We start from the raw sequence: 144,179 nt of genomic DNA, 5'->3' as shown, positions 1-144,179 counted from the left end.
CTAAAAATCAGAGATTGCTTTTGGATAAGGGTGCCTATCTCATTTCATTCAGGAGGAGGCCAAAACGGTGCCTTATTCGAAGGGGAGACATCCTTCATCATTTATGCCAGAAGGTCATGGAGTGCCTGTCTTATGTCTAATTTTAAATTGATGTGGGACAGGCTTCTCTTCTTGTACAAAGTGATGAGAACTGTGAAGTGCAAAAATATAGGCTAAGAAAATGAAAATTAAATGGGAGCAGGATCAGAAGAACAAGTTACATTGAATATAAAATATATAATTATTTTATATAACTAAAAACTTGGTTTAGTTGCACAAGTTCCTGTGGGATTTATTAATAGTAATGTTTATTATTCTGTTGAACTTCAATGTCACATTTTGTTCAAAGATCTCAATGAAAGTTACAAACATTAATTAACTGAATCTCACAACACTCCTGACAGGTCAGTTAATATTATTATCTCCATTTTACAGATAGGTAAATTGAGATGCAAAGGAGCTAATGGCCTGATTTGCAGAGGTGTTGACCATTCATAGCACCTATTTATTTCAGCTGGCATTGTGGGAGCTCAGAACATCTGAAAACCAAAGTGACTTGCATAGTGTCACAGCAAATTAGTGGCAGCTGGGAACTGAATCCAAGGGTCCTGACTTCCAGTCTCCTCTTTTCTAACTAGACAACACTTTTTTTTAATCCCAACCCCCCCAAAAAATCTCTTGGATGAGCCTGTGAATGGTCAGAGCAGAGGCACAATTGTCACTTAAACGGTATATTCCCAAGCTAAAATCTTAGTGCTAGTACTCTAATGCATCTGTGTGTTCACTGGAGGCTGGTTGAACACCCTGTTATGTTCAGTTTGCATTGGAGTTTATATTCTTCTCGTATGTGGTCAGAAAAGGAGGAACAATCCTGCAACGGCCAAAGAGGGATTAACTAGACTAACTGTAACAGACACCATTTAAATATTGACATTTACTGAACCACAGTACTTACCTTTAGCACAGTATTTGCCGTGTCCCCTATACTTAGACTATGAACTAGACAGGCAGGATGGTGCAGGGGTTTGGCAACTTGCCTAGGACTTGAGAGACATGGATTCAGTTCCCTTTCCACTCAGATTTCCTCTCACCTTGGCCAAGTCACTTACCCTCTCTGTGCCTCAGTTCCCCATCTGTACAATGGGGATAATGGCACTGCTCTACTCACATAGGTGTTGTGAGGGAAAATACACTGAAGATTGTGAGGACCTCAGCTAGTACAGTGATGGAGGCCATGCGAGTACCTTACTTAGAGAGAAATAGAACTGTCACAAATAGAACTACTGATATATGTATAGGTAGCAAATACCTCATTTTAAAGACCTGCACTGAATGTGATTTTTCCATCTCTTGACTTCTAGAGAACAGTTCCTCAGCTGATGTACTTTTGGTGAAGTTCCATTGACTCCAATAGAACTATATCAATTTCCACCAACTGAGGATTTGGCCCTGTGAGTCTGTTTAGAGGAATCCCTGTGTCCACATTTAAAGTCCATAAGCAGCCAGCCCAACACCATCTAGATTCTGGTGTAGCAGCAAACGTAGCACTGAGCCACCAAAGCACTTATGCAAGTGCTTAACTTAAACCATATACTTAAGGTCCCCTCTGTTCAACAAAACACTTTAATTAAAGTTAAACATGTGCTTAAATCCAGGTCTGATTTTTTTAATTAAGATGTGCGTGTGTATATTACATACAATCTGAATGGAGCCCATCTCCTATGCAGCATTAAGTACAATGCAGATGAATCTTTGAGCACATCTGGAGCCTCTAGTAGTTTGGGTCATGAAGAAAGTTAGCTGATGTGAAATAACACCCACATAAAATGGCTTTATATAATCCTTCCAAAGTGCCTGACTCTCAATCTGTGGATTTTTTAGAATTAAATCCAGATTCTGCTTTGAACTACAGACAAATTACATTTTGCTTTTATTGAAACATGTATCTTTTTGTTAATTAACACCAGGAAGGCAGGACAGTGTGGAAGCCCTTGGAGGAAGTTCATTCAGGGATTATAAGGTCTTAAAGAGAGTCATAGCTGTCCTGCTATATAGGAAGGAAATCCAAGCCTAGCAAGGATAGAGTTCCTAGATTAAGGCTGGATGGTCAATGGCCTAGGATAAGCCTGCGAGAAATATCGCTTTGTATCTGCCACAAGAGAAACCGATTCAAGGCCAGAAGGGCCAACCGTGATCATCTAGTCCGACCTCATGTATAACACAGGCCACAGAACTTCCCTTCCACTCCCTCAAAATTCCTGTTGAAACTCGAATATATCTGGTTTTCGTTGCTGTGCGTTTATCCTTCTGGGTTCTAAAAGCAAAAGTAGTGTGTTAGGCTGCAACCTTCCAGCAAACAAATGTACATCTAACTCCTCTGCATGTATAGCAGGAACACAAAGTGTTTTTTTTTCTGTGGCCAAGAATAGAACTCGGAGAGATGCACACAACATATGCAAATAACTCCCGACAGCCATAGCAACACAATTATTTAAAAGGGTGAGAGTAAAGGAACCAGAGTGGTATTTATCCTGAAGCCCGGCTGGAATGATGACTGACTGCAGAAAAGCACTTTTACATGATGGCCATCAACACCCATTTCTAATTTCTTAGGAAAGTGCCTTGCACTGCTGACATTACAGCTTGGCTGCTATTTTTGATGCACATCTTAACGTTGCTCAGCAACAAATGAAGCGCATAAAGCTTTTGAGTGCAACTTGATACTACACCAAATCTTGGCCTGTTCTCCTCCCATTAATATTAATGATGCAGAATATTAATGGGTTTTCAGGAGTTGAGGATATTACAGGAATGTTGCATGGGACAGCGGCATTCCTGTAACTAGTTCTTTCTCTGTGCGGGTTTTCTTAAGTCAAGTGAACACTTAAGAGGCCATTTCAGAACTCATCACATTACTCAAATCTGTTGTGTGAGCAGCACTATATATGTCCCCCAAGGAGCAAGACAGAAGGAGGCACTTGTATACAGAACAAGGTTGTATAGTAAATGGAGGCAATTTGTAAAATCCATTCATTTGAGCCTCCAAATGACAAATGGCACATTTTTGTTCGCCAGGAATCAGTCATTCTTGGCTTCCCCATTTATAACACCCATTGAGAGGGTAGCTCTGGGGGTTGCAATATGCTCTCTGGTTGGCCAAAGGATGTCACAGTTCTTAGCTGCAATCCACAAGGGCAAGGAGCATTGCTTTGCAAACACACACAAACATTTTCACTTACCACATTATTTGACCTGATGAAAAAAAGAGACTCTTCAATCTCCATGGAATCCATTATAGACTCTTAGATTTTAAGACCAGAAGGTACCATTGGTGATCATCTAGGCTGGCATCCTGGACAACTCAAACCAGAGAACTTCCCCAAAATAATTCCTGATCTAACTAGAGCCTATTATGGTTTTGACGGATGATGTTCTGATACTTCCCTGAGCAAGGTGGCCTGATGGGCTTTTCCAGCTTACCTGTGAAGTGTTATCTTGTATATCCAGTTTCAGGAAGTTTACAAGGCTTTGGTTTGGCACGAGTATTAAACAGAAACCAGAACAAGTCTGTTGCTGCACAGACTTCTCATATCTGCACACTGTGACCAATGGATTTCACTAACATAAGCAGGGATTGAATACAAGACCGTCTTCTCCAAAGACACAGTTGCTACCGCTGAAGCTAAAGCAGAATCTGTTTGGCTTCAAAATGCCATTAGTTGTCATGTGATTATGATCAGCCAGTAGAGATGACAAAAATTTCTCCACATCTAACAGGTCATCCAATCAGGTGTAATGGAAATAGACATACAGCAACCAGCACACTCCAAGAGACAAACAATTGGTTATCCATGTTTAATTGCCACAAAACAAAATAGTTTAGCAGAATTGATGAGAGGTTTAAATGGATATCAGATCTCATTTACCTGAAGATCCAGATCTTCCCAGCTATCATTTTAGGAAGTGATCTTCATTTATGTTTTCTCCACAAGATACACACACAGTTCAAACTCCAGACCAATTCAGGCGGATATATCTGAGTCTCTCCCAACTCCAACTTTACAAGGCCAGACTTAGCCATCAGGATAACACCCTCAAGGTTAGGCTAAAAGAAGCCTCAAGAGAGGAGTCCATCCCTAGAGCACAGACAGCAGGATGAGGTTAAAAAACCCTATAACTCAGTAAAGGCTTGTTGAGCTTGTGAGCCTGGGTTAATTACCCTAATGTCCCTTGATCTCTGAGTTTTGCTCAGTTTCAATACAGGCCTCATATTCCTACCCAGGTTCACTTGAAAACAAAGTCAATACTAAGCTTTTGCCAAATCTGGACTTGGTTGCAAGTTTGGAACAAACCCCAAAACCAGGTGAGTTCTGTGGACGGTCAGCTTCTGTTGTGATCATTGTGCACAGATGTAATTTTAAGTGAAGTGATTCATTTCGTCTCAAGGAACTATATTCCCCATGGTTAACTACCAGGTTTGTGGCAGTAAAAATACTGTGCATACCCACTGAATAATCTTCACTGGAAAAACTATGAAGAACTGGGAGACGAACATCTCACTGACAAAGTATCCTGGAAAAACTGTCTGGGCTGAAGCTGTTGCCAGATCCACCCAAACAAAGAAATCTCTCTGAGGCTGATTTCATGTTGTCTGAGCTTTAAAGATGCAGCAAAATGGGAAGGGGGGAGGGGTGATATTGGGATTAAGGCACTGCACTAGGACTCAGTAGATGTGGGTTCAGTTCCTGGCTCTTCCACAGACTCACTGTGTAACCTCAGGCTACTCTCTTAAATTCTCTGTGCCCAGTCCCTCATCTGTAAAATCCATACAATAATAATAATAATTTCTAGCTCACACATAGCACTTTTCATCCATAGATCTCGAAGCACTTTACACAGGAGGGCAGTACCATTTTACAGGTAGGGAAACTGAGGCACAGAGGGGGGAAAAGACTTGTCCATGGTCACCCAGTGGGCTAATGGCAGAGGTGGCAATAGAATCCAGTGCTCTATCCACTAGGCTATGCTGCCTCCTTAATACTTGCCTACGGGGATGTTGTGAAGACAATGTGAAGGTCTTTGCTAATACAGAGCAATAAAGCACCTATAGTAAGAAAATTAAGAACAGAGCCATCCAAATATTCACAAACCTCTTGCTGGGACTTTTCTAATGGATCTACCATTCTGAACTGTATATTTAGGAGTACATGTGGAATGTTTTGGATGGAGTTTTAGCCATGCAAGTCCCTTTCTTTTGACTAGATGCACAGGGTTCTTCTAGGAGACAGCCCTGTCTCATGGAATTCAGGTTTAGAACCAATGCACACATTCCATTCAAAGCTTCCTCTTTGCCACCCCCACTCCCTGCTCACTGGCCACTCCATTTGTTTCAATGTGGGGAAGATCATTCATTGGAACAAGTATTATTTTGGGGACTGTGGGAGGAACTCAGAATTTTGAGGGCCACAACTTAGATAGCGACAGTTTCTGGTTTAGAGCTTAAAAACAATGAGCCTGTAAATATTGTTCCCTCAACGCTACCCACACATCCATTACACATGCCCCCGCCCCCCTTTGTGTGTGCTAATCACATAACTGGGTACCCAATCTGAATGCACAAAATGGGGGTGCATGTAAATTGCAGAGAGATTGCACAGTGGTTTTTTTTTTGCGGGTGCTGATTTAGAGGCTGCTTCCACGCCAGCTGGAAATTTGTCTCTAACAATTACCTCCAGAATCTAAAAATCCCCAGTTACTGTTGAAAGGAGCAATTTGTCTTCTACAAGGCAAACTGTCATGCAGTCCAACCTGGCAAGACCCATCATTGTTTTTTCTCTGGGCAGCTCAGCTAATCAACAACATCTTCTTCCTTTTGTCTCCTTTTTCTCTCTTCTTCTCCCCAAGCTGCTTTTCCCCGCCCTAATTCCAGTGGGGGAAGACACTCAGAGGGCTGGTGAGATAATGCTTTGCCCAAACATAGCCAGTCAGTCCCTTTTTTAGGCTGCCTTCTTGACCGAAAGAAATCTTGAGTTATCGTCTTTTTTCTTTTTTTCCTGGCACCTTAAAGCATTTAAGCCTTTTTGGATTTCACAACCAGCAACAACATAGCTTTTATCAAGCTTAAAACTGACATGGAAACATTGACAAGAAGGTCCTCGGGTAGCTCCAGTCTGCAGAATTCTGCTCCCCAAAGCATAATCTCCCAGAAGAGTGTTCTAGGGGACTTCAGCCCAACTGGTATGACTCGAGGGGGATTTCCAAAGGCACAAAGGGGAGTTTGCTGCTCAACTCTCATTGAAAGGCAACAGGAGTTGGGCACTTAACCCACTTCGTGCCTTTGAATACCTCCCCTTTTAATTGTATTTCAGTAGCATTTAAAGGCCCTGTGAGGCCTGCACAGGACAATAACAGAGATGTCCCTGCCCCAAATAGCTTACAATTAAATTGACAAAGGGGAAACTGAGGCACAGGGGCATGACTTGCACAAGGTCATCCAGCAGGTGAGTGACAGAGCCAGGACCCAGCTCTTCTGAGTTCTAGTCCTGTATCTTATCTCATAAGTGCATTTTTCCAGTTGGATGTGTGAGCTCCAGAGTTGGGAAGCTTAGAAGGGTGAAAGTCTTTACTTTCCTCTATTGGAAAAGGGGTTAAATTACATATTATTTCACCTCAGTGCATTTCTGTCAGTGTTTTATTGCTCTGTGTTTGGTTGTGGTCTCTTTCTGGAATTTCTATTGAATGGTGCAAGTAAGTGCATTTATGTAAAGCAGGAAGATTATGAGAGGAATAGCCTTGGGAAAAGTGGGTCACCCTGATCGAAAGGGAGCGCTGAAGGACTCAGTGTGGAAAATATATGACACTCTCCCTGGGGTCCTGGTGTGGCCTGGATTTCTCACGCAGGTATTCTGGAGTCCTGTGAGTAGTGGGTTCTCTGACTGGACCTTACAGCATTAGATTGGCAACAGAGTAGACATGACTCTGTGCAGCTGGTAGAGTGGACTCAACTCTGTGGACCTGGCCCAGTGGTGATGGAGTGGACCTGATGTTACGGAATTGGAGCTGTGGAGGCAGAGCGGAGTGGGGTGTTACACCATAAACCTCACTGGATGGAAGCAGATGGGTGGGGAGACCATCTGCTTCACCACCCTCTGGATCTGAGTGAGGGGGGGTTGGATGGAGTTCTTCCCCCTTGACCAGTGGAGGAGGGAGTGAAGTCTGTGAGGTGGTCTACACCCTGCATGTACTGTGTGGGGTTTGCCCACTTTATTTTAGGTAAACATCTGCTGCTTGTGCTTACCTGGATACAGGTGGTGGTGGTTCATACGTGTGTTGCAAGTGGAGAAAGGACACCTGGAAAGGGGAACCAGGAGGTTACATTTTAGTTTCCTGAAGTACGGCTCTGGGTGGGGGGATGAACTGAGGCTTATCGAACTCTGCCCTTCATGCTACCATCTATACCAGGCAAAAACTTGGGACGTCTGGTTCTAGAAGCATGCGCCTCTGCTGCGTGAATTAAAAGAGCCAGGTCTCTTAACCGAGGCTGTAGTGGGCTCATCAAGTGCTCTGTGTCACCCAGCCACTAGAGGGAGGCAGAGCACCATAGTGAATAAGCATGAGTTACAGATGTAGATTAATTCCACATGCCCTTTTTTAATGAGAAATATAAAAAGTCCAAGAGCCTATTTACTGATGTTAGTGGAAACTATGTGTTGCTTAGAAAGGGCATGTTAATTAAACCACTCCCTGCCATTTCATAGATCCCATCGATTTATCAGAGGGTGAGTCACTGGCAATAACAAGAGAGAGGCCAGTTTGGGCGGCCCTTGCCAAAACCCTTCCAGTCATCCTTACGCTGGGGAGTGGAGATTCGCCCAGCGTTTCTCTCCTACCCATAGAAGTGGTTGCTGTTTACCAGGGATAACAGTTCAAATAATAGTAAGCAGACTGCAGGCTCCAGTTCAAAAGCTTAAGAAGATCACTAGTGTAGCAAGATGTTGATTTGGGTCCTCTTTGCTAAGAAGGAGGTCTGCGCATGGGCTAAAAAAATGGATGTGTGTGAAAAAAAGCTATAATGAGACTTGAGGCTGAAAAGATATATTGCTTGAACGGGGGGAAACGAACACAGCTCACTCACCCCCACCCCACTCCATATAGCAAAGTAAAACCCAATATGTGGGCGTCGGTAAATATAGCCTCAGCTACAATGTTTACTTAATAATTTTGCACAATAGCATCCTTTATATAGATAGACTTTGTTTTTCCTCTCCTTGTTATGCATGAGACCACTAGACAGACAAGGAGGCACCATGTGTATAAAAACTTGCTGCATCTTGCCTAGAGGCAGCAAATTTAAAAGCAAAACTGGATTCTTAGGGCTTCATGGAAAATTACTAAACCCACCATTCAAGGTCTGCTGACAGTTACATTAAATCTCTGTGTATTACAGTTTTCTTAGAAACGTCCAGTATCCGTAGGTACTCAGATACCGGGCTTGTAAGCATGATATAAGAACCTAGATCACAAAACAAGACACAGACAGATGGTGAAGGCTTTCTTAAGGGACAATCAAGGGCCCTGCAAAAACTGGTGGCTTAATGAAGGGAAAGCAAAGGGGAGACAAAACTGAGGTATAGCCTGGTCTAGAGAAGCGGGCACTGGAGTGGGAGTCAGAAGATGTGGGTTCTTTTCCTTGCCCTGCACTAAAAAGAGTACCTCGTTTTTGCATAGTGCTATTCATCAGTAGATCTCAAATTGCTTTACATATGGGGAAACAGAGGCAGAGTTGAAGTCACTTGCAGGCCAGTGGCAGAGCCAGGAACAGAATCCAGGTCTCCTGTGTCTCAGTTCCATGCACTAAGCCCCAGTGCCTCCCCCACTAGCCAGCTGTCACTTTTCTTCTTGGCTGTTTTTCTTCCCACCCTTTGTCCATCTTGTGTAGTTATTCTGTAAATTCTCTGGAGCCGAGGTGCTCTCACTATGTGTTCATACAGCACCTAGCACAGCGGGCCCCAAATTCAACTGGAGCCTCTCGGCGCTACCAGAGTATAAATAATACTAACTACTCAGTACATTTAAGGCTACTTTACAGCAGTCTCTTCAAACAGGCAGCTGTTTACTAAAGGTAGTCTCTTCTCCAGATTTCACTGGATAGGTTTACAAGTTAAAAAGGAGACCTTTTTTGTATGAACTGTGGAATGTTTTCCACATAATTTGTGTTTGCTCAAGGTCTGGCAGGACTGGGGACTATGCTTTTTGTCACTGGCAAAGTAGATGACTTCAGGTAGTGAACTGCCTAGCTTGGCAATAACTTTTCCATCTGCTGGGGTGGTGTTGTTTTTTTTTTTATGAGTGGTTTCTAATCTTCTCTCATTTCTGCCTGCATAGTCACCATATTCTAGCTTTCTTCATCGAGAAATGGGCTCCCTGCTGCTCACTTCAAAGGAGGGCGAATCAGCTTTTAGTGGCAGTAAAATGGTGACTCATTCTATACCTCACCAGGGTCAGTGCAGTTCCTCCAAATAGGGTTTGCAAGTGAAAACTCTCCAAAGGCAGCTGCATTTGCAAATGTATTTTTTCTTATTATTCAGCTCCCCTCAATGCTGATCTTGAGAAATCACTCTTACCACACACCTAAAAGGCCTCAGACAAGATCAGGGACCCAATGTGCTAGGTGCTGTTCGTATACATAGTAGGAGACAGCCCCTGCCCTGAAAAGAGTCCTGTGTATCTTTAGCAGGAAAAAAAAATAGGGCTAGATTCAGATCTTAGTTACATCAGTGTAAATCCAAATAACTCCATTGCAATCAGCAGTTATCTGGTGTAACTGAGATTGGAGCTGCACCTTTAGTAATCACTGTAACATGGTGCCATCTTTCCAGTGTGCTTATTTCGTGGGCCAGTTTTCGAATAGGGGTGTATCTATAAACAAAGTCTTTGCATCCAGCAAGCACAGCTATCCACGGAATCCCCCAGGTGTAAAAATGCATATTTAAGCCTTGCCGTAACGAGAACTGGACTCTCCAAACACTTTGACCTTCCCACCTCCTCTCAAGCCCACAGTGCTCCCCTACTAAAAGATTCACACCTTTGCTTGCATACAGATTCTCTCCAAGAATGCGGTCTGCAGCTGATTACACTGAAATCTATAGCAAAAATAGGTTAGGTTCCTTTATTAAGCAATAATCTATTAGGAGTGCTTCTGTGGCTTTGGCCTACTATTTACTACAACGCTTAGGGCTAAAAGCACTGTCAGAGCCAAGCTCTACCCATTACTGAGGTAATTCCTATAATTTTCTATTAGATTATGGGTATAAAATGTTCAGAAGCTTTTGAAGTATTGAAGCTTTTTTTCCTTTGAGAATTAACGCTCATACACCATATTTTGAGGCTCCTGCTTTCTCAAGGTATGCTGACTCCCAGCTCTTTAAGTAATACATGCTGAGAGAGGCAGAACTGGCAGTAAAAATAAATTCAGTTGTGCCAGGTGAAATTATGGCAGTTATAACATTGCTCTGCCTAGGCAAAGTTTTGGGCAGAGGTAACCTAGCGGGGAAAAACATAAACAGTGCTCGCAGGGACTCAGCAAACAATTACCAGACAGGTTTACTCATGCATTCCCTGAGAGCCGTAATCTGGCCCAAATCTCTCTCTTTTGCAAACCAAATGAAAATCCACTCATGTGCTCCTCCTTTAGACCCACCGACCTTCTCAGTAGCGATATTACAGGCCTGGTTCTGATCTCACATGCACATGTACAAATCAGGAGGAACTTCTTTGCAGTCAGTGGAATTACATTGGTCTAAAGCAGTGCAAGATCACAATAAGCCCTCTGGCAGTAGCAAAACTTCTAGCATGTTGACTGGAGAGAATGGCTACGACAATCGTTCACCTGTATCAGGCTGGCTTTTTGCCAACTGAAGCAACATCAAACAGTTTATGCAGGTTATATGGAATGATAATCTAGACAACATGCACTGTGCTCAGGCACTGGTCTCACAAAGCCCTCACTGAGTTCTGCGGCCCAGGATCTGGCCCTACCTTTGTTTTTGAAAATAGATTGAAACATTTGCTCTGCTCTTGGTTTGAGTGACATGGGATGAGTCATCTTCCATGTCTTTTCAATGGGAGGTCATAAGTTTAAAAAAAAACCTTTCCTATAGTTTTGATAATTGTAAAATTTCATAAGACCTACCTGGTTTAGACATAATGCATCTTTTCCAAGTAGTAAACATGTATTTTTTTATGTTTTCTTGTAGCTCTCTTATGAGGCTGACATAGCCCCACAATATCCCACCCTTTACGGCATCCAGCATGTGTGTCTATCTGTGAGCAACTCTCTGAGCTCATGCGTATAAGCATATATCATAATCCACACATAAGCCGAGGCTTCTAGCTATATCTTAGCAATACAATTCAGTACTAATATTATTACTGATTTGTGTTACTGTTGCACTTCGGAGCCCCAGTTGTGGACCAGAACCCTATTGTGCTAGGACAAAAGGACACCATGTCAGCTATACATTTTGCTCAGTAGTTAGCAATGGGAGCTGCCATTAACACACAAGGTATAGAAAAAAAGAGGCATTAGGAACTGGTTCAGGCTGACTGCATTCATCACAGGCCAAATGTGGCTACTCTTTCCCCCACAGGTTGCAATGGGACTATTCCCACGAGTTAGGCAAGTGGGATCTGCCCCATGTACGGTATGGCAAAGTGCCTCAACCCACTGTACGCTGGGGATCCCTCCCTTTGGCATCTGTAAGAAGTAACAGCAGAACTTTGGCTGTCATGAAAATCCAGACATATTCACAGAGTGCTATGGAATATCTAACAAACCAACACTGGTTTTCTTCTTCACTGCTTCAGCAAAATATGCAACCGAACTAGGCTCCCTGCTTTGATGATGAGACTGCAGATGTATGCAGCGTCATTAGCAGAATTATAAAGAGCAGACAGTTCGACAGCCAACACCGTGGGAAATAAAGACAGTCTAGCAGAAGAATACTGGATCAAAGGGCAGAGCAGTGTTCTCCAATAACAGCTAGGCCCAGTCAGCCTCATTTGTCATGATTTCTTTATTCTTTCCATTTAAGCTAAAGAGAGAGCTCACAATTTAGATCTGCTTCCTTGTTTGTGTTTTCCTTCTACAGAATAGTTGCCCCTGAAATGTTGGAGTTAGTTGGTGTATTTGTAAGCTGAAAGAATATCAGCCACAATATTATTTATAAGTTTGCTTTTGACAAGCACCTTTGGTTTCTCTTCACAGCTATTTTTAGCATGCTAGCACCAGCCCTGCCAGCATGAGTTCATGGACCCAGGCTGGCTCCCAGCTGCAATGTAGAAATACCCATGCAGTCTGAGCCTTCTAAATGCCTCTTGTGAGGTTCTGAGCACTCTCAGTTTGTGCTGTATCAATAGGAGCTTAGGGATCTAAGCGTCTTTTTGAAAGTACTTAGCTCCTCACAGAATTTGGCCCTTAAGCACTCTGTGCTTCATTTCCCTGTCTGCAAAATGGGCATAATTATTAGATACTACAATCATCAACCCCTTTGAGGGTCTCTGGAGCGCTGTGTTGAGCTCGGCATGAAGCAGTTTTCCATCCTGCAAATATTTTCGAGAGTGAAATTTTCCCTCGTCTCAAATTGGGATGAAGAGTCCATATCTCAAAAATTTCTCAAACCCAAGCTGTTTTTCCATCTCAGGTCAATCAAAATGTCCCATTTCAGTGTCAACCTCTTTTTTATTAAAGCCTTTTGGTCAGTCTAATTAACTTTCCTTTCAAAACTCAAAGTCGCTTTGAACAGGAAAACCAGGATTTTTCGTTCCAGAGATGTAAAACAAAACATTTCAACATTTTCTTTCTTAATTTTTTTTTTAGTTAGAAAATTCATTGAACCTGACCTAGATTCACAAAGAGAATCGGTTTCAACAAAATCGGCATTTTTGGATGAAAATGATTTGTCGAAGAATTCCCAACCAGCTCTGCTGTTGTGTTACATGATTCCTCTTTGCATGTTTGCTAGTTTGCTCTGTGTATTATGAGTTCTGACAGAGTTCCTATGAGCACTTCAATTAGTAGACTTTAAGGCTCTAGCACGTGGTAGGTCCCAGCAAGCACCCTGCCACGACAGCCCCCAGACACCCTGCCTTCCAGTGACCCCAGTACCTTTCCCTCCATCTTCAGACCAGGAGGAAAAGAGCAACAGCTTTACCCTTAGCAGGTTCATCATACTCCCCTCTGCTGACCTTCCTGTGCCTCAGTTTCCCTGCCTGCACAATGGGGACAATTCTTAAATACATCACAGGGGTGATTTATCTAAATATAATGAGTTTCTTGTTGATTTTATCACATAGAATTTTAATTGCTTTTTCCTAATTTTCTTTAGAGAACTGGGGCATGTATAGACAACTATTGTTATGAGCTTGTTATGGGCTGAGTTAAAACTTCACTCGTGCTGATGCATGAACAAGTCTTCCATTTAACATAGTTGTAAGAGACAGTTGAGGGGCCAACCCAAAACAAAGCCTAAGAGAGTTTGCCCAGAAACTAGCACCATGGGAGCAGAGGGTTCGCCTGGGTATTGTGACCAGTGGGTGTGAGTGTTTGAGAGAACACACAGACAGATACTGAGGTCACAGACAAGAAGAGAGAGAGGCAGACAAAACAGAGGCACGAAAAGCCAAGCTGGAGCCTGTAAGTACAGTGTGACCCCGGAGAAAGCTAGAAAGTTTTTGTTAACTTAAGGTGCTTTGGGGAGCTGATAAGCAACTGTTCCTTGTTGTTGTTTGTTCCTTCTGCATTCAGAAACACGGGACTTTGTACATTCTTTATAAAGAAACAAGACTGCATCCAAGAAATACCTGCCTAGCACCAATTTCTACTCCCAGGTGGAACACCGAGAAAGGCCTAAACTTTGACTAGCCACTTGGGTGAAAATCAAGCAACGCCATTCTGTTCAATATAATCAGAGCCGGCTCTGGCTTTTCTGCTGCCCCAAGCCAAAAAAAAAAGGGGGCAGGGGCCGGTGGAAAAACCGGCGCGGCTGAAGCAGCAAAGCCAGGGTAGGGGGACACAGCGCGGCTGGAGCAGCAAAGCAGAGGGGAACAACACAAAAACGGCACGGCTGGAGCAGCTAAGTGGGAGAGCAGTGGGAGAAACAACGGCGCAGCCGGCAAAACAGGGGAAAAACAAAACAAAAAACCGTACAGGGTGACCGGAGCCAGGGGACTCTCTGTGCTGCAGAGTGCATGCCCGGTCTAACGGGGGGTAGGGGAGGGAGGGGGGACAGAGAGAGAAGGGGGGCGGCCAGCGCTTCAGTGGGGCACTCACCCCGCCACCCCGGGCCGCCTGCCAGGAGGGCTTCACTCCACTCCGGTCAGCGGGGAGGGAAGGACGCGGGCTGCCCTAACGAGTTTGCTGCAGGGTGCTCCCCTCCTCAACGCCACTGCCCCATACAGGGCAGCAGGAGCAGCGAACAGAAAAAAAAAAGCAGCCGTGCCGCCCTAGGTTTGGGCGGAATGTCACCCCGTGGAATCTCCTGCCCCAAGCAGAAGCTTGCTCAGCTGGTACCTGGAACCGGCCCTGAATATAATATACCAGCTTTTCTGGTGTGATTTCCACTACAATATAAAAGTTAATAAATAAAGAACACAAATACCATTTATTTAAGACTCTACAACCAAAAACAATCTCCCTTATTGTCTTTATCTGAACCTGGGCCACTGTTTCTCAACTCCAACAAAACTAGACAAGGGCAAAAAAAAGACATCCAGATAAATTAAAAGGGCTCCTAGCCAGTAAGCAATGTGCTAGAGTCTCTAGTCTACTGTTTAGCACCATTAGCTAGAGATGAGATGAACAGCAATTCATAGATGATCACAGAGGAAGCTGACTATGGCTCTAAACAAATGTTTTCTAAAATAGCCTCAAGATAGAAACACAAAAGAGAATCCTTGTTCTTTGAGAGTTCTATTTTGGAACATACTTTTTGAAAAGTAGCATACTGTACTAATCCCACAATTACTGCAATTTCTTCTAAAGTCTTCTCAGAAACAGATGATCCAAACAATATTTCCATAAATCTCCCTAGCATGAAAACTCCTCCATGTCTCTTCTGAGTTTCCCAGCAGATTTTGATTTGCTCTCTAGCCTTGATCTGAGTCACAAGTTTGCCTGACTGATCAGTGTCACCCCACTCAATCAGTTCCAACAATGTTCTGACTCAACCGGGTCGACTGACCATCTGTGGCAACAGGAACCAGACAAGACTATAGAACCACAGCCACAGGCTTCTGACACACAATGAATCTATCAGGAGAAGAAGTGAGGAAGAAAAGATGTGGGAGAAAAACCACTTTGGGATGCTTAACTCCTACTCTTAGGAATGGGTTACAGTAAGAGATCCATGGGGTTGTGCCATTATACATTTCATGTCCCATTGGGAGAATCAGAGATTGGCGTTTTATTTGACTCATTGTTAACTCTGTATAGTGAGGAAGTGGGGAACTACGTGAGCGTAATTAACATTCTGGTAAGAGGAAACTGTTTAGATCAGGGGAACACATATGATTTCTAAGATATAAGCTAAATTGGGTCAGCCATCCTTGTATTACATATCTTCATATTCATTTCAATGTGTCTTACACTGTCCGTGCATTTTCAGTTTGGAGTGCGTCCCGGATTTTTGTCCTGATAGTGGATCAAGACGAAGGTTTTCACAGCTGGCAAGGGGGCAGCAAGGGCTTTTGGAACCCAAGGAGATGTGAGAGGTGGCTTGGAATAGTCAGAGAAGCGTATTAGCAGGACGCTTTTGTTAAGCACTAAACTAGCTAACTAGGTTGATATCTAAATGTGAATCACGCATGCAGCCTGGCCACCAAAGGGATCTGTTCATGAACATGGCACCCTAACACCCTAAAGGACGAAACCTTTATGGAAGCAAATAAACCCAAAGAACTTAGAAAGACTAAATGCCTTGTTAGTTTGAACAGTATCCAAACTGATATGCCTTGAGGGCAGATTCTGAAAATGACTAGCATCTATACAAAATGCAGACTCCCTGTGTCGGTCTCAAGGGACCGCCCAGCTGGCAAAAGTTCAGGCTGCATTTCTCCTTATTCTCATAACTAAGAAGAGCATGTCTTCCTTGCCCATGTGTTACAGCTGTGTCTGTGCATGTAGAGGCCTGCCGACTTCTGGGTGGGCACAGTTGCAGGATCAGGGTCTTAGATCTCGGTTGAGTCACTGTCAAGTGGCTTCAGGCATCAAGTTAAGATTTTGTTCCCTGCCTATCAGCTGTGTTTAGTTAGTTAGTTTGCATGACAAATGTTAAGCAATTTTAGGAAAGCTGTCCTCTTGTAAAACAGGTCTACACTTGGCATTTGTGCTCGGGCAACTAGACAAGACAGATGCAGGGTGACAGAAAGGATGGATTATTTATTATCCTATTGTACCGTGGAGGAACTGAAGTACAAAGAAACTAAGTGTCTTGCCCAAGGTCAAAGAGGAAATTTGTGGCAGAGTCAGGAATTGTACCCAGATGTCCTGATCCGCAATTCAGCGCCTTAACCAAAAAACTGTCCTTCCTTAAAAAAATAAAAACCGGAATTCTTGTCATTGATAGTACCCTGTATCTAGTTTTTGCATACATATTTTGCCATGCTTGTGTTCTTATTCCACACAAAGAAAATAAAGTTAAAAACATGGGCCCTGGTCCTCAAGTGGGTCTTAGAATCACACAGTAAAGCATCGGAGGTGCAGTGCAAAAATGGCTTTTGATTCAGACCTACCAGTGCCTCACGCCAGTCCTCTAGTGGAATTTAGAGCAACCTGAAATTGTGCCATCTGCCAGTCCCTTCCTGCCTGCCCCCCGAGGGGCTGCTGACTAGTTGTTGAAAAGCCTCGGTCACTTCCCTTCACATTCCCCACAGGGAGGGGAGTAATGTAGGAGCTGCTGTGCTGGCTCTGTGCCTCCAAAGGATTTTCCCATGGCTGGCTATGCCTGACTTAGGTTCAGTTTGTACTGGAAGAGGAGAGCAAAGAGGCCAGAATGCAGGAGAAATAAAGATCATGGGCCAGACTTTCTCAGACAGGGAAAAGTGGGATCCCATCTGGCCTTTTGATTCCAGGTGCTGATGTCCTGTAACGGATGCGGATAGTGAGAAAAATACTGTTCCTTTGGATTCCTGGGTGACTGAGTTCCTTTAAAAGCAGACGAGAAAATAATACTTTGTGCTTCTCTTCTACCTTCTGCCCAAGGATCTCAGTGCAGTTTCCCAGCATTAACGAATGAAGTCTCACAGCCTGCGTACAAAGTTGATAAACATTACGCTCATTTTGTCTATGAGAATAGTGCGTCCCAGCAGAATTAGGGCTTGATCTTTCAGCGCCTGGTCCTATCACCTTTGCCTCTGTACATTTGTGCGCCTACTTTGCATGCATAATAGTAACTGTAAATGATTAAATCCCTGGTTGTGTGCACACATGGGTAGCTGTCTGCCTGGCAAACTGCATGCATGCATACATTGGGATGTTCATGAAAAGCAGGTATGCACGTCTGCACTCCAAGTGCGTGAACCTTCTGCTTAAGATCAGGCTGCAAGTGATTTTATCCATGGTCACACAGCAGAGAATGAGGCAAACACTTGATCTCATCAGCTTTCACTAGTTATAGATTTCCTTGCTGGAATATCTAATGTATTCCAAGAACAACTTCCCCCAGGACTCGTTAAGCACACATCCTACTGGTTTGGAAAAGCTGTTGGCTTTGGTCACAAGGACAGTTATCAGCTGTGGCAATGTGCATGCAGAGAAAGGAGTGAAGCTGCTGCATAGATAGTGGACTCAATTGATTGCTTCTCTGTGCTGGGGTCCAGCTGCAAAGCACAACAGGATCTAGGATCCTTGTTTTTAGGCTGTCCCTGTTTCAGAGACAGCCTGATTCTCCTGTCACTGCAAATGACATAGATCAGGAGTAAATCTGCCAAAGCCAACTGAGCTACCCTGGTGTGAAGCCAACATGAGAGTAGGAGCAGGCCTGTAGTTTCTCATCCATAATGACAGGCCCAGCTCCAGGTTTTTTGCCACCCCAAGCAAAAAAAACAACCAAAAAACAGGGGCCGGAGTTCCACCGCCAAAGAAAAATATAAATTAAAAAAAAGCTGAAGTGCCGCCGCCGAAGGAAAAAAAAAACCCACCTGGAATGCCATCCCTTGAAAAGTGCCACCCCCCACGGGCAGGAGTGCTGTCCCTTGAAAAATGCTGCCTCAGGCACATGCGTGGAACGCTGGTGCCTAGAGCTGGCCCTGCATAATGAAGCAGGAGTGGAGACAACAGCCCTAAAATACGAAGACTGACCCTAGACAATTGTTTGCAACAAAGAGGGTTGGGGAGGCAGCTAATAACATTTAAATAAAGAACAGAATATAGGGATATTACATCCAGAAAGTCTGTTCAGGGTAGAGGCAGGACAGAATGATATACGCGTTAGCCTTTCTGTCAAAATAAATGACCCTCTGGAGAGAAGTATTTCAGAGACTCTTTCTGCCCCCTTGGAGATCATTTAAAAATGCATTACCACTCAAAATTTAGCCAGTAGATGAGATGCAACAAACATATTTTTCCTTCTGTGCTATATGGACCCATGGATGTGTTGTTAGAGAACCATAATGCAAATAGCAGTTTCTGATTAGAAGGGAATATCACCAGCATTTCTCCAGTTAAGCATCGAATTCCCCTGCATACAAACAAATTGTTAGCAAACTTTTGTCTCTCTGCTGGTTACAGAAGCTGGAGAGATGCTCTGAGAATGTTACCAACATAGTTAGAGCCTCTACTCAGGGTATGTCTCCACTTCGAGCTGGTGGTGTGATTCCCAGCTCAGGCGGACATACTCACACTAGCTCTGATCCAGTTACCATGCTAAAAATGGAGCCTAGCTGTGGCGTACAAGCTGCGGGATGGGCTAACTGCTCCAAGTATGTGCTCAGGGTCTCTGATGAGGACTCGCTCAGGTAAGCCAGCCCATCGGACCACTCACACTGCCATGGCTACGTTCTATTCTGAGTGCACCGCCAGGATGAGAGCCAGTATGTGTGTGTGACTCACACCTCTAGCTCCAAGTGCAGACATACCTTACGTTTCTCTTTAAGGGCCAACTTTTCAGCTCCTTCCCATCGACATGCTCTAGCCTTGACGTGAAGGGAAAACTTCTGAGAATCAGAGGGTAGTTCATTTATCTTGCCTTCACTCAGACCTTGGCCTCAGTGGTGGCAATTTTTATAATTATATATTATATATTTATATTATTATTATAATTATATAATGTGGACACCTGTCCAGTCGGAAATGAACTCAAATCACCACATTCATTTTATGCCAATCACAAAGTAGCCATCTGAGATCAATTACTCTGAGTCGTTACTCATCTTGGTCAAATTTGAACCAGTGATCCACAAGTGAAAGCATCTATATTAATCTGACCACAGTGTCGAGACCCACTCATTGAGTTCTCTACTAGTTATTTTTATTTATTAGATATGATATTTTAATATCAATTTGAATAATTGTCTTTGGTTGTTTATTATTTTAAACAACCATTCATAATAAGCTAGTGAATGCAGTTATGGCTTAATTTATTGAAGGTACTAAATATGTAACACCGAGGCAGTATTTGTCGGACAGTGCATATTGGATGTTTATTCTTCAGGTTGAGTTATTTAATAGGTAAAAAAGATACAGGCATATTAATCAAAGGAAAACAATCTTAACTACAACATTTGCTGCCCACAGAGGCTATAATTACTGCACATTACTTAAATCTCTCTTTAAATCTATAGAATCTAACAATCTCTTCTCTCTGAAATTTATGTCTCCATGAATTACTATGTTGTTTTCCAGCAGCAGGTGTATAAGGAACAAGACGATATGCCATTAATCTAAGTTTGCAACTAGCTTAAGAAGATTAGAGTATCTCAGCAGGTTTTAGAACGGGTAGATGAGATGTTTAGAAAGTTGACAGTTGTACTTGTTAATGAATCCGGTAATATTTCATACATTCAATGTCTAGTCCAGTCTGTTCTCTACGTCATATGCACAGTTCGGGTGAGGCTTTCAGAAGTGCTTGGGAGATGATCCACAAAGGGATTAGATGCTTAACTGCCACTTTGGATGCCTAAATCGAAAATTTAGGTCCTCAACGCAACTGCCACTCAACCGCCATTTAGCCCCGGAGCACCTAAATTCTCTAGATGCTGAAGTTTCCACCAGTAAAATCCCCGAGGTACCTACATTTCTGCAGGTGGGTGCCACCTCATAAGAATGGCCGTACCGGGTCAGACCAAAGGTCCATCTACCCCAGTATCTGTCTACCAACAGTGGCCAATGCCAGGTGCCCCAGAGGGAGTGAACTTAACAGGCAATGATCAAGTGATCTCTCTCCTGCAATCCATCTCCATCCTCTGACAAACAGAGGCTAGGGACACCATTCCTTACCCATCCTGGCTAATAGCCATTAATGGACTTAACCTCCAGGAATTTATCCAGTTCTCTTTTAAACGCTGTTATAGTCCTAGCCTTCACAACCTCATAGACTAAGGTCAGAAGGGCCCAATATGATACTCTGGTCTGACCTCCTGCACAACGCAGGCCACAGAATCTCACCCACCCACTCCTGTAACAAACCCCTAACCTATGTCTGAGTTATTGAAGTCCTCAAATTGTGGTTTGAAGACCTCAAGCTGCAGAAAATCCTCCAGCAAGTAACCCGTGCCCCATGCTGCAGAAGAAGGCGAAAAACCTCCAGGGCCTCTGCCAATCTGCCCTGGAGGAAAATTCCTTCCCGATCCCAAATATGGTGATCAGTTAAACCCTGAGCATGTGAGCAAGACTCACCAGCCAGCACCCAGGAAAGAATTCTCTGTAGTAACTCAGGTCCCACTCCATCTAACATCTCATCACAGACCACTGGGCATATTTACCTGCTGATAATCAAAGAGTAATTGCCAAAATTAAGCTATCCCATCATACCATCCCCTCCATAAAATTATCAAGCTTAGTCTTGAAGCCAGATATGTATTTTGCCCCCACTACTCTCCTTGGAAGGCTGTTCCAGAAATTCACTCCTCTAATGGTTAGAAACCTTCGACTAATTTGGATGCTGCTAAGCTGCTCAGTGCCTGAGCCCTAGAGGGATCCTCAAACTAGGCATTTCCCCACCTTGCCTACTGGATCAGGCCCTGCATAAAACACAGCTACAGGAGGAGGAGGTAGTGCCCTCTTTACACCCAGTGGTTAGAGGGCTCACCCAGGATATGCTGTTTGAACCCTGGTCTCCTTCCTCCCAGGTGACTGTTCTAACCACTGGGCAACAGGTATTCTGGGGCTAGTCTTTGTGTCTCCTGTAGAAGTTGTTCCATTTTGTATAAAATACTTAAATGTTCATTGGGCCAAAGAGAGGGGGAATGTAAATGACTCTATATCCCAGGAGTTAAAGCACTCACCTGGGATACTCAGGTTCCAGTCCCTGCCCCAATGAAGATTTAAATATTTCATAAAAAGTCACAAAGGGATCATTTCCGACATTCATAATCAGGACAGCTCAGCCACAGATGATTACAGAAGAAGGAAGCCCAGGCTAGTTTGGTGGTATAGTGCTACATCTAATAACAGCACTGCAGAAGCCTAAAGAGTTCTGCATCTGATTTTAGAAACCACTCACTTCAACCCAAGCTGTGTTGACAGAGTGGAAAGACTTTTAAGTTGCCTCAGCTTGGAAAATGGTTGGTCTGCTTTGAAAAGTCTGGAGTTACTTTTTCTGATTAAAACGGTCTTTGTTTCAAAATTTACTTTCAAATGCTTTTCATTTCCAAATAAATCAGTGCCTCTGTGGAATTATTTAACTGGCACAAACGTATTCCAGCTAAAATAATGATAAGCCTAACAAAATGATAGGAAATTGTTAATCCATCATTGCAGAACTTCTACTAGTGTATATTTCCGTAATCAAAATTCAACACACTATCCAATCCAAGGAAAACATTTCAAAGAGTTCATCAAACACCACATGCTTCCAGGAATATTTTCTAAAGCCGATAGAGAGCTGGAAAACTTTACACATTATAATCCACCTTCCGACTCATATAAATATATTATGAAAAGATGCCAATTCAAAGACCAGTTTGTTCCCCAGTTATTACAAGACATCACCTCTATAAGATCTGTTAGCTGATGCACTCCTTCGCTGCATTAAGCAGCCTTCTAATATTTATACTCAGGGGCTTTTTGTTGTTTGTTTGTTTTTAAAATCAGTCTTACAGGCCCTGATTCGGGACAGTACTAAAGTGTGTGCTTAAACCCCACGGAAGTCAATAGGACTTAAATACATGCTTAAGGCCCCTTCCTGAATACAGAAGCTTTCCTGAACTGAGACCATATTTCTCCAGTGCAATACATACAACTCAGCAAAGAATCCTGTGGCATCTTATAGACTAACAGACGTTTTGGAGCATGAGCTTCCGTGGGTGATTACATGCATCTGACGAAGTGGGTATTCACCCACGAAAGCTCATGCTCCAAAACGTCTGTTAGTCTATAAGGTGTCACAGGATTCTTTGCTGCTTTTACAGATTCAGACTAACACGGCTACCCCTCTGATACTTGACATACAACTCAGGATACAGTGGGAGGTCCAGTAAGCCCCTTAGAATGTAATACTGACAATTTAAAAACAACTACTAGTTCTGAACTACTATTTCTGTCCTTACAAGTTGGAGTAACTTTAAAAGTTCTGCCTGCCAAGCCACTCCCTAGGGGCTGGGACAGAGGAGGTCTTGCAGGAAAAACTCCTAAGAATAACCATGTCTGGAGAGAAAATTTAGGCTGATGCTTATATTTTGTTGATGTTGAAGTTAGCAATAAAGCTATTCCCCCTGAAGAAGTTACATTTGACCTATATAGGTAGCGTGTGTGTATTCTGTTCAGAACAGGCTAGAAACATCATCTGGTTGCTGACATCTTTCAGTACAACAATCACTTGGATTTAAAATAGTCTCTACCCCTTATCAGATACTTTGCTTGTTTTATATTGTCATAACTATAAAGAGAAGGGAACAGCCCTCCTGTATACAATACTATGAAATCCCTCCTGGCCAGAGACACCAAAATCCTTTTACCTGTAAAGGGTTAAGAAGCTCAGGTAACCTGGCTGACACCTGACCCAAAGGACCAATAAGGGGACAAGATACTTTCAAATCTTGGTGGGGGGAAGGTTTTTGTTTGTGTGCTCTTTGTTTTGGGGGTTCTTGCTCTTGGGATTAAGAGGGACCAGACATCAATCCATGCTCTCCAAATCTTTCTGAACCAGTATCTCATATTTCAAACTTGTAAGTAACAGCCAGGCAAGGCGTGTTAGTTTTATCTTTGTTTTCTCAACTTGTAAATGTTCCTTTTGGCTAAGAGGATTTACCTCTGTTTGCTGTAACTTTGAACCTAAGGCTAGAGGGGGTTCCTCTGGGCTCTATGAATCTGATTATCCTGTAAAATTATTTTCCATCCTGATTTTACAGAGATGATTTTTACCTTTCTTTCTTTAATTAAAAGCCTTCTTTTTAAGAACCTGATTGATTTTTCCTTGTTTTAAGATCCAAGGGGGTTGGATCTGCACTCACCAGGAACTGGTGGGGGGGAAAGGAGGGGGAATGGTTAATTTCTCCTTGCTTTAAGATCCAGAGGTTTGGATCTGTGTCCACCAGGAACTTGGTGGAGAAGTCTCTCAAGGCTACTGGGAGGGAGATAGTCTGGGGGGAAGGTAGACAGAGTTTCCCAAATAACTCTTAAAGGATTTGGGTGGTGGCAGTAAAACCAGATCTAAGCTGGTAATTAAGCTTGGTCGTTCTCATGCAGGTTCCTACATCTGTACCCTAAAGTTCAGAGTGGGGAAGGAACCATGACATATATTGATGATCTTTTTTCCTCATACAGTTGCCCACACCAAACAATATGCCAGCAAGAACCTGATGGGAACAATTTGGGACCACACTCTGAGGTAAGGCTGGTGGGTCCCCATGAATGTAAATGAACTGAAGACAATAATGCTGGGGCGTAGCCACAGGTCTTTGTAACCAGTGAATCCAACACTTTACTTTCTCAGTAGTTCCATAGGTAGCTCTATAGCTTAGCTGTGTAAGTCAGCTAAAGAAAGAAACCCTGAGACGGGCTGTACTGTTACTGAGAGTCACGGTATAATTGCATTGAGAGCAGAAATGCGGCGGAACAGTATATGTTATAGCAAAAGCTCAATCTATTAAGAAACTGATGAGAGACTGATAAAGGGTTTAAAGGAAAAATACGGGAAGTTAAGAGGAGGAAGTTGTCTAGGACAGTTTGAGAGTTCCTGAAAGGATACTTGACTTGAGGGGAAAAGGAACTGAACAGGATAGAATAGGATTTAATGCTATCTCATAATTCCAGCCCACTGTCGTGACGCAGTAGGATAAAGGGTCCTATCTGTGGGCAAAGATAGGGAAGAGTGGTTTTGTTGTTATAACTGTTATAACTGTTGTTATAACTGGGTTTTGTTGTTATGACTGGGAGTCAAAAGTTCTGGGTTCTAGTTACTGCTGACTCATTTTACGACCTGGGCAATGCACAACCTTGCTGCACCTCAGTCTACACAACTTTAAAACTGAGAAGATTTTGATTTCACAAGACGTTGTGAGGTTTCATTAATGTCTGTAAAATGCTTTAAGATCCTTGAACAACAAGTGATATGAAAATGCAAAGACGTATACTCTTATTGGAGAAAATGAAGCTGGGCTACTTTTCTGGAAGAGCTAGTGAAGATGGAAGTGCTGAATTTTGATCTCCTTTAAACTAACTTTCTGAAGACTCATAGTTCCCTGAGTACATACGTTTTGTTACAGAGACAAGGCATAATCAGCTTTGTATCCTGTATAGATGGCAGCACTTCTCAAGTTCAAAGGCAGTTCAGAGGAATGGTATTTTGGAGACCCAGATATTTCCATCCAAAAGATACTGTACACCTCTTGATTTAACTATTTCTCAAATTCTGCATCACATGTTTATTAGTTCAGGGCTCACTCTGTGTTTTGTTACTTACCAAATATTAACAATACACTTTCCATGGAAAAAAAAGAAAATCCCAGATATAGTTAAATAATATGCCCCGAGGTGAATTACAGACAGTTTCAGACTTAAATATGTGGGTTTGCTTTTCAAAACACCATATAATGTTTCCAAGAAATTACATATGAAAATCCATGTACTGGCAAGAGCACAAGAAATTAGAGGCATATAACATTGTCAAATGGGGTCTAAATATTGCACATGGCTGCTTGTGTGACTGTATGGCTCAGAAATGGGTGCATAACGGGGTACATATGAATGTGTCATGATCCTTTTTTGTCCTTTATCCACTCAGTACCTGGATAGGTATCTACAAATAGCACAAATAAAACCAAGCTTTTGAGTGGCATTTTCATGGATGCAAGTGAGCTTCTCCTAACTCAGCTTGTGCCCCATTCTAATAGTAAATATAAGCAGCATAAATGCTTGGCTACACCTTTCATTCAAGAATCGTACGGCACTTTTCACCTACATATGCGGGAGGAATATATTATCTTAATTTTACAGAGGGGGAAACTGAGGCACACTGTACTGGCATGACTGCCCAAGGTCACACAGTGAGGCTGTTACACAGATAGGAATATAATCCAGATTTCCCGATTCCCGCTGTGTGAACTAGCCACAGGAGTTACTGCCTGTAACCTTTCCTTTATTTTATTTTATTTTATGTTTCTTTATGTCCGTCTCTCCCTTATCTCCTTTTCCCATCACCAGTGTCACTCCCTGATGACGATTCTTCCTAGCTTAGCTTCTATTTCCACTGGCCCTTTCCCCCACAATGAACTAGTCTCATCCACCCTTTCCTTCACTTGCCTCTCTTGTCCTGCTCACCTTCCACTCTCCTGCCTTCCTATCCCCATGCTCCCCAGTCCATCTCCTGGTTCTTCCTATAACATATCTCTCACTCCAGTGTAGTGGTTCCCACTCATGCATGCATGTTGCCTCCTCATCATACCTTCCCAGGTGTGGGATGCATTCCCAGTGCTCAGGGCCACAAGGAAGGTGCTTGAGAGAGTATGAAGTAGTTGGTTCTGACATTTTTCTCCACCTGCCTACATTCAATTCCACCGTGTTACATTGAGGGTACGTCTGCACAGCAACTGGGTGGCACATTAACAGCACATGTAGGCATTCCAAAACGAGGACCATGTGTACACTACAAAGTTAAGTCAACTTTATGTAAGTCGACATCGAGACTCCAAACTAATCAAGTCAATCTTGCGTGTCCACACCACGCTCATTGTGTCAGAGGAATGCACTCTCTTTAGCAGTGCTTGCATCGATGCACAGAGCAGTGCACTGTGGGTAGCTACATATATAAACACATGCAGCTCATTATAAAAGCAGCATGTCTGTGGGGCAGAACTAGAATAACTGTTCGCCACCCTGGTCTTCTGCCGAAGCTCTTTTATTTTCATGTGGGACTGATGCGTGTCCTGGTGTAGCTCTTCTCCCCCATGCCCTGTGTGATCTTGGCACAGATGTCACGCTTCTTCTTCTGGATCAGAGCTCTGCCTCCACAGACTCTTCTCCCCACACAGCAATAAGACCCACCGCCTCCTGTGTACTCCATGCTGGAGCGTGTCTGCAGCCTTGAGTCTCCATGATCAGCTGTCCTGGTGAACTCTCCACACCAATCAAACAGGAAATGAAAATTCAAAAGTTCCCAGGGCTTTTACAGGGGAGGGGCTATTTCCTGTGTGCCTGGCTGCCATTCAGTGAAGTTGAAAGTGCTCTCCAGAATAGTCACAGTGGAGCACTGTGGGTCACCTCCTGGAGGCCAATACATTTGAATTACACAACATAGTGTCTACATTACCCCTATGTCGACCCATGGATGTTGAATGAAGCGCTTCGCCTCTCACAGAAGTGGAATATGGAAGTTGACTTTACGGGGGACTTAGGTCAGCATAAGGGATTTGGTAGCGCAGACACATACATTATTAGATCGACTACCGTGGCTTCTATCGACCTACGTTTGTAGTGTAGACCAGGCCTAGCTTTGCTTGAGCTAGCGTGCTAAAAATAGCAGTGTAGCTGCAGTGACACAAGCCCTGGCATGGGCTACCCACCTGAATACAGTCCTGCTCAGGAGCCTTGGATGGTTACACTGCTATTTTTAGAAAGGTAGCTTGATCAGAGCCAGCTCAGGTATGCCTCCACATCCCATCCCAATTGCAGTGTAGACGTACCCTGAGAGGTCTATTGAGTGAAGATAGGGAGAGAAGGACCCTGTGGAATCCCAAGTTTTGCAAAGCAGCAGCAGCCTCTAGTAACCACGAGCAGAAGCTGTCGGAAGATCTTTTCTCATTTCCTGCAGCGCTGGCTGTGAGTGATATTTCAGCTGGGATCAGTGACATTTGGGAAGCCTGGAGAGTGAAAGTGGAGAGGGGAAGAAGTGCTATTATAAAGCCGGGTGAAATGTCAGCCAATGGCCAGGAAGTGAGGAAACAAAGAGAGAGAGGGGATAAAAGGAATCCAACAGAAGCATTAAAGGAAAGGAAAGGAAAACAGACAGAGACATTTACTTGAAAAGTTAAGTGAATCAGCTGGTGTGCATCTTGGTGGACATGTGAAAGGGATGAGTTGCTGGGTGGTGTACCCCAGGGAGCTACCCGCCTCTTAGTAGATATTCTGTAAGGATGTCGTTGTTACTAATACTGTACTTAGATGGATAAATGGGCTCACAGGATAGTATGATTAGCACTTACATTATTTGTGTAGCTTGGTGTGGGAATTTGAAGTTTCAGCACTGATCAAAAGAGGAGGCTGAGTCATCCTGTTTAAATTATATCTAAGCCCCTTCATTTTCAGTTTCAACTGATTTTTATTAAAAACAATCCCGGGTTTTACAAAAAAAGTATTATACAGGTTTTTTCCTATTTTCACCCTACTTTTGTATCATTCAAATATATACAAAATAACTTGTTTTATTAGGAAAATACAATGCATTGCATGAGATAAATGTATTACGATAACACATTTCTCTGGGTGTATATACAAAACTGCCTGGTGAAGTAAGGCTCTGTATTAGTCTAGAAGAGACACACAGTAAAAAAACAGGCACGCATGCAAAATCTTAAATGCATGCGCATCTGAACGTATTTGTGAATCTCATGCCCACCATATGCACATTTCAAACTGCTAGCAGATAACGGTTTAAAGATCTGACACACTAACATGGGAAGAAAACGAAAATAAGTATCAGAACATATTTCAGAACATATGGAAGTATTTGAAAGTTTAAAAAAAAAACAGGAGAAAAGGATGAAGTTGAATGTATGTGCTTGCAAATGGTGTGGTCCAATTATTAAATAGAACTATTAGCCTATAAACATTTGTAAGTCTACAACAGTAAACTGTTTATTCACATGAAAAGTTTTATTTGGGGACTAGAGATGTTATTTTCTTAAACTCAGAGGTGGCATTGTGTTTTGAGTTGTGTTTTAGTTCTGCAGCAGGCCACAGTGAATTCCGTTCATCAAAGCATTCATCTACTGAATACTTTTCCCCCCTGTCCTTCCGTCCACCAGAATAAACCGTGATATTTACCCAGAAAAATTATTAATATTTTGCACTGCTTTTCACCTGTTTTTGTTGTGGTAGTAACAAACACAGATAAATTCACAGGACAAATTAAATAAAATAAATACAAAAATGAAGGGCCCTACTTTTATCTTGATGTAGTCAACAGGGGTAGCCAGTAGTAGCTTTGTGCCTGATGGACTGCAAATAATTCATAGACTGAAATAAACAGGGATGTTTCTAGTGGGGAAGAAACAGATTTCTCCCATCTTCATACATTCATTGGGAATTGACTTCCCTGGGATACTAAACTTTTCAAGTACCTATGGCCTTTCCTATGGGAGAATAAACTGTACTGAGCAATACAGCTATCAGCAGGTTACAGAAGAAAACCTGCTGAAAGTTCTGCCACCTGGTGTTGGGACTACAATACTATACGTATGTATGTACCTTAACGATCTTTATGAGGGAAATGATAAAACTGTTCTTTTTTCTCCAATGCATGAATTTTTGATGCCAAGACACATCAAGTTACAACTCATGAGACAGAGTCAGGTGTGATTCTACTAGCATTGAGGTACAGTATTTGTTTATAGAAGACTATAATATCTATAAAATTCAGTATTTCTGTGTAGAGAAGTGATACCTTTTATTAGTGTATTAATAAGAGGGTCTCATTTTGCATTTGAGCTGCATTACTCTTTCCTCGCAGAACTTTCACATGGTTTTTCTCAGCAGTTGAGGTTCTTTGTTCAAGAGCTAGAATCTCTGATGAAACCAGATCCGACTTTGATTCACATGAATCAAATTTAGATTGTAGGGTTTGAATAGCCACTAGAATTCTTTCTTGTGAAACTTTTGAAGTGCCCCCCAGTTTATTTAAAGCATCAATTTCTAGCATAATTGGACTTTCCCAAAAGCTGAATGGCCAAAATAGACCAGCAAGGCAACGGAGAGGTGAAGGGCGGGGGGTAAATCCCTACTCCTGTCATCATTTATCCCTTGCTGTGGTAATGCCAATTGATGTGAATTTTTCTATTCTTCCTCCCTTCCTTTAGGAAACATAATCCTGAAGGGGGGAGCAACATACAAACATGCAGATTAGAGGTTATAATACTAAGGGAAGAAAAAATCTTATGATAAGGTGTACTGGGAAATCTGCCTTTGGACATAAGCAAGGAGTACACAGTTAGCCCTTGATCTTGCAATCCGATCTGCATGGATGGACTCTTGTGCTCTCCCAGAGCCACACTGAAGTTAATGGGAACTTTGTGCTGGTGCAAAGCTCTGCCCACTTGGATCCAGTTCCAGGCTTGGGACTGCAGTAATTTACATTCAATAAAGACAAACAACTGCAGCAGCAGAGACAAAAATCTGAGAATAAAGTTACTACCACTCCCCACGTCTTTGAAATCACTTCCAAATTCTCAAAGGATAAAATCAGTGAGAACAAAACTACAGCACTCTAATAAAATAAGGGGAGGGAGGGCAGAAAGGCAGATACATACCCAAGGAATGAGCTTGTCTTTACTTTCTCAGTACTGATGTAAGTCAGGTGCAACTAGATAAAGAATCTCCATTCCAGCTACAGCACTAATTTATGTACCATTTGTAGAATGTGCAGTAAAGATTGCTAAAGGTATATAGTCCCTCGGGTCAGAGTTCTGTGAGTTTGCTTGCAGTATAATGCGTTGATGAAGAATATCTTTTATAAATAGCTGTGGACTTGGATTCAAGATAGCTGAGTTCAGTTCCACAGACTTCCTGTATAAGCCCTGAATGTGTAATTAGATTATAAACTTTTTGGGGCAGGGGACTGTCTCTTCCTGTGTTAATTCAGCTTCCAGCACAATGGAGTGTTGATCTCACTTGGGGCCTCTTGAAACTACCATAATACAAATAATAAATAATAGTAAATCGATTGGTGTTATGAAGCAAGTTGACTGTGTGGACTATGGAAGTGTATGTAAACACTGCAGGATTTTATTTTTAATAACTATGCTATGGAACAGTTTTTTATTGCATGAGGTAATTATATGTTAGTGTTACGTGGACTCCAAGGTAAAAATTGGATTTTATAATCTACTAATTTTTATTTGAATTTTTTGCTGATTTTTGTGGGGCAACTTACAATATGATGGGGGGCTAATTTAGCTACAAGTCAGGAAAAAGATCTTGGAGTCACCTTGGATAGTCCTCTGAAGATGTCCATGCAGTGTGCAGAGGCGGCCAAAAAAGCAAACAGGATGTTCGGAATCATTAAAAAGGGGATAGAGAATAAGACAGAGAATATATTATTGCCCTTATATAAATTGATGGTACGCCCACATCTCGAATACTGTGTACAGATGTGGTCTCTTCTTAAAAAAGCTATACTGGCACTAGAAAAGGTTCAGAAAAGGGCAACTAAAATGATTAGGGGTTTGGAGAGGGTCCCATATGAGGAAAGACTAAAGAGGCTAGGACTTTTCAGCTTGGAAAAGAGGAGACTTAGGGGGGATATGATAGAGATATATAAAATCATGAGTGATGTGGAGAAAGTGGATAAGGAAAAACTATTTGCTTATTCCCATAATACAAGAACTAGGGGTCACCAATGGAATTAATAGGCAGCAGGTTTAAAACAAACAAAAGGAAGTTCTTCATGCAGCGCACATTCAACTTGTGGAACTCCTTACCTGAGCAGGTTGTGAAGACTAGGACTATAACAGCGTTTAAAAGGGAACTGGATAAAATCATGGTGGTTAAGTCCATTAATGGCTATTAGCCGGGATGGGTAAGGAATGGTGTCACTGGCCTCTGTTTGTCAGAGAATGGAGATGGATTGCAGAGAGAGATCACTTGATCATTGCCTGTTAGGTTCACTCCCTCTGGGGCACCTGGCAATGGCCACTGTTGGTAGACAGATACTGGGCTAGATGGACCTTTGGTCTGACCCGGTACGGCCATTCTTATGTTCTTATGAGGTGGCACCACCTGCAGAAATGTAGGTACCTCGGGGATTTTACTGGTGGAAACTTCAGCATCTAGAGAATTTAGGTGCTCCGGGACTAAATGGCGGTTGAGTGGCAGTTGTGTTGAGGATCTAAATTTTCGATTTAGGCATCCACAGTGGCAGTTAAACATCTAATCTCTTTGTGGATCATCTCCCAAGCACTTTTGAAAGCCTCGTACTCAGAGTAGCCATAATTCTGTACATTACCTGTTTTAAGAATGATGTCACTTGCAATGTTTCAGTTAACAGATGTATTGAATATAACATTAATAAAGAAATGCTATGCCACCAAAAATAATCTCCGTAATGTTTTCCTTTGTATATGTTGGAATACAAGCAATGTGTGACTGTAATGTATTATAGATTCTAGAAGCTCCAGATTGATACCTTGTTCAACCCCCAAATAATAAATCATGTGAAGATAAACACTTCTTGAAAATGAGAAAAGATGTGCTTTTAATGACTATATGAGCAAGGCTGCTGTTATTATTCATTCCAATAAGTTATCATTTAAGAGTTATTTGAAGGCACACAAGCTGAAAATGTTTACTAAATTTACCGTATAGCTAAAATGTCTTATTTTTGTACATGCAAGTTTGTAGTTTTTCCTCTTAAAAATTATTTGCCTTATGCTGTCACCTAGTACAATCATCACAGTACCAAACACAATAGAAAGGGGAGTGTTTGCACACGCTGTCACTGTGAAAACACCCTTGCTTCTTGTCTCAATTTGAGAACTAGAGTAGTGACTGCGCACAGGTCATAATCTGTGGGCCTGATTCTGATCTGACAGTGGTGTGAATTAAGAGTAATTTATTGGGTTAAATGGGGTAACAATGGCTAACATTGAAACCAGTGCTGTTTCATGAATTTAAACATGAGAGATCAGAATCAGGCCCTATTTGTCAGTTTCCGCTATAACTTTCACTCTCCCCAGCCATCTCGAGTTAGCATTCTGATAGTAGCTGGCATCTCCAAATTTTTGGCTCACACATCTTGGATATGAAAATGTTCTCTTCTGGTCATGCAGGAGCAGAGGTGAGCGATTTTAGGACCTGATACATGTGATTTATACACACAACCTCTTTCTCTCTCCCCCTCTCAGATGTTAGCCACAAGTTTAGTTTGGATCAACAAAGTCAAAGCATAGAATATTTTTAGAGTTATATTAATGATACACTGATATTAACAACCCAGAGGAAGAGACATAAGATAAACACAAATAAAAAATAACTAAATGGAAGTGTTGTTACATTTAAATCTAGCTAGAATAGGAATCTAAAGGCTGAGACTTGAAATTGCAGAAACTATATTTAGCTTCTCCCAAGCATATTTAGAGAGAGCTGACTTGCCTGCAGCAGGGCCTATGTAGCTGGCAGACTACCCAGCCCTGATGAAATGTGGACCTTCTGCTGTCCTGGAACCTGTCCAGTTGTCTAAATTTATGGCAGCCCACTGACCACTCTTTTCCTGGCAAGACAGGATCTATGGTTTCTCCCCCTCACTGATGACTTTTGAAATACCTCAAAACTGTCAATTCAAGTAGGGCTAAGATAGAATAGCTCCTGTTTCTAAGCTATGCTGTATTCAGGATGATATTTTCTCAAGCGGACGGCAATGATGGGCTATTTGATTACATGCATTGGATTTGAGTCTCTCGCTTGACACCACTGTAACTCAAGGGACTGACATGGAGTTAATCCTATTTTACACCCATTGTCATTTCAGGGAATGGAGTTAATGTCCTTAATCCTCAGGTCCAGCCAAACGGCTTGGTGCAGGGCCCACACCCTCATTCCAAGACTGGCCAGGAGTCATTATTTCCAGTCCCATTCCCAGTTCTAACTAGTTCTGGCTAGTAATAGACTCCAAGGGACTGTAACATCAGCTGGGGACTGCTGTCTGCTGGAGCACCACTCTGACCACACTCCAGGCAGTCCTTCTGGTTATGCCAGCTTTATGCTACCCACAGATTCCTCCATGCTGGGTGAGTGCCGGGTTAGGGCAGCTTTATAGCCTCTCTGCACTGTCAGGACACCATAAAGGGCTATATTGGGACTGAGGATCTGGCCTATTTTTCTCACTGCTTGACAGTCTTTATTTAAAAAAAAGTCCTGATGCAGTTTAGACTGTAAGTTCTGTGGGTCACAGTCTCCAATTTGTATGGCATTTTTATGCTTTGTACGTTAGATGTAATATGAATATTAATATGTTAAGCAGTTAATAGTTCTCTTTTCCTGAGTACATGAATACATTCTTAGTGATTATCTGTACCAGAGCATCCCCCTTCAAAGAAAATAACAATAAAAATAATGGTGGCAATGACAAGATTATTACAATTTTTCTAAATGCTGATTTTTTTGTGTGTGCAGGCATGCGTGAATTATGGCTTTTGCCCAGTTAAAATGATATTCTCGTGAGTTTTAGAAACAAGAGTCTGGATGTTCTTCCTTTTCTCAGTTTATGCCACAATCTTTAAAAGGAAAAGCTTTTTCAATAGGCAGCTCCCAGGGTCCCATTGTCTAACTGTACATAAATGGTGTAGAATCATGCAAATTGGTATCAGTTTACTCATCCATGTTTCTAATAATGAATAGGTATGAAAAAGTCAAGTAGCCCTCTGGGAAAATCTGTTTAATTCTTTAATTGTATAATTCAATCCACATTGCATCATCAGATGAATAATTGGTTCTGATGTTCTGAAGTCTGCATTCCATGCTGGTTTCTAGAAAAATGTCTGCATTCCCTTTACTAATTGAAAGAATCTGAACTGACTTTCAACTTATTATGATGGGTTCAAAGTACCAGAGGGGTAGCCGTGTTAGTCTGTATCCACAAAAACAACGAGGAGTCTGGTATCTGAAGAATACTCCATGCATCTGAAGAAGTGGGGTTTTTACCCACAAAAGCTTATGCCCAGATAAATCTGTTAGTCTTTAAGTGCCACCGGATTCCTCGTTTTTATGATGGGTTGTTTGCCTATGGTAGTGCCTAGTTCACTAATCAGGGTTCCTCTTTGTGGCATCACAAACTTAATGCTACTGGATATCAAAACGTAGCTTTTTATGCCTTTGCATGTCCTTATCTTTTTTTAACCATATAACTACTGGTAAAAGAATGTCAGAGACGTTTATTAAAATAATACCACCACCTCACTTTTACACAAAGGAGGTCAGTAACATTATAGCCAGTTTACAGAAAGAAAAACTGATGCACAGAGAGAGAAATAACTTGCCCACAGTCATACAGCAGGCCAATGGCAAAGTAGAACCCAGATCTCCTGCATCCCATTCCAATGCTCTGTCCACTAGGAAACACTACCTCCCATTTAGCTGTAACAGATTATGCAGGCTCTGATTTGGTGAGAGATACAGTGCACATATATTTTTAAATAAAAAAATCACTTTTTCTTTACAAAGCAGTTGCTTTGATTCATTAGATATGTATATTCTAGCACACTGAAATTCACCCTGGTACAGAAGACTAGACCAAGGCCCTTTGTACCACTTAAGACCCCCATCAGAATTATGTAGGGGGTCTTTGGACCACACGATGGATTTAGTTGATGCTGGACTGGCAAAGAAGATCACTTTGGAAGTGGGCTGGAATGGTTTGGGGGGAAGTCAAAGGAAGAGGCTTTGGATCCACAGTTTTTATGGAGTCACTGGATCTACAATTCCCAACCCAACTGGTGTGAAGGGGCTACAGATGGAGCACCAGTTGTACATGTATGGAAATCCAGCCTGGCTAGGGGTACAGGAGAGAACCTGAACACTAGGGCTTTATGTGAATGGATGGAATTTCACACTTAGTGCTCATAATTATACCTTTCAAATAGTCTGTTATATTAATTGAACTGTAATTGGCTTGTATATACATACCAGTAGTATTTGATTATGCTCCAAATGCCACACATCTTGCTGATTAATTTGCACAATACATGAAATCTAGATAAAAAGGGACACAGCACCTGTACCTTGCACTTCAAATAATGCTCATCAGTAACTGCAACCTAAGGAATGAAGGCGTTCTTTGTGGAAGAGAACTTAGTAACCACAGCATATACACAGCCTCTAATTTGAATAAAATTCCCTTGCTCAGAAATAACCTCTCTGTAAATATTAAAGTGCCATCCTACTTCAAGTTATTCATATGTCTTAAAAGTGTATAAAAGTTACTCTGAAAAGCAGTTCTGCTCTGAAAAGCGACCGTAAAAGCAACCTGTTTATTGATGCTCAATTATTTCTACTTTCTGAATGCACACTCCATTACAGAGCTAACAGGCAGGCTACATTCTTCTCTTGTGAAAGAATCTGCAGTCCAAATTAGACCCTTGGTGACACCTGTGCAACCTCAGGGTCTTCAGAAGATTTGCATAGGTATCACTGACAGGAACTTAGTAAGCAATTGTGTTGGTTATGCACAAGAAACTATATCCAGCTCATTCTTTGCTGTGATGGTTCTGCAGTGCCCAAAAGTTAGGGTGATCAGATAGCAACTGTGAAAAAATGGGATGGGGGTGGGAGGTAATAGGGGCCTATATAAGAAAAAGTCCCAAAGAACGGGACCGTCCCTTTAAAAACAGGACATCTGGTCACCCTACCAAAAGTAAAAAACAGAAAAACATGGTTTTATCACTGTTAAGAGTCTTATCTGCTTTTATAAATAGGAACCAGATCTGTTGAGTAAGAAGGTGTCATTTCTCAGAGTAGACGTGAATTTTAAAATATCAGTTCAGCTTAAAGACAAGAAAAAAAAATGCATGGAGTAATATATGTTATTTTGTGCCAGTGTTTCACAATCAGTAGTTAGCTGTCAGGGGACTTTCCTGCCCCGTTTCTCTGTTAAGAGTAATGGAGGCAACAAAGAGGAGGCAGTGTTTTGTTCTCTTGCGAGCAGTCCACTAATATTATTGCCTGGTTTTATTTAAACAAAAACATTGCAGAGAAGAGAAGATGAAAACTTAAAGAAGCCAAGTGACATGTAAAGGGTGGTGGGGAAGAAATCAGTCAAACTTAACTTTGCCTCCAAATAAAATGTGGAAAAAATATATGCCAAGGTGAAATTAACAAATTGTTAGGTGATTATAAAGTCCCATTTCTTATTTAAGGGTTTCACAGCCAATAATCAAATTTGTTTTGACCTGGCACATATTTTTGGAAACTTTATTTGGAGACAATGTTAAGTTTGGGAGAGGGATGTAAACTGGGGGAAGTAATAATAAGTGGTGAAGGATTACTGACAATCAGGAAGCAGCTGGATCGCTACTGTAAAAAACTGGCAGTTCTCTTGTGAGGCCACACTGTTAGCAGATGCTGCTGATCCTGCTGGGAGACATGTATATACCCTTTTTCTTTGGTTCTTTAAATATGTTTTGCCTGCTTTAGAAGTTCACTTACTTTAAGAAGTACACATTTGAGTATAACTATTTATTATCATTATTTTATTATGATGTCAATCAAAATATAGTTTCTCTTCACTTTGACCATAACTAGAAGAAATAATAAATATTTGTCAATTATTTTGTTGTTAGCACTGTTGTAGCTGTGTTGGTCCCAGGATATGAGAGAAAGTGGGTGAGGTAATATCTTTTATTGGACCAATAATCTTCTTCACGTCTGGAGGAGGTAACCAGAGGGTCCAAGATAAAAGGTATTTACAGGGCATACCTTGTATTTAGCTTGGACACGCTGATTACCTTCTCCAGACCTGAGGAAGAGCTCTGTGAAGCTCAAAAGCTTGTCCCTTCCACCAATAAAAGTTGGTCCAATTATTTTGTTGTCATATAACCTTTAAACAGGTTAGACAGAGAAAATTGTAATGGCAAAAGGTACATTAATACTAAAAATAAGAAATTAATAAAAAAGATTAATCATTAGTAAAGTTGAAAGTATGGAGAAGTGGAAAATGTATTAAACTTTCCATAGAATAATTCTTCTACCACAACTCCCCTCTCCCCCAAAAAACCCCAACAATAAAAAAATCCTAAAGTATGAAAGTCTAGAAATAAATAATTAAAGGATACAGCCGCTTTGTTCATATCATCTGTTCCTTCTTAATTTACAAGGACTGCATGCAAATCATGACTCCCATCCAGGCTTAACTTTGCTCTCTCAATTTGCATGAGCATATGTAAAGTTAAGAACATGTTACTAGGTGACTATAAAACCTCATTTCCTTACCAAGGGATCTATATATTTAATATGCTTTAACTAGGCTTGGAAGGATTAAACTTTTATTGGTAAATGTCAGCAAATGTTAATTTCACCATGCACACACAAAGTGACATATTTCCACTGATGATAATTGAAATTTACAAACAGGCAAGTAAGAAAAATGTCACATAGGAACTTACTAGAGTTTGATTAAGGATATTTACTTTATATATTTTGCCATCAAGTTCACAATTTGTGTTTTAATGGTTATAAAGCTTTAACTTTACAAATCTTGCTGTCCACTGTTGCTGAATAATTATGGTCTGACACCCACCCTCCCACAACAGTGAAAATGTAAATTGATAAAAATGGGAAAAAATGCTTAAAAAACCATCAATATTATAAAAATTTAGTTGTGACAAGCCTCGCTATAACTTTAACAGAAAGGCTGCTGAAATAGAAATGGTCAAATATCAGTTGACAAATGTACCTATCGAGAATGTCCCTACATATTCTTACATTTATGTAAGATACTGTGGATGGGATCCACAAAGAGACTTATGCATTGCAACAATGAGCATCATCTCATCTAGAAATCACAGGAGCAACATTGTGAACCACAAAGCCATCTTAGGGACCCAGGCACTTTATATAATGAATGGGGAGAGACAGGCACCTCAGAGTGCAATCCGCCAGCATGCTAGGTGGGGAGCTGCCTAAGCTAACCAATGGGAGATGCTGAGGAGAAGGGTGTGGGCTGAGCCCTGCCCCTCTCTGAGATAGGTATCTACGTTTCGGGGCTGCAGGGAGGTGCCTAGTTCTGTTTAGCGATCCACAAATGGGATCCCACTTCCTGGAGTCAGGTGGCTTGGGAGCTTAAGCGATTTCTTGTAGGACTGAGTCAGACACTCCACAAAATGGGCTGGGGATGCCACTGCCAATCTTCTAACCTTTAGCCCACCGGTTAAAGTACTTTCCTAGGATATGGGAGACCCAGGTTCAAACTCCCCTTCTCTGCCGGGGGGGGGGGTGAATTTGGGAGACTCCTGTTCAAATGCTATCAGGAGAATACGCTATGATGTAGGGCTCCCTCAAATCTCTGCTGTTGCACTGTGGCCTAATAACTACTTAAGTATTTACAGTGGAACAGTCATTGGGCCAAAGGGAGGATTGAGCGTGAGTTTTCCACAACCCAAGTGAGTGCTCTAACAATGGGGATAAAGTTATAAAGTGGATGGTGACATCTCCTCCTCTGTCAGGATTTTGAATGGGACCTGATCCAGTAGGTGTGTACAGAGGCCGCCTAGTGGATTAGGCCCAACACATGATTTAGGTGACCAAATGGCTATCTTTCCCTGATTTGTGAATTGCTCTGGGGCTCAGGCTATGTCTACACCACTGTGGTAAGTCAACCTACGCTGTGCAACTCCAGCTACATGAATAAGATAGCTGGAGTCGACGTGCCTTAGGCTGAGTTCGTGTGGGGTCTACATTGTGGGGGGTTGATGGGAGAAAATCTCCAGTTGATTTACCTTACTCTTCTGGTAAGGGATAGAGTACAGGGATCGACCGAAGAGTGATCTGCTGTCAGTTTGGTGAGTCTTCGGTAGACCTGCTAAATCGACCGCTGGTGGATTGATCTTAGTGTCCCTCCAGGTTGTAGTGTAGACCTGCCCTTAAGTGGGAAATAGGTCTCCCCATGCCTAGAATGAGGCAGCAGAGCATGTGCCCAGAGGCAGAAACTTAGGCTGTGCATTTAGGCACCCCCAGGATTCAGCAGGAGTTTTGTGGATCAAGGTGCAAGGAAAAGTGGGATTTAAGCACCTAAGTACCTGTGTGGATCCCACCCCATATAGTCAACACCATTAGTAACTGCAAAGATAGCATTTTCCTTTTATTCACAGAAAAATCTTAGTGCTCCTTCAAAATATTTCACTAGTAGAAAAGTTAGGGAGCTCTGACAAACATTGTCAAGCCCCCTTTGATTAAATTAGGGCCTGACCGTCATTTAACAAGCACTCCTTCTGCTTTGTTTGAATCCGTTGCTGTTACAGGTCACAGAAGCTCCTTTCACCCAAGGAGAGGGAACAGATCTGGCAGCAGGCAGACGTGCTGCTCTTGCCTGGGAGGTTTTTTCCCGACACAACACCACAGCCCAGAGAAAACAAAGGGGGGGGGGGGGATTAACACCTCCCCACTCCCAGCACCGGGGCAGGTGCAGGACCTGAGCCTGTCTGAACTCCCTGCGCCAGGCTGCCAAGCCGGACAGCCGCGGGGGTTGGCATGGGGCAGCCAAGCCCGCCCAGAGCGCTGCCCAGCCCCGAGGCGCCGTGTCCCAGCTGAGGGCGAAGGGCGCCAGCTCCCGCGGGGTAGCGGCGCGTGACCGATGCCCGCGGGGTTCCACGGCTAGGAGCGCGTCGGGACTCAGGGGGGTGGGGGCGCAGCCGGAAGCCGGCGAGACGGGCTGAGCGAGGGGCGACCGCCCCGCTCCCGAGGTCCCCGCGCGGGGGGGGGCGGTGACTCACGCCCGCCCAGCGCCTGCCAGGGAGGGGCCGCAGCTCGAGCCCCCGGCTCGCGCCGCGCATGCGCGGCAGCATCAGCCCGGAGTTGTGAATGGTGCGGCTGTTTGGCCGGAGTTTACGAGCCGGGGAGGAAGTCGGGGGGGAGGGGGCTTGAGACTCGCGGCGGCGGCAGCAGCAGCGGCGCGAGCTCTGGCGGTTGCTGCTGCTGCTGCTGCTGCACTGGGCGCGAGGCGGCGGCGCGGCCGGGGGAGGGGGGCGGACAAAGGGCAGCGGGGCGAGCCGCCGGGGCGCGGGACTCCGCGGGGGAGGCAGCGGCGGCGGCCCCACCATGCCGCGGGTTGTCCCCGACCAGAGGAGCAAGTTCGAGAACGAGGAGTTCTTCAGGAAGCTGAGCCGCGAGTGCGAGGTGAGGGGACCCCTGGGGATCCCGGCCCCTGGCGCTCCCCGAGCCCCGTCCCGGTGGCGCCCGCACCTCCCAACCGCAGCGGCGCCCGAGCCCGGTCCCGCAGGGCAGCGCCCGCCTGCGGTGCTGTATCTCCGCGCTCCGCCTCCCCTTATCTCTCGCGGCCGGCCGGCCGGGCGGGCAGGATTCCTCCTCTGATTTGCCTCCTGTTCCTCGCAGATTAAATACACCGGCTTCAGGGACAGACCCCACGAGGAGCGGCAGGCCCGGTTCCAGAACGCCTGCAGGGACGGCCGCTCCGAGATCGTAAGTGCTGCGCCTCCAGCATCCCGCCCCGCACGCGCCCCCGAAACCCACCTGGGCCGCTCGCCTGGCGGGCCCCCCGCGGCCCCGCACCGCGCTGCACAGACCCGTCGCACGCGCGAACAACCCGGAACTGTGCGGAGCCCAGGCACCCAGCTCGCTGCCTAGCGGCTGCCGCTTGCGAAACAGAGCCGCGGATGCTGAACGTTTCAGCCGCAGGAGCGACTTCCTTATTGTCTGCCCTGTTCCAGCGCGCAGAGGGGGCGAGAGCGGAGTTCAGCAAACTGTTGGCGCGGCCAGGCACTTAATCACAAAACTTAGCAAACCCTAAACTCCCCTACCTTTCTGGGTTGCCTAAAACTTCACGGTATAAATAACTGTTGTTGCTACCAGCAAAAGTGTTTGGGCAACCATGTTTTCACTGCATAGGGAATAAAACAGGGAAACTAAAACCCAAGCAGCCTAAGATAAACCTTCCAGCCACTTCTTTAAAGAAATAAATGTGTCTTTCTATCCAGTAGCTTAACTAAAACGTATAGTAACCTTTTAAAATACTTCAAGGAAGAGGAGAAACAACGAGTCTTTGTGGCACCTTAGAGACTAACACATTTATTTGGGCATAAGCTTTCATGGGCTAAAACCCGCTTTATCAGATGCATCGAGTGAAAAATACAGTAAGCAGTATGTATACGTATTACAGCACATGAATATATATATACTGCTTGGTGTGTTTTTCACTCTGTGCATCTGGTGAAGTGGGTTTTAGACTTTTAGCCTCCGAAAGCTTGCACCCAAATACATTTGTTAGCCTGTAAGGTGCCATAAGGACACCTCATTGTTTTTGCTTATACAGACTAGCACGGCTACTGCTCTGAAACCATTAAGGATGAGGAACACTTAAAGTCATTGATTTAAAACTCTCATGGATGGGTGGGGCAGAGTGGATGCTGTTTAAGGGATGTTTTGTAGAAATGTTTTGTAAAAACTATCAGTTTCAGGATGTAGGATTCATAATAGGTATTCTGTGACTTATTTTTAAATAAATCAAGGGATACTTTGTAAAGAAGTACCTTAATATAAATATATTGAAGTGGATTAAACAATTATTTACTTATCTGCCCCCCTAAGGAGTGGGCCTTGCATCCGAACATACGGTGGTTGTGCTTCTGAAGTGAAGCACTCAGTTGTGGAAAGCTTTAGTTATATCTGTGCTCTGGAAAAGAAAGGGAAGGTAAATGTTTATTAACATTTAATATTCTCTAAATAACAGTATTTGCTTCTATAAAAGTTAATTTTAGAAAACTTTTTTTGCCTAATAGTAATAGCTAATTCTGCTATTACTAGAGGAATAAAAACATATGTATCTTGTACATTAGGATTTAAAAGTAATGTTATGCATGTGAAAAAGTACTTTATAGCCAACAAAATGATCTGTGAGAGTATATTGGCAGTTCTTCCTTCACCATTGCTTATGTTGAAATTATAAACTACTTATTTCAACTTTAAATTCCTTTGTCTAGGAAGTAGTGACTTCCAGGAATAAATAAGACTAATATAAAATTATTCTGAACTCTAGCCTATCGTTTGGTTAAAATGAATTAGTAAATAACCTTGATATAGTGAAATTTAAAAAGGGGGAAAAATGCAGTCACCGAAAGCTTATTGAAGTAGAGTAAATAATCTTTTCTCAACCAAATCAGGCACGTTTCAAACTGAACTTTAAAATTTTAAATATTTGATTTTTTTTATTAGTGATGGTACTAGTAGACCACTCTGATCCATGAAGTAAAACAGAAGATTAATATGGCTCCATGTAGTCAAAAAAAAATTCTGCTTGATGTTTCTCGAATAAGATCTATATCTTGTAGCATGCTTGTTAGTGATGTCATTATTTGTACAGTTCCTTAAAACATTCATATTGAAAAGTCATCGATTTTTTTTTATTTTATTTAAAACAATGGAAATGGTGGCAGAGTTTTCCCCTTCACTAATGGTTTATATCACGTGAGAGGAGGATTTACCTTTTGTTTTAAATTTTTTTATTGTTATTATTTATTTTATTTTGGCTTAATAAAACACTTCCATCTACTTATCATAAACCTACATTACTACATAGAAAACTAGGGATTTTTTTAGGCACAATGTACGTAGTGGAATACACCTTTACACAAATTATTAAAATAAGTTACTGTATTTACTTTAATTTGTGAATAGAAGAGTATTCTAACATAGCAGATTCCTGTTATTCTAGTTATCATCCGTTTTCAACAGTTGTCTAATTCAGCTAGAGGAGGATGTTTTATAATGTGTATTGTAAGTGAGCAAGGTTTATAGAGAATCTGTAGAAAAAAGTAGATATTCAAACCCCTGCATAGCAAATCTCTTGGGCTTGTTTAAATTATTGTCATTGAGCATTATTATTATTTTTAATATTTTAAAAAGTTTACTGTTGAAAACAGTTATGGATGGAGAAGACCATAAATTTTTAACCTTTTAAGGTTCCTGGATGGTGGCAATGCACAGTATACATCTGTAACTGAGACTTCACTGAAAACTTCAGATTTTAGTTTATAATTAGTTACAGCTAATACGGTTTGTGAAGAGTTATTTTTGTAAAATGGGAAATTACTGTCTCTTCAGTGTCTCATTTCTATGCCTGCCATCTCTCCCTGCTAGAACTCTGCCCCTTAAAATCTCTGGTGATGCCTGTTACACACAGTTTTTCAGTCTGTTGTTATAATAGGAAATCGCTTCTTCTTTTCTTGACCTAAGACGTCTGGGTTGGTCCAGTAAGACTGATTGCTTGTTACTCATCCATTTAGAAAGTGAGGGTACTGTAAGATCAAAGTTTTAAAAGCTAACCAGTTAATTCAGTAAAAAATTTTATGTAAATGATTTGCTACAGATAAAGAATTTATTCTCATCTCTACACAGGGAGGTTTGTGCCTTGTGATGGCATTGTGTCCAGAAGTAGTCTCAGAGTAATATAAAGATGGAGTTGGGACATAAATGCATCATACAAAGGTCACAGTTCTCTAACTTCAGACCAAAGTGATCATGTCATGAACAATTTTTTAAAATCAAAGAAGTCATTACTGAGATGTAGTCTTAAATTATCAATGGTGTATTGTCTTGTGTACATTGAGGAGAGAGCCTACTTACAGCCACAATAATCTTCGAAAAGTAGTGGTTGTGCATGTAAAATAACTCCCCTGACACTTACGGTACATAAATGCTCAGTTAACCTGAATGGTTCTAAACAAGTTCTTCTAGTCTATTAGGTAATGAAAAGCTCTTTGGAAAAGAAAAATAAATGTAACCAATAACCTTTACAGTCTATTGATCCATAAAACTACTTTTGAAACTTAAAACTCCCAAAACCCTGTGTTAAGCATATTTTCTGGGTAGATTTAAATAGTCTTGGTCTCTTGCCTATACATATTTTATAATCACCTATAAATCTTTTAAGTTCAAATGGAAATTGTTTTTTTTAAATGTTGAACACTGACAAAATCCAAGAGCTATAAAGGGCCATATCCAACCTAAAACAACCACTGGCTGCCTGACCTGCAGAAAGTCTGTCGTTCTTTGAAGTCACTCTATAACGTTGGTATCAGAGTGCTGATGTGGTGGTCTGTTCCTCCTCTTTGTTGTGACTGCGTAGTATCGGTTTTGATGTTACACACCATCAGGTTTCCACTCGCTCTGTTATTTATGGCAGTCAGACTCATGGGAATGACATCCTGATGAGGATGGAAGACAGGAGTTCCTTCCATGGCTGACATCTAATCAACATGGGAATAACTTGAAAAGCCCTGGATTGACAGACACTTCTCTCTCCTTTCTAGAACTCAACCAGAAAGCCAGAAACAGGGTTTGTGGGACTGTAGACTACTTGCTAGCTCCCTACAAAACACTGATGATGATGGATGGTCAATACAGTACTGATTTTTTACGTACATACCGATAGTAGTCAGACATGCCTATCTGGTGATTGGGAGAATAGGAGAGGCATCCCCAGCCTACACACACTAGAGAGAGAGAGAGTGTGTGTGAGAGACACACACACACACAGACGGTTGGGGAAACATGGCAATAACAGCTACGTTTACATGATATATTAGATGGGCTATTGGATTTTGTACGTGAACTATTGATCTAATATAATTGGTTGGGGAGGGAAACACAATGTTTCTAAAAATTCACATGATAAAAGTCTCAGTATTTTTAGATGGCCTGTATCTGGCCTATAGACTAAGGCTGCACAGTTCCAGTGGGAGTTGGCATGCATTCATATTTTCTGTCGTCTTTTCTATTATTTTCCCCACCTTCAAGCTTTTCTATGATTTCCTGGATACATGTAAGGATTTCTTCTCTTGGTGCTTCACCCTAGGGTGACTTTTCCCCAAATAGAATATACTACTGCAGAGCTAGCATCCATGGGCCATCAGAAACTTGTGCAGTCTGGAAAGCTGCAAAATTCAGCTGGGTCAGCCCTTTCAGAGTTTTGTATTAGTATGTGCATGTTTGTTTTTAATAACAGCCTTAGTTTTTAAAGGCTAAAAATGCTGAGAGGATGGTAGTAAAGCTGCTTGGTGTTGGTGTTACTGCATTGTTGATTCAGAACAGTGTTTTTAAATCTAGAAAATTGTTTTTCAAAATATTGTATTTACATATGAGCAAACAAAAAACTACGAATTGGGAAAATGATGTAATACAAAGAATCTCCACCAGAGTTCTGATGACAGTGGCTCTAGTTCTGTTCTTACGGTTTACATGTTACCTGAAGCTCTTGGAGTGTATACTTAAGTTACACTTCTGTCTAGCTTTTTGCTGCACGTTTATACTGTTTAAAATGTTTTTCTTTGTATGTTTTGTATTCTAAACAGATTAATATATTTGTACAATATCACTTTGATACCAATGACTGCTGTCGTCAATTTTAATGACTGTCTGTGTTGGCTTAATGGGAATGCTCAAAAACTGCTTGTAAGAGAAAGTCAATAGATTAAACCTAATCACGGGATATTAGTCTCCTTCTGTTACAAAAATGTCAGGGCAAAGCAGGTTTCATTTTCAAAGTGAGAGATATTGATCCTATGACACTGTTCTTCTACAATGACTTATACAAAATGACGCAGAGCGAACTATATTTTAAGTGATAGTGTAGTAGAGTGATTTTTTTTTATTACTGCTAAGTTGCTGAATTCTGCATTGCTTAGAGGAAACATCCATTTTATGCTCCTCTCAGTAAATCATCTCTCTAAATTCAGATTATTTTGAGTTATATTTTTATGTACTTTTTATGAATAAACTGTTTGTTTTCTGGATTAGTATTCTTTTAAATTTAAGTGAATAATGGTAGCCAGTCCTGAAATTTGATTGTAAGACATTCTATTTGATATAACTATATTTTAACAGTATGTTCTGGTATAAGTGTGTATCCGTGTGTGCATATTTAAACACTGTACTATATCATAACTGAAAAAGTGAATCAGATTTCTACTTCTACCCACATTATTTTCTCCCTCCCAGCTGTGCAAGTTGGAGCTCTCTTTCCCTGTTTGAATTGCTGTGGTATCAGCAGCGGCTCCAGGCACCAGCACTCCAAGCGCGTGCCTGGGTGGAAAGCCGCAGGGGGCGCCCTGCCGATCCCTGCGAGGGTGGCAGTCAGGCAGCCTTCGACAGCTTGCCTGCAGGAGGTCCCCGGTTCCGCAGATTCGGCGACTTGCCTGCGGGAGGTCCGCCAGTCCCGCAGCTCTCCCTCAGGCAAGCCGCCGAATCTGCGGAACCGGGGGCCTCCCGCAGGCAAGCCACCGAAGGCTGCCTGACTGCCATGCTTGGGGCAGCAAAAAAGCTAGAGTCGCCCCTGTGTGATATGCATAAGTCTAAACTTCTTATGAATGAAAATGAAACTTTATTTTCAGTTGAAGTTGAAGGTCATGATTTACTTGAACACAGGGGTTCTCATTTCTGATAAGGTTAAGTCAATGTCCCTTCAAGAGTTTTAGAGAGAGAATACAACAGATTTCTCATACATGGAACATCTACTAATCTGGATTTCGCTGAAGTGTTTACCCACTCACGCACTAGCTATGGTGACAACAAGATTTCACAACTTGACAGTGTAATATTATGCGATATATGGAGGGGTAAATTGATGGTGCGTTCGCTCACCTGTCTGTCAGCATGCAAAATAAGGGTAAATAAATATTTTCCTTGCATTTTTGTCTTTAGATCTCGGGTAATATGCCTCCTGGATTTATGTATCTGTGAAAAACAGATAAGATTTTTTTGTTCAAAATCTGTGCTCACAGTAACAAGTCTCTGCAGCTCACTTTCTTCTGAAAGTTCTTCTAACTGGGAAAAATACTACTTTTTACAACATGTAAGCACTTTTTTTAGTAGGTTTTGGTACTGAGTTGTTGGTACGGGATTTCCTGACAGAATTCTGAAATAACAGAATCTAATGTCAGCAAAAACTGATTTGAAAGAAAGTATTGATTCCATGTTGTATTTTATTTCCGAAGCAGCCAATGGCAAATGTTGTCAAAATGGAATCAGATGTTTGTAACTTAATACTTAAGAAAAATGATGAGTGCATGTTTTTGACTTTAAGTATTCTCTATGCTGCTTGGCTTAAGACATAAACTGATGTAAAAATAAATGACTGCCTGCATAATTTATGTAATGTCTTGCTCCCTGATCCTGTTTGTATTGATTTTTCTAAAAGGCTTTTGTGGCCACAGGAACCAATCTGTCTCTCCAGTTTTTTCCGGCCAGCTGGCAGGGGGAGCAGCGACAGACACCAACCCGGGAATATGTCGACTTTGAAAGAGAGGCAGGCAAGGTAAGAAGGAAATTGTTGCAATTCAAAGATTTTTATGTGCAGTGTCAGTGGGCTTTTAATATAAACTGTGTGTATTATTTGAAATTCTTAATGTTCCACAGTTCAATGCGTAATAGAGTTAGTTATAAAAATACCGATGAAAATTATTAAGATGAAATCTGCTAAATTTCTCTAAGGATTATTAAAAATAAATTTTAATTGTAACTTACTTTAAAACATTTTTTATATTTCTTGGGGAAAGGTATGTGGTGTAATACTTGGTTCTTTCCTTCTATTTATTTTCATTTATTTTGGAGGGCAGAAGCCCACTTCTTCATAATAAAATGTTTAGGCACAACTGAAATTTGTTAGCTTTTAAGATACAGTAGACACACCTTTGGGACTTCATTAAAATTACAAACCTTAACTAGCAGGTTATCTTAGAGAAATTTTCACTAGTCTCACTGAGCACATTCTCTTGGCAGGGTTCAGGTTGGCAATTGATATGAAGTGTAGGAATTTGCTCTTGTTCGTCCACTGGACATTTTTTTGCTTGACTTTTACCATCGCAAATTATAAAGAATAAATACTACTTTAAATACATTGCTGACTTTGGCTGTTCTGCTGTTCTGAAATGGTTGATCGTAGAATAATAGGGTTGAAAGGGACCTCAGGAGGTCATCTAGTCCTCCAACCAGGACTAATCCCCAGACAGATTTTTGCCCCAGATCCCTAAATGGCCCCTTCAAGGATTGAACTCACAACCCTGGGTTTAGCAGGCCAATGCTCAAACCACTGACCTAACCCTGCTCCCTGACTAAAGTTCCTTAATGGCACAGTAGTACTTTATTAGTGTTTAGGTTATATCTTTCATCTCATAAAACGTGTTTGAGAGGTCACTGTGATAAACTTACTGGGGTTTTTTTGTTTTTTTTGTTTTGGTTAATGTATGGTTTCACTGTATAGGAAAAATACTTAAGAACAATGCTTAATGGATATGTTTCTCTATACTGTGTAGGCTATATGGGCCTGATCCAAAGCCATTGTAGTTAGTGAGACTTTTCCATTGACCATGGGCTTTGGGTCAGACAGTGTATATGCTCTTGGACTCCCTCTGGGGCTGGGTCATTTTTCTGTAGTATTGTTTTCTAATGACATTCTCTTTTTATAAAGGTTCTTAAAACTTAAAACTCACACTATCTGTTTTTAATCTTTTGTTAGACGTAACTACTAACATTAAAAACAACTGAAAGACAAGGAAATATTTCATAAAGTTTTACATAATGGCCTATTGAGTTTTCCCACGTCAGTATAAATAGGAAAATCTGATTGCAAATTCTCAAAGGACTTACTCAGGGTCAAATGTAGTACCTGAAGTTTCTTTTAACTTGTATTTTGAAATTAACTGGAGTTCAAGTTGATAATACTGTATCATGTTTGTGTTTTGTAAAGCTATTCTGCTGTACTGTGGAAGCCTGCAAAAGATTTTAAAAAAACACATTTTGGGCAGGCAGTGGGGGGAAGGCTGGGTTCTGGCTTCTGTGGTGAACAAGATGAATTGAGTTTGGCTCTTACTGAAAAATATTGATTCTGGCTCTTAATTGAATGAGGAATTTTTTCTTGTAACATAGCAAACTGAAGTCTGTATTTGCCTATTCCAAAAATAAACAATTTTATTTACTTCCGTGATTTTTTTTTAACTTGGAATGAATTTTTAAAGGGGTGAATTAAGAACTTAAGAATGGCCATTCTAGGTCAGACCAGCGATACATCTAATTCAGTTGCCTGTGCCAAATGCTTCAGAAGGGATGCACAGAACAGGTTAATTCATCGAGAGAGCCATCCCCTGTTGCCCAGCTTCCAGCAGTCAGAGATTTAGGGAGACCCTGAGCATAGGCTTGTGACTCTGAATATCTTGGCTAATAGCTATTCATGGACTTATTTGCCGTGATCTTATCTAATTTTTTTTAACTCGGTTATACTTCTGGCCTTCACAACATTCCCAGCAGGTTGACTGTGCATCATATGAGGAAGTACTTTCTTATGGTTTGTTTTAAACCTGCATCCTATTAATTTCATTGCGTGACCCCTGGTTCTTGTATTGTGTGAAGGTAAATAACACTTCCTTATTCACTTGCTCCACACCGTTCATGATGATATAGATCTCTATGATATCCCTCCCCTCAGTCATCTTTTTCTAAGAACAATCCCAGTCTTTTAATCTCTCCTCATATGGAAGCTGTTCCATACCCCTAATCATGTTTGTTGCTCTTCACTGTATTTTTTCGAATTCTAATGTATCTTTTTTGAGATCGGGTGACCAGAACTGCACAGAGTATTTTGGGTATAGGCATACCATGGCTGTATACAGTGGCATTATATTTATTGCCTTATCTGTGCCTTTCCTGATCACTCCTAACTTTGTTAGCTTTTTTTTGGACTGCTCCTGCACATTGAATAGATGTTTTCAGAAGCTGTCCACAGTGTCTCCAAGATCTTTTTTGAGTGGTAACAGCTAATTTTGTGTGTATTGTTGGGATTATGTTTTCCAAGTGCATTACTTTCCATTTATCAACACTGAATTTCATTTGCTATTTTGTTGCCCAGTCACCCAGTTTAGTGAGATCCCTTTGTAACTCTTTACAGTCAGCTTTGGAGTTAACTGTCTTGAATAATTTTGTACTGTCTGCAAACTTAGCCACCAGATTTGCAGGAATTTAGTATATACTACTGCAAAGCCAAATAGAATTGATCTTATCACTGTATTCTACTTCTTGCTTTTTACATGTTAGTTTATAGTAAACTTTCAGAATGTTTGTCTAAATGTAAGTCTCCGGTATTTTTTCATTTAGGGCCATTTAGAAGTAGAAGATCATCTAATAAAACATGAATGGTATTGTACTGTAGTTTGGACAAATCACAAATTCATGGGTGTGATATAGCATTATTATAAATCACATGTGACATCAAGCTTGTGCTATACAGAACTTGGTTTAAAGTGAAGTTGCTCCCATAGCATGTTGAGAAGAGAAGCAAACAGGGTAGAAGTGTGTTACATCATCAACAGAAAGCACCTGATGGCATTATAGTATTGTAGTTTAGTTGTCTGTCACTTATTCTTTATATAACTTTGTAAGGAGTTTTATGATTATTTTTTTTTGCACATATTCAACTGTCTCTATACTCAGACGTGATTTCTGTAGGTCCATGCAACAATTTTTTGTAAGCTTTAACTCTTAAGGCAGTGCATAATGTGTGTTTGTTCATCACTGGAGCTGTGCCAGCAAGGCATGTTTTTAATTATATGAATAAAATATAGGCTATTGAGGGAGCTGTCATTTAATTATTATTCTAGGCATAACTCTGAGATCCTGAATGTAGATAAAGTTATACTTACAAATACTGGAATCTTTTTATTCTAGAATTCTTTACTGTTTCAGAGTGTTTGGTTAACCAACTAATGTCCCAGAAATAGTTTATTCAGAATTTGTAAGTGCATTACTGCCGACTATAAACAGTTTTTGTCCTTAATCATGTAATTTTATTCTTCAGATAAACAGTTTTCTAAGGGAGCTTTAAAAAAAATTCCATAGTAGAGTCCAGTTTGTTGTCCAGGGAAAATGAATTAGCATCCTGTTCTTTATCCACAGAATAGGAGCCCAGCTTAAACTGGGCTTAAACTGCAGCAAGGGAGATTTAGGTTGGACATTAGGAAAAAGTTCCTAACTGTCAGGGTAGTTAAACACTGGAATAAATTGCCTAGGGAAGTTGTGGAATCTCCATCTCTGGAGATATTTAAGAGTAGGTTAGATAAATGTCTATCAGGGATGGTCTAGACAGTATTTGGTCCTGCCATGAGGGCAGGGGACTGGACTCGATGACCTCTCGAGGTCCCTTCCAGTCCTAGAGTCTATGAGTCTATGAGTCTATGAGACATGGGAGGCCTTTTTGAGGATAACAAATTCCTTAATAGTTATTGGGACTCTGGGGGATAGATCTTTGCAGACAGAAACGTGCAATTTGAGTTATTTTGTACCTACAAGGATATATACGTTCTAAAAAATTGGCCTCTAGAGGCTAAAGATCATAAAACGAAGTCTTTCAACGAACTTCTAAAAATAAAAAGCTCAAAGGAAGTGTAGGAGTTGCACAGTGGATCAGATTTGTGGCCTACCTAGTCCAGGGTCCTTTCTGACAGTGGCCATCACCATCTGTTTCACAGGAAGGTTCAAGAAGCCCAACAGTAGGCAGACGTAGGGTAATCTGCCCACATGAATGTCTCATCCTCATCCATATGCGTTAAGAGATTGGCTTAAACAAGGTTTTATTTCTTTTCAGATTTCCTTTGCTAGCATAAACTATTGTAACTCTGGATATTTTTATCATCTATGTAAAAGTTGAATCTGTCTCTGAATATTGCATTGTTTTTTACATCAACAACATACCATGGCAGTGTGGTCTGTATTGTGAGGAAGTATTTCCTTTTATCAGTTTTGAATGTTACCTTTTAATTTCATTGAGTATCCCTTTTGTTTTTCCATTATGAAAAAGAGAAAATAGAAGCCCCTGATATTATTTTAAATGCTTTTATTATTGTAAAGTTAAAAATATTCTACTCTTTACCATCTCCATCCATGTGAGGTTTTTCTATCCTTAATCATTTTTGTCATGCTTCTCTGAACCTATTCTAATTTTGCAACACTATATTTGATGTATGGCAACCAAGTACTGCACACAAGATTCCAGAGGAAACTGTGCCATTGAGTCTTAAAACTTTATATTTTTCCCCTATATTAATCTCCATTTCATTCCTTATGCAGTTAAACATCTTGTTTGCTTTTTTTTGACGACAGCTGCACATGGTCAGAGGTCCTCCACGCAGCCAGTCTCCAAGATGCCTGTGTCTTTTCTTGAGTTCGTATAGTAAATTTAGACCCTTGTAAAGTGTTGAAGTAATTGAAATCTCTTCTTCCGTTTTGCATTAATTAGTATTGCCATTGTCTGCCATTCACCTAGTTTAAATCCTTCTGACATTCATCACTCTTCTTCAGATTGTGCCACGGTTGAGATCATTAATAAATATATTAAACACTGGGTGGAGTATGGCAAATTGAGGCACCCTGCTGTTAACCTTTTGCCAAGATGTAAATTGACCATTTATTCCTATTTTGTTTTCTGTTTTATCCAGTTTTTCATGCATGACAGTGCCTCTCAGACCATGGCTTAGTTTCTTCAGCATCTTGTGAGGGACTTTCTCAAGGTCCTGCTGAAAGTATAAATAAATTGCAAAGAGTCTTGTGTCACCTTATAAACTAACAGATGTTTTTGAGCATGAGCCTTTGTGGGTGAATGCCCACTTCGCTCATACTCAAAAATATCTGTTAGTCTGTAAGGTGCCACAAGACTCTTTGCTGCTTTTACAGATCCAGACTAAGACGGCTACCCCTCTGATACTATAAATAAATTGTTAACTAGTTCTGCTTTATCCACTACTTTATTGACAGACTTTTCTTTGCTGAAATCAAGCTGGCTGGACTCAGTCATTTTTTAATTACTTTTCCAACCAATTTACCGATGTAAAGCTTACTGGTCTGTAATACACTAGATCACTCCTTGCACCTTTTTAAAATAGATTTAGAATATTTTTCTATCCTCCAATCCTTTGGTATAGTGGCTTTTTTAATGGGGTTTCATATTTTTGCTAGCAGCTCAGCTGCTTCATGCTTGAGCTCCTTCAAAACTCTTGGAGGTGTATCATCTAGGCCTGGTGACTTGTTTCTTTTTAAATTATCAGTCTGTTCCAGCATCTTTTTCTGACACCTCAGTCTCGTATAGTGCCTCATCTTTATTACCAAAAAAGGTCAGGTCTATAGTAGGTATTTCCCTGACATCCCTTGTGGTAAACTGATTCAAAAAATGAGTTAGTTTCTCAGACGTCCTTATCTTCCTTAACTGCTCTTTAACCTTTGGTAATCCAGGGGACCCCTCAGTTTTTTTCAGGCTTCTTACTTCTTGTATATTTAAATAATTTGGTTTTTTTATACATTTCTTCTTAAATCAATTTTTATCCTCCTAATTTCCCTCTTACATATAGCCTGCTGTAACTTATATTTGTTTGACTTCCCTAGAGTTACAGTTCTTTTAGAATCTTTTTGTTTGAATATCCTCTCAAGCCTTGTTAATTAACTGTATTGGTTTATTGCTTGTCTTCTTGGTTCCCTTTTTTTGTTAGGTGCCTTCTGAGGTACTATTAGTGTTTCCTTAAGTAGCCTCCATTCATTTAAGGGTTTTACTTCATTTGACCATAGGGCCTTCTTTACTAGCCTCTTCATTTTTTTTGAAATCTCTTTTTAAAAAGTTTGGTATCATGGCATCAGGGTTTCTTTTTAACATTAGCTCTTAGCATGTAATTGAAGAATTAACAGTAGTAGAACAACTAACTCCTCTGTATTACTTAAGACTAAGTAGAATAGCCTCCTCTTATGTGCTTTAGCTCTTCCAAGAGCCAGTCACTTAATGTTAAGAAATTCCTTCTCTAGACTTTGTCCGACTGTGTGTTTTTAACGGTTTGTATGAGGGAAATTGAATCAACTGATGGTGTATAATATTATTGTATTGAGTAAGTTATATAAAAACTGGTGACACACTGGTCATGAATATCATTGCATGATGTATATACCGATGGTGGTTCGGTGTGTGTGTGTGCGTGCGTGCTGGAAATATGTTCCTAAAATATGTTGTGGGGGCAGACTTGACAAACTCTGGACAAAGGAATATGGATTTGCGCATCTGGGTTAAGTTTTGTAGGTCATAGACTGTGAAAGTACATTTACAAAAAGGGTAAACAAAGCAGTCAAGCTAACAAATGGTGGGAGAAGCAACATGGTGAGCACACTGGGGAACATACCAGAATTTGACATCCCTGAGGTCTTCCTGACTTCTGAGACAAAGGCAATGGACTCTGGGAAATATAAGGGGAGCAAAAGGACATTTTAGTTATCCATCACTTAGGGGACAAAGAGACAGCACTCTCTGGTTCTGTGAACCTTGGATCCTTTTGCCTGAAGGCTGGAGATACTGGTAACTTAAGGTGAGAAACTGTGTTGGGCAGAGACATAGCTTGATAGAATTAAGTTTTAGGTACTAGAAGTGTTATTTTTTTGTTTTGTTTGTAACCTTTTTCTTTCTTCAGTTCTTGCTTGGTATTATTTAAATCTGTTCTTTATAAATAAACTTATTCCTGTCTTATTACAAAAGCATCTTAGTGCTATATATTAAGGTAAAGAATGGGTCCTCAGCGAGCCAGCAGTTGGTGTGTGCACTGTCTCTTTGGAGGCAGCAGACTTGATAATTCTCTGAGTATCCAGTGAGAGTCACTGAACACTGCAGAGTGGCATCTCTGTGGAACTCTGGAACTGAGTGTTACCTGCAAGGCAAGGATAAGAATGTCAGTGTCTTGGAACTTTTAGTGAGGTGGGCAGACTTAATGTGACAGGGAGCTGATGTACAGTCTAAATGCCAGTAAAGCTCTCCCTTGTTGAAGCAGAGCGAGGTAACATAGTGGTTTGCAGTTCTGGGTGCCCTGAGCAGAGTGTTACAACAATACTGTCACTGTTTGACCCTGCTGGTGAAAGAACAGATGGTAGTCAGTAGGATTCACCAAGGGCCATGTTACCATGGTGTGCCTCCTCACAAGGAGACCTTTAGGTGTATGTGGTCATAACATTATCACTGCCTTTGAGTAGCGCACAGAACATCTAATATCCTCTACTTAGCTGGAAGTCCAGGGAGGAACTGTGATTAGGAATGGGCTTTCAAAGTCCTTTAATTCAGATCTGTAGTAACTACATGTCCATCCCGCTTTACATCTGGAGCTTGCTTAGAAGGTTTGTATGCTTAAGGCACTTGGGCGCTTTGAACACAATCCCGTTCATAAAAGATTTTTCTGATAGGATAATTTTATTGATCCACTGACCTAGAATTCAGGAAATCCAAGTTCAGTTCCCAGCACTGTAGATTTCCTGTGTGACATTTGGGCAATCCATTTAATCCAATGATATCTAATCTCCAGCATGAGGGCCCAAAGTATTATTTCAGAAAGGTCAGAGGCTCACAATTAATATTTTTTTGCTACTCAGGAACTGCCACTCCCTCCTCCAGACTATTTTAACCTGTACCAAGGCTGTGGCAGACAATCAGGGAACAGTAACTGGTTTATTCTTGGTTTCGTTGCTTCTCCGTTTCCTCTTTCTTGGGCTGCTCTGGATGCCTGTGGTATGGGGTATCTACCTAGTACTCACTATTCTGGACATATAAGAGACTGTATCAAAGAGATTGGAGAGAAACCTGGTTGCACGTCTGGTCACTCTCAGAACCCAGAGAGAACAACAACCAAACACTAACAGCACACACAAAAACTTCCCTTCCTCAAGATTTGAAAGTATCCTGTCCCCTGATTGGTCCTCTGGTCAGGTGACAGCCAGGCTCACTGAACTTGTTAACCCTTTACAGTCAAAAGAGACATGAAGTACTCCTGTTCTATTAACCCTTAACTATCTGTTTATGACAAGAACAGACCATTTTAGAGGAAAGAACTCTAATGCTTTGTCTATGCTTGTAGCTGTAGCACTGTAGATCTTCAGTATAGACACTCACTACAGTGACAGGGTGGGACTGTAGTTGATCCACTTCCCCGAGAGACGGTAGCTAGGTTGATGGAAGAATTCTTCCATCAGCCTAGCGCTGTCTACGGTGGAGTTTAGCTCAGCATAGCTACATCTATTGGGTGTGGATTCTTTTACACTCCTGAGAGATGTAGTTATGCTGATGACCGTTTCACCCCCCCGTCCCCAGCCCTTAGTAAATGAAGATCTCTTGCATGTTATAAGCAATTTAATGCATAGTAGATATTCAGCTAAAAATTCAAGCAGGTTGGCTTAGCCCACGTCCAGACTAACCCGGGGCATCGGCGGGTTAAAATCGATTGCTCGGGGATCGATATATCGTGTCTAGTCTGGACGCGATGTATCGATCCCCGAGCGCGCTTACATCGATTCCAGAAATCCATCAACCCGAACGGAGTTCCGGAATCGACACGGAGAGCCGCGGACATCGATGCCGCGCCATCCAGACGGGTGAGTACCTTGATTTTAGAAATTCGACTTCAGCTACGTTATTCACGTAGCTGAAGTTGCGTATCTAAAATTGATTTTAATATCCTAGTCTGGACGTGGCCTTATTGGCCTACCACAACTATCCTTTGATACTCAGTTTCCATTGACTTGGATAGAACTTGTCAATCTCCTATCCTGCTTTCCCTGAAGCTCCCACAGTCCAAAAGGGAATCAGAGAATGGTGCAGCCAGAGATTTTTTTCTTTTTTTTCTTTTTTTTTTTTTTTTCGTTTTTGTGATGCAGCTGGGGTCCGCTGGGGTCTCACCAGAATAAAAAAACAATCAGGTTCTTAAACAAGAGAAGCTTTTAATTAAAGAAAGGAAAAAAAACCAGTAAAAATTATCTTTGTAAATTTAAGATGGAATATGTTACAGGGTCTTTCAGCTATAGACACTGGGAATACCCTCCCAGCCCAAGTATACAAGTACAAATTAAAATCCTTTCAGCAAAATACAAATTTGAACTTCTTCCAGCCAAATACACATTTGCAAATAAAGAAAACAAACATAGGCCTAACTTGCCTTATCTACCTAGTACTCACTATTCTGGACATATAAGAGACTGTATCAAAGAGATTGGAGAGAAACCTGGTTGCACGTCTGGTCACTCTCAGAACCCAGAGAGAACAACAACCAACACTAACAGCACACACAAAAACTTCCCTTCCTCAAGATTTGAAAGTATCCTGTCCCCTGATTGGTCCTCTGGTCAGGTGACAGCCAGGCTCACTGAACTTGTTAACCCTTTACAGTCAAAAGAGACATGAAGTACTCCTGTTCTATTAACCCTTAACTATCTGTTTATGACAAGGACAGATCATTTTAAAGGAAAGAACTCTGATGCTTTGTCTATGCTTGTAGCTGTAGCACTGTAGATCTTCAGTATAGACACTCACTACAGTGACAGGGTGGGACTGTAGTTGATCCACTTCCCCGAGAGACGGTAGCTAGGTTGATGGAAGAATTCTTCCATCAGCCTAGCGCTGTCTACGGTGGAGTTTAGCTCAGCATAGCTACATCTATTGGGTGTGGATTCTTTTACACTCCTGAGAGATGTAGTTATGCTGATGACCGTTTCACCCCCCGTCCCCAGCCCTTAGTAAATGAAGATCTCTTGCATGTTATAAGCAATTCAATGCATAGTAGATATTCAGCTAAAAATTCAAGCAGGTTGACTTATTGGCCTACCACAACAAACTTTGTGCCTGATAAATAGGAACATAATAACTTTTCTTGTACTGAGGGTTATTATGCCAACCGCAGGTTTTTGCCAATGAAGGATTATCATATCTTCTGCTTACTGGTGGTTATATTTTCAGATGTTTGGGCTAAGCAGAAAATCCATACATTTCCTCTGCTTCCCCAAGATCCAGGCTTGTAGAGAGGATAAGAGTGAACAAGAAGACTAGCATTTCCATTTGCTTTGGCTGAACTTAAAGATGCAGATATCAGAAGATACAACAGATCATGTACAGGCAGGTCCTTTGCTTCCTTTATGGAAGAATCTGGATAAACGTTTTGTCCCATTCTCAATCTTTCTTCAACTTGTCTGGAAATCAAGACCCAATTAAGTGCATTTAGTTTAAACTGTTTTTTGAGGTAGTGTAGCTTGTGTCCGTTTTTTGATGTCAAGAATTGAATGGTTGCTGAGGAGGTCAGGAAGTGGTAAGTGCTGCATAAAAGTTTAAGAAATCAGTTCACCCCAGAAATTTGTTAATGGTGTCTGACTGTTGGGAAATTCTCCTCAGACCATCTCTTGTCTATACAAAACTGAAATTAATCTAATTTATTATTTTGACTAGAGTAAATTTTTCAGGAATTTGAGGTATAAGAAGCGTGGTGTCTAAGACAGTTTTTTGTGAAAGATAACTACTTTGTTGATTTACTAAAGAAAATTCCCAGCCGTTATTGGGAATGTTCCTCATTTGAAGTTGATTGTCTTCTATGCAGAATAAGCGAGATGCTGTAAAATGTTATTGGGTGATGAAAGCTAAATAGCTACAAAAAGTACAAAAGACAAAAATTGAATAACTTGCATTAATTTGTCTTAATACCATACCATTTATTGAATAAATATTCATACATTAGATTCTGTGTACCATATGTGCTTAATTTCCTTCAGAAAGTTCCTTATTTAACCATGTATTCAACAATCTACAAGATTTTGGAAGTAGAGTAAAATAGTATAACAATTCTAAGCAAAACACGTAATTTTAACTGTTCGTGTCTCTCTTCAGCATAAACTATTGACATTGATTTGTTTCTATGGCCTATGTGAAACAAATTTCAGTTTCTCTCACGTTTCCTAGGGCAGTTTTACAAATGAGACAGTCCCCAGAATTGTCACCAATTGGCACTCTTGTTGGGCAGTCTCAGCAGAAAAGCCAAAGATTTGAATGTATATGAAGGCTGAAGCCCACACCCCGCTCCTTGCTTCCCCCCCCCCCCCAAAAAAAAAAGTTTGAAGCACGTTTCCAGGGAGGCATGAAGAAGTCTTTTGCCCATCTCCTTGCGAAGGCTGGGCTTTTCCATATATATAATATATGTAAAATGACAATTTTAGTTTAAAAGGGGTGGCTCTCAACCTTTTTTGATCTGCAAACTACAAAAGCTAAAAAAAAGAAATTGTCCCATGACCTGCTTTGTGAAAAATTAATTGCAAGTTTCTCAAAATGAATGTAGTAAAATTTTAAATACACCAAAATGAAATGATTGAGAGAGAAAAATAACTAACGCATGCAATCTAAACAGTTGAACTTGCTTTTCCAGCCCTCAGTTTTTCTGTGCTGTTCTGTAGGGATGGATAGGTAAGGGTTCTATCCTCTTCCCTTCTGCTTTCCTAAGTGAACCCCACGCTGGTGGAGCTGGTTGCATGGTCTATATAGTATCGCTTCATGCCCTCCAGAGCCGAGTTGTACATAGGAAGAAGGGAGGGTTGAAAAATTGCTGAGGGATTGTATGATAGTTAAAGGGGCAGAGAAAGTGAGTTGCTTGTTTTTGCCCCTTTCCTTGCCCCTATTCGATCCTACTAGCATCCAGAGTTGCTGCTTTTCTTTTCTTTCAAACATTGGGTGCTTTCTAATGGGTGCATCCTTGCTACGCACTTCTGAGTTCACTTCACCAATTCAGAAATGGTAGTCTAACAAACTAACAATATATAATAGCTCGCCTTTGAACCTTGGTGCTCCATGTTCTTGGTGGCACGCTGCACCAGTTTTGGGAGAACTCCTGTTTCACTTACATCAGTTATTCTTCATCTCTTGTTTATCCCTTTGTTATCTTTCTGCTGTGTTGCCGAGCTGCCTGCCTTCTCTTCCCCATCCCCCCCACTTCTTGAGAGCAAATGCTATCTGCTGTAATTCCATCCTAGTCAATTTTATTCCTAGTAGCCAAAGCACTGTTGTTCTTGAGTACTACCTTATTCCAGAGTAGGGCAGAGCACTGATTATTCCTCACTAGTCTGCTGCCCAGATGTGTGGCAGAATTCCAATTGGCAAGCATGGTGGCCTTGCCATGTATAAGTGCTTTAAGGGGAATGCTGCAATTTATTTGTAAATTTTGTATTATCTACATTTAGATTAGAGGAAGCCCTTTTTGTAGTTTTTATTTGTAATTCTGTATTCTCATACCATTTTAGAATAGTGAAAATTTCCTCACCAATTTTTTGTAATTTTCCATCTGGAAAGCATATAATGTATCTAAATATGGGAGAAAACAGCACAATTTTAGTTGTGTGAGTATGATTTGTTAGTGAAATGTATGCAGTTATAGTCAGACTTGGAAATACTAGATTTTTATCCATAAATTCTGATTTCGCTGTACACTCAGAAACCAACAAAAATATTTCCATTGATGATCAGAATTTACAGATAAGCAGCGTAAGAAAAAAATGGTGTGAGAACTTATTACAGTTTGATTTAAGGATATTTACTATGACTTATGAAGTTGATAGTGTGCGTTTTAGTGGTTATAAAACTTTTAAGGTTTTGAATCTCAACATCTATCATTGACACCTCCCATAGTTTCCTGTGAAAAATTTAAATACCGTATATACTCATTCATTAGCCTGTTGGTTTATAAGCTGACCCCCCTCTCCCCCGCCCAAAAAAGGGATAGGTAAAAATAGCAAAAACTGTATGACTCTCTTTCATAAGCCGACCCTATATTTCATGCGGCAGGAAGCAGCGTGAGCCGCGGAACGTGCTGACCACTGCTTTCTGCCACTCCCATTGGCCTGGAGTGACGAACCGCGGCCAGTGGGAGCCGCGATCTGCCGACCCTGCGGACGCGGCAGTTAAACAAACTGGCCCAGCTCACCAAGGTTTTTACTCTGGCGGGCCACATGCCAAAGGTTGCCAATCCCTGTATTAGATATTCAATTCAATGATTCCATAGAGTTTAGAATCATCAAATTTTGGTGTAGACCTATTTATAAGCTGTCACCCCACCCCCTTTGATGTCACTTTTTTACCAAAAATATTTGGCTTATGAACGAGTATATATGGTAGATAAAATAAACTTCAATATAACCATTGAAATTATAAAAAATAAAAATCAAATTCTGCCAAGCCTAGTTTTAATAGAAGCACAGAAGCATTTGTCTTTTTAATATTGTGTCGAAATGACAGCATTATTCTTTTAAAAAACATATGTATTGTGCCTAGTTTAAAACTAAAGAATTGCAGTTTTTCAAAACCTGCCATTTCCGTAGTAGAGAGGGTAAGATTTAAGTTTAAAAGCCTTTTCCTTATAGAGTCTAGCCATTGTAGTGTAACAGATGACCCTCAAAAGATTTCTTTTGGATACCTCAAAGCATCTCTGCTAATCTGAATGTATCCAGGCATTTTAATCCTTGCTGTCTCAGTGGCAATCTGTATTTTGTTGTGTTTTGGAGGTGGGGTTGTGTTTTTGTTTTACTGTACTTTTGGGGAGTGTGGGCCTACTTGTTGAGGTTGTAAAGAGAATAAGTCATCAGGGTGCCTTTTTGTTTTACTTTAGCTTTTGTTTGCAGAGTTTGGTCAAGTATAATGTGTGCCCCATGCTCAGTCCAACAGTTCAGAATTCTTGAATATGGGAATTACCTCCAGGTTTGCATGTTGGTACCTGTATTCCAGAATGCTACTGGATCAGATTGTATCACTTCAGAAAATAATTATGGGGAAGTAACTATCTCTCATTTAAGAATACAGTTTCGGTACAATTAAAATTTAATTTTTTCTCCACTGACTTCTAAATGCAGCACTGACTATTTTTAATCAAGGAATAAAACCTGTAGTACTGGAAAATTGTATTAATCATGTCTTTTCTGTTATTGTTAGCAGTTCTCTTCAGACCATCTGTGTGGTTCATTAAAACTGCTAATTAGCTTGTTTATTGTAACCAAACATTTAACAGTCCTGGAAAAGGTATCATGTTACATAGTCACTGTAGTAGCAAAAGATAAAATTGCACTAATAGTACTATGACTCTCACTTTTCTAAAAATTACATTAGAAAATTCTATGCTATTCACTGTAGCTGGAAAAGTGTTTTTCTGTGATTTGTTTATGTCTCAGAAACCCAAACTCATAAGAACACAAGAGCAACCATACTGGGTCAGACCAAAGGTCCATCTAACCCAGTATCCTGTCTTCCAACAGTGGCCAATGTCAGGTGCCCCAGAGGGAATGAACAGAACAGGTAATCAAGTGATCCATCCCCTGTTGTTCTTTCCCAGCTTCTGGCAAACAGAGGCTAGGGACACCATCCTGCCCATTCTGGCTAATAGCCATTGGTGGACCTTTGCTCCGTAAACGCATCTAGTTCTTTTCTGAACCCTGTTATAGTCTCAAAACTCAAATTTATCAGTGACTTGTTTTGGCAATGTGGAAAGTTGTCTGTCACAGTTTTGAACTTTGAAACAAGTGTTTTTCTAGCTGGAGTTGACAAATGAATATTATTTTGTGTTAGTAAAAATGAATGGCACTCCATTAATGAGATATAGAAATACTTTCTAAAAATAATGTCCTGGAAAAATGATTTTTTTGTTTGTAATTAAAGCAGGCACCATTTAAATGTTGCTAAGTTGCTTAATGACAATCCATCAGCTTTTGCTATGGAACATGCTTTTGGGAAATGCTCTAGGATTTGGAATAAATATCACCTTTATAAGACTTAGTTACTTTGAATCTGAATCCATATTTTTATATTGAGTGGCCATATTGAGGGAGTGCTACTATAGTGTTGGAATTCTTGGACAGAAATTATTACAGCATTTTTCGGTATTCATTTTAGCAGCAGAACATTCTGAACAGTTAGCATTTTGAGCCTGATTATCAAAAGTAGTTCAGTATTTGTACATTTAAATGGACGGCTATCAATCTATTCATTTGTGTGTGAAAATACTCCCATTGCACGCCTAAAACTACTGAAAATTAGCACTGTTCTCCCTCCTTATTCTTGAGTGTTCAATAAGGCAGGTGATAGACTCACTGCTGAAGTTAAAACTAAGTGACACACTTTTCTGAGAATGTAGAGGGTGAAGTTGATTCACTGTGTATCATTCCTGGAAACCATGTGTTTCTTAATTTAGCTGTAACAAGTTCCAAGGCACAAAATCAGAATCCTTTGCTCTATGGTGGGAGAGGGAAAACTCTCTGGAGTTTATAAATGTTAAATAGCACTTTGACTTGCTTAGATATAAAGAGCTGTCTAAATAATTTACAGATTAAATATTTAACACTAGGCTCAAATATTTTTAATATTTTGCCATCCCAAATTTTAGCAGAACTTCCCTAGAGTTTATTAGCAATTCATAAGGGCTTCTGGAAAGTTTGCAATTCAGTTGTTTAAAGAGTATTTTATCCCTTTTTTTATTCAGCAAAACTCAAAAGGTCTGATTTTTCTAGCCCTGAAATATTGAATTACGAAATGCTGTTTCTCATTTTATATAAAGTGCTAGAATAATTTCTACTAGACAGTCCAGCATGTAAATGTTAAGAGCTAATGTGCCATAATATTCATTTCCATATGTTTCTTCAGTGTTTCCTTAGTTGCCCAAGGCTAATGGCATATAGTAAATAAAAGTTTTGATTTTGAACTCTAGCTTTCTAAAGATTGTGGAATGTGATTTACAAAATTAATACTGTGTTTTGGGTATGAGGCGTAGGTGACATAATGCAAAGGGGAAAATGGTAGAATTGCCATCAAATTTAACCAATGGGGAGGCACTGTACTACGAGATCACGGAAGATGTTTAAATAAGGAAAAACCAAAAGACTCATTGGTTTACTGTGGTTCAATGAAAAAGGGAAAATACCTATGGTAAAATTATTCCTGTTTTGTCTACAAAACATGGTGACATTTACCGAGTGGGGGGGAAAAAAGTCATACCAAATGGAGATGGGGCCTAGTTTGTCAGGCATTGAGTAGCTTCCTTTTCATCTTCATGAGATTTTTGTTTAAGACCAAATTTAAGTAACTAATTTGGCTAAATTTAGCTTTCAAAAAGATGACTTTTGTTTTAAGAATTTTCTCTAGGTGCTTATGAGATTAAACTATATTATTTTTTCTTTTAAACAAACAACTTTCAAAAGAATGAACTTGTTAATATAATCTATGTTCAGAGTACCGATGATGTAACACCTCTGTTTAGAAAGATCTGGGTAAGCAACCCAGAATTTAGAATATTTGTATATGACGATCACTTGCATAAATGTCACTAGCTAATATATATACATCTAAGAATCTGAGGTCAGAAGATTAATTTCAGCATTTTGTCTAGGAATGCCAAATAAAATAAGATTTTTTTTAAAAAATACCTTGCACATTGACATAATTTAACAATTTGAGAGTTCACGTGGTATAGTGATAGTGAAGAACTAGTAGCATTGTCTGGAGCAGGGTATATTGTATAAGTTACTAGTCAATTACATAGTCACATTTGATCTAAATCAATATTTGAATCTTGGTGTATTTTGTGCACAAGTCTAGTGTGCCATCCAGTTTCTTTATTTTTGTTTTCTTATCACCATGGTCTGCAATATTAATAGCCAGAATTACTCTTTCTCAAATGATAATTTAGGGATTGACTACAAAACTTCATTAATTAAAATTTATTTGTTTTACTTAAAACTATTTTGGAAAAGTAATAAACCGTGTTTGGCTCTAAGATTAAAAAATGCTGTGCCTCTTACTGGTTTATATGTATGTTAAAATTTGAAGATTTATATCCTCTATTTGAAATGAGTCAGTGAGAACTAATCTTAGTGTGCTGATCATAGCAACAATGTAAAAGCCTGCATCTTTTAGTGATTGCTAATATAACCTTAATGTACTGTTTCCTTGTTGGAGAAAACTAGTTGGCACAGAGTGCATAATGAAACTAACAGACATTCTGATTAGTTGTGTGTCACCTGTAACTTGATGATTTTTTCCTTAGTTTCTTTGAGCAGATGTGTATGAATGATCAATATGTTAAAGTATTATCTGCAGCAGGAGTTTTACATTGACTGCTCTTAAGCTATAAACTTGTTTTAAACTTTGCTAATTAATCTGCATGTCACAATTATTGTTGTAGCCCATCCTGTTTTACCAAAAGGATTTATTTGTAATGATTTGCAAGTACTACTTTTTAAAATAAAAATTAACAAGTTTACAAAAATTCCTAATTTACATACATTTATCTTAAAACTGAAAATATTGGGGGAGAAAGTTCCAGTCCCCTCATTTAGTGCCATAAATGCTATCATACAAAGTGTTAACATGTTTTTACTTCACAAGTGGCCTTTAGAGTATATTCTCCAACTTGTAAAGTAAGAAGTTTTGTGACTCATGTTATATTTGGGGACTTCAATAGAAGTTGATAATACAAGTAAACATGTATAAAAACATTTAGGTTTTCTAAGGTAATTGAAAGCTAAAGATGGATACACAACTTCCTAACTGAATATCTTACTTGCTTGTCTTGAACAGAGTTTGTACCTTTTAACTAGTGGGCCCGGTACGTAAACCAGGTTTTGAGTAGATGAGATGATAAAAAGTTGGGTTTAACCGTATGAAATTTCTCTCACTGGGAGCAAATATTTTATAAATATTTCTTACACAGGAGATAATGTTTAGTAAACTAAACCATTGCAGAGACTGCTGTTTTAAATAGCCCATGTTGGGTATGATTCAGAGACAGGTGGGATCAATGCTGGAATTTAATTATTGTGATCAGCCAGCAAACAGGCAGTTGACAGAACACTTACGAATGAAGAGATGCATGTGATGAGACTGGGGCAATGAGTCAGAGCTGAGTGTCTTTTAAAAGAATGCATCTTGGTCCAGTGTGCTGGAATATGATAGAAAACAAAAGAGAAGGGGGCATACTGTTTCACTGGGGACTGTTATTTCCTGGGGGATTGAGTTTGTCACAGTGGTGCCTGTGGCTGCTGTTTAGTGTGCTGATTCATTAGTCAGTGGGTGGTGAGAACTCTGTGCAATCTGTGGGGGAGGAAATGGCTCAGTTGCTTTAGGGAGAGGGAACACTTCTTTTTGTAACTGCAGGATGTGTGGATGACATGTACAGATAACATCTGAATCACATTAGTAAATCACCCTGGTATTGTGTGATAAGGATTTACCAGAGGACTTAAATAGGATGGGAAACTGAGAACTAGGTTTAGTGTCTTGCATGCAAATAAATTGACCCTTTTCTCAATTGTTTTGAAAGAGAGACTCTCCTCTTGTCTAGTTAGTAAATGCAACGGGACTGTCATATTTTAGTTCTTAAATATATGCACTGTACTTAATCTTTTAAAATCAGTCCCTAGCCTTTCAGAGGGGGAGTTGGTCATGACAGGGCAGTGGAATGCATGTGCCCTAATTTTGAGGAAAAACACTTTACAGTGTAAATTGAGGGGAGTAATAGTAACACTTATATTTAGGTTGCTTAACATTTTCAATTTTGTTAGAAATATTTTTTAAAGTGCAGTTTTTTTAAGACACTGTGTATTTGTGTTTGTTTGTGGTGTGCTTGCTCCTTTACTGAAATATATCGTATAGTCTGTTTGTTTGGGAGGACCGTGTGCTGAGCCTAGCAGCCTGTTAGGCAAGGCTGAGAGCTTCTTAACAAGGCTTTGATCCCTAAGCCCTTCAGCACCCATCAACCCTTAACCAGGGGGCGAGGCTGCTCAGGAAGACCAGGCTTTAAAAAGCTTGTTCCTAAGCGACCCAAGGAGCTAGCGGACAGGAGCAGCTAACAGGGGAGTTTTGCGAGAGAGCTCTCCAGGTGAAGGAGGAGCAATTATGTGACCCTTGGGGTAAGTTTGTTGTCTCTAGTGTGTTTGTGGGATCAAAGCCTCAACAAAAAACTGAGCTGCAGGAGTGAAAAAGCTTATGCATGCAGAAGTTCAGCAACAGAATAGGGGCTATTCAGTTTATTGCACCCATGCAGCATGTATGATTACCTGCCCTATGGGCAGATGGCATATGTGTGCATTTGGTGGAAGGAGTTCCTGGCCCTCAAAGACCATGTACAGGCTTTGGAGACCAGAGTGGCTGAACTGGAGGAGCTAAGGGAGACAGAGAGGTATATAGATGAGACTAATCAGGACACAGGGTACCACCTGTGCTCTGACAGCCTCTGTGCTGTTGAGGGGGATGAAAGTCTCAGGGAAGGAGAACATCCAACTGGAGTAGAGGAAAACGATCCCATAGTTGTGACCTTCCTTCCAAATGATGTAATGGTATCCTCTTGCACTGAGAACTCCAATTATTAAGAAGAAATGGGTAATAGTTATGGGGGATCCATCATTAGAAACATATATAGTTGGGTTTGTGATGACAGGGAGAACCGCATGGTGACTTGCTTGAGGATCTCTCGAGACACATAGATAGACTTATGTTTTAGTGCTGGGGAGGAGCCTGGTAGTCGTGGTACATGTAGGTACCAAGGACATAGGAAGGGATAGGAGAGAAGTCCTAGAGGCAAAATGTAGACTACTAGGTAAGAGATTGAAGTCCAGGACCTCCATGGTCACCTTTTCTGAAATGCTTCCAGTTCCATGCACAGGGCCAGTTAGAGAAGCAAAGCTGCAGGATCTCAATGCATGGATGAGATGATGGTGTAGGGAGGAGGGCTTTAGATTTATTAGGACCTGGGGAAACTTCTGGGAAAGGGGAAACTTATACAGGAAGGCTGAGTTCCACCTAAACCAAAATGGAACCAGATTGCTGACACTTAACATTAAAAAGGTCATAGAGCAGTTTTTAAATGAAGGAAAGCCAACCTGTGCAGAGGAGCACCTGGTTTTAACAGAGATATTCCTTGGGGGAGGATCTATTAATGGAGATTCTCTGTGTCCTAGTAAAGAGAAGAGAATGGAAGACAACAAAATACAGGTAGGATCTGATGAGAAACAGTCAAATTAAATAGTCCCATTCAATTACATCATGTAATGGCAGACAGCTAAGAAGTGACAAGTTTTTAAAGTGCTTATGTATAAATGCTAAAACTCTAAATAATAAGATGGGTGAACTAGAGTGCCTCGTATTAGAGGATATTGATATAATAGGAATCACAGAAACTTGGTGGAATGAGACTAATTAATGTGACACAATAGCACCAGGGTACAAATTAAATCGGAAGGACCGAACAGGTCATGCTGGTGGGGGAGTGGCACTATATGTGAGAGAAAGCGTAGAATCAAATGAAGTAAAAATCTTAAATGAATTGTACCATAGCATCTCTGTGGATAGTAATTCCATGCTCTAATAATAAGAATATATCAGTAGGTATATATTACTGACTGGGATGGTGATAGTGACTGTGAACTGCTCAGGGAGATTAGAGAGGCTATAAAAATTAAAAAACTCAATAATAATGGAAGATTTCAACTATCCCCATATTGACTGGGTACACATCACCTCAGGACAGGATGCAGAGATAGTTTCTTGATGCCTTAAATGACTGCTTCGTGGAGCCGCTAGTCCTGGAACTCACAAGAGGAGAGGCAATTTTTGGTTTAGTCCTAGGTGGCGCGCAGGATCTGGTCCGAGATGTGAATATATCTGGACCGCTTGGTAATAGTGACCATAGTATAATTAAATTTAACATCCCTGGGGAAAAACACCACAGCAGCCCAACACTTTAGCATTTAATTTCAGAAAGGGGGACTACACAAAAATGAGGAAGTTAGTTAAACAAAAGTTAAAAGGTACAGTGCCAAAAGTGAAATTCCTGCAAGCTTCATGGAAACTTTTTAAAGACCCCATAATAAAGGCTCAACTTAAATGTATACCCCAAATTAGAAAAAACACAGTAAGAGGACCAAAAAAGTACCACCACTGTTAAACAACAAAATAAAAGAAGCTCTGAGACACAAAAAGGCATCCTTTAAAAAGTGAAAGTTAAATCCTAGTGAGGAAAATAGAAAGGAGCATAAACTCTGGTAACTGAAGTGTGATAATATAATTAGGAAGGCCAAAAAAAAAATGTCAAGAACAGTTATCCAAAGACTCAAAAAGTAATAGCAAAATATTTTTTAAGTACATCAAAAGCAGGAAGCCGGATAAACAGCCAGTGGGGCCACTGAACGATCGAGATGCTAAAGGAGCACTCAAGGACGATAAGGCCATTGTGGGGAAACTAAGTGAATTCTTTGCCTCAGTTGAGGATGTGAGGGAAAATTTCCAAACCTGAGCCATTCTTTTTAGGTGACAAACCTGAGGAACTGTCCCAGATTGAGGTATCATTAGAGGAGGTTTTGGAACAAATTGATAAACTAAACAATAAGTCACCAGGACCAGATGGTATTCACTCAAGAGTTTTGAAGGAACTCAAATGTGAAATTGCAGAACTACTAACTGTAGTTTGTAACCTATCATTTAAATCAGCTTCTGTACCAAATGACTGGAGGATAGTTAATGTGGAACCAATTTTTAAAAAGGGCTCCAGAGGTGATCCCAGCAATTACAGCCTCGTAAGCCTGTTTTCAGTACTGTGCAAACTGGTTGAAACCATAGCAAAGAACAGAATTGTCAGACACATAGATGAACATAATTTGTTGGGGGAAGAGTCAACATAGTTTTTGTAAAGGAAAATCATGCCTCACCAATCTACTAGAATTCTTTGAGGGGGTCAACAAGCATGTGGACAAGGGGGATCCATTGGATATAGTGTACTTAGATGTTCAAAAAGCCTTTGACAAGGTCCCTCACCAAAGGCTCTTAAGCTAAGTAAGTTGTCATGGGTTAAGAGGCGATGTCCTCTCCTGGACTGGTAACTGGTTAAAAGATAAGAAACAAAGGGTAGGAATAAATGGTCAGTTTTTAGAATGGAGAGCAGTAAATAGTGCTTTTCTCCCAGGGGTCTGTACTGGCTGAGTCCTATTCAACATATTCATAAATGATCTGGAAAAAGGGGTAAGCAGTGAGGTGGCAAAATTTGCAGATGATACAAAACTACTCAAGATAATTAAGTCCCAAGCAGACTGCGTAGAGCTCCAAAAGGATCTCTCAAAACTGGGTGACTGGACAACAAAATGGCAGATAAAAATTCAATGTTGATAAATGCAAAGTAATGCACATTGGAAAACATAATCCCAACTATACACGCACAATTATGGAGTCTAAATTAGCTGTCACCACTCAAGAAAGAGATCATGGAGCCATTGTGGATAATTCTCTGAAAACATCCACTTAATGTGCAGTGGCAGTCAAAAATCATTAAGAAAGGGAAAGGGATAGATAATAAGATGGAAAATATCATATTGCCTTTGTATAAATCCATGGTATGCCCACACCTTGAATACTGCTTGCAGTTCTGGTCACCCTATCTCAAAAAAGATATATTGGAATCAGAAAAGGTTCAGAAAAGGGCAACAAAAATGATGAGGGGGATGGAACGCCTTCCATATGAGAAGTGATTAATAAAACTGGGACTTTTCAGCTTGGAAAAGAGACAACTAAGGAGGGATATGATAGAGGTCTATAAAATTATGACTGTTGTGGAGAAAGTAAATAAGGAAGTGTTATTTACTCCTCCTCATAACACATGAACTAGGGGTCACCAAATGAATTTAATAGGCAACAGCTTTAAAACAAACGAAAGGAAGTATTTCTTCACATACTGCACGGTCAACCTGTGGAACTCTTTGCTAGAGGATGTTGTGAAGGCCAACAGGGTTCAAAAAAGAACAAGATAAGTTCATGGAGGATAGTCCATCGATGGGTATTAGCCAGGATGGGCAGGAATGGTGTCCCTAGCCTCTGTTTGCCAGAAGCTGGGAATAGGCGACTAGAGAGAGTTCACTTGATGATTACCTGTTCTGTCCATTCCCTCTGGGGCACCTGGCACTGGCCACTGTTGGAAGACAGGATACTGGGCTAGATGGACTTTTGGTCTGACCCAGTATGGCTGTTCTTATGTCTTACAACAGGACTCTGAAATGTAGCATAGGGATAGTAATAGGGGATAATAAAGTACCTTTTGCTGGCCTCATGACGTTCTGTTCAGTGTTGTCTGCATTACAAGTTGCTGAAAATTTTCATTGCACACTTTTTTGTTTCATGTGGCACTGCTCATTTTTGACTTACTGCCAGAAACTCTCAAGATTCCATTAACCCTATGCATAATACTGCTCTAGTTCCTTGTTTCAGCAGTCCACATAAGGAGCAGGAATTCTGGACAGGTACAGAGAAGTGGTTTTTCCCATCAAAATACGTTTTGGTATAGATGAAGATACGCTGTGCTGGGAGCCAGAAGATGATGGGTTTTGCACGTGGTTCTTATATTAAATTAAATTAATTCTGTGCCCTTCACAATCCTTATTATTGAGAGAGGCCTCACAAGTTACACAAGCTGGTAATAGGACCTAGATCTCTAACATGGTAGACCCAAGTCTCATCCAGTTAGCCCCACTCTCTTTTAGAAAGAGTCTGCCAAATATTTATTCTTGGCTGTGCTACTGCATGTGTAATCCACGGTTTCAGATTGTTAGGCAGCGTCCTCTAATAAATAGTCCCCAAAGGATATTAGCCTTTGCTTGCTGCTTGCTAATCTGCCTTATCTTTTAGCTGACATGTTGGGGGACTGCTGCTGCTGTAGTGCTGAACATTTAGGGTTCAAAATCTGCAGATGCATGAGAGGAGGGTTGTTACAGGTATACATAATAGAGATTGAGTTTTATGTTCTTGAAAAGACATGAGAAATTACGTATGACTGCTTACTTTTGTAATTTTTCAGAAGTTAGAAAATACAGTAGCAGGTTTATGGTTGCCTATGCAACTTGAATTCTGCTGTATGTATATGCATAGCTATACAGTGTTTATTTACATGATCAGCTTCTATCTTCTCCACAGGACCCCTGTTTCATTCAGTGTACAAGACAGGCTGCTCTATGTATGAGGCAGCTATTTAATATTTCTTCTTAATTTCATCTTTCATTGTATGGTCCCATGTGATGGTTTTCTGCACATTTATCCAAACACTGAACTGAATATGAACTGTATTGCCTTTATGATCTTTTCTGTGCTCGTAGCAATAATATCTGAGCTTCACAAACTAGAATGAATTTCAGATATCATGACAAGCCTCATTAGGGGAAAAAATGGCAAAATTTTGGGTAAGCCGTTTTAGCTTGAAAATAGATTCTCACTTAAGTTTTGATGGTATTGTTGTTAACAGCCACATTTCTCAGCCTCATTTTAATCATAAACTGTAAAAAAAATAATTTTGTAATAAGAAAGGAGAATCTTGGGTCTTACTAGAATTACTGTAGTCTTTGACTGCCTTACTATGATCTAGCAACTTCTGAATAAATGACTTTGGAGTGCTAATATCAGATATTAAAAGATGCCATGCCTTTGGATTTTGAGGTGTGTTGGTGATAACTGCTCTGCAAAAGGAATTTATTAATATTTGTCAGGGTTTGGAAATTGAAGGGAACCAGCAGAGTTATATCTAAAAAGAAGGAAATATGTGGTTAAACGGTTTAGGCTACAATGGCAAGCTGTTTCCCTTCTTCCAGAAAGAGGGGAGAGAGAAACAAACCTTCATGTTTTTCTCTAAAATAAAGGAAATTGCACCAATATGCTTGCCTGGATGTTTTGATGGGAAAAATGTGTTTTGATGTAGGGGGAAAGAGGGCGACATAAATACATACAGCTTTCAATAAGAATTTTTTAAAAGCAGGTTTTGTTTTTTATACAAGTAATTTGAAAATTGTCAGTGTACTTATATGTAGTGGTGGTGTAGCCGTGTTTGTCCCACGATCTTAGAGAGACAAGGTGAGTGAGGGTAATATCTTTTATTGGACCAACTTCACCTTATAATTGACTCTTAGAATATGTGCTAACTATTTACGCTAAACTCTTTGTTCTACCTTGTATTTAGTTGTGACACTGAGTACCTATCCCAGACCAGAGGAAGGGCTATGTGTAACTGGAAAGCTTTTTTCCCTCAGCAAAAGAAGTTGGTCCAATGAAAGATATTACTTTACCCATCTTGTCTTTCTAGCATAGTTGTAGATCATTCAAAAAATCCCCCCTTTCAAATTACAATTAGTTTTCACTCCTGAGTTGTTGTGATGTATGCCTGCTGAAAGCAGTACAACTGAGCAGGACCGGCGCCAGGGTTTCTCGCTTCCTAGGCGCATGGCCATTTCACTGCACCCCGCGCTGATCCTGCAGCTCCGGTGGAGCTGCCGCAGGCATTCCTGCGGAGGGTCCGTTGGTCCATGGCTCTGGTGGAGCTGCCGCAGGCATGCCTGCAGGAGGTCCACTGGAGCTGCGGGAGCAACCCGACCATCCGCAGGCATGACTGCGGCAGCTCCATCGGAGCCACGGACCAATGGACCCTCCGCAGGCATGCCTGTGGCAGGTCACCCGGAGCCGCCTGCCGCCCCCCCTGGCAAAATGCCGCCCCCTCAATAATCCTGGCGCCCGAGGCGATTGCCTAGGCTGCCTAAAAATGGTAGCACCAGCCCTGCAACTGAGGGTTAAAAGGTGGAATCCCAGAGCTTTTTGAGGTTCTCTGGTTACCAGATGAAATTTAAGGTGTTTGGTTTTGACTTGTAAAGCCCTAAATGGTTTGCATCCTGGCTGCTTTGTAGTCTGTTTGCAACTCCGTGGTATCACACAGGGAATCGACAGAAGTATTCTTCACAAACAGCTCCTTTATGGTGGGGGCTGGCAAGTAAGGTGTTATCAAACTGGGCTTCTTGGCTTTCAAAGTCTCTTCCTTTGTCTGTCTAAGACCAGATTTGGTGACTTCCAGGAAGTGCTATACAACTCCCAACCCAGGCTGTTTGTGGTTGATCGGTGCAGTTAATTGGAGGGATTGGGAGGTTTGGTAAAAGAAGGGCCTTTTGGGAGTTGGAAAAGCTTGTTAGCTTTGTGGTGCTTTTGTTTAAAATAATGTTATATTTTAATGAGCCTAATATAGGCATAATTGATATCCTCTTAACCTCTCATTTCCTTCTAGTTCCTATTCTCAAAAAAGGTGACTCATGACTCTGCCTGTCTCTCAGGGTATGGCAGCACTTTAACGTCGCAGCACCAGCTCTGGAGGTATGGCTACATTTGGAATTTCAAAGCGCTGCCGCGGCAGCGCTTTGAAGTGTGAGTGTAGTCAGAGCGGCAGTGCTGGGAGAGAGCTCTCCCAGCGCTGCATGTAAACCACATCCCTTACGGGTGTAGCGTGCAGCGCTGGGAGCCGCGCTCCTAGCGCTGCTGCCCTGATTACACTGACGCTTTACAGCGCTGTATCTTGCAGCACTCAGGGGGGTGTTTTTTCACACCCCAGTTGCAGCGCTGTAAAGTGTGAGTGTAGCCAAGGCCTTCCAGTCTCTTCGGGTATGGCTACACTTACATTTGTGCAGCGCTGGGAGTTACAGCTGTGTTCGTACAGCTGTGTAGGGACAGCGCTGCAGTGTGGCCACACTGACAGCTACCAGCGCTGCAGTGTGGCCACATATGCAGCATTTGCAGCGCTGTTGGGAGTGGTGCATTGTGGGCAGCTATCCCACAGAGCACCTCATCCCATTTTGGCGCTGTAGGTTGTGGGAAGGGGATGGAAGGGTGCGGGTCATTCCGCTTCCTGTCCCAACGCTCCGTGGTGCATCGCTACACATCCCAGCAGTTTGGCGCCATTGTGAGTCTGCAGCGCGATTTCTGTTAGAAATGGAGCCCGAGCTGCTGAGGACTTTGCTGATGAATGTCGCCAGCACATCACGTTTGGCAGTTGAGCTATTCCTTCAGCTCCAAAGTGACAGTGAGGAGTCCAACGATGATATCGATTCGCCTGACGCGCACGACAATCAATTGCTTGTGGCAGTAACGGACTCAGCAGCGTGGAACGCCGCCTTTGGGCTCGGGAAACAAGCACTGAGTGGTGGGATCACATCGTCCTGCAACTCTGGGATGATGAGCAGTGGCTGCAGAACTTTCGGATGAGAAAAGCCACTTTCATGGGACTGTGTGCTGAGCTCGCCCCAAGGCGCAAGGACATGAGATTGAGAGCTGCCTTGTCAGTGGAGAAGCGGGTGGCTATTGCAATCTGGAAGATGGCAACTCCAGACAGCTACCGATTGGTCGCGAACCAGTTTGGAGTGGGAAAGTCAACCGTTGGAATAGAGTTGATGCAAGTTTGCAGGGCCATTAATTGCATCCTGCTAAGAAGAACCGTGACTCTGGGGAACGTGCAGGACATTGTGGATGGCTTTGCACAAATGGGTTTCCCTAACTGTGGAGAGGCGATAGATGGGACGCATATTCCTATTCTGGCACCACCCCACCTGGCATCAGAGTACATTAATCGCAAGGGGTATTTCTCTGTGGTTCTCCAAGCGCTTGTGGATCACCGTGGGCGTTTCATTGACATTTACACAGGATGGCCTGGAAAGGTGCATGATGCACGCATCTTTCAGAACAGTGCCCTGTTCAGGAAGCTGCAGGCCGGGACTTTTTTCCCAGACCGCAAGATCACAGTAGGGGACGTCGAAATGCCCATTGTGATCCTTGGAGACCCCGCTTACCCATTAATACCATGGCTCATGAAACCATATACAGGGAAGCTTGACAGGAGCAGGGACCGGTTCAACTACAGGCTGAGCCGGTGCAGAATGATTGTGGAGTATGCTTTTGGCCATTTAAAAGGGTGCTGGAGATGTCTTTATGGGAAGCTAGACTTGGGGGAAAGCAACATCCCTGCGGTTATATCCACGTGCTGTACCCTCCATAATATTTGTGAAGGGAAGAGTGAAACATTCAGTCAGGAATGGACCTCTGAGGTTCAACACCTGGAGGCTGAATTTGCACAGCCAGAGAGCAGGGCTACTAGAGAGGCCCAGCACAGGGCTACAAGGATTAGGGATGCCTTAAGGGAGCTATTTGAGGCTGAAAGCCAACAGTAATGTTTGGTGCCTTGCATAGGAGTGAAGTGCAGTGGTTACAATGATTTGCAGTGCCTGTTTTTCCCTTGGGGTACAGTATGTTTCACTTTCTGCAATAATAAAAACTGTTTTAAAAGGCAAGAAATCATTTATTCAAAATACAGTACATAAAAGGGCAGGGGGGTAGGGTGCAGAACTGTACATTCAGAGGTTTGAATATGTCCTGCCTGGATTGCTGTGCAATGCCTGCTGCACTTCAGGATTAATATGCTGCATGGTGATGGGGGTTAAGTGCATAGGGTAAGGATCGTAGTTCTCAGGGCTGGTAGGTGAACGTACAGGTTTTGGGGGCAGCTGGTGGTGGTAAGAACTAGGATGATGGAGAAGGGGGTTTTGAGCAAACACTGGGGCACAAGGGAGAGAGCTTTGGGGTAGGGAGGTTAGCACGGTAGTGATCTGCCTGCATGGCTACGAATGACTGCATACAGTCCGTTTGGCGCGCCAGGAGGCTTATCAGCTGCTTTGTGCTTTTCTTGGTAGCCAATTCCTTTCTCCTGCTTTGTGTTTCCCTCCACTAATGCATTTTCTCTCTCCAGTCCTGCAGCCTCTTATTCTCTCTGGCATACCAATTCATAACTGCTTTCACCAAATCTTCTTTGCTTTTCCTTGGTTTCCTCCTCAAGTTCTGTAGTCTTTCAGCAGGCTGTAATAGGGCCGGAGGATTCAAGGACACTTAAAAAAAAACAGAAATAGAAACATTTAATATAGAGGCTGCATTGTTTATAATCACAGTGAAGGAGTTTGTAGAGTATTTGTAGCATCATTTACACATAGCAAACATAGCACAGAGAGGCCACAGCAGCGAAGACGTAGTGAGTAATGGGGAATGAGTGATTAATGAATCAGTGTTTCTGCCACGACTCACGTGGGAAGAGGAGCTGCATGAGTCAGGGCTCACTGGGGTTTCTGTGCGTTGGGGAAAGCAGAGAGCAGCTGGGGGGGACCTGCACTGAACACTATCCCTACATTTTCCACAGGATTTTATCCTGCCAGATATATCGCTGCTGCGGGTTACCTGGGAAGAGCGGGAGGGTCTTCTATAGCAATGTGGATTCCGCCCTGGCCCCTATGCAGCTTGCCTGTGTGCAGCAATGGTCCCCCCCACCCCTCGCGGCACAGTGGCGCGGACGCGTTAGCCTGACTGGGACAAGGACCACGGTGGCTCTCCCTATAAACTTGCGCAAGCGCATTGCCCACGCTCTGGCTGAAACTTTTGAAGAGATTACCAAGGCCGATTACCACGACGTGATAGACCAAATCAATGGGCTATTCCACATCTAGGCATGCATGCATGCAGCCATAACCCCCTCCCCCTCCCCCCCCAACATTTCTCACATCCTTAAAATAAAAGCTGCTTACCGGGAACCCGCTCCTCTGCTTCCTCTTCACCAACAAGTTCCAGCTACTGCGACTGGCTAGCTTCCTCCTGGCTTGAGAAGAGCTCCTGGCTGCATGCCTCCTGGGACTCCGGGGTGTCTCCCTCCACCCCAGTAGCCTCACTCTCGGTTTCCTCTACACCCTCCCCCTCCTCTCCCTGTTCTGAACTCTCCATCGTGGTCCTCGGATTGGCAGTGGGGTCACACCCAAGTATGGCATCCAGCTCCTTGTAAAAACGGCAGGTCGTGGGGACAGCTCCTGAGCGGCGGCTTCCCTCACAGGCTTTGCAATAGGCACTCCACAGCTCCTTTACTTTAACCCTGCACTGCACCGTGTCCCGTTCATGGCCCCTTTGCAGCATGGACTTTGATATCTGGCCATAGGTATCATAATTTCTACAGCTGGAATGCAGCTGTGACTGCACAGCTTCCTCACCCCAAACACTGATGAGGTCCTGCAGCTCGGAAGTGTTCCATGCTGAGGCTCGTCTGGGGCGTGGAGGCATGGTCACTGATTGATTGATTGCACTCCACACCGGGCTGAGCAAACAGGAAGGGGATTTTTAAAATTCCCGGGGCATTTAAAGGGTGGGTCATCTGAGCCCAGGGCAGTGGAGTGCGAAACGATGAGCAGAGTGGCTGAAAAGGTATGCTGGGATACCTCCTAATACCCTGGAGGCCAATAAAAGCGCTTTTGGTGGCCACACTTGATGAGCAGCGCTGCATCACCAGCACTGGAATCGCTACACCCCAGGCAGACCAGGTGTACAGCCAGCGCTGCAGCCAGGGAGTTGCAGCGCTGGCTGTGCTTTGCAAGTGTGGAGACAGAGTGAGTTGCAGCGCTGTAACCCCATCACCAGCGCTGCAACTCTCCAGTGTAGCCAAGCCCCCAGTGTGTAGGAGAAATAATGTTTGTTTGGCACTCTGTACATGCGTGTGTAGATCTTGCTGAGGGAAAGCGAAGTTGTATTTTAAAATGTGTTGAAGCCTGTTTTAGTGTTTGGAGCAAGTCACATAGTCTAGATTCAAGATTCAGCTCAGTCTCCTGCACTCAGAAAGGTCCCCTCTTGGTCAGAAATTCAGTTATTTAGGTGGAATGTAGCACTTGTGGGAAGACATTGTCATGGAGGGAGAGGCTACATCTCAGGTATCTAGGTTTTGGCTAAAAGGACAGACCGTGAACTAACCTCTTGTACTTAGTGGAGAGCCAGTGCAGGAAGTGGAGTGATGTGTTTACGGCAACCTTTGTTTTTAAGCTGATGAGCTGCTGCGTTTTGTGCTAGTTCAAGCCTTTTCAGGCTGTGTTATTTCATACTGAGGTATGTTGAGTTCCAGTAACCAAGCCTTGAGTTCACAAATGCATTGATTTTTCTTTGGATGGAGAGTAGAACCTCTGGTCAGTCATCTGGTTTGTTAATCTTACTCTCCCGTCCCTAGTCAGTCTCATATGTAAACAAAGACTTCATATCAATCTCTCAGAAATAGGAAAAGTTTGAGTTTTTCCCTGTACCTCCCAGAGTGTGTACCTCTACCCTTTCTGTGGGTTTCCTTCCTCAGGGGGAATAGCTCAGTGGTTTGAGCATTGGCCTGCTAAACCCAGGGGTTGTGAGTTCAATTCCTAAGGGGGCCACTTTGGGATCTGGGGCAAAAATCAGTACTGGGTCCTGCTAGTAAAGGCTGGGGGCTGGACTGAATGACCCTGGGTCCCTTCCAGTTCAATGAGATAGGTATATCCCCATATATTATTAACTGTGAAATGAGGAATGAGAGGGAGCTGGAATCCCAAATGCATCAGGACAGGAACTGTCCTTATTTTGGGATACTGTATAGCACCAAACACAGTATTGGTTTAGTTGATGATTTAGTTGGTGTTGGTCCTGCCTTGAGCAGGGGTTTGGACTAGATGACCTCCTGAGGTCTCTTCCAACCCTAATCTTCTATGATTCTATGAAATAAAAATGAGGTTCGGTGCCAAGATGGACCTAAATTCTGTTGCAGGACCCCCTGGTTTACCTATCACTTTGGTGCAGCAGCTAAGGTAAATCCCAAAATGGAATTTTTAATTAATAATTTAACCGAAATGAGTAAACAGTCTATAACTAAGCCTTGTTTTGATATTCAGTTCAATTTACTTTGTGCTGTTAGAGTTTTTACTATGCTGCAACTTGCATGTTGATTGCATAACTATTGTTGAAGTCAGGAGAAACAGGAGATTTTGCTAGCTGGGTCGGGGACAGTTGATGCTCTTGGTAATTAGGAGAGTGTGGGAGACAGTTAAGGAATGTGGAATAAGTACATTAATTTACAGGTTTCAGAGTAGCAGCCGTATTAGTCTGTATCTGCAAAAAGAAAAGGAGAACTTGTGGCACCTTTAGAGACTAACAGATTTATTTCAGCATAAGCTTTTGTGGGCTACAGCTCACTTCTTCGGATGCATAGAATGGAACACACAGACAGAAGATATTTGTACACGAAAAAGTGGAAGTGCATTAGTTTAGATGTTTCGCCTAAAATGATCAACACTGAAGTAGTTAAGAGATTGTATTTATGTTGTTGTTAGGTGTCAGCTTTCACCTCCTGACTGAGTTGTATCAGGTTAACTCAGGCCTTTTTTAGAACAAACTTTTGTGAAATAAACTGTTCTGGACTGTAGGTTTTCCTTCAAGCTCTGCATATTCCCACCTGTGGGTATCATGCCACCTTGTGGTGCCTTATAGTAAAACCTTCCTCTAGCAATGTCAGCTAGAGCACTCCCATGCCACTCCTCCCCTCAGCATCACTCTGTACTGAAGGCAAGACAATATAGGGGACAGAGTAGCCTCATCACCTCAGTTCCTCCCCACTGTATGCCTGGATGGATGTCGACTTCTCCCGTCCCATCGGCCCCAGTTGGCTGAGGTATGACAAAGGGATGAACACTTAGCCTCATGCCTCCCATTTGCTCTATATGGTGTTTTGTAGTCAAGGAGAATTGCAAGTCCCGAAGAGGTCCGTATGCTTCTGCTGAAATCGGAGTTTATGGAGGATGGATAAAAGAGCTATCCACCTTAATTTAAATGTGGTGGAAGGAAAGTGGATAAACTTTTACTCCGGGTACGGTATGTCTACAGAGCAGGACAGTATTACATAGTAACTGCTGAAAGCTGCTTAACGTTTTCATGAGTTATGCCACACGGCTCTGTTTGACATTTTAAAAAGTCAGCAAATGTAAGCTGTCAAACCCCTTTAACACAATATCCATTTCTTTTTAAATTTCCTGTGAGGAGATTCATCTCTGTTCTTTGGAGGGGAAAATATTTCAGCTTTAGATCACAGTATTATATACTTTTATGTAGACTGTAGGTTCTTAGTAGCAATTACCTTACACAGTAATAGGAGAAATTGTACCATGCAAGTGTGGTTCGGTAGAAATATTTAACCTCCTGTCATTTTTCAATTTACCTTTTACAAATATCAGAAAATAACATAAGAAAATAGGCTTCCTCAGTCTTCTGTACATTAAGACATGCCACACAAAGTCTTTGTGGTTTGGATAGTGTATTACATTGAGCTCTTTTTTTTTTTTTTTTTTTTTAAGTCTTCATTTGTTTATTTTAGGCTTGAGAAGGAAGAGAAATTGGTGTTTATTATTTTAGTATTAAGCAAAATAAATTTGTGGCAAAAGCAAAATAAAACTCCCTCTGAGTGTAGAAGAGCGTTTTGTCTAACATTTGTCTAATACTCCAAAATAAATTTGTGATAAATCTTACATTGCTGATATTTTATATATATATAGTGGAACACTAACATAACATTATAAAACAAATGAACATGAGAGGTCTGACAAGAAACACAAGTGACTTTAAGCAGAAACGGAATTTTCACCACACGCTGGTGCCAGGGCCGGCTCCAGGCACCAGCCAAGCAAGCTCGTGCTTGGGGCGGCAGATTCCAAGGAGCAGCATTGGCTGCTTTGGCCGCCCCCGCAGGTTTTTTTTTTTTCTTTTTGGTTCGCTGCTCTGGCCACCCTGTAGGGGGCAGCAGTGCAGAGGAGAGGAGCACCCTGCTGGGAGCAGTGCCAGGTCTATAGCAAGTGCGGCAGAGCAGCCTGCATCCTTCCCTGCCCGCCGATCGGAGTGGTGCGGTGCCCTCCTGGCAGGCGGCGTGGCGAGCTCTTCGCTGAAGGAAGCGCTGGCTGCCCCCCTTCTCTCTCTCTCTCTCCCCACACCGCTGCCCAGGGCACATCTGCAGGTCCAGGAGCCCCCTGTACCAGCGCTCCGTCCGCCCTGCAGGTTTGTTTGCCCCCCTGCCGCTTCACTGCTCTGTCTGGCCCACAGGTTTGTTTGCCCCCCTGCCGCTTCACTGCTCTGTCTGGCCCACAGGTTTGTTTGCCCCCCTGCCGCTTCACTGCTCTGTCTGGCCCACAGGTTTGCTTGTCCTGCCCCCACTTCGCTGCTCCAGCTGGCCTGCAGGTTTGTTTGTTCCCCCACTTCGCTGCTCCGGCTGGCCCGCAGGTTTGTTTGTTCCTCCACTTCACTGCTCTGTTTGTCCCCCACATCCTTCGCTGCTCCGGCCAGCCCACAGGTGTTTTTTTGCTTGGGGCGGCAAAAAAAACCAGAGCCGGCCCTGGTTAGTGCATACTGGTTATAAACTGGGAAAATTAATTAATTCCAGTATGTATAGTATGCAAAATACAATCTCCAGATTATTAATTATAGTATTTACAGGCTTTTGATTAAAATGTAGTTGGTGGGGAAAAAAACAGTTAAGGAGAATGTCAAGTTACCAATTGGTTCAAACATGTTTCCTAGGTAGCATTGCTTTGTATCAGAGTAATAGTTACAGAAATATAGTTTAAAAAATAAATACAGTAACCATTTGTATATACAAAAGCATGTGTCAGATGCATGTGTCTGCCTATATTTCAGGTGTACTTAAAGGCACCTATGATTTTGAATGGTGTCTGTGTTATCTGGAAAGGCTGGATAGATCTGCAGAGACTGGATGGTATGGGCTGCCTGGAATTTGATGAAGAGAGAGCACAGGTAAGGCAGTCTCAGACCTTCTGAGCTACCCATGTACTGAATCTGTAATAAGTGTAACTACTACTACTTTTTAAACAATGCATTTTCTTTCAGGAGAGAGAATACATGCAGTTAAGAGGCTTCAGATTTAATTAGTCATCAAAGTAATCACACCCTTTCATTTGTCTCTTCTGCCTTTATCTATGTGTAAAAATTTCACAGAAAACTTCTAGTGTGGGAATCCACTGACTTAAAAATGTGTAGCTGCAGTTAAATACATTATTAAGTGAGATTGAGAGTTATTTCAGGCATAGATCATGTGCCATTTACACATGCTGAGAGGCACACAGCACAAATTTGAGTACTGGAAAACTAGTAATTCTTCACTCTGCAGGAAAGGATTGGCAAACTAGTAGTGACACCAAATAGTGCAGATTCTGTTTGAAATTTACAAAAGTTTTCAATGACTAATGCCATTCACCTAAAAACAAACAAAAAAAAGCCCATTCCAATTGATTACTGTCCTTCCCCCCCCCCCCCCCCCCGAACAGTTTTGTCTTATTGCTTTGCTTTCCTTTATCTTCTTTATAGTGGCTGACTGCTTTGTATAGGTATGACCTCTTCTGAGAAATCTGGCAGTGTTACTAGTGTAAAGTGAATAAGTCTTTCTGAAGCCTACAAGAGTATAGCAAACATTTACAATCTGTGGTTTCATTAGATGGGGAGATGACTCTTTAAAATATAAATTGTACATAAAACTTTGATTGCATCTCTGCAAGATTACTTACTAAAGACTTGGTTCCAGGACAGAACCATGTGCTTAAAAAGCATAAATTCAGAATTTAATTCCTCTGGTTGTATCAGAAAGCTGATGCAGCAATTTGTCACAGCTGTCTTATGTGAGCTGCCATGACGACTGCAATGGACTGAGTTTACCTTTGCTTCAAAAGAAAAAGGATTCAAAGGTATACAATGATAAATAATACCAGTAAAGATCATTTAGATCATCTATTATCAACCTGCATTTTGCAGAACTACTCAGTGTTTATTTTTATAGTGCCAAAATTGTGGTAGATACATCAGAGATAAATGAAGACATGGTCCCTGCCCAAAGAGCTTCTGAATAAAGAGGGGGGTAGCAGATGAGGGGAAAGGATGCAATATAAAGCAGAAAGATTGAGCAGATATGTTTCGCATATATTTTGTTCCATGTGGGGGATCAGGTATCCCAGCAAATCTCTCTCTAATCTGTTCTTTTAGATGTGAAGTGATGGTGCCTTGTTGAACTCCATTTACTCATTCTGTTTTAAAACATTTTCCTAATTTTTAGCCTAAACATTACTTTATTAACGTGAGGCCATTGCTCCTTTGCCTAATGTTTCATTTTCTATATTGCTATTTGTAACTTGATAGTCTTTTTCTCTCTGAGTTTCTCATCTTTGCGACTATATAATTGCATCTCCTTAATCTATTTATATGTTTTGTCCATTTTAGTATTTTTGCTGCCCTTCTTTGTATATTTCCTACTCGTTTCTATAGCTTTCCTAAACTTTGGGGCCTATAACTACTGCCTGTTCCAGATGTGGTTGAAACAAGGCCATTTTGAATGGCAGTATTACCTCCATAGCTTTGTGTGACTTCTTATATATAAATCAGAGGATAGCATTGACTCTTTTGCAAGATGTTGCTGCAAAATTATATTTACTACTTTCTCAAGCTTCTACTTCAGATAACTGGAAAACAACTAATATTTTTATTGCTTATTAGCACTCTTCCTGATTCAGTGTGATTTCATATTTCTTGCTTAGATTTTGTTTCAGTAGAATCAGTGCATCGTTTCAGATGGGCACTTTCTGTAAATTGGAAGAAATAAACCTATTTTTCTCCAAGAGTTACTTTTACAGATCCCCATCATTGGGATACATGCCCCTCTGAATACAAGGCAAGAATCATCTTTAAAACAGTAACCATTATGGCCACAAGCTCCTTGCTCGTGCATGGAATGATCTGTGAGATTAGGAAAGGGAGGTGGGGTTGGATTCTGCAGTAGCTTGGAAGCTGTTCCTCACTGTCTTCAAGACAGTAAGTTTGACACTACTGCAGAGAACCTCAAGGCACATTTGACAAACCTTTCACCGTTGCCTTTCCTGTTTCCTTTTGGGGATATTCTCTTTTTGGAATTACTTCAGGCAGATGGGTTCCACAGTAGTATGAAAGTCAGGGATTCTGTTCCTTTATTCCAAAAGGGAAGGGAAGGCTTAAGTCTTATACTGGAATGGAGTCTTAAACTCAGGGTACGTCTACACTATGGGATTATTCCGATTTTACATAAACCGGTTTTGTAAAACAGATTGTATAAAGTCAAGTGCACGCGGCCACACTAGGCACATTAATTTGGTGGTGTGCGTCCATGGTCCGAGGCTAACGTCGGTTTCTGGAGCGTTGCGCTGTAGGTAGCTATCCCATAGTTCCTGCAGTCTTCCCTGCCCCTTGGAATTCTGGGTTGAGATCCCAGTGCCTGATGGGGCAAAAATCATTGTTGCGGGTGGTTCTGGGTACAGCCTCACCCCTCCCTCCCTGAAAGCAGCAAACAACCATTTCGCGCCTTTTTTCCTGGGTGAACTGTGCAGATGCCATACCGTGGCAAGCATGGACCCTGCTCAGATCAATACCACAATCGTGGACGTTGTAAACACCTCACGCATTCTCATGCAGTCTATGCTGAACTGGGACCTGCAAAGCCAGGTGAGGAGGAGGAGGCAGCTACGGCAGCGCGGCGACGAGAGTGATGAGGACATGGACACAGAATTCTCTCAAACCGCGGGCCCCTGTGCTTTGAAGATCCTACTGGTAATGGGGCAGGTTCTAGCTATTGAACGCCGATTTTGGGCCTGAGAAACCAGCACAGACTGGTGGGAGCGCATAGTTTTGCAGGTGTGGGACGATTTGCAGTGGCTGCGAAACTTTCGCATGTGTAAAGGCACTTTCATGGAATTTTGTGACTTGCTTTCCCCTGCCCTAAAACACCATAATACTAAGATGAGAGCAGCCCTCACAGTTGAGAAGCGAGTGGTGATAGCCCTCTGGAAGCTTGCAACGCCAGACAGCTACCGGTCAGTCGGGAATCAATTTGGAGTGGGAAAATCTACTGTGGGGGCTGCTGTGATGCAAGTAGCCAAAGCAATCATTAAGCTGCTGCTACGAAAGGTTGTGACTCTGGGAAACGTGCAGGTCATAGTGGATAGCTTTGCAGCAATGGGATTCCCTAACTGTGGGGGGGCGATAGATGGAACCCATATCCCTATCTTGGCACCGGAGTACCAGGGCACCCAGTACATAAACCACAAGGGGTACTTTTCAATGGTGCTGCAAGCACTGGTGGATCACAAGGGACGTTTCACCAACATCCATGTGGGATGGCCAGGAAGGGTTCATGACGCTCGCATCTTCAGGAACACTAGTCTGTTTAAACGGCTGCAGCAAGGGAATTACTTCCCAGACCAGAAGATAACAGTTGAGGATGTTGAAATGCCTGTCGTTATCCTGGGGGACCCAGCCTACCCCTTGATGCCATGGCTCATGAAGCCATACACAGGCAGCCTGGACAGTAGTCAGGAGCTGTTCAACTACAGGCTGAGCAAGTGCAGAATGGTGATAGAATGTGCATTTGACCGTTTAAGGCGCACATTACTGACTCGCTCAGACCTCAGCCAAACCAATATCCCCTTTGTTGTTGCTGCTTGCTGTGTGCTGCACAATCTGTGAGAGAGTAAGGGGGAGACCTTTATGGTGCGATGGGAGGCTGAGGCAAATCACCTGGCCGCTGATTACGCGAGTCAGACACCAGGACGATTAAAAGAGCACACCAGGAAGCGGTGCGCATCAGAGAAGCTTTGAAAACAAGTTTCATCACAGGCCAGGATACGGTGTAACTGTTGTGTTTGTTTCTCCTTGATGACCCACCCCCCCCTTGATTGACTCATTCCCTGTAAGCAACCCACCCTCCCCCTTCGATTATAGCTTGTTTAAGGAAATAAAGTCACTATCGTTTAAAAATAATGTATTCTTTATTAAAAAGTCATTATAAAAAGAGGGAGAGAAATGACAAGGTATCCCAGATGTGATTTGGGAAGAGGATAGGAGGGAAGGAAAAGGCTACTAAAAACATTTCAATGTAATGACAGCCTTTTGGTTGGACTATCCATGGGGGTGGAGTGGGCGGATGCACGAAGCCTTCCCCCACGCATTCTTAGGTGAGGAAGATATGGAACATGGTGAGTGGTGAGGGTGGTTACATAGAGGCTGCAGCGGCACTCTGTGACCCCGCTGTTCTTCCTGAAGCTCCACCAGACGTCGGAGGATATCAGTTTGATCACGCAGCAGCCCCAGCATTGCATCCCGCCACCACATATCTTCCTGCCTAAATCTCTGATCTTCCTGGCGCCACCTCTCATCTCGAGCATCCCTCCTGTCCTCACGTTCACTAGCATCTTTCCTGTAACTTGATGCCATGTCCTTCCACTCATTCAGATGAGCTCTTTCATTGCAGGTCACTTCCATGATTTCCGAGAACATTTCGTCTCGCATCTTCTTTTTCCTCCGCCTTATCTGAGATAGCCTTCGGGATGGAGTAGGGAGACTTGAAAAATGTGCAGCTGCATGAGGGAGGGAATAAAGGGAGAGAAGTATTTAAGAAGATACGTTTTACAGAACAATGGTTATACTCTTTCACAGTGAACAACACTATTCACCTTACATACCACATGTGATTTCACTACAAGGTCACATTTTGCATCTTAATATTGAGTGCCTGCGGCTCTGGTGTTACAGATCTCACAGATGCAGGCCCAGGCATCAGAATTCAACTTGCATGCGGCCATGGTAAGCCATTGTCTTCCGGCTTCTGCAGCCTTCATATACACAGTGCCCTCCTTTCCCAAAAACCAAGCAAATCCCGTTCAGTGATGCTTCTTTCCTGTTAACACGCAGCAGCAGAAACCACCCCCGCCTCCAATTCTGTGGGATGATCGCTTTACCCTTCCCACCACCACATGGCTGGTATCATGGGAGATCACTGCTAATCACCCCCCTTTCCTCCCCCCCCAACCGCGTGTTTGGTATCAGGGAAGATCCCCGATAGCCAAACGTGAAAAAGCTCAGCGCTATTTCCCTCTCCCCGCTTGGCTACGTGCAAGGAAGGATTTCTTTTAAGCAACAGGCAAACAGCCCAGTAGGAATGGCCATCTCTATCTCCTTACTTAAATTCCTGAATTTCAACCAGGTTACCATGAACGATATCACTCTCCTGAGGATAACACAGCGAGATAAAGAATGGATGTTTCTTGAATGCCAGCAATCACTGGGACCATACGCAGCCATGCTTTGTCATGCAATGATACCCGATTACTTGCTAGATGCATGGTGTGATGAAGTGTCTTACCATGGTGGACGGAACAAGGCTGCCTTGCCCAGAAACCTTCTGCAAAGGCTTTTGGAGTACCTCCAGGAGCGCTTCATGGAGATGTCCCTGGAAGATTTCCGCTCCATCCCCAGACATGTTAACAAACTTTTCCAGTAACTTTACTGGCTGTGAATGCATCCCAAGCCCTTATGGCAAATCAATCATTTAAAAAACGCTTGCTTTTAAACCATGTTTTATATTTACAAAGGTACACTCACCAGAGGTCGCTTCCATGGCTTCACTGTCTAGGCTAGTGGCTTGGGAGGGCTGGGAGGGTAATTCCGTCTGGGTCACAAAAAGCTCCTGGCTGTTGGGGCTAACGGAGTGCTGTGTGCGCTCTTTAAGGTCGTCGTCCTCCTCCTCCTCATCATCATTTTCCCCCTCCGCAGAATCCTCAACCATGGTTGAGATTACAACCCCCACCTCGGAATCCACGGACAGGGGTGGGGTAGTGGTGGCGCAGCCCCCTAGAATTGCATGCAGCTCAGCGTAGAAGCGGCATGTTTTCGGCCCTGACCCGGACCTTCCGTTTGCCTTTTGGTTTTCTGGTAGGCTTGTCTGAGCTCCTTAACTTTCACTCTGCACTGCACTGAGTCCCTGGTGTGGCCTTTTTCAATCATAGCCTTGGAAATTTTTTCAAATATTTTTTCATTTCGTCTTTTGGAACAGAGTTCTGTTAGCATTGAATCCTCTTCCCCATATAGCGATCAGCGTTCATATACCTCCATATAGCGATCATATACCTCCATATAGCGATCATATACCATATAGCGATCATATACCTCCCGTGCGGTCCATGCTGGAGCTCTTTTTCTGTTCTCAGGAGACTGCATTGCTACCTGTGCTGATGAGCTCCGCGTGGTCACCTGTGCTGATCACAGCTCCACGCTGGCCAAACAGGAAATGAAATTCAAAAGTTCGCGAGGCTTTTCCTGTCTACCTGGCCAGTGCATCTGAGTTCAGATTGCTGTCCAGAGCGGGTCACAGTGGTGCACTGTGGAATACCGCCCGGAGGCCAATACCGTTGATTTGCGGACACACTAACCCTAATCCGATATGGTAATACCGATTTTAGCGCTACTCCTCTCGTCGGGGAGGAGTACAGAAACCGATTTAAAGAGCCCTTTATATCCATATAAAGGGCCTCGTAGTGTGGACGGGTGTGGCGTTAAATTGGTTTAATGCTGCTAAAATCAGTTTAAACGCGTAGTGTAGACCAGGCCTCAGCAATTCATTTAAAGTTCCATATGGTGATATTAATGCTCTAATCCCTTTGTGTCCTCAGGGCTCTCAACTTGAGAGATGCATATTTCCACATTTCAGAGAGTCCATGCCATTGTGAATACATATATTTCTGGATCGGACAGAAGCACTGTCACCAGTGGGGCCTTCGCTTTGGAATGTCCACAGCACCATATGTCTATGTGAAATGCTTAGCATTGGTGACATGGCGTTTCTCAGAAGTAAAAAGTTGTCATGGATGATTGATAAGAATTTGAATGATTCAGGAAATAATATTGTTCAAAATAATTTGTCAGTTATTCCAGAAGGGGCTGTGGTTATATTGGAACAAATCCACTATACTGCCAGCTCAGAAGCAAGCCTTTTTATAATGTATGAGCACTACTAAATATCTCTATGCCTCAGATTTCACCTCATTCAAGACCTCATAGCTGTTCTGAAAATGAATCTGCTAGTTCCATTGAGTATATTTATTGTTTGAATCATATGCCCACTCATACTGGGATGGCACTTTGTCATATAACGCATGAGACTTCTTCAAATTGATTTGAATGTGCTTTCCTTGGAAAGCTGTTAGAGTGCCTGATTAGACTAACTTAAGTTATGGACACTGCCACAGCATGTTATGTAAGGTGCTCCAATCTTTCCCCAAATACTGGAAGTTGTGATAGGCACACAATCTACAATTAAGAGCATCAGTGCTGGCACCATCATTCTTCAAATCTTAAAACAAACAAAAACTTAGAAGCAGAAGTGGATATGTTTTTCTGTGTAGAACCACGTATTTGTTTCACTTCATAGCTAGCACTATTTCATTTTGCTTTGAATTCTTTGTTTTATTTTCATGATGAGCAGTATGATGGTACTCTAGGGAGAATTTCCATGGCAGATCACCAAACTCTTGGTGTTTTTGCATGCTCTTGGCACCATGATCACAGATACTTCTAGAAAGCAATGAACTTTGGGATTGTGTGCATTCTGAGCACACTGATCTGAGCTCTTGGTGTTAGATCCATGATTCCTAATCTACCCTCTGCTGCAGGAGTGATGTTGGGAGCATCCTTTAACTCTGTTTATTTTGTCCAGGTAATTTAACTAATACTGCCTGTGGTGAGTAAGCATTCCTGGGTGAATGAAGAGGGGACTGATGCCATCAACTTGTATAAAGGCTAAGTTTTCATAGAGTGTGGGAAGGATTTCTAGCCTTTTATGATTTAAAGAAATCCAAATAAGATATGGAAATATGCAATTAAGGTGCCCAGTCAAACTTATCCCTGTCTTGTAGTGATACCATGAAAGGAAAACTATGAAAAAACTGTATCTTTTAAAAATCAGGTTAATATAATCTAGAACCACTATCTCTTATTGCATACCACTGCTACAGGCCAGAGTTAAGGCTGTTCAGGTGCTTCAGTTGTCTGTTTCCTTACCCTAACAGATTTGAATTTCTTTGAAGCCTAGTCTTAACTCTGAATTTCCTGAGTTTATACCACTCTGTTTTCACCTTAAGCTACTAATACATACTCTCAGTCTTAGCGCCATTTTAACAAATGTTTTTGTCTTGGAATATATCCCCGCACTGAACATTTAAATCCATGAGAGAATGTACATGCAGCCTCAAATGTCAGTGCTTTCTTGAAGTTTCTGAGCTCAGGGTGCTGAGGTGGAAGCATCACACCAAGAGTGTGGATCTGCATAGGTATATACCTGTGCAAAATCAAAATTACAGGTGAGTAATCTTCCTTTTCAGTTTCTTCTCTTGCATATCTTAGTATTAACGAGTACGTGGTTATGTTGTGTTGCATTTTCCATTTAAAGAAGAGGTTACACTGCTTTTTTAAAAGCAAATTACCCATTACTGAAAGTGTGCCATTTGAGCAATATAATTCTTTCTGTCTTAGCAACCCCTCAAAAGACACATACTTATTTTCTTGTATTTAAACATGTATTAGTACTGTAAGCTGCTGGGCTATTTCTTTAACACTCTTCTTGTATTTCTTTTTCCTTTTGTAATTCTAAATTGGTTAAATCATCATTTACTTCCACTTCTAAAACTCTTGCATAATGTTAATGGAGGATGACTGGCTGCTATATTCCACCCCAGAAGTGATTAATTTCAGAGGACTAAGTGGTCTCTGTGCATATTACACACACAGCTACTATATAAACAATTTTGTAATTTACATAGCCTCCATTTTTGGAAAGCTTATCTTATAAAAAATGTAATCTCTCCCATTTCCTGATTTCATCACTATTTTAGTTAATACTGGATTCAGACTAAATTGATCTTCTTTTCTTCCACCTTTCTGGAATAAGAAACTATCTACTACTAAGTCAGTCTTTTAACAATGAATTTCATATATGCTTTTTTCAAAAGATACCTTGGTAATTAATTTTAAAAAATAAAATTATAATGACTTATTTTAATGTTTTTCCTGTTTCATATGTAATGTACCAATCTTCTCATTTACTATTAAGCAGCCTGTAGCACACCACCCTTATTTAAGGCCTCATTCAGCTAGATGTTCAGGCACATGTGTAAATTTAACATGCATATTGTCCTATTCAATTCAGTGGACCTACTCGTGTATTTAAAGTTACTCTTGCTTGAGTACTTTGCTGAACGGAGGCAAAAATTCCCATCTTTTAATCCGTAGACTTTTGCTGTTTCTACCCCACATCTGTCTGTGCTTCAGTGCTTGTGTGTTTTGATATATTAGCACTACACTAGATCCTTTCCTTCTAGCTCTTGATATTTGCTATAAAGATCTAGATTATTTCACTCCTGTATTTTCTGACCAAGTAGCTGCAATGCCTTCTAAAGCAGAACTGTGTTTATTCATGACAGCCTCTACTACTTCCTCTGCTCATGTTGAGACACCTCAGAAATGTTTTGCATGCTTTTCTCATTGATACTTTGTCAGTATTTTGTTACTAGATACATTATCGTCATCATAAAAACAAGGTCTTGATTTAAATAATTTGGTATATTTAATTTTTTTTTTGTACTGAACAGTTTCAATCTGGAGAATTGTAAACTTTTTTCAGGTGTCACCCCAAATCCACTGTCTATAAAAGTTCTTGATGAATGTTCATTTAATTTACTTCATAATGGGCTGCAATAGCCTGAAAGCAGAATTTTTTTATTTAAGAAAATGACAACCTCACATTTTTTCCCAGGCATTGGTGAGCCATCCTTTCAGCCATCAACATACATGGCTATTCTGGATATCAGCAGATTGTCTCTCTCCCTCCTCTGAAATCTTAATTTGGGTTTTATTCCAGGTTTATTTGTATGTTTGTTTTTTAATATTCTGGCTGAAGCTGGAACTTAAAGAAACTATTCTGATTCGTCTTCTGATTGCTTATTTAACAAAATCCTTCTATGGCTTAAAAGCTGTAAGGTACCTTTTTGTGATCCCTTGCCACCTTTTGAAACCTTGACTTCCAACCTGAAACAGAGTTCCTGCCTGAGAAGATGGAATAGTTATTTAATTATTTTTGTTCCCATGGAGCCTTTCAGAACTGTCATTACTTAATTTCTTAGAATTATGGTATTTTCTAACCTTCCATCCAGACACATGCTTAAAAAGACTTGTATCTACATTTCCAGTATCTAAATGGTTACCAAATTGTTATTGGAAACTAAATGACAAAATTATTGGGCTGTTCTCCGGATCAAAGATACTCTTGGGGCTGGGGGGAGCGCTTCTCTTCATCAGTACACACGCACACACGCGCACACACACGCATCAGCATATGCATACCTGTATTTTTTTAATTTTTAGGCTATCTTGAAAACTTGTTTTTCCACTTGGTTTTGCTTAGTTTAAAATACTGCTGATCTCTTATTTAAAAAAAATCCATTTTTGTTAAAAATTTTGGTAAAGTAGATAATTATGAAATTCCGCATGGGTTGCCTAAATTTAAAAAATGAGAGCTTTTCTTTAGTCATCAATAATCAGCTAGACTACCTCTTTTAGTTCTGTCCTTCTCAATTAAACGAAATGAACTCTATTTTCCCTTTCACTGTCCCACTATAACTGATATGTTACACCAATATAAAAATCGCCAAAAGGAGACAAAGTTGTCATTTAAAAATAGAAGCTACTGTCAAAATGGTATCTTAATGGCAGCTGTAAACGTTGTCCTTTGATATATCTTTCTGGAGATGATCTATGAAGATATATTGATTGACAGATGCTTGTATTAAACTGTGTTAGGCCACAAGAGACGCACTTTTTTGCATCATTTCACAAAGTAGCTTTAGGGTGTAGGCTAGTGCTGCAGGCAAGAAAAGCAATTTGACATTCTCTTAGGCTGGAGATATGTTATCTTACATTTAAAAGTTAATGCATTTAATCCCTTGGTATATAAAAACTGAACTGAGTTCTTGGGAGTGGAACATTTTTGTCCTCTATAAATTAAGGTTAACATTTCTGTTTTTTAAAGAGAGAGACCGACTTGAAAATAACACATGACAGTTACTAGTGCAATCTATAATTACTGTGGCTGAAAAAGGTTAATGGTGAAAAGAGATTTCTTCTTTTTTTTTTTTTTCTTCTGTTTCACTGTTGACCTGTATGGTCAACTCATCTCTTGCTGATCTATAGAAGCATCAGTGGGAGAAACAGGAACTCACCTTTTTATTTTAAATTTGCACAAATTCTTCTAAACTGACTAAACATGTCTCTTTAAGTAAAGGGTATATGCAGATTTATTATTGTGTTAATATTGGCTTAGACAACATAAAACTTAAATCCAAACCGTTACCATTTTTAATAGAAAATATTGAATAGATTTTAAAAAACAATTACATTAAGATTACTGTCCATCCTTTCTGTTGTAAAGATATACTAAAATCTGGTGGGTTTTTTTGTTTTTGGGTTTCTTTTTCCCCCCACGAAAATATGAAAGTCCACTGATACCAATTTATGTTTGTGTGCACAAGAACTGGGGGAGGAGTATTTTCTAGCTCTTTACACCTTATACAATTTTGTATTTTAAATTATATACTAAGGGATGTGAATATTCATTTTTGGTCAGATGTTGCTATAGATGCAAAGTGATGAAGAGTTTTACTGCTTATCTGTTAAATTGTTTGTTTTAGAGCATAAAAACTGAATGTAAAGAACGTGATAATCTCATTTACAGTTATCATTAGTTTGTTTAGTTCTGTCATCTACCTTACAAAACTACTTAATTTTTCAAGATCAAGAATGAAAACTATTGCCTCTGTAATATAAGGTTTGAGGTTTCCTTTAATTTCTTGGTTTAAGAAATTTAGTCAGACTCCACTTTGAAACAATACTTTTAATTCTTTAAAAAGCAGTTCTGATCTGCAAAGTGACTTTTAAAAGTGGCATTGCATAGCTCCAGATTTGTCTAGATGATTTCATATCCCATTCGCTCAGTTTCCCTGTGAATGGATATCTTGTCTAACTGCTAAACCTGCACATTCATTCTTCGGTCTGAAGTTCAAGTTCTGTCCTTTCTGACTTCTGTGTCATCATTAGTAATAGATTCTAGAGGTCAGGTTTTTCTCTCCTACTCCCTGTTTTCAACCTTGGTGTCCTTAAACAATGCCTGGAGTTAAATAGAACATAACTTGGGAGGAACATATGTAGCCTCGTAATTTTATGTCTTCTGGTTTGGTAGCAGGAGGATGCATTGGCACAGCAAGCCTTTGAAGAAGCTCGGAGAAGAACTCGTGAATTCGAGGACAGAGACAGGTCTCATCGGGAGGAAATGGAGGTGAGGGTTTCACAGCTGCTGTCAGTAACTGGTTAGTACTTTACCAAAAATCTAGATTATTTCCTATAACTTGTTTGTATGTATAATTATCGGGGATTCCTATTTGTTTTAATTTTGCTATTAAGAAAATAGTAAAGCATGATTTAATCTCCTACTTACATTATTAAAACTTGAAAAGGAACATGGAAAACAACATGTTTTTATTTGCGTATACATACGTTGGTATTATCCATTTTCCCTGTAGGTGGCCCCAATTACTGGTTGCAGACTCATCACTAGGGCCCTACCAAATTCATGGTAATAAAAAAATGGGTGATGGACCGTGAAATCTGGTTTTTTCTGTACAGATTTCACAGGGGAGATGAGCGTTACTCAAACTGGGGATCCCAACAAAAAGATCGGGAGAGTGGGGGGTGGATTTGCTAGGTTATTGTCAGGATGTTGCAGTATTGCCACCCATACTTCTGCGCTGCCTTCAGACCTGGGTGGCTGGAGAGTGGCGGCTGCTGGACCAGACCTGAAGGCAGTGCCATACCACGCCGTCCTTACTTCTGCACTGCTGCCTTCAGAGTTGAATCAGGACCCCTACAGTTACAGCACCGTGAAATTTCAGATTTAAATATCTGAAATCATGGCGTTTATAATTTTTAAAATCATTTGACCATGAAATTGACCAAAATGGATCCTACTCATGAAATACAGGCTGACTTTTTAAATCCTTAAATAAATGCTAGCAGCTCTGAAGAGGGCATTTTAACAGTGGTAGTGAGGGTCTGCCACCTTCTGCCTCTTCCATAGACACTGGAGAGGCCTGGAAATGCTGGCTGCTGCTCCTGTAGCCGGCAGTCCTTTTCTTTATGAGTAGCAATGCCAATGAACTGATTCAGACCCTGCTAACTATTTTCCCCTGCTGGCCTGGCCGTATTCCACTCTGACCTTGGGCCTGCTCCCTAGCCCCATCTTCATCCTATCTCATTGGGTTTGCTCCTCTGGCCAGCTCTGTCCTGTCTCTTGGCCCTAGTTACTTCTCTTCTCAGTGAGAAGAGAGCAGGAACTCAGGGAGGCTGAGGAAACAAAGGAGCCTGAAGGGAAGGTGGAAAGCAGGAGCTCAGTGAGGCCAGGAAGGGGAAGCCTGAGGGAAGGGAAGTGTTGAGGAGCTAGAGAAGCTGTTGCAGGCAACAAAAGGAATAAGAAGGGAACCAAGGTGGTGACGGTTTATTTGAATTCCTTTGCCATGCAGGGTTTTTATTTCCTGCTCCCTGCCCATTCAGCTCCCTGTAATGGCAGCATGACTAGTCCTCTCTCAAGCTTTAGTAGATTTCTTTCCTGGTATCTCATCTCCTCTTGTGTTCATGGTCATGCAGAGCTCTGTCTCCTTGCTAAGTGAAAAGGGAAGATCTGGGGAGCGAGACCAAGAAGAAGGGCTGGTTCAGAAAGTAAGTCAAGCTGGGGAACAGGCCTACAGAGACTGGTGAAGTCAGTAAGCTAAGAGTGGAAGGCATGTGGAAGAGCTGCGCTGAGCTAGTCTCTAAGGAAAAGCTGGTTAGAAAGGCCTCAGGCAGTTTGCTTGGTTAGTTATGAGAGAGTGCCGTCACTTCCTCTACTCTGGGAATCACTGCCATGCATTCTTGCCATCCCCAAATGTTTAAAAATGCATAATCAGTCCCCTAACACCCCCCACCCTTACCCGCAAATGATATAGACTTAAGTCATGAGATTTAAAATAGAATAAATGTTGAGTACTTTTTGTTTGCCTTCAGGTGCTGGAATCTTTAGGGCTCACAATTTCAGCCTTTTCTCTGCAACCATAAAGGGCTAGAAAGTTACTGTTTTTAATGAAAACTGAGATTCTACTGTTAAGCTTGTACAGCCCCAGTGATGTCTAATGGTGGATGAGTTCAGAGGTAGAGCCTAATTTGGCCTTCAGACATCTTATTCATTGAGTTTTCTCAGTGCTGACAAAAGAAACATCTTAGAATTGACATCTTGGAAACTGAGCACATTTAATCTGTAGCTGTTGAATTACAGTAAGGGTGGAACCCCACCAATACCAGTATTGATTTCTTTTGAGAGTAAACTACACTTTTAATTAATATGAAAAACTTGGAAATCTTTAAACTACTTTTATACTGTTTAGCATGGCATGATCAGCAAATCTGGGAACCACTAGACTTTTTAACATCTCATCAGTTAGTTCTCCTATGGATTGCAACAATGTCTGTATAAAATTAGAAAATTTCAGACTGTAGTACTATAGTTGAAATAGCTTTAATAAAGACCAGATTCCAGTTTGAGAGAGGGAGAGAAATCTTGTAATACTCCACCCACCGCTACCCAAAAGAGAGGCGCCAGCTCTTCGGAAATATTCATCCAGAGCTTGGCAGCATATGAAAATGATCACAGATTTTGTTCTTTATTTATACAGCTTGCTTTCTTAGTAGAGATGTTTGCTTATTCTTAGTCTCTACATAGATTATTTTTCAAATGTAACAAACGGGTAGATCATTGCCAAAGAACGATCCCTAAACTAGGCATTTGAACAGTTAAGCTATTTTTTGTTAATAAAGAGTGTGTATTATTTTTTAACAACAATAAGATGAGGCACAGTGCTACTTTTGGAAACATAAAATAGAGATTGCAATAAATGCACCATAATGAAGTTTTTGGTAGAATAATAGAAAATAGAAATAGTAGAAAAACAGTGTTGTTTTTTTTAAATCTGTTTACACCTACAGGCATAATAAAAGCTTTTTAGAGAATATATACAGTATATCTGAGATTATTTGTATCTTCTTCCAATCTCTTTCTGTCGTGGTCTGTTTTCAATATGGATTACCCAGGGATCAGTGCTAGGACTGTTATTATTTAATATATTTATTTAAAAATCTGGAAGCAAAGGTGAATGGTAAGGTGCCCAAATGTGTGGATGATGATGATTTCAGATAATAATTATGGCTGGACAAAGCAGCAGTTATTTGAATTGAGTCTTTGCTGAAGTCTTGAAGCTGGCAGGAGGCTCTCAGCTGCAAAGCGATATTGCTGCTCCTGCTGTGTCTCTCACAGGAGTCTGTTTCCACACCAGAGAGGTGGGTTGGAGGGCTCCGGCTCCTGAAGAAATTAAGGTGTAGTTCCAAGAGTAGCTTTCCATGTTGTGTGGGCATAATACAGTTTATTTAAGTAGAAATTTCACTTTTTGTATTTTAACTGAGCTTCTAATACAGTGCCAGCTAGAAAGATTTTGATGAAGAAATGATTGCAGAACCCCAGGCTAGTGGAGTCAGAATATGCTGGAAGTAACATGGTCTGTATTCAGTCACAGAAAGCTGCAGTCATCTACTTCTTGACAGCTGTTTAATGCTGCAGAAGATACCAAAATGGTGGTCTTATAGCAAGGAACGGGTAATGTGGAATGGAAAAATTATATGCTCCTTTCATGGTGTCTACAGATAATTTTTGTGGGGGTTTGTATTGTGGGAATTAGTTATATAATGGAAACAGTTTTTTGAAAGCTTGGATTGTATACATTGTATGACAAAAGCTCAAATTTTAAATTTTTCTCCAGCCCATTCTGTTGTGCGTGAGCTTGGCCAGAGATGTTCTGCTGAGTCTAATTTTCTTGAGATTGAGTTGTCCAAAGCTTTCTGAATACATTTTATGCAAAAAAAAATCAGTGGTTTAAAATTTTATTTTTTCTTGTTTGTGTTCATTTTGCATATTACTGCAGTTCTCTCTGTAGCAACGCTGCAAGTAAAGAAGCAGAGTGGCTTGCTCTTCCCTGAAATAGCCCGGTCTAGCCATTGGTCTCACAGTAGCTGTTTCTTTGTTTAAAAGGTAGCATGAAATTGCAGCTTTTTGGCATCTTATGCTGAAAAATTGACCCAACCCAATATCCTGTTTTCTGTAGTGAAATGTCAGTTTTGGGGCAGTGCAACTTTAAAGAAAAGTTTTAAAAAATAAAATAATAATATAAAATAATTATGATTTTATATTGATGGATATAGGATAAAATCTGAAATGTTTTCTTTTGAGGAAGTATTGTTTAAAGGCTAGTATAGCTGTTATAAATATATAATTAGTATTGATCTCTTTCAGTCAGTATTTTTCCGTTGCTCAGCCCCCTTCTAACCTTCATTGACTGAAAGAAGATGCTTATATTACAGTATTTCCTGATTTGCAGAATTGATTTTCTCTGTACTATATTCAGCATTAATTCTGTACAGAACATAAATTGTTGGGATATTTTTAATATATGCACTTTGTAGCACTTATAGGTTAATATTAGCTGTTTTGAACCTCTTGTAGAATAGTAGCAAGGTGAAATGATTATTGGAATGTTTGACTACATTCACATCTTATATCTCAGACTTTTTTTAAAAGTTATGATTGGTTTGAAATTGGTTAAATACAGTAAAGTAACAAAAGGTCAGTTATATCAGGGTGATGGATTCCATTAGACTTGAAAGATCCAGTTTGTCATTTGGACCAGACTTATTACCAATATATGATAAGCTGCAATATGATTGAAGCTTCTGGATGAGCTTGGCATATGTCCAGAAGGAAAGTCTCACTTGTACTGTCTGTGCTTGAAGTCAGTAGCGCAGTTTCAGATCTTTCTTACACTCAGCACTTAAGAACAAAATCCAACTAATCTATTAGAAATTGAACTGTTCGTGGGTTTTAGTAAAGGAAACTCTGTCTTTAGAAAATAGCATTTACAGGAAACACAGAATGGAATCTTGATGGAGGTTGATGTTAAGTGCTTTATATAATCTTTATCAAGAAAGCTGCTAAATTTTATGTTCCCAATGATTATTTTAAAAGCTTGTCAGTAGGTAGGTAGTCCTAAAAGCAACTAACTGCCATTCATTTTCAGGTTTTTTTATTGTTCATAATGTAGCTTGATTTTTCATTTATTATTTAGTAAGTAGATGCAGATACTTGGTGCCAAAGAATATAGCATATCTAATCTGTTTATCCCAGTAGTATGTAGCTGCCAAAATACAATTAAGAATCACATTACAGTTGCCCATGAAAGAGACTTCTGTGACCATTTCTTGATTCATCCTCCTTTGTTTTAGATTTTTCTGGTCTCTTCTTTCCTCATCTCTCCATGGGAAATCTATACTTTAAATATGGAGACATTTGAGGGATATCATGTGATCTAATAACTGTAACCAACTAAAAAACTATAAATTTTTTTGTTGTTGCTGGTCATCAATGTGTACCATGTGTAGCTTCATTTCCATTTAAATGAATACTGTATGTTCTTGTCAGCAATCAAAGTATTGATACTCATGGCCATGATTTTCCAAAATAGGAGCCTAAAGGTAAGGTCCACAGAAGTTTCCAAAGTGTTCAACCCAGTAGTTCCTATTGAAGTCAGTGGGCATTCAGCATTTTGGAGAATCAAGCTACCTATTTACCCTCCGACATATGGACTTAAGAGCCTACCTTTAGGCTTCTACTTTGGAAAAATTGGCCTAAATTCATACCCATGATTATTATTTAATATTCATTTTAAGCACCCAAAAGCTCAGTCAGTATCAGGGCTCTCCATTGTTCTGGGTGCTGTCAAAACAAATAAACTGGTCTCTGCCTTGAAGAGCTTACTGTATAAATAAACAAGGCAGACTGTATGTCAGCAAAATGTCAGATCCATAACACCGTACTTCTAATTTACTTAAATGGCATATTCTAAGACTATTATTTAAAATTAGGTCCCAACTTAATTACCTGACAGGTCTGCACTAAGAATTTTTGTTCCCAACAGCTACTGATGTGCTCTCATGCGCCAAACGAGGCGTACAAACAAGGAACTGCTTTAGCCTCCAGTGCAAGTTGGAGCACACTCATAGCTGGCTGTCATGACACCCACGGGTTTGTTCTGGCAGCCAAAGCATTGCTGATCTACAGCCCTGACATGCCCATGTGAAAAGTAGAGTGGACTAGGGCAGGTTGTTCTGGCTTTATTCCACCCATGGATTCCTCTGCACCAGGGAAATACCTAATGAACAATGTCTACCAATTTTCCAGTAACTCTGTGCCGTTGGCTAAGAAGAAAGGAAATTGTAAGCAAAGTAGTTTGTAGTTACTAAACACAGTGCTGTTGAGGGAAGATCTTATGGACTCTAAAATTGTCCTTTGCTGTTGCACATTCTTTTTTTCTCACCCAATTGTGCTAGTACTTTAATAGGTGTTAGCCAGATCATCTCCTTAACCAGAGGAACCTAGGGAGGACTCTGGGAATGGACAGTGTCATCTAAAACTACCTCTGAGATTATTCTCTTCCTCTCGGCCCCACATCCACGCAGTTCCATTTTGTGTGTGGAGACGGGGGATAGTCTGTTGTTGTCATCATCTCTCTGCCCCTAAACCTAGCTGGTGCCCAATGGTTCATGATAAGCCAGAGCCATCTTTATAGAAGTCCTCTCCCTTCTCCCCACCTCCCCCCTGCCCCTAAATCTAACCCTCAGCAAGGTTTCCACATGCTTTTGGATCCCCTTACCCATAGCTGCCCCCAGGATCTCTAGAGAGGGGCAGCAGCTTGGGGCTGTATTGTCTTTTCTGGGACAACTCCAGTGAGCTAAAGGGAGAGTTGTTCATACCCCTCTCCAGGCTCCTTCTCCAAGAATCTCTGAATCCATAGAGATGCTTCTGTAAGCTCCAAAGTGGAAGTGAGGTCACAGTGCCAAATTGACGGGAGGCTTGTGTATATAAGGTTTTCTCTGCATGGATTTATGGGTGATAATCAGGGATATTAACATCTGACGGTCCCTGTCCTGGCAGAGCTCACAATCTAAGGCCCTAATCCTGCAATGAGCCCAGTGCCCACACAGAGCTACTTGTGGAATCGGGGCCTAAAACGAGACCACATAAATAGGTGTTACAAATAGAAGAAATGTGGGGAGGAGGAGAAGGTAATAACGATAATGTATGGTTACATAGATTGTAAATTATTTATATTGTGCTAGCACTTAAAAACCCAAAGTACAGACCAGGGCCCCGCTGTATTAGACATTCTACAACCATAGAACAAAAAGATGGTTACAATCTAACTAGAGTAGTTGCTTTTGAGTCATCCATAGCTTTTGTTTTTAAGTAAAAAATTAACAAACAGAATGTATTCTATACTAGCCTGCTACCTAGCCATTATCCATCTATGCGTATACTGGAGTAAAGTTCTGACATAGTTGGCCAAAGCGAGTGTGCAGAAGAGCATAGCGGCAAAATTGACTCCAAACACCCTTTCTTTTGTTGATCTTTGAGAACAATGATGATTATTTCTGTTTTAAATTCTCTTTGTAGGACTTGATCATAGTACATTCTCTACTCTTTCTCTCCCCCTCTTTTTTTTTTTTTTTGCAGTGTCTGGACCAGTTCAGTATAAATAACAGTCTAGACTAACATGTCATGAGGAGGATTTCAAATGTCTTCTGCCAAATAGGTTCCTGCATTTCTTTCAGTCATCATACCATCTCCTACTTTCTTTAGAGATTTTAGATGGCATGTTGCCAGTTGTAATTCCTTCCATATTGCAAAAGAGTTGCATGGTTTCATGTGCTGAGAGTTGAGTGAAGTTTCTTGGGTGTGGGAAAATCCCTGTGTTTCCACCGCATTAGCTGTTCTATTTCAGGATACTTAGAATGAAACTGTCACTGTTAATCATAAAACTTTAGGTTTAAGAAACATCAGTACACTGGGTTCTGTCTATATTTTTGCAAAGTCAGCAAATTGGTAAAATACAAGCTCTTCTCATAACCAAATGTTTTTGCCAAGGTAATTTCTATTTTATCACTTTGAATAATTGTCATTCATCCGTACTAAACTCTAATACATTTCTACTGATTGTTAAGCAATTCCCTGAGCATCAAACCTAGGATTTTCAAATACTCTCATTCAAATTTAACTTCAGCATCCTACTGAAAAGTGGAGTATGCAGTAGTAAGATGATTTTTCTTCCTCGCAAATTTGGTGTGTGATTCATTGAAAAAATATTTTGTTTCTAAATTGAAAAAGGCAGATGCCGTTTTTGTTTAAATGAGTCTCCCTCAGTGTTCAAAAACTCAAACAGCACAGTATTTAATGACAGATCTGTGTGTGTGTGACTTTGTAGTATTTTCTTTAGTTTTTGAAATATGCATCTTATGGCTAATTATTACAACAGTCCCGTAGGGGATTGCTTAATGGTGTAGAAGCATTAGGTTTAAAATACAGAGCATTTTTCAAATCATAGGTTTTAAACCTGGCAAAGTTGACTTACGCTTTTTATGTTTCTGTGGTGGATAAATTGAATTCCTGATAGTATACTGTGTGGAGATTTTCCAGATACAGCCTTACTGAAAACTGAGGTTCTATCTTGTGTGAATACTAAAGATCCCATAAGTTGTAGATTAGCCCATGGCTATGGCCAAAAGTGTCCATACTTTTGCCCTGTATTATGCAGTGTTCTTGCCACCTGCACATTGCTTGGTTTTTACTCTGCACCCAAGAAGTGACGAAGTTTGTGAGGAAGTGTTTAATTTATTGTGTGTGTGGTATAAAAAATAAATATATATAGTTCCTTCATATTCCTAGGATCTGAAGAACTATCTTGTTGTTTGTATGTATTAATTATATACAGTGGCCTACATGGTTTGGCAGACTGGTGATTGATAGAACAAGTACACGTTTCATATATTTATACATGTACAGGTCAGTACAAATAAATGGGGATGACTCAGTTGGGTTGAGCTGTCATTTCACTGTCAGAATTGCCTGTGTAATTCCCCACTCGTTGAAACGCAAAATTACATCTTTGTCAATATTTACTAATAAGATAATAAGATACTGTAATGAATGCTTTTCAATACACTTGAGCGTAATTTGTCATTCGTTTCACATTATTTGAAAGGGCAGAGCTGGCGGTAGTTCCACAGTGGCTTGTGCAAAAACTTACAACTAGCTGTGATATCATAAATCATGTGGGTACTTTCATAAATTTAAAAGAAAAGGCCCTATAAGAAAATTATAAATGCAACTATATGCTTTGGAGTCTTCATTGAGATTTGACAGTAAAATTATTGTGGAAATTATTTTTTTATGAAAATAAACTTTTTTAAAGCAGAAATATGCTGTCAAGTGATATTGCTGTTTTTACCATTAGATGTGAAAACATGCACTGAAAGTAAATTTAATAACTACGTTTATCTAAGGTTTTGCATTGAGACAATCAGCAAAATCATAAATGTAGATCGCACTCCACTTCTTTCCAAACAGCGGGAGACTCTTGAAACTAGAAGCAATAATCTAAGCAAAAAAATAAATAAGCTTAACCTTTTGCTAGCTCGTCTCAATGATAGTTTTTCAAAATTACAAAATATGTTTTGTAGTAGGAACTATGCATCACAATTCTCCTTTTGTGGGAAAAAAATTGAACTGCAGCCTCATTAAAATTGAATAATTCAGGTTGTACCATCATTAACACTGTAAAAAGGTTAATGAATTAATGCGAAAAAAACTGATTTAAACAGTCTCTAAATTATCTATTGTTATTTAAAGAGACAGGCAGTTTACAAAAGGCTTCCTTGAGTGCAAGGGACAGATGCCCACTAGCATTTAAAAGCTTTAGTGCTGCATTTGACTAATAGATTATTTCCTTTTTTAATTCAGTTGTCTGCACACAGAAAGCTTTCTGAAAAATCAGGCTTTATATACATTACAGTGATGGGAGCTGGAATTGTCAATTTTCAGCTGAGAGGCCGACAGAAAGGAATACAGCTTGCTCTGAGTATCACCAGTATGTAGATGGTATAATAAAGGAAGACCCAGCAGTCCATGTCCCAAAGAGCTTATAATCCAAAGCGGACAGTAATGTTTGACAGATAAATGCATCAAATCACTAGATGAAATTTTAATCTCAAATTTGGTGGACCAGCTGTGGAGGGACTTCCAAGCATAAGGATCTGCATGGAAGAAAGGTGATAAAAGAGGACTTGTGTGGGGAGCTTGGAAGGAGTGTAGATAAGTGGAGTAAATGAGATGCAGATAGGAGCTGAGTTGTGCAGAGCCTTGAAGGTGAAGATGAGGAACTTGGATGCAGATGATGATGAGAAGAAGCCTTTGGAAGGAATCTAAGAGCTGAGTCATATTATCAGGACGTTTGAAGAAGTAAGATCATAGCAGTCACAGTCCATACTGAATGGAAAGGTATGAAATGCCGTGTGACCAGAGAGGAAGTTACAAAAGAGATCACATGACCACAAATGGACAAAGATTTTTTGTGGGAATAGTAAAGAGAAAATTAATTTTTAGAGTAATTGTAGTGGAAGGAAGAATGGACAGAATTTAGCTACAGTCTGATAACATGGAAGAAGTTGAATATAAATCACAAGCTTCCATAATGGGCGAAAAGGTGGAGTTCACAATAGTGATGGAGGAGAGAGTAGATGGTTTAGTTTGGAAAGAGTTCAATTTTTGCCACGCTTAGTTTGAGCTAATGATAGGATATCCAGCAAATCATGTCAGAAAGATAGTTGGAGGTGCAAGACTGAACAGAGTGGAAGAATTTAAAGAGAAGTAAATTTGAGAGTCATCAGTTTAGCTGAGGTGGGAAGACCAGGACAGTGTGAGGGAGAGAACGGAGTACTCTGAGGTATGCTTGTGGAGGAGGAGAGCATGCAGTGTCACAAAAGCCCAAGATTAAGGGATGGAATACTTGACCATTAGAATTGGCAAATAAATAAAGGATGAAAATAGAGAAGAGGCTATTCTGTTGAGGTTGGCTTGGTTTTTCTTTCTTAAAATGAGATAGCGTTGTACTTGAAGGTAGAGATAAAGGAGTCAGGTGAGCGGATGGTTTCAGAGTAAGGGAGAGGAAGCAACGAGAGAGCAAAAAATATCTGGGGTTAGGAGAGAATGGAGGTGAGCATATATGTCAATGAGTAGGAGTTGAGGTTAATTAATACTTGGAGTTAGCGGAGAACAGGTTGCATATTCTACAAGTAGGTTAACTGCAGTAATGTTGCGGAAACTTCCTCTGTCAATAAATTCAAAAGCATGACTCAGAAGAAATACAAGGAACAAATAAGTACAGTAATGATATAATTTTTAGTTACTGTTCTGGAGTCACATTTAATTACAATATTTGCATTGTTAAGTGTTGACTTGTAAATTGGATCATTACTAAGGCTCTACTTAACTTGCAATATTGTGGATCCCGCAGTATTAGGCATTCACTGCAATTTTGTCATTCAAGTGGCTGACAGCGGGGGCCATCAGCCATCCTGGGCAGCTGACAGCGAGGACAAGTTTTCCAAATTACTGCAATAATAAAAGTCCATGATAACTTTTCTGCAGTTTTCCTTGTCTTGTCTGTAATTCAGCTGCAATTATTTGACAATCATAAAGCAGTTCAAGTAGGGCCTTAATCATTACTTAATAACTGATGTCAACGTTACAGCAAAGAGGAGTGAGGCCTTACATGGTGAGACTGTAACCACAAAAAACATGAAGAGCCAGATCCTCAGCTGGTGTAAATCATTATTGCTCCATTGACTTCATGGAAGCTATGCTAATTTATACTAGCTGAGAATATGGTCTGCAATATTATTTGCATTTGCAGTAGTATCTAGAAGCAAGACCTGATTGTGCTATGCACTGTACAAATATAAAATAAAGAAATATATCAAGATATTAGAATACTTAAAATTGTGAAATGTTTCCTGGACATCAGAAAAATATAAGAACTAACTTTAAAAAAATCTTTTTGTATATTGAACAAGGAAAAACACCTTTTAGAAGAGCTTGCTGAGTAAAAGACTTTCTTGTACTATTAGAAAATCGTGGGGTATGTTGTTAGAATATCGCTCTGAAAGGAGTGAAAAAATCCTGCTTAAAGAGGCTTTGATAGTTATTAAAGGCCCTGTTTGTAATATGTTCTTCCAGTCTTGTCAAGTTGGCTGCAGCTGTTAACACCTTTGGCACTCTTAAATAGGAAGTCAGTAATGTTTCCTCCACAACTTCAAATTAGCAGAACTGGAGGCAAAAGTAAACCCTTTTAGACTAGTTTAAACTGAATTAGTCTAATGAAAAGCCTATAGGGAATAAACATGATCATTTTATGTAGATCTTGAACAAAAAAACTCTTAACTAGATTTATCCGGTGCCTCTGTCACTTTTTATTCAGATGCAAAGAAAAAACTATTATTGTTTGTGATACCATTCATTACACTCAGTGGTTTCCAAACAGTTATGAAGGATGGTTTCTGCTCAGAGGAGCTCGCAGTCTAAGCACAAGGAAGAAGAAGCAATGCATGGGAAAGGAAATAGGCAAATTATATACAAGTCTGCTTGATTCATTATAAGCAACATGGCAGAAATGGGTCTTTAAGGGATGTCGACATTGCAGTTAAAAATGGCTTGGGCTGCAGGGCTGTTTTAATTGTGGAAGAGACATCCAGACTTGGGCTGGAGCCCTGCAAAGTGGGAGGGTCCCAGAGCTCGGGCTGAACATCTACAGCATAATTAAACAGCCCTCAGCCTGAGACCCGTGGGTCAAGTCAGCTGGTGCGGGCCAGCTGTGGGTGTCTAATTGCAGTACAGGTATAGGCGGCACGTGAACTGCTGGCTGTGAGAGGCTAGCCCCCAGCCCCGCCTTTTCCACCCAAGTGTGTCTTCCCCCACCCCCAGCCGCCCGTGGCCACTGGCCCAGTAGCACAGCTAGCCCCCCAGCCCCAAAGGAGTGCCGGAAGAGTGGGTGGCGCATGGCCCTTGGAGTGCAGGAGGGTGGGGAACCAGCAGCCACAGCCTTCCCAGCTCATGAGCATGGGAAGACGCGAGGCCCCAGCCCCAGCAGAGAACTGGGGGTCTGGAGCCAGAGGACTGGAGCCGCACGCTGCCGCAGGGAGCGGTTACAGCAGGATGCGTGATAACATCTGACTGTTTGGGGAGGGAAAGCCTCCCCGAGCCTGAGAGACCCACCGCCTGCGAGTACAGACATATCCTTACGGGGATTTAAATGTGGATGGAATAGGGGTCTTCTGTCCCAAACTCAGCGAGTTGTACCATGCATATGGAGCTGCATGGAAGAAGGCACAGAAGTGACTGAGATGACAGATGGGTGGATGAGGTTGAGAGCATTGGCACAGCAGAAGGAGCAGAGGGCAATGTGAAGCTTGACAAGGTGGGATAAGTTAGGGGGGGTAGAGTTATAGAGAGCTTTGAAGGTGGTCGGACAAGTTTAAATTTGATAAACATGAATCCCTCTATTAGCTTCCCATCCAGAAAAGGGAGTTACATGATCAAGTCACTGCACAAGAGAGAGGAGTTTATGAATGGCATTTTGTATGTACTGAACGGTGTCAATTTGTGTGTTTGGGAGTCCAGAGAGGAGTGGTCGTCTAGACAATATCTAGAGAGGTACTGAACTAAAGAGCTGGTTATAGAGACTGGGGGGAAAGGACAGATTGTAGAGATGCTCGGGAACAAATAGTGGTAGGATTTGGATATGGCCTGGATGGGTGAAGAGGGAGCTGTCAAAAAAACCTACCAGTTCCCGGGCCTGAATGATGGTGATGTCAGCTGAGATGGAAAAGGAACCATAACTTTTTGACACTTTACTAGTCACAGGAGTTGAGCTCCTTGTAGCAGTAGCCATTAAAAATGTTGGGTTTAGGCTATGGATACTTTGCTGCATAAATCCATGGTGGATGGGGAATTAAAATGGCCACATAGTCGCGGCGGAAACACTAAAACATATGGGATTTAATTTGTCCTCAGCTACCAGTGTTCCAAGACAATTGGTAAGATTTCCAGGGCTTACATGTAGACTTGCTGTGATACTTGTCATTAAGAGAGTAGACAGGGTGGGGATATACTGGAGAAGAGAACTTAGGATAGAGAACTTAATTCTCCACTTTCAGATTTATATTTTTTAATTGTCAACTTAGAAATTCCTTGGTTTTGGACACTTGTGTTTATGAAAACTACAACATCTTCAAGGTGTTTATCATCTTAGATTATATTTATAACCCTAACTGCAGGTTAATGATTTGTTGTTTTTTTAGCTGGGGATTTATTTTTACTTTTAAAATGTTCTCACCAGAATATATATGATTTCAAAATTATTAACAGTTTGACCATTGTCAGCCTTAAATGGATTTCCTCTACCAACAGATCAAAAAAAGTGTCAGCCTTTATACCTGCAGGCAAACACCTCTGAAAATAGAATATTCTTCATCATTTCAGAATCCTATTATTCTGTGTTACTTCTTCACTTGAACTTGTTGCTGCTTGCACAATAAAGAAGTAAAAACGTAACTAGTCAGGCAAGAGAGACAGTTTGACACACCACCAAGAGGACAGACCTGCCATATTGCTGTTTTCATTTTGTTGATAAGTAACATTTTATTTTAGCTGAACAGCTTCTTCTCTAATTGATTTGGTTAGTCTTGATACTGATGGAGTTGGTATTGTGAATAAATCTTTGAGTTAAACAGATTCATTCTTAGAGGCATTGGCATTAAAAATGTGTCCTGTTTCTGTCATAGAACAAGAAAATACATCACACGCACTGTTAGATGTTTTTACTGGATCTCTGTCTCAAATTTTGGTATTATTACTCTTGACTTAAGTAGCAGAAAATCTGATACAATTTTAATGGATTTATTTATATTTTGTGTGTGTGGAAGTTCTTCACTCCAAAACAGGATTATAGTTAACATCCATCATATTAATAAATTTCAGTAGAGGATTTATTTGGGATTAATGGTTGTGTGTAAAGCTGCCCTGTTATACTGTAGAAGTCCCATCTAAGGTCCTGCAAATGCATGTTTAAGTTTACACATGTGAATAGTCCCGCTGACTTGGTTAGGGCTACTTATGCATGAAGTCAAGCAAGTATGTATTTGCAGGATTGAGGCTCAAGTTAACAGCTTTCTTCTCTGGCCTGACATTGAAGTCACTGAGATGTATTGTCCTGACTGACTTCAAGTTCTGAGTGAATGAAGCTCTTACAGAGTGTTTGAAATACTATAGTTTCATGGTAGTTATTCCAAGTAAAGGAGAACTTAGTGTACAGGTGGATGGATGTACTACAGATTTAAACAAAATGTTAAGTTTGGATACTGGGAGAGTGAAGACCAAATTCATGTCATGATTTGACTGTTGTCTCCAGGCAGCTTGTCAGTTGAAAGGTAGAATCCCAGCAGACATAGATTTGCCATACTGAGGATCTAGATTTTTGTCATGGAAAATGTGGGGTACAGACAGAGGTCATGTATCCATGATGAGTCTCCTGGAGCTGTCACCAGCCTTTGACCATAGTATTTATTCTGAGGTTATGGAGACTTTTTTCATGTGATATCTAGCAGGAATGGACAGACTGTGCTTCAGTGACTCTTATTCCTTCCTGTCAGAGAGATTCCAGAAGCTGATCATGAGCAGTTTCTCATTGCCCTTAGCAAGCATTTTTGCAGGCTTCTATTCTCACTTCGGTTCATGTTTTGTATGTGGGTAATAGGGGAGATTGTGAGACAGGATGGGCTGCATGGTCACCACTCTGTGGCTGGCACTCAGCTCTGCATTGTCATCTGACCAGGACAATGCAGTCACTTGGCTTTCTGAATAGTTGGCCTCAGTTAAAGCATGGATAAAAAGGTCAGCAGAAGCTCAAGTCAGACAAGAGGGAGGTGATACTGGTGGGTAGGGGATGAATTTACAGGAAACAGCATGGTTGATACCTGCACCTCCAATTAAAGGAATGTTTACATCCTTTTAAAATGAGGTGTGCAATTTTTTGGGTGCAAAGAGATTACATAAAGGTCTGTACTCGGACACAGACTTAATCATACTTATCCATGTCTTAGTTACCTCCAGATTGTATTATTGTAAAGTGCTTTCCCTAGGGCTGCACTTGAAGACATCTAGACACTTCATTTTTTGACAGAATGCTGCCATTTGCCTATGTGGTGCATGTTTATTGTAACTGTGCTCTGTAGGCTTCCCTATCCTCTAGCTGCCTTCTAAGAACAATGCAAGGTGTTGAATTTGATCTATAAAGCCTTAGATGGTTGGAGTCTGTACTATATTTAGTAGCCATTCTGCTACCTCTGACCTCTCCCATCTGCTGAAATAAATTAAGTAGTAATTTAACAGCCCTTAGATTTGAACATCAGGAACTTGTGACGCAGCATTTTCAGGTCTTCCACCCCAGAATGCTCTTCTTCTGCTGGTCCATGAAAACCAGAGCCAGACCTTCAAAGGATTGTATGAAGTCTTGCTTTTACTCAGGTTTTTGCACAAAGGTGGGTGATTAAATAGGAGATATTGATGGTATTTTTGTATTTATAGTATTTGTTTAACAGTTTGAAGTGTAAATTTTGTGTCGTGGAATTATTTGTGGTCATAAGCTTGTAATTAATGCATTTAAAAAATCAACTAAATTGATATTTCCAAACCATACCTTTGACCTTGAATATATATTTATTAATGCAGGCAAGAAGACAACAAGACCCTAGTCCTGGATCTAACCTAGGAAGTGGCGATGACCTCAAACTGCGTTAATCAACAGCAGCAGCAGACATGCCATGGGTCTGCGCATATGCATTGCTTATACTTGGCAAAAGATTAAATAAAAGACCAGAAACTGTGATAACTGGGTTACTATGGTCTGTTTCCTGACCTGCAGCAGTCACAACCAGCATGAACTGCCTTGGTTTGCACTATGTTTGTTACAATATCTGCATTTCCTATTGTAAGCATGTAGCCAGTGGCAATTTGAGATTGTTTTTCTATGCAAGCTTATTTTTGTTGGCACTATTTTAGTGAAATGGAAACTTAAGCAGCTATAAACCATTTTTCTCAACTGTAATAAAAAAAATTGTCACTTAAAAATAGGTCAAGACATTGCAGATTACAATTTTTTTTGTTTTTGGTAAATTGCTGGAAGCCAAGGCTTGCCAAGCTTAATTTTTTTATATGGGCTTTTGGAAGTTTTGGTTGTCATTATTGTGCTCCTGCTCTATTTTAGATATGCATTCTTGGCTTTTTTGCAATTTTCTTCTTTATCTTCAACATTTGCAAGACATTTTAAAGACTGCTGACATTTTTTGCATTATTTACAAGCTAAACCCAGTAGCACAGAGTTGTCAATCAACTTTCTAACATGCATGTATGTTTGTTAAAGTTGCAATATCCTTTTAACTGCTAGCAATTCATTGGTTCCATTTTTTTAAAATAAAATGTTTTACAAATATTTTTGATGTCAGTGCATTCTGCCCCAGGATCTAACCTAGTTTCTATTCTGTACTAAATGAGTTTGGGTGGTTAATATAGCCCTGTATATAGTACCTACTGAGACTCCTAGGAAGTTGCAGGCTGGCTTCTGTTTTATTCAGGGATTTCTTTAAATAGTTCTGGAAAGGGATATTGCAACTTCACAATTGGATTTGACAGCATGTTAAACTGGGGACAAAGGTGATCAGCTGCAATGGTGATATTGTATTAAAAATCATGTTTAAGATACCTGCTTTAAGTGTATTTTATATCTTATGCTTTTTGTAAATTTATGCTGAATGATGAAAGGAGAGGTTTGGGATTGTGTGTGGAATCTCTCATACTGCCCGTGGGACACTTTCTTTTATTAAATTGTCTACATATAAAACTAATTTACAGTATATATGGCATTTTCCAACAGGGTAAGATTTGGGATGGATTCATTTGTGTGAATAATTTTTGTAAACAGGCTTATTCCCAATTTTCCATCAACATCCATTACTTTAAAGAAACAACTGGAAACAGCAGTGTCATTTGGCAGTGTTTGAAGCTGATGCTTTCTGTATAGCTTAATTAATTTTTTGTCATTTGAAGTCTTTAATATTAAAATGCTGAAGCTAGACCACTTATTTTAAAGAAAAATTATGGTTTCATGATTAATTTTGAAAATGAACTGAAATTGTGTATGATTAGGATCACTAAATATTTATTTTTATATGGTACCCTTACTGATGGCAAGGTCTTGCAAAACTATGGACAAATAATGGAAATGTGAACAGGACTCCTTGTATGTTAATACCATGAATATTTAACAGTTCGCTAAAACAGTTATCTGTATCCGCTGTGACAACATCATAAAATGGAAATACTTTGATATTGATACATAAATTTAAGTTTGGCTAATCTGACAGATAAGGTTTCACATTCTTTGTGGCTCATGTTATTTTTTCTCTCCTCTTCCCTGAAGAAGCTTTTTTTTCTGAAAAGCTTCTGTAATGTGATATTTAAGGTACCCATCATTCTAGTCCTGGATCCTCTCTGCATCCCCTGTATTTTCGATGGAATAGCATGAAGATTTATTTTACATAATGTTCCTAATGGTTTCAGATCATGGTTCCAAACCATAAGTACACAGGAAATTATACTATCAGATATAAACATTACTATCTTCGTGTAAATACTGAACTTTCCCTATCATCATTTGGCATTGTGCTGCTTACTATATCTTAATGCTGGCATTAAGATCAGAAACCCTTTCCCTCTGCTGGTTAGTGCAGACTTTTTAAAGTACGTTTTAAGTTATTGATGCAATTTGATATTTTTCATAATTTCTAATTTAAACAGAAGTTGCATCATCCTTTCTTGAATTCGTCTCCTTTAAGAGTTGCCTTAAGCTACAGGATTGCTTTTGCTACCTTTTGTGTTGTATGTTTAACTTTCATAATAAACTTCTGTGTAGTGAAAACAAATGGCTGTCAGTTTTATTTCTGACCCTTTTAGTGATCGACGCTAACAGGTTTTGTTTCCAAACTGCTGTCATTGCCAAACTTACTGTCCATTTTAAAAGCATCAGTGACATCCAGTGGTCATTTCATCTAATCCTAAAATTCCCTTTTACCATTGATATTCCAAAAATATTAAAGATTCCCAAAGTACTTACAATAATGGTAAGGGGATGCTGTCAAGGTTGAAATTTTGACTTACTTTTCTTGAAAGGGTTTTTTTTACATGTAGTTTGGCCACCAGATTTACTCTAACCATATGTACTACAACTTCAGACAATGGCAAATCATTTTTTAAAAAAAGACTTTTATTTACAATCCAGCAAAAAGCTCTACGCATACATAACAGTTCGTTTGCATGCATATTTTTGTATGAACCATTAATCCATACTGCTAAATTCAGTGGCTTTAAAAAAAAAAAAAAAAAACTTCCAGCTTGCAGGATCCTTTTTTTAAAAAGTAGTACAATGCCCTAGGAGAATCTGGAAGTTGAAAGGCCAGAGAGAGAGACTGGCTCTGCAGCCTGGTGCATGGGGCATTCAGCTGGGAGATGTAAGACCCACGTTCCTGCACCAGCTCCAGTGATTATGTAGTCAGTATTGTCAACCCCAAATGTTCAAAAATCATGATGGCTTTTTTTATTTGCCTTCTATTTGAGCCTTATGGTACACTGGGGGTCACATTTTGAAGCTTTCTTCACAGCCACGAGGACTAGAAACTTACTTTTTCTTTAAAAATGAAGGCTGAAATCATCACGCATCCATTTGACCTCAGGAGCTGGGGCTTTAAGGAAAACAATAATTATCATGAGACTTGTGACAAAATCATTAGAGTTGGCAACACTGTAATTATCCCACTGCCTGGTGGTTAGGGCAAGGGAGACCCAGTGTCAAATCTCTTCCCCACATCAGGTAGAGGGGGGAATTGAGCCTGGGTCTCCCACATCCCAGGTGAATGCTCTAACCACTGGGCAAAAGCTTATACAGGGACATTCTCTTCTTGGCATTTTGTGAATCTAGCCCGCTGAAAACAATGTTTTGGCCTGAACAAAATTTTTCAGAACTTTCACATTCTGTTCAACCAGAACCAAATTTTATTATTTTTAATTGTTGACACCCTGAAAGGATTCTAACTGCTGGCATTAAAATCAGAAGCCCATCCCTCACCCACACCACTTCCCGCAGCCCCTATTGGCTGGGGACAGTGAACCGTGGCCAGTGGGAGCCGCAATCGGCCGAACCTGCCGATGCAGCAGGTAAACAAACTGGCCCGGCCCGCCAGGGTGCTTACGCTGGTGAGCCATGTGCCAGAGGTTGCCGACCCCTGTTCTAACATCTAAATCATCGTAGTTCAGAGTCATTGCCCTAGTATTCCCCCTTCGTTGGTCAGCAAGAGAACCCGCTCCCAGGCTTGTGGCCTCTCCAGGTATTGCCTCTCGGATGGAGATGGGCATCTCTCTCCCTACTGCCCAGGGTATTTCTAGGCTCTGCAGCTCCCTAACTGTACTATGACTTTTGCCAGCAAAAGATAGGCTGCCTAAATAGGCCTGCTTCATTTCTCTCCTCAAAGATGGTATACAGTGTAACTGCTAACAGCTGTATGCTACCACATTTCTCTATCTAAGCAAGATGATTTATTAAGGTAGAAAGAATTATATAGAAAATATATTAACAACAATTAAAGAACCTGCTAATAAGCTTCCTAGAGATTATTGGCCACATTGACAAGGGCTCTGGGTGGTGATTTGTCCTTCCAGCCTTTCCCTAAAATTGGGACCCTCTTAGACTAGAAATCCTATCTGTTTGCTGGATCAGTTTAAAACCTGGCTATTCATCCAAAAATCTTTTCTTTGTCTCTTGGTCCCTGGGGAACAGAGTTTGAACTAGTATGGGTAGACCGCTTCAGACGGTGATGTTTCTCTGGAGATGTTACAACCTGTGTGAATTTGCCTGGTCACTGTGATGCTGTTCTTTTCTTTACTCTCCCAGTGGAAGTTCATAAAGTTCCTGAATAACACAGAGGCAATCGCATTTCTAATATAATGGATTCCAAAGATATTCAACTCAATAAGGCTTGTCCGGGCTATTACAGGATACTGTCAATCTGTCACAATTGGTCAAAAGAAAAAAAAAATACTCAAGTTATTGAAAAATGCAGTTTTATGCAATTACGCGGGTGGTACAAAACATCATTAATTATTTTTGAGATAAGTAGTTCTACTGTATTTGGGTTAATGCCAACAATTTATTTTAGGGGTTGAAGGTGTATAGAGAACAGAACGTAATGGCCATACTGGCTCAGAGCAGTGGTCCATCATTCTAGCCCAATATCCTGCCTCTGATGCTGGCCAGTGCCAGTTGCTTTATAGGGAATGAACAGAACAAGACAATTATGAGTGATCCATCCTCTGTTATCCAGTCGCAGCTTCTGGCATTTATTGGCACCCTGAGCATGGAGTTGTATCTCTGACCATCTTGACTTATAGCGATTGATGGACCTGTCCTCCATTAGGTTATAATACCCAGGCCAGTGGGGTACAGGAGTCTGGTAGAGGGCTAATATACTGGTCACTGGCTGAGTAGTTTTCTGTTCCCTGAGTGACCAGAGCAGGGGCTGCACTAGAGTAATCAGGAACCTGCTAGAACCAATTAAGGCAGACAGGCTGATTAGAACACCTGCAGCCAATCAAAGCAGGCTAATCAGGGCACCTGGGTTTAAAAAGCTCACTCCAGTCAGGTGAGGAGGAGCCAGAGGAGAGGAAGTGCGTGTGAGGAGCTGGGAGCAAGAGGCACAAGGAGCTGAGAGGGAGAGGGTGAGTGAGAGGCTGTGCTGCTGGAGGGCTAAGGAGTACAAGCATTATCAAACACCAGGAGGATGATCCTGTGGTGAGGATAAAGAAGGTGTTTGGAGGAGGCCATGGGGAAGTAGCCCATCGAGGTGTAGCTGTCATGCAGCTGTTACAGGAGGTACTATAGACAGCTGCAATCCACAGGGCCCTGGGCTGGAACCCAGAGTAGAGAGCGGGCTCCAGGTTCCCCTCAAACCTCCCAGCTCCTGATCAGACACAGGAGGAGTTGACCCAGACTGTGGGGAAGATCACTGAGGTGAGCAAATCTGCCAATAAACGCAGGACCCACCAAGGTAGAGGAGGAACTTTGTCACACCAGTTATACTTTTGGCCTTCACAACATCGCCTGGCAACAAGTGCTGCAGGGTGACTGTGCATTGTGTGAAGAAATACTTCCTTGTGTCTGTTTAAACTGCTGCCTATTAATTTCATTGGGTGATTGCTGGTCCGTGTGTCACATGAAGGGGTAAATAACATTTCCTTATTCACATTCTCCACACCTTCATGTTATAGACATTTATCATATCCCCCCATAGTCATCTCTTTTCTAAACGGAACAGTCCTATTCTTTTTAATCTCTCATGGAAACTGTTCCATCCCCCTAATCATTTTTGTTGCCCTTCTCTGTACCTTTCCCAATTCAAATATATCTTTTTTTTTTTTTTAGATGAACTGACCAAAATTGCATTCAGTAGTCAAGAGGTGAGTATATTTTTCTGTTTTATTAACTATCTCCTTATGAATGATTCCTAATGTTCTGTTAGCTTTTTTCTCAGTTGCTGTACATTGAGTAGATGTTTTCAGAGAACTAGCCACCATGACCAAAAGATCTCTTCCCTGAGAATTAACGGCTAATTTAGACCCCATTATTTTGTGTAGTTGGGATTATTTTTTCTAGTGTACATTAATTTGCATTTATCAACATTGAATTTCATCTGCCATTTTGTTGACCAGTCACCAGTTTTGTGAGATACCTTTGTAACTCTTTGCAGTCATCTTTGAGTAACTTTGTCATCCACAGATTTTGCCACCGCACTGTTCACCCCCTTTTCCAGATCATTTATGAACAGCAGAGGTACCAATATAGATTCTTAGAGGAATCCAGCAATTTATCTCTCTCCATTGTGAAAACACCATTTATTCCTATCTTTTAACCAGTTACTGATCTATGAGAGGACCTTACCTATTATCCTATGACTGCTTAGTTTGCTTAAGAGCCTTTGGTGAAGGACCTTGAAAGTCCAAGTATGCTATGTCCACTGGATCACCCTTGTCTGCAACCTTGTTGACACCCTGAAAGGATTCTAATAGATTAGTGAAGCAAAAGCCACGTTGACTCTTCCAAACATATTGTGATCATCTATATCTGATAATTATTTTATTTACCATAGTTTCGACCAATTTGCCTAGTACTGAAATGAAGCTTAGTGGCCAGTAATTGCCAGGATCACCTGGGGAGCCTTTTAAAAAAACCACCACTGCATTAGCTATCCTCCAGTCATCTGGTACAGAGGCCAATTTAAGCAGTAGGTTACATACCACAATTAGTAGTGCTGCAATTTCATATCTGAGTTCCTTCTGAACTCCTGGGTGAATAAGTCTTGATGGCTTAATACTGTTTAATTTATCAGTTTGTTCCAAAACCTTCTCTATTAACACCTCAGATCCTCAGATTTGTCACCAGAAAAGAATGGCTCAGTTGTGGGAATCTCCTTCACATGATGCAAAAAATTAATTTATCTTCTCTAGGGTGACCAGATACCAAATGTAAAAAATCGGGATGAGGGTGGGGGGGTAATAGGTGCCTATATAAGAGAGAGCCCCAAAAATCGGGACTGTCCTTATAAAATCGGGACATCTGGTCACCCCAGCCTTCTCTGCAGTGGCCTTGTCTTCCTCGAGGTCTCCTTTAGCACGTTGATTGTCTGTTGGCCTCACTGACTGGCAGCCTTCCTACTTCTGATATACTTAAAAAAAATTGCTGTTTTTTTTTGTTTTTAGCTAGTTACTCTTCAAATTCTTTCCTGGATTTCCTCCTTATACTAATATGCTTGACTTACCAGAGTTTCTGCTCATTTGTATTTGCCTCATTAGGATTTGACTTCCAAATTTAAAAGGATGCCTTTTTGCCTCTAATTGCCTCTTTTATTCTTTTGGTTAACCAAGGTGGTATTTTTTTGGTCCTCTTCCTGTGTGTGTGTATTTATTTGAGTGGTATATGGTAGTTTGAGCCTCTATTACGTTTTTTAAAAGTCTCTGTGCAGTTTGCAGGCATTTCCCTTTTGTGACTGTTCCTTTTAATTTCCATTTATGAGCATCTTCATTTTTGTGATGTTCCCCTTTTTGAAGTTAAATGCTACTGTGGTAGGTTTCTTTGATATTTTTCCCCTTATGAGAATGGTAAATTTAATTTACATTATGGTTGCTATTACCAAGATTATATTCACCTCTTTGACGAGATCCTGTGTGCCACTTAGCACTAAATCAGGACTTGCCTCTCCCTCGACGAGTTGCAAGACTAGATGCTCCAAGAAGCAGTCATTAATGGTGTCTAGAATGGTTATCTCTTCATCCTGTCCTGAGGTGACATGTACCAAGTCAATATGAGGATAGTTGAAATCTCCTTTTATTATTGTGTGTTCTGCCTTGGTAGCCTCTCTTCTCTCCGAGTATTTCACAATCACCTGGTCCTCCCGGTCAGGCGGTCAGTAGTCTATTCCTACTGCTGTACTCTTATTCAAGCATGGAATTTCTATCGTTTGATTCATTTAAGATTTTTACTTTTTTTTTTACTCTGCTTTCTTTCACATATAGTGCCACTCTCCCATCAGCATGACCTATTCTCATTCTTATATATTTTGTATATAGAAGGATGGTTACTTTTTCCATATAAGGAGGGATGTAAACATCAGCACCCCCAGCCCCAATCTTAGGTAAGTCATCTTTCCTTACTAAACACTTCCCGTATCTTCAGTTGGAGATTATGATCTTCACTTTCTGTCCTAATTTTTCCACCACTTTCTGTTTCTAACAGCAGCTGTGTCCCACCCCGGAAATCAGGGACGGCTCTAGACATTTCGCCGCCCCAAGCACGGTGGCATGCCATGGGGGGCGCTCTGCCGGTCACCGGTCCCGCAGCTCTGGTGGACCTCCCACAGGTGTGCCTGCGGAAGGTCCGCTGGTCCCGTGGCTCCACTGAAGCCGTGGGACCAGTGGATCCTCCGCAGGCATATCGCTGAAGGCTGCCTGCCTGCCGCCCTCCCAGCGACCGGCAGAGCTCCCCCTGCGGCATGACACCCCAAGCATGCGCTTGGTGTGCTGGGGCCTGGAGCCGCCCCTGCCGGAAATGTCCCACTGGGCAGTGCACCTCTATCGTGTAACCTTCACAGGATTATGGTAACGTTTTATTTGTTAGTAGATGTAAGTGCTTTAAGATCCTCTGACAAAGAACTGTGAGGTGTTGTGATTAATGGCTTGTACTGCTGAAAAGGAAGTTTAAGGCCAGACAATATTAGCCTCCACAATTATACAGAAATTCTCTTATGTACTTACAAGGTTTCTGTTATCATAGTATCTGAGCATCTTGCAATTTTTGATGTCTTATCCTCACCCAGAGTTGGATGTATTATTATCCCCATTTTGCAGCTAGGGATTAGCCCTCAGGGCACACAGGAATCCTGTGGTGAGCAGGAAACTGAGCCAAGGTCAGCCACATTCCAAGCTAGAACCATAAACAATCATAGATCATAGAATATCAGGGATGGAAGGGACCTCAGGAGATCATCTAGTCCAACCCCCTGCTCAAAGCAGGACTAATCCCCAAATGGCCCCCTCAAGGATTGAACTCACATGCCTGGGTTTAGCAGGCCAATGCTCAAACCACTGAGCTATCCCTCCCCCCCATTGGGCCAAGATTTTAAAAAAGAAACTGTGTTTAGATTCCCAACCAGCCTGATGTTCCACAGTGCTGAGCACGCAGCCCCTCTTATTAAAGTTAGAGGGTTTCCCACTCTTGAAATTCAGGCCAGTTATTTAGATACCTAAATATAGCCAGTCTTTTGAAAGCCCTGGCCCACAGTTACTCCCTGGCTGTGCCAGGCTTTGTGGAGGGAGGCTATCTGGGTATAAGGTCTGGGTTACCCTGTCTTCCAGCCAACCTGGCTGATTTAAAATAAACTGATTAAAAGCAAAGGCAGCTGAAAAATAGAAACTCTACACAGCTGTTGGAAGTTCTTTAAAATATTCTTTAGTCTAAAGATGCCATCCAGTACAAAGGAGAGGGAAGATTTAAAGCATGAACTTGCAAGCTGGGTTCTGGCATTGACAGCGGATAACCTTTAAGCGAGCACTCTGTTTACGACTGGAGGATGTTCATGCGTGAAAGACAGCATCTTGCAGCTGCAGTTTCTCTGGGATGGTTAGGAGTTCACGTCAAGAGTTAGTGGAGAGAAGAAGGAAAGAATTGGCAAACCATGTTTTTTGCATTTCTAGGTTTTTTCAGTTGGGTTCATCATTGTAACTCACAGGTGCAATATTCAGTTAATATTTCATACAGTCCTGGCAACATGGGCTGATTCTTGTCTCCCTGAAGCTCAGGTAGGAGGATGGGAAAGTTGATTCATAGCTTGATGCACATCACTGGGTTTCTTTCTCTCCTCCTCCTCCCGCCCCACCTCCATTCCCCTTTTTTTCTTATTCTGTACTTGGAGATGTCACTTGCTTGTCTTTCTTGATGTGACACATCCCCTGGATGTGTGCGTCACTTTCCAACCGGATACAGACAGTGATGCTGGAATAAGAGTGATTGAATTATTTGTGGTGTGTCAAATAAGATCTACTGGGAAGTGTCTGTAGAACACTTGTGATGCACAGATCTGTACAAATGTGTTACTCATTGTTAGACTCTGCCTGTGTGCAACATAGGATCCTTAAAGGTCCCTAATATACTGATTCTGCACTCAGCTATGTTGGGGTAACTCGAAGTCAATAGAGTGACAATGGTGTAAAACCCAGTATAGGTGAGAAGGCAAGCAGGCCAGGGTGTGTGTTTCTGTTTCAACAGGACTACGCACAAGAAACAGCAGCACCAATCACTTAGCATCTTTTTATTATTATTATTTAAGTACAATTTCAAATTTGTCAGAGGAGCTAAGTCAACTAATGCCTTTTGCGTCCTATTTGGTATTACACTACGCACCAGATGATCAAACAATTCTGGCTTCTTGTTTGTTATCAATGGCCTGCTAGATCTAATTTAGCTTATGCAATATCATCCGGAGGGGGGTGTGCGCGCAAGAGGGAGACACCAGCCAACACACCCCAAACTGGAATTCTTACGGACAGGTGATGGGTGTAGTATCAGACTAGTAAAGCTGGGGCAGCATGTTGAGCTGCCAGCTGGAACACTTGCATGCCAGCAGGAGACTCCCCCAATGTAGATGACATTCAGATGTTGGTGGGGTGTGACGTTTCGGAGCTCATCCAGGCCAATATGGGGGTCGGTCACTGTCTGTCTTGTAACCTTGGGTGTCTTGTGGCTGTGCAGCTTTGGTCCAGAGCTCTGACTCCAGCATCCTGCCAGCAGCCCACAAGCTTCACCCAGGCTTTGCCTGACCCCATTACTCCTTGCAGGCTGACTTTAGTATCCTTCCAGCCCCAAATTCACCCCAAAATCATCCCACTGCAGGGACCAGTCCCTTTCACTGGACCCTCCTAGAGAAAGGGTTTGGTTTGCTGCCTTTACAGACACACACTCCAAGCTGTCAGCTTTCTGGAAGCACACGCTTTACTTAATTTACGCAGCCCTGATGATTTATAAGGAACACCCAACAAGTTTACAAACAGAGGAGCTTGGACGAAATGATGCCAAGTGAAAGAAAAAGGTAGTGATGGTTACAAGCCAATAAAAGTGGGGAAAAACTCATCTAAAATCTTTGTTCAAGATGGTTTCTTTCACCCTTAATCTCCTTTCCAGCCATTGCCGGCCAGACCAGGACCCGTCACAGAGATCAAATGGCTTGGTTTATCCATAAAGATGGAGAGTCTATGTGTTCCTTATATCCCCAAAGGGATGTCTTTGTCTTATACGTTAGGAAGGCCTGCTGGGGAATCTGTATCCTGTGTCTCTCTGGGATACGGGAACCATCTTGATTGTTTTAGGCTCAGGCTAACCCTCACTGGTTCATCTCAATGGCTTTTTTTTGTTTGTTTTACTGGTAATATATCAACTAAGGTAAACCCACGTTCCTTTGTCTAGGACAGGCCTGTTTATCACCTTTACCTAGGCTAGGCTGTCTGGTCTTAAACATATTCTAGTGACATCATCAGAGGGAATCCCTAACGTCACATATACCATTGACACATGCACTTTGCAATGATATTAATAACCAGTGGGGTATTAGCTTTCATATGGTACCTCACAAGGCATATTTTATACAAATATTATTGCAGAAGTAAAAGCAGCAAAGAATCCTGTGGCACCTTATAGACTAACAGACATTTGGGAGCATGAGCTTTCGTGGGTGAATACCCACTTCGACGGATGCATGTAGTGGAAATTTCCAGGGACAGGTATATATATGCAAGCAAGCTAGAGATAATGAGGTTAGTTCAATCAAGGAGGATGAGGCCCTGTTCTAGCAGTTGAGGTGTGAAAACCAAGGGAGGAGAAACTGGTTTTGTAATTGGCAAGCCATTCACAGTCTTTGTTTAATCCTGAGCTGATGGTGTCAAATTTGCAGATGAACTGAAGCTCAGAAGTTTCTCTTTGAAGTCTGGTCCTGAAGTTTTTTTGCTGCAGGATGGCCACCTTAAGGTCTGCTATAGTGTGGCCAGGGAGGTTGAAGTGTTCTCCTACAGGTTTTTTTATATTGCCATTCCTAATATCTGATTTGTGTCCATTTATTCTTTTCCGTAGAGACTGTCCAGTTTGGCTGATGTACATAGCAGAGGGGCATTGCTGGCATATGATGGCATATATTACATTGGTGGACGTGCAGGTGAATGAATCGGTGATGGTGTGGCTGATCTGGTTAGGTCCTGTGGTAGTGTCGCTGGTGTAGATATGTGGGCAGAGTTGGTATCGAGGTTTGTTGCGTGGACTGGTTCCTGAGCTAGAGTTACTATGGTGCGGTGTGTAGTTACTGGTGAGAATATGTTTCAGATTGGCAGGTTGTCTGTAGGCAAGGACTGGCCTGCCACCCAAGGCCTGTGAAAGTGTGGGATCTTTGTCCAGGATGGGTTGTAGATCCCTGATGATGCGTTGGAGAGGTTTTAGCTGGGGACTGTATGTGATGGCCAGTGGAGTCCTGTTGGTTTCTTTCTTGGGTTTGTCTTGCAGTAGGAGGCTTCTGGGTACACGTCTGGCTCTGTTGATCTGTTTCCTTATTTCCTCGTGCAGGTATTGTAGTTTTGAGAATGCTTGGTGGAGATTTTGTTGGTGTTGGTCTCTGTCTGAGGGGTTAGAGCAGATGCGGTTGTACCTCAGTGCTTGGCTGTAGACAATGGATTGTGTGACGTGCCCAGGATGGAAGCTGGAGGCATGAAGGTAGGCATAGCGGTCAGTAGGTTTTCGGTATAGGGTGGTGTTAATGTGACCATCGCTTATTTGCACTGTTGTGTCTAGGAAGTGGACCTCCCGTGTAGATTGGTTCAGGCTGAGGATTGATGGTGGGGTGCAGGCTGTTGAAATCGTAGTGGAATTTTTCCAGAGTCATCTGGACCCATGGGAAGGAGATGAAGATGTCATCAATGTAGCGTAGGTAGAGAAGGGGCATGAGTGGACAAGAGCTGAGGAAGCGTTGTTCCAGGTCGGCCATAAAAATATTGGCATATTGTGGGGCCATGTGGGTGCCCATAGTAGTGCCACTGATCTGGAGATATATATTGCCATCAAATTTGAAATAGTTGTGTGTGAGGATAAAGGCACAGAGCTCAGCAGCCATTTGTGCTGTGGCATCATCAAGGATACTGTTCCTGGCAGCTTGTATTCCATCTGTGCGTGGGATGTTTGTGTAGAGAGCCTCTACATCCATGGTGGCTAGGATGGTGTTTTCTGGAAGGAACTCAGTGGTGTCACGGAGATAACTGGGAGTGCTGGTGCCATAGAGTCTGAGTATACCCTATGCCACCAGAAGTGTGTAGGATGTGAATTCAGGGGGCCTAAATTCACATAGGTATAATGTGCCTGGCCCTCTGAGCTGTGGGGGTGGAGAGGGAAGAGGCAGTGATCTCCACTGGAGGGCACTGCCTTGGAAGTCAGGAGACCTGATCTTTTTCTGGCTCTGTAACTGACCTGATTGATAACCTGGGGCAAGTCGCATCCCTTCTCTGTGTCTCAGTTTCCCTCTTGCCATTTATCTGTTATGTCTGTTCAGACTGTACGCTCTTTAGGTAGGGACTCTCCCACTATGTGTTTGTGCAGAGCTTAGCACCACGGGGCCCTGAGCTCATCTGGGGCCTCTGGCTGCTGCTGTTATAAAGAATGTGCCCAGAATAGCTTTTCTATGGTAGAGCTCGTGATGTAGTCATGGTGTCAGATTTAGAGGAAGCTCTTGGTCGTACCTCTTGGTTCAGGATGAAATTCTCCCTAGATATCCAAAAGCCTGGAGAAGACTGGAGACGCTCGGGCGGGGTGGGAGATTGCACAGAATGACATGTCATCTTCCCAGAGAGAGAGCAAAAAGCTCCCCTTCCTTCCCACTGAAAATAAAATGATTTGCATCCAAATCTAACCCTTCTCCCCCGGGACACCTGTGGCAGTGACAACGCTACTGCAAAAGGGAGGCAGTCTTAGAAACCATGCGGTTGCTTAAATTCTCATTCCTGCACAGTGCAGAATGCAGCTTCTTACCTTTTAAGGCCACTGCACTGGTTGCTCAGCAGCTTCCCGGTGCAATTTAAGTTGCTGAGTCTCTTCTATGAAGCCCCAAGTTTCCTGAGATCTGAGTAACTCTCCGGGCCTGCCAGTCTCCCTCCACCTCCCCAAGGCTGAACACAGGGAAGCTGGCAGTACAGCGTCCTTGCTGGAGCCTGTATGTCTCTGGAATTTCCTTCCTTTGGCAGCTCCATGAGAATCTGTTGCCTCTACCACTCTGCCCCCCACCCCCCCGCATGTAGCTTTTTCTTAATTGCAGGGTTCCCAGTCAGGTGTGCTTTGCAGGTTGGTAGGTAGCAGATGGCTTAGGGCAGAATGTGTTCAGTGATTAAGTGAAGTGTCTGTGTTGTTTATTTAACTTTAGTGATGCTCAAGTGGACGAGAAATAGGAGCCTAAAAAAATCTTTGTGATAAAATAGCTTGTTATCCATCAACAGGTACATTGCTTTGCACATACTTCGGCTCAAGGAGCTCAGTCTGTTAAAAGCTTAATGAAGAAGGTGATGGGTGACTTAGTGGCAGTCGATAAGCACCTACCTTAGAAACAAAGATTTGCTAATAGAGGGCTCTTCAGTCTAGCAGATAAAGGTGTAACACGATCCAATGGCTGGAGAATGAAGTTAAACAAATTCAGCCTGGAAATAAGGCGTAAATTTTTAATGGTAAGAGTAATGAATCATTGGAACAATTTAACAGGGGTTGTGGTGAATTCTCCTTCACTAATAATTTTGAGATCAAGACTGGGTATTTTTCTAAGAGATCTGTTCTAGGAATTATTTGGGGGAAATTCTCTGATGTGTGTTATACAGGGGGTCAGACTAGACAATCACAGTTCTCTCTTCTGGCCTTGGAATCTATGAATCTGTGATACATTCAGAGCATCGTGCTAGTGAAATGGCAGAAATCGAGGAAGCATTTTCATACTAACCTTTGTTTCGGGTTTTTCACCCTTTCTGCTCAAGTTTTCCTCTGAGCTCAGATTTCTCAGCCTCAGGTCAGACATGATTTTGTTGTTGTTGATAGTTTGCTAGGATTCTACTTAGCTATTGTTGAGCGACCTAGACATGCAGAATTGATTCCTAAATATGCTGCAGCCAAACCTGGGCATGAATTTGGCCAATAAAAATCAGACAATGGCCTAGCACACAGCTCTTCCTATAAATAAATAGCCCAATTCTGCAACCCTTACTTAAATTGAAGTTAATGGGACTAATCATGTGAGTAAGCGCTATGCAAATGGGTCTGGTTCCATAATTTACTCCCAATAAATATTAATATCTATATCTAGTACTATTTCATTATAGAGGACACAATAAATAAAGCTATTGGACAGATCCTCAGCTGGTATAAAGAGGCCTCTCTGGGTATGTCTACACCTCAATAAAAGACTCACAGCATGGCTGTGTCTAGCCTGGGTCAGCTGACTTGGACTCAGGTTGCGGGGCTAGAAATTGCAGTGTAGACCTTGAGGCTCAGACTGGAGCTCAAGCTCTGAAACCCTATGAAGAAGGTGGGTCTCAGAGCCCAGGTTCCAGCCCAGTCCTGAACGTCTGCACTGCAATTTTAGCCTCACAGCCCAGATCCTGAGAGCCCGAGTCAATTGACCTGGGCTTTGAGACTTGATGCTGTGGTCTTTTTAACACATTGTAGACATACCCTCTGCTGCAGCTGAGGATCTGATCCTAGGTATGTTAGTTTAGGTCTAGTACTTTCATGCACGGAGTAAAATGAAAGAAGATACTGCAGAAACCATATTTTCCTCTCTAGGATTCAAAGTAAATATCCAAGTCAATCCATCGTCTTGCGGGGGAGGGGGATAAAAATAAAGCTCAATCTTTTGGCACTGCAAAAAAAAAAGCCACTACGGTATAAGTCCCCGTAACTGAACTACTTGACAGGATATTCCCACACAGACGAGACATCTTCTTTTTAGTTCTGCTTTCAGTTATATTTTGCAAAAGCACGTCTTGTGTGACCACAAGGACACACTGTCAGTTGGCTTGTGAAGCACGTGACTCACTTTCTAAAACGATTGTAATTTACAGTGCTGCTTTTTTCACAGGATAACTCATCCAATTCATTTTAGGGTACGGACCTCCCGCCACTGCAAACATTGCCTTCTGTTGAGTAACAGAGCCCAGAATCTGGTCCAGTATGGTTACAGTGATAACCCTTGGTAGAGCTGTTGTTCCTTTCACCAGAGGTTTTCACAAAGGTTACACCCCATGACACCCCTGTGAAGTAGATACTATTATCCCCAATTTACCAAGACCAAGTGACTTTCCCGACGTCCTGCAGGGAATTGGTAAGAATAGAAACCCAGGAGTCTGCACTCTCAGTTCCTCGTTCTGACTGCACTTCCTTTGGCAGGATTCCTCTGTGTGAGCTGTCTTGTGATGATTTATGATGTGCTGAGGATTTTCCATAAGCTGTGAGGTGGAGCTGCTGGGTTGAACTCCATCAATGGAAATCCTCCCCAGTCCCCCACCACCATCCTGTCGCCTCCAGTAACTGACTCTGTGAGGCCACTGTTGAGCAACTCATCAATACATCTGGTACTAGCAGTCTCCAGTGTCAGCCAGGAACTCTGGAAAATGTTCCAAGGGGCTGCCAAAGAACTAAAATCACTAGATAGGACTTTGACACTGTTTGCTGGCCCAGGATTAGGTGCCACGAGTGGGCAATGACTAGTGTGTTTAAAATTATGGCAGTAAGGGTGATGATGCAAGGGCTGAAGTTTGATGGAACAAATGCGTGATCTCAGCTCTTGAGAGCATAATGCTGCAGAAAGCACTGAAGCCCCACAGCCATGCTTTCCTAAGCCAGCTGGAACAAATGCTTCCTTTCATTATTTAAAACCCATTCAAGGCTCAGAATTCAGTGACTTGTGGAACTGGTCTATATTTATGCTAGGCTCACAGATCTGAGAGAGTTGCAGTTTGGCCAGGATTTTCAAAAGTGACTAGATCTTCCACTTCTAGGTGCCCCATATTGGACACTTCTACATGTCCTGATTTTCAGAAAGTGCGGAGCATCCACCCCTCTGAAAATCAGGCCTCTCTCCGGTATCTTGAGTTGTGCACCCCAAACACACTTAAGTGCTTTTGAAAATCTTTAACTGCAAGCACTTTTACACTTGTCATTTTACTTTCCAGTGGGTCCCCTTAGATTCCTCATTACACGAACCCACAGTACCCAGTTTCAGGGACACATCCTCTATTAGTACAGGAGACTTGAGGCCAACGTCTCTTCTGTCCGTACTTTGTTAGGCTATTCTGTCCTGCCCTTTCCCTTCCACCTTGAAAGAGCAGCAGTAACTTTGTAGATCTGCTCTATGCTGAAATGTATTTCTGGCCTAATTCAGTCATAAAACTATAACCTATCTTGATTGGTGAGTGAGTGACTGTTGAAGTGAAAAGTCCAGCAGGGGCCGTGCACTAGTTTAAAGAATGCTTGGTTTAAAGTTACTCTTTAATACTATAGTAGAGTCATCCTTCCACAGCTTTCTAATCCAAGATAGAGGGGAAACCCTCTATGGTGACACTAGGCAGCAGAAGTTGCGTTAGTCTGAGCTAGAGAGCCGGAGAAAACCACCAAGTGAGTCTGAGTCCAGCAGTCCAAGTAAAGCATCCACCTTACATTCATTACTACCAAGTCCTGTGTCCTCCCTTCCATAACGTATCCTGCACAGAGCATGCTCACTCCCCTTGAAAAGTGAGAGTGAGGATTTTTAAAGTGGCAGGCTTTAAAAAAAGATACCAGGTTATCAGATGCCATAATGATAGCACATTAAATAGATTAGAGAGAGAACTGTTCTCCCGTTCACCACTCCCCTAGCAGTGCTAATATCCCACCCCACCACTGAGTAAGATTCAGAACTTGAGCACCGAGTGCATGCAGCAAGGTAAGCGAGGGCTCTGCTGTCAGGGAGATGAATTGCGTGGCCTGATACCGGAGGTCTATTCCAGCTAAGGGCTACACAGCAGCTGGATGGTGAGAGTCACAGCTTGGGTAGACATACATGTGCTAGCTCCGCTCGAGCTAGCATGCTAAAAATAGCCATGTGGCTGTGGCAGCGTGGGCTGCCATTTGGGCAGTGGCTCAGGCTAACCACCCGCTCGGACCTCGGATGGACCTTCCAGGTGTGGTGTAGATGTGCCCTAGAAGTCTAGGCAGCGCTCAATTTGTAATGAAGGAGGTGCCAGGGCTCAAGCAATTGTTTTACTTTAATAACTGATGTGGTAAGCCCAGGGGTGTTGGGGGGGGGGCCCTGAACGGCCGGGCCCGGAGGCGTCGGGGGAGGGGGGGCCCTGAACGGCCGGGCCCGGAGGCGTCGGGGGAGGGGGGGCCCTGAACGGCCGGGCCCGGAGGCGTCGGGGGAGAGGGGGCCCTGAACGGCCGGGCCCGGAGGCGTCGGGGGAGAGGGGGCCCTGAACGGCCGGGCCCGGAGGCGTCGGGGGAGAGGGGGCCCTGAACGGCCGGGCCCAGGGGTGTTGGGGGGGGGCCCTGAACGGCCGGGCCCGGAGGCGTCGGGGGGGGCCCTGAACGGCCGGGCCCGGAGGCACCGGAGCTCACCTCTGGGACAAATTAAACACTGAGTCTGTGACAGTTTGAGCCATTCCTGGGCCCCATTTTCTCACTGCAGAATGTGAGCAACTCCCACTGAGTATTCCGTGAGTTCAGTGGGAGACCTGGGCCACTGGGCAGCAGGGCGTGGATGCTTTGAGATAAGCTTTGGCTGGCTCCAGTTTTTTGGGGGCTTGCTCATTGCTCTGTGTGCGCAAATGAAAAAAGCCCATGGATCCTGCAGCCACAAGCAGCATATCTCATCATGCTGTGTTCACTATGAGATCACATTTTGTGTTTCATTACAAAATTGACTGGCATAAGCACTATTTTGTTCCATGTCTTTGTTAGAGGAATCTGGAGAGGGGCAGCGTTAGCTACCAAAGTACTGAAAACTGTTGATTGTGACAAGAATAAATCTTGTGCTATGAATCTCTCTCGACTCACATTATGCTGTAACGAGTGCTTCAGATCATTCTGCTTGTTATGGATAATAGTTCCCTTGAAGATCTTTCTTCGTTACTGTATTGATGATCTGACCCTATTTTAATCCGCTATACTTAGTGTGATTGAACTAAAGGCGCACTTGTGTGATTGTCCCATTGCCTTGACTTTAATAGAGCTGTGACTGATGTGCATCGTCTCACTTGTGTTTACATTTTGCGTTTTGAACAGCGATTTCTTGTTTGCTAACCCTCACATTTATGGCGTGGGTTGTGATCTACACATCCCTGGAGCAACTTTGCTCACATGTTCTATTCGTTTAATCTAATCTGCTGTATTATGGTAAAACCTCCCTTTTCTTTTAATTTCCTGCCCTTTTAAACAACTTTCTTCTGAAAAGTATTGATAAATGCCAATTATTTGCAAGGAGACCAAAGCTTTTATTATACGGGGTCCATTTCCTATAGAAACAATTCGTAAGTGGCTATGGATATTTTATAAGTATCCTACCAGGTGGACTGGGTTGCTCATGAGACAGGTGATTAAGAAATTGATCTAGTGCCCGTTGAAAGGCCCTGCTGTCTTCAGTGGGTGTTCGTTTGGCCCTGAAATAGACCCTTTCATAGACAATTAGGGCTGGAAGAGACCTCAGGAGGTCATCTAGTCCAATCCTGCTCAAAGCAGGACCAACTCCAACTAAATCATCCCAGCCAGGGCTTTGTCAAGACTGGCCTTAAAAACCTCTAAGGATGGAGATTCCACCACCTCCCTGGGGGTAACCCATTCCAGTGCTTCACCACCCTCCTAGTGAAATAGTGTTTCCTAATATCCAACCTAGACCTCCCCCATTGCAGCTTGAGATCATTGCTCCTTGTTCGGTCATCTGTGACCACTGAGAACAGCTGATAAGCTCCATCCTCTTTGGACCCCCCCTTCAGATTCCATCCTCTGCTCAACTCTGGCTTTGGTCACTGAACTGAAAGTTATCATCTGATAACTATGTGGTAGAAGGAGTTGGTGGCCTCACTTCAGCTGGACTGCAGGAGAGGTGGTCATGTGATGAAGCCACAGCTTGTCATTGTTACATTTGGTGACAATCTCAGCAAAGAGACTGAATGGAGACTGAATTGACCCTCTCACCAGGTGAAGTGGACCTTCAAAGGCAAGGGGTGGACCAGTGCTTGTGTTCTATGTTGATCTATCACCTTTCACCAATATTTTAAAAAAGGCAATTCTACTTCTATGGGAAACACGCATATTCCTGGCCTGAATGAGCTGCTTTTAGAATAATGTACTGATGGCATCTCACCAGACATTTCACTGACTTTTCTTTTGAAGTCAAAAGAGAGAGTGCCAACTAAGAGGGAGTTTCACACTATTGTTTTACATTTACTTTAACAAAAAAAAAAAGAAAGGCATGTAATACCTCTCTAGCCATGTGCATGCTGCAGGGTGCAATGTCTCTGGAAATCAGACTAAGATTTGCAAATAACATTTAATAAGCAATTTCCCCCCTTAATTCAACCTTACGGTTTAGATTCTTAAAGTCGCCTGTGTGATTTGGGCAGCCAGGTTCCAGTGGAAATGAATGGGCATTACCAAGCCAAATCTCTACAGTGCCTTTGGTGAAACTGTCCATCTGGTAGGGCCACTGGGAGAAAAGGGGCTCTATCCCTTGTGCAGTCATTCACACCTCTAGCACATCGAGGTAAACCAGAGCAGCAGTCTTTTGCAGAGGAGTGAATGGCTGCACAAAGGATAAAGCTGTGGAGACTCAATCCCAGGATCTCTCAGCGGATCTCAACACATACATGACCTGATTGTGAGTCTACAGCAACGGAAGTCAAAGGTCAGATTCTGGTTCTCCTGGGTGAGTGTGGGAGAAGGGAAGGCACCGTGACCATTCTCTCCTGGTGCTGTTGCACAGTGAGCCACTAGAATCCCCTTCCCCTACTTGCACTCCCTGAGCACAAGGGGTGGATGGTGGGGTCCTGCCACCCCACTTCTGCACTGGCTGGCAGATCAGGACTGGAGGTGCAGGGAAGGGGGTATGCTTTGTTATGGAGCGTAGTGGTGGCTACTCCTACATGTGCTCACCCAGAGGGGTTCTGCCTGCATGTGGTCTCTACCATGCCTGCAGCCCCAGCATTGGAGCAGCATCCCCTCCCCACACACTCCTTCAGCAGCAGTGGCTTGAGAAGCCACAATCTGGCACTGTGTTTGCCACTGTGCTCTTGGCTGGCTCTCCTTCGGTCAGTCCGGTCCCTCTGGAGCTGTAAATGGTTGAGCCCTAGAGGCTGAGGCTGTTTGTTGCTAGATTAGCTCATTGGTTGTGATGTCACGTCCTTTGCTTGGCCTCTCATTCAGAAAGTTTCATTCCCTGCTACATAACTCCATAAATTACTGTAGGGGCAAGGTTCTCAGGAGAGGTCTGAGAAAAGCACAGCGAGGAAGGAGAGTTTTACAGAGCAGTGTTGCTGACGAAGGCTGCGCAGATACCCCTGTTTGCATCCGACTGGCTGACTCTTTAATGGGCCACTATCCACCTACAAATCACACTTCTGCCCACAAGGAGCATTCCAGATGACTGTAAGTGGAAGAGATTTGCTGGGAAGAATAATCTTTTATTTTTTTTCCCCCAATGTGTTTCATGCCTTTGAGAGCAAGTTAGTCAGTTACATTGTTTCCCCCCATATAATTAGTCAGTTTCCCTTGTTGTTTGTGCTGTTTTGTTCATTTATTTATTTTTATTTTTGCAGACAGGCATAGGTGCTGTAACTCGGGGCGGAGGGAAGTGCTGCCGCACCCCCCGGCTTGAAGTGGTTTCCATCATATGCAGGGTTTACAGTTTGATTCAGTGGACTAAGCACCTGTGAAGTCTGTGTCTCCTAGGGCATGCCGGCCCTGTAGAGCCCCCTGCTGACTCATGTGGCTCTGCAGGCACTCTCTGCCTCGGTTTCCCTTCTCTCAGGGCTCTTTTAAGAACTCTGCACAGGCCAAACGGATGTAAGACAAAAAATTCCCCTGCTGGGGTTCTACTTTATTAAATCTAAAATAATCTTGAACTACAGTCTCTTTCCAGGCCTGCACAGTACTCCTCCTGGGGCCTGTGGTTCTCAGTCCTGGGGCCATCTCTCCTGTGCGTCTTTTTGTGAACACCCCTTGTAACTGAGCCCTGATGGCCTTTTATCAGGCCCAGGTACTTGTTATCCGACTAACTGCCTAGATGGGCTTCTTAAATCATCTCAGGTAGCCTGGGCCCAGATTCCCCTTAAAGGGGCCAGCAATCCCATGACACATGGAAAAGACTCACATGATTGTAAAACTGTCCAGGGGAGTCTGGGGCTGGTGCAGGACCTGAAACCACCTACAGTGCCTTTATATAATTGTCTAGATTTCAAATGAGTGGTGTCATTTTAACCCCGCAGGAAACTCATCAGTGCCCATGATGCTGTCATCAGGAAACCGGCTAATTTTCTAGGTTATCTGGGGGCACTGCAGCTGGATGGGGACCTCCCTTTTCTCCAAGCCAGACCCCACTGTTTACCCCCGCCTGCATTAGAGCTCCTAAAGTTGCTTCCCTCAGTAGCACTGGAGTGATAACAATGGTTGGAGGGTTTTTTGCTAAAATCCCCTAGTTTAGACCAGGCCTTAGATTCCAGGAGTAGACAAATATTATGTTTGTTGACTTACATTGATAATGTTTCATCTTTTTCATGCAGGACAATGAGAGACCTTGTTCTGTTAAATTTTCCTGGCGGAGTCTGTGACCAAATGCACCACTTCGGTCACACCATGCGACACTGGCAGGCCAGATGCCTGCTCTTGAACCAGGCTGCAGGCAGTAGCTAATACCTGACAAACTCATAGCTGTATGTTAGTTTTGCTCAAAATAGCCTTGGTCGTATAAGAATATATTTCTCATTTAGACTCTGTGAAATGCTTGTAAATTGCTGCATGCGTTTATCACATTTGTGATGTTGGTATTCCAGGCTATAAGAAAATATGCAAGTTTTGCTTTATAACTTTGAAAATATTTGCTCTGAACTTGAGAACCCTGGTGTGGGAACCGGCCTGTCCTGCCATCCAGGAGGAGTAGTGGGCCATTATAAGACAAAAAGCTTTAACTGCCTCACTCATCCATGGAGTGCTACGTGCAAAAGGCCTTGTCTCAGCGTTTTGAATGCTGGAAGAGGGAAATAAAAACAGCTTATGTGAAGATTTTCCATCTCTTCGCTGTTTGAACTCTCTCAGGGCCAGAGACACTAAACTGAAGCCAGAGATCCATAGGGGGTCCCTCTTGGGTCGCCCTGAAAGATGCTTTGAATTGATAGATCACTACAACTCCGTCGCTCTCTGGATTTAGACTGTAACTCATTCGTGCATATGTTTGCTTGCTTTAACCTGTCAATAACTCGCTCATTTCTCTTTCCTAGTCAATAAACTTCAGATATTTTATTACAGGATTGGCTACAGGCGTTGTCTTTGGTATGCGATCTCGGGTACCAGTAGATTGGGGGTAAGTGCCTGGTCTCTTGGGACTTGGAAGCAATCTGAATATTGCGTGATTTTTAGTGTAAGTGACCATTTATTACAAAGTTTGTCTGGGCAATATTGACTGGCGAGGCCAAGGGGACAGTCTGTGACTCCATGGTAAGGCTGGTACCGTGATCCAGGAGTTCACATCTGTTACTGGCTTAGTGACATCTAATTATAGAACACACCACCAGTTTGAGGTATCTGCCCCATTTTTGACAGTCTGCCCTGATGTAGGCACTCACAGTCATGAGCCATTCCAGAAAGGGTGACGCACCCTGCACGCTATTGTAATAATCTTTGTGCAAAATATGCCTTGTAAGGTATCATTTGAAAAACTAACAACTCACTGGTCAAAAATATTGTAGTGAAATGAGTGTAGCAACCTTATGGTCAAAGGTGTAAAAAAAAACCCTGTATGATGTTAAAGGCACATGTTCAAACTCACGTTGCCCCAATTAGGTCAAGCAGGCCTGTCTTAAGCAAAGGGATGGGTGTTTGCCTTAATTTGCATATAAGCTGTAAACAGAGTCCTTAGCAAGAGGGGAAAGAAAGGATGATTTAGTTGGGAATTGGTCCTGCTTTGAGCAGGGGTGGGACTAGATGACCTCCTGAGGTCCCTTCCAACCCTGATATTCTATGAAAGAAAACAAAGAAAAGCTGCATTTCAGCATGAACAGGTGAAAAGAATTAACATGGCCTCCTTCTTCCACCAGACTCCATGTCTCCTTGCTCTCAGCTGGAAAGAACTTTTATGAGGAGGTCTCAGGAAAATACTTTTCAGAGCGTGACTGAACTATAAAAGTGAGGGGTACCCCTCCTCCCCCCGGTATCTCTCTCTATCCATCTCTCTTGCGCCAAAGAAGACAAAAGAATCCAGCTTTTTGACTTTGGGAGGGATCCTGACTTGCAGATTGGTCAGTAATGCTGTTGGGAGCACGTGGTAAGAACCTTACCTTGAACCAAGCCTCGTTTGTAAAGTTTTAGTTTAAGGAAGCGTTTTATTTTTATTTCTCTTGTAACGATTTCTATCTTGAATGCCTATGCTTGCACTCACTTAAAATCCCAGCTTATTGTGTTAAATAAACTTGTTTTATTTTTAATCAAAATTAATCCAGTGTTGTGGTTAAACTGAGCTGCGTAGTAACTGTTTAAAAGAGTTGTTGTATGTTGTTCTCTTACAGGAACAATAGAACTAAAGTATTCGGAGTGTCCAGAAGAAGGCTGGACAATGCAAAACACACATTTGGAGGGGAGGAATTTGGGACTGGGAGGGTTGGGATCACCTTGCAAATAGTAACCACAGCTGCTGAAAGCCAGTGTGTGGCTGGGTGTTTGCTGACAGAGCTGCTGGACCAGGGCTGTGGCTATAACACAGACACTCTGGGTGTGAGCTGCATGCTGACAGGCTGTTTGTGAGTGGCCCATCGGGGAGCTACAGCAGAAAGCACTGTCAGGCACCCCAGGTTGCAGGGCATGGGTGACACAGACCCTCGCTGGCCTAGATTGCACCCTGGAATGTCACAGAGTTAAAGAGGCACATGCCAGATTTGGAGTTCTCCTGCGTTTCCCTCATTTTAATGCTGGAATGTCTCTGCAGGAAACTCACTATAGTGGACATTCACCCTCATGCAGAGGACCAGCATAAAGTCTATGCACCTCATGAATCTCACTTAAGTTTTCAGAATAAGGGGACCTGAGTGGGACTTACAGTAATCAGTGCCTATGCCTTGTACTCTGACCCCCTGCACTGGAGTGAATTTGTGCATCGACCTGCTGATATGGGAAAACACCTCAGTAGCTACAGAAGAGAGTAAAGAACTGCGTGTTGGTTTGCTAGAAGGAACATCTCACTATATCAATAACAAATCTCTCAGTGGGTTTGTACTGAGTAATCCAGAAGGAGCGGAATTAGTTTCACAGTGTGTCAGACCCGCTGTCTGGGTGTGAGCCGTACCACGTTCTAGTCTATTTAAGGCAGCTAGAAGTGGAGATTGAGTTTTGTACCCTCACTTCCCCTGTAATGTGCACCAAGCGGATCGTATCTGAGCCCACAGGCAGTATGTATTATTTCTAAAATAAACTTTCTTTAAAATAAAGAGAAACTTTACATCTGTTTCTAATGAAACCTACAAATTTAGATCTAACTCTGCATTACTCATAGCTTTAAATATATCTAGAGGTGCCAAGTTCTGTGAAATGGATATAATTGTAATGGCCATGAGTGGAAAAGCATTACAGAGGAAATCAGCATAGCAGCAAGCATTTTAGAGGAACTGCTGTTTTGTGGTTAAAAGCCACGCCCACCGCTATTTTATTAGTTTTATGATTTTACTACTTAGAAATTTTTCTTCTTCGATTCCAGTCCTTGTGTTTGGCCCCCAGCCACAAAGTCCAACTTCTGCCCAGAGAGAGATGGTGGAGCTAAAGAGTTTCATAAGCAGATGTTGACGCTACTGCTCCAGAGCGGTCGGATTCTGTTTTCCTGAGCCCGTTGACGGGCGGGAGGATAGATTCCGTTTCAGTCGGAAACAGATTGACAGGGCAGTTACTGAGCAGAACCGCTAATGTTCCTCTGCTGCCTTTTTGATTCCTATTCGGCGCTCAATTTAATTGTCCTTTAATACGATCACAAATTTCTGTTTCTAAGGGCAAAAGACGTAAAAATGTCTTTGAATGAGACTTAGAAGCCTCTTGTCTGCCCTTCTGACAGGTATTAAGTGCCCTGTGGCTCTGTACTTCTAGTGGAGAGCAGAAGGTTGGGCTTGTGCTGTGGGCACTGGGCTTGGGCTCCTGAGATTGGGATTCAGTTCCAAACTGGGGGAGCCTGCCCACGTTGCTGGGCAAAATGGGGATAATAAGCCTTCTTTTACCTGCCTTGTCTACTTAAAATGCAAGCTTTTCAGAGCACAGGCGTCTCTTACTGTGTATCTGAAGAGTACCTGGCACACTGGAGCCCTGCTCTGAGTTGGGGGCCTGTGGGTGCTATTATAAAAAGAATTATAGTATTTGTATTGTATGGCAGTAAGCATGGTATAAAAACCTAGCTGGATGGATGAGTAGCTCAGTAAAGAAACGGCCATCTAGGGCATCGCCTCCATGTTCTGCCCTGGCCAGCGTTGGTCAAGTTCTGAGCATATTTGGGGAAATTCTACAGCCAGGGATTATTTGCAATTGAATCATTTAATTGTCTGGCCAACACTGCCCCCGGCCAACACGTTTACCCCCTTATTCCTCCTCCTTTGAGCTGACAGTCATACCTACAATGCATGTGGCCTGCTGCAGATGATTAAATGCCTTGGCCTTGTAGCGGGCTTTGGGAATGTTACTTGTTGAAAACAGCATTATTGACATGCATGTTGCTGATTTACATTTGCTCCCAGCTGTTTTGATGTTGCTGGAGCCATCGGCCTGTGGGAACGTCTGAAGTCTTTTTATTGTCAATTTCAGTTCCATGGAATGCAGATGTTCACTTGCTTTCGAAGCGCTTCTAAATCTGACCAATGTAAAAGGCTTTCTTAGGAGGAGATGGGAGATGGAAGAGCACAGGGGAACCCAGCTGTCAAGCAAGCTCCCTATTTAAACAAATAGGAAGCTCCCTTGGGGATCTTTGGCTTTATTTCATTAAATCTCCTGAGGCCAGGTTCTGATTTAAGTGATCGGGGCGGCTCTAGGCATTTTGCCGCTCCCAGCACGGCAGGCAGGCTGCCTTCAGCGGCTTGCCTGCTAAGGGTCTGAAGCCGCGGGACCAGCAGACCCTCCGCAGGCAAGCTGCCAAAGGCAGCCTGCCTGTCACCCTCAAGGCAACCGGCAGAGCGCCCCCCACGACTTGCCCCCCCCCAAGCACTCGCTTGGAGTGCTGGGGCCTGGAGCCGCCCCTGTAAGTGATAAACCAGAGGCAACTCCGCTGGGTTGTTCTAGATGTGCGTCAATGTGCGTAAGTGCAGGATCTAGCCCCATCTTGCTAGCCTGGGACTCGGCACACTTGTAATGAGGTTCTGTCTGAATTTATTTATTTCCTGTTGTGCCCATAATGGAATGGCCCCTTTTACTGGTAGAAAAGAAGCCATGAAACCTACCTGGAAGAGTTCCTGCTGCAGTTTACTGGAACTCAGGCTTACCCTCGCTCTTGGTGCTGTTCCTCGTGTTTGGGGGTCCAGCTCACCCCCACTCGCTTCTCTCCCAGTCTCTCTGATGCATAACAGGCTAGTTTCCAGCTTGTCTCACTCATGTTCAGTGCCACGCAAGGGCCAGGCATGTACTCAGCTGCTTAGGTGCCACTCTCAATTAAATGAGTCTTAATCCAGTGACATTAATAATGTTGCTGTGGATTTACACTATTGTCTCCAAGGCCCTGATTCAGCAAAGTGCTTGAGCGTGGGCTCAAGTCTGTCCATATTCAACAAAGAAATCAAGCTTGTGCTTTCCTTCCCTGACACTTAAGCGCATAGTTTGGTGTTTTCTTGAGTCAGAGCCTGAGAGTTGAATTTAGCCGAAGATCTTTTTCACCTGTGCTTGGAGCAGTCCAAATGTCACCTCAACCCAGTGGTTGAATTTTCAGTATCAAGGCCCTGATCCTGCAAAATGCAGAGTACCTTCAACACCAGTTGAAGTCAGTGGGCGCTGCAGGTACTCTGTACCTCCCAGGATTGGGCCACCGGGGTGGTTCTCTCAGGCATGCTATTCGTGGAAAGCGTGGGCTCAGATCTGGAGTATTACGAGCGGTAAAACAGCAGTGAGCCTCTGTAAATTGTAGGGGAGTTGTTCATCACTTCCTCTTCGTCACCCTTTTTGGAGCCAATGGCCATATTTAATATAGACCAGCCAACTGAAGGATCAGGACAAGCTGGAAACTGCTGGAGTCCTGAGGATCAATTTATTGGTTGGGTAACAGGCCTTTTGACACAAAGCTAGGATGGCTGCAGATTAGCGAGGCGGTTTACTCAGGCCCAGGATTGCCTGGATTGTGAGATTGAAAGAACGAATTTGTCCTGAATCAGACTTGATTCCTTCCCCAGCAAAGCAGCGTTAATTGTAGGATATGACTGAACATAGGTCTCAGCAACCACAGCTTAGAGGTGTTGTCATGGGTAACACTGAAAAAGACACCCTCCCAGGAGAAGAAACCATGGATGAGTAAGGGGGGAGCTAGTTCTTTAATGTCCATTACACTTTATGGAGTCCCACTTTTGAAAATCTGCAGGCCCAGTGTCAATAACTACCAGTGGGATAGCACTTGTGTGGGAGCAAATGGGGCTGTGGGGCAAAAGGAAATATGGAGCTATAAGAGAAAGCTCAGAAGCCATCAAGGCCTAGTGCACAGAGCACTGGACTGGGAGTCAGTAGGCCTGGGCTCTAGCCCTGTTTAACGCCAGGCATGCAGAGGATTCTTCTCCCCCATCCCTACAGAGAAGGTCAGCATATGGGCTATGGCTGCTTGGCAACATGTGGCCCTTGAGTCCCTAATGTTTTTCCATCCACATCTTCCCAGCTGCCCCTGTTGTAAGGAGGATCTGCTCCCTTGTCCTCGTGTGCACTGACAGCCACGCCCCCCGGCAGGTTCTACGTGGTTTTACTCTTTGAAAAAGCTAATGTGGGTGCAGGAAAGAGGCTATTCAAATTCTGGATGGCAGGGAATGAGATCACAGAGAGCAGGAAATGTTCATCAGAAGAGGCAGCGCTGGTCTTCGTTACATAACATCAAAGAGATCCTTCCCACATGCACATGAGCACCAGTGTGCATACACATAGACACACCATCCATGCAGAGCCACCCAGGCATACCCAAATTCTGTGCAACCACCCCTCCCCATGCATATCCAAACACAAACATAACCCCCCCATGCATATCTGCACCCCCCGCCCTTCCTCCCACATATACCTCTAGACCCACCTAAGTGCACGCACACTCCGCATCCTAAAGCTTTACAAGGGCTCTCCCATTTTCACTTACGTGACAACCAGCCTCAGCTGAGTTCTGGCTCCAGCTCAGTGAAGTGTGGCTTTCTCATTAGTAAAGGAGCAAAGGTTCTTTCATTACAAAACAAAAAGGCAACCACTTTATTTGAAAAATTAAAACATCAGTAAGTGGCAGAGTTGTCAAGGCAAATTGCTGGGTAGCAGCTAGTTGCCCCCCACCCCCAACCTCCCATGGATGCTTACTCAGCAAATTCTGCCCACGTTAAGCTTGGCTGAGAATGGAGACTGTTCCTGGCAGACTGAAAACATCCAAGCGGTCTTCACCTTCAACTCACAGGGAGGGAAGGGGGAAGCAGAGCTAGTAAAAAGAATGCAGCCATGGTGGCTCCTCTAGGAGTAACAGAGCTTCTTGGGCCAGCCAACATCAGCCTCAGCTACTTACAAGCAACGCTTTCCCCATTGAAGCAGAGATGTGACTTTCATTAAATTCATTGCCTCCAGTATAAGTGATACGGCTACAAAAGCGCCATCACTCTAGTGGCAGCGAGGTTCAGCGCACTGTACCAGCCCTTGGGAGACTTGGGCTTGACTCCAGCTGCACCATTGGCCTGGTGTATGACTAAGGCCAGGTCATGTTACCTTGCTGTGCCTCTTCCTGCTCATGCCTATTAAATTGTAAGCTCCTTGAGGGCAGGGGCTGCATCCTGAATCTGGCCCAAAGGGCCCCTTTGTCTCAGCTGAGGCAATAAAGGGCTCCTGTAGTGCAAAGAATAATAATAAGTAAAGATCTGCTCTTCAGTCTGGTTCTAACCAAGGCCTGAATAATGCATGAGGCTGTTTCATGGCGTAATCCAAGCTCTGCCACTGGCTGATGCACATTTCCAAAGTCCCACCTGGACACTTATTTATCAAGGGTCTTGTCTCATTTCTCCAGATAGGGTTGCCGACTTTCTAATCGCACAAACCCACTCCTTTTCCGAGGCCCTGCCCCCCCCACTGCATCTCCCCTCCTTCCATCACTTGCTGCCCCCCACCCTCACTCACTTTCACTGGGCTGGGACAGGGGGTTCAGGTGCACAAGGGGGCGAGGGCTCCAGCTGGGGTGTGGGCTCTGGAGTGGGGCTGAGGATGAGGGATTTGGGGTACAGAAGGGGCTCCAGGCTGGGACCGAGGGGTTTGGAGTGCAGGAGAGGGTGTGGTGTGCTGGCTCCAGGAGGGAGGGGGCTCCGACCTGGGGCAGGGGGTTGGGGTGCGGGTTGCAGGCTTTGGGAGGAGGTTGGGGTGCAGGACGGGGCTCCGGGCTGGGACCAAGGGGTTTGGAGTGCAGGAGAGGGTGCGGTGTGCTGGCTCCAGGAGTGAGGGAGTGGTCTCTGACCTGCGGCAGGGGGTTGGGGTGTGGGGTGCAGGCTCTGGAAGAGGACTGGGGAGCAGGAGGGGGCTCAGGGCTGGGGCAAAGGTTTGGGATGTGGAAGGGGGGTTGGGCTCTGGGAGGGAGTTTGGGTTCAGGAGGGGGCTCAGGGTTGGAGCAAGGGGCTGAGGAGGCAGGAGCGGGTGAGGGCTCTGGCCGGGCAGCGCTTACCTCCAGCGGCTCCCGGAAGTGGCTGGCATATCCAGCTCCTCAGCGGAGAAGCCAGGGGGCTCTGCGTGCTGTCCATGCCTGCAGCTGCCGCCACCACAGCTCTCATTGGCTGTGTTTCCCAGCCAACTGGAGCTACAGAGCTGGCGCTTGGGGCGCAGGCAGCACGCAGTGCTCCTGTGGCCACCCCTGCCCATAAGAGTCAGATATGCCAGCTGCTTCAGGGGGCTGTACAGAGCCAGGGCAGGCAGGGTGCCTGCCTAAGCCCTGCTGTGCTGCTGACCGGAGCTGCCAGGGTCCCTTTTTGACTGGGCATTCTGGTAAAAAAAAACAAAAAAAACAGACAGACACCTAGCAACCCTATCTCCAAACATTGAATCCCCTTTTCCCATTGCTCTATCTTAGTCTGAGGAATAACTTTTGTTGGTGTTCAGCAGGTGGTGCTCTTCCCTCAGAGTCAGCACTGAACTGATCTCTCCTCGGCTGTCTCTCCAGTGATGATGATTATTTATACAGCAGCCTTGGCCTCGAGCGCATGGCACGTGACAGGCATATAAAGTGGCAGGACCTTTCTGAGCAAGGAAGAACAAACTGCAAAAACCTCAGTCCTGCCAGCTCAAAGAGCCCCTGGCACGTTTTTGTAAGTGAGACTCTCTGATTACATTTTTAAAGAAGGTAAGTTTCTACCCCTCACGGTTGTGGACAAAAATTTGCAAATGTGACTTGTGCGTAACCTAAAGGCTCAGGAATGAGAAGGCAACAAAAAAAAAATCCACAAATCCCCACAATTAACAATCCCAACTCAAAATGTGTTTGGATGGCAAACGCTTAGCAGTGCTGAACGGAGATCATTCCAGATCGAGCATCCTGTTCTAGAGAGACCAGGTGGGTTGTCTCTAATATCCTGGGACCAACTTGGCTACAACAACACTGCATACTTCCTGCTCCCGTCAGCAGGGCCGTCCTTAGCCATAGGCAGAACAGGCAGCCACCTGGGGCACCGCTCTGCTGGGAGCCCGGACAGATGGGAAGCAGTGGAGCATGTAAGAGCAGGGCTGCTGCGTCCTAGAGAGAAATGAATGCAGCACAGTCTGAGGGAGGGGATTGGCTGCTGGGGTCTCTGGGAAGGGGTGGGGGAAGGAACTCACCTGTAGGGTGACCAGATGTCTCGATTTTATAGGGACTGTCCTGATTTTTGAGTCTTTTTCTTATATAGGCTCCTATTTCACCCCACCCCGTCCTGATTTTTCACATTTGCTGTCCAGTCACCCTAGGTGGGGGTAATCAGGACATCTGGATCTGATCACCTTAGCTGGGGAAGCGCATCTC

General features: G+C 42.2%; 1 protein-coding gene across 4 annotated transcripts; it reads left to right on the top strand.

Annotated features, from left to right (window-relative positions):
• Nucleotides 1-40,643: 40,643 nt before the first annotated feature.
• CBFB (core-binding factor subunit beta) lies at nucleotides 40,644-113,499 on the top strand. 4 transcript variants are annotated; one of them, XM_050922804.1, is made up of 6 exons: nucleotides 40,645-40,783; nucleotides 41,000-41,086; nucleotides 47,817-47,933; nucleotides 82,782-82,898; nucleotides 95,242-95,334; nucleotides 111,805-113,499. In XM_050922804.1, exons 1-6 carry the CDS (start codon nucleotides 40,706-40,708, stop codon nucleotides 111,871-111,873), a joined length of 561 nt encoding a protein of 186 aa, XP_050778761.1. In that variant the 5' UTR covers nucleotides 40,645-40,705; the 3' UTR covers nucleotides 111,874-113,499. The 4 variants fall into 4 exon arrangements, with proteins under 4 accessions (XP_050778763.1, XP_050778761.1, XP_050778762.1 ...); XM_050922805.1 differs by having other exon boundaries at nucleotides 40,646-40,783; nucleotides 95,239-95,365; XM_050922803.1 differs by having other exon boundaries at nucleotides 40,647-40,783; nucleotides 95,239-95,334.
• Nucleotides 113,500-144,179: the final 30,680 nt, after the last annotated feature.

Source organism: Gopherus flavomarginatus, chromosome 14 (genome assembly GCF_025201925.1).
Source record: "Gopherus flavomarginatus isolate rGopFla2 chromosome 14, rGopFla2.mat.asm, whole genome shotgun sequence".
NCBI classification, from domain to species: Eukaryota; Metazoa; Chordata; order Testudines; family Testudinidae; genus Gopherus; species Gopherus flavomarginatus.
This window is presented reverse-complemented; position numbering and strand designations above follow the sequence as displayed.

Bases quoted from the DNA above. Each gene is read 5' to 3' on its own strand.
- CBFB (XM_050922803.1), top strand. From the start codon at position 40,706: ATGCCGCGGGTTGTCCCCGACCAGAGGAGCAAGTTCGAGAACGAGGAG. The intron at 47,934-82,781 runs GTAAGAAGGAAA...CCTATATTTCAG, and splicing joins TTGAAAGAGAGGCAGGCAAG to GTGTACTTAAAGGCACCTAT. The intron at 95,335-111,804 runs GTGAGGGTTTCA...TTATTAATGCAG, and splicing joins CTCATCGGGAGGAAATGGAG to GCAAGAAGACAACAAGACCC.